Raw genomic sequence first — 119,898 nt, 5'->3', positions numbered from 1 at the left:
AGGGTGGTGCTCAAGGTATATTGGACCCGTGAAGTTCCGGGGTAGAATAGGTCTTCAGCAACCCATGCTTGCCGTAAAAGGTGACTCTGCTTGTCGTAAAAGGCGGCTAACGGGATCGGGTGGTCAGGTTCACTGACTTGGTTGATGCATGTCATCGATCCCAATTGGTAGATCGATGCTCATGATATCAATCACTGGATTATTTACAGACAACCGTCATATAGCTGGAATATTGCTGAGTGCGGGGTTAAACAACAAAGAAACCAACCAACCAAGGTACATGTATAGTGTCCGTCAACAAAGGGGCGCAACTCCACAGCGTGTTGCCGAGCCCGTGTCCTGCACTAGGCCACCGCGTCCCCGAGTTTAATGTTTAATTAATTTTAGTGTGTGCATGGCGTTGACCACCTAATTTTATTTTTATTTTATGGTTTTTTTTCGTTGACCACTGTTTCCATAGCAATACAATTTCGTGCATGTTTGATGCTGGCCACAAAGATGGGGCGCCATGAACTAAACACCCTGACAGAAACTTCTTGAAGACACATATTTCTGGGTGAATCGTGCTTGTGAAAAGCAGGTTTGGAATCAATTTGCAAACGTGTTCTTTTTTCGCATTAATTCTTATTTTCTCCAGCATGCCTAAGTGTGTACGGGAATAATAGTTTAATTGACCTGAGGCCTTATTAAAGTAGTTTTTCACTTACTGGCTGTTGGAGATGAATAACTAGGGATATCCACCTAATGCTGATTTCGTAAACACTTCTTTTCAAGACTCACCTAGAGCTGTATGTACAGGATGTATGTCTAAAACATACTCTCTGTACCCTTGTAAACAATACATTTGCCAAATTAATCACAGAACAGTCAGTGAACTAGGGGAGATAACTCTTAACTGCAAGTGTATGAATTACAACGTAGATCTAATGTCAGGTGAAATGGGGTTTAACGTCGCGTCCAAGATTATAGCACTGATACAGCGACGTGCATGCACGCGTGTGTGTGTGTGTGTGTGTGGCTGTTTGTACTAGTTCGGACTTATGCTGATTTATATTGCTAGCACACTTAGATACCATGCCGCAGTTTAACATGACACAGTATACTGACTTTGAGCCGACCAGTCCTTGTTTTTTGTCACTCATGCCCGGGCGGTGTGTATCCTTGTTCAAGCTATAAATGGTATGCCCAGACCAAGAACCCGGAATATACCTGTAATACTGCTGTCATACTCACTCGATGTGGTGAGGGATGTTTATCTAGGAGTGAGTGAGTGAGTGAGTGAGTGATGTTTTAGCCATTCTCTGTGGGATCACCTAGGCAGATGTCAAGTCACACTCCAGCTGTCATCCTCGAAATCCACTGTATGTATTCTCCATTCTATTCTATCAAGGCCCTGGTCCCATTCGCTTTTATATAGCTTCATTACAAACACAGGATCGTGGGTTCGAATCCCGACTTGCCTTGATTAGGTTTCTAGGTTTGTCAGCGCCATACCCGTACTCGTGGATTTCACTCCAAAGTGATGAACGCCTTAAACGTGCATCACACGCTGGAATATCGCTGAGTGCGGCATTAAACAACATACAATAATTCTTCGGGTTTTCTTTCCACATGAAGCTCACACGCCGTGATGTAGCCGGAACGCTGTTCTAAGCGGCGTTAAACCAAACTCACTCGCTCACTCGTACAATAGTGTAAGTCAGTATAGAAAACAGTTGGTGTAGAATAGTTTTCTTTGTTTGTTGTTAACGCCGCACTCCAAGAATATTCCAGGTATATGACGGCGACATCGATCTACGCAATGGGGATACGATGACATGTATCAAACAAGTCAGCGAGCCTGACGACCCGACCCTGTTAATTATTCGACAAGCATGTATGGGTTGCTGAAGAACAATTGAATTCTAATCCGGATCTTCTCGGGGGATTAACCCGGAGAATAGTTGGCAAGATGCGAACACGGTATAAGATTTAGCAAAGTGCAGGTGACCTGGGTAGCCTGTTGCTTGGCAACCAGGAAGCATGGAAATTGTATCCCAATTGCGTCGATCGATGCTCATGATGTCAGTCACTGGATTGTGTGGTCCTGATTCCATTACTTCCAGACCGCCGTCATATAGCTGGAATATTGCCGAGTCACTCAACCAACCTGGGACTTTTCCCGTTCCACAAAGCGATCGTAGCACTAAGGTGATCTAACTCCCATACTTTAATAGATAGAAATATATTTACAATACAATTGGCAAAATTAGCAGTAGGTTTATAACAGTGGCTTAAGATAGCCAGGCAAAGTCCCAAATACCGTGTTCTCGATGACAGCGACACCCTGTTAATCCGGACTACCCCGTTCCCCGTGAAATCGGAATTAAGTTAAAATAATATCTGATATCTGGGTATATTTGAGTATATCCGTTTAAGTTAATAAACTTCTAGATGTTCCCACCACTATCGTCCGCTAGGCGGGCTTTCCGGATAGACGGGGCCCGGTCTAACGAGGTTTACTGTATTTATCAGATGTTTGAGCAACCAGCGTTCCTGCATTGCGTCAAGACGTACACAGTACACGCACAGGGACAATGGAAGTCGTGATATCTCGCCAAGACATCACCGGATATCCGTGAAGACATGTCACAGTGACCTAAACGGGGTCATGGGCAAGCGTCACCAAGCAACAGAGGGTGTAGTCCACAGGTAAAAATCCCAAATCAATAGGTACAACAATCCTTATATACATGTCGTATTGTGTATGGTTTATTTAAATTCATCATCGCTGTTGACACATACATAGATGTGTATAAAATTATATATAGCCCGACGCGCTTCTAACCTTACATGTAGTATATATGCTCGTAGTATAAATAGTTTGATTTAACGCATAACATATATGAGATATGCTATGTAAATGACAACTTCAAAAACCGCCATATTTCATACTTGTTTAGTCTCTGAGGTATAGAATTTCAAATATATATCTGTGCTTAAATATACTAGTAACTGCATGGTCGTTTGTTTGCCTGCCGTGAATGGTGCGTAATTTCCTACGTCATCAAGGCCTGTCTCAGTCAATAAGTTGGATAATAAAACTAACATAACCAATAAAACTGCCAGTGAGACTTTAAACTGTTTAGTCACCCTGTGTATTGTTAGTCCTTTGCTGCTCACTGAAGAAATATTGTACCATACAGCTTACAAGCTGTCACGATCTTGCAGACGTGTAGAGAGTCATTCTTGAATGTCAAGTGCAATAGTTAAAAGCAAAGTTAAGCTATTTACCACCGTACCTATAGTCTGTTTACCGTGGCTTCTTGGATTTGTTTTAGTCTGGATGGTCAGAAATGATATATTTGAAAACATCAATTCGGCGACTTTCATCCATGATGATTTTTTAAATAATTCTTATTGTTTTTATCAAAGGTTGCAAATGTGATTTTGATATTATGTTTTTTGTTAAACTAAGTTTGTGAAATTACATGTTTATATGGCTACATACACCTAGCGCCTGATTTGAGAAGTTGCTTACAAAAGAAGTGTGGGAAAAAGTATCCACTCTCAACAGTTCACACTTGAGTATTGATTTTGAATAAGACGCTGTCGTTATTGTACGTATATTGAACGTTATTGTTGTGCTGATGTATATAAGTATAAAATATGTCATTTGGTGATATGCATCTGCGCGTCTATCCGGGCGTTCATTCGGAAACGTGATGAGTCAACGGTAGCTCACGCTGCTCTTGGAGTTTAAAATTATTGACTAAATCCGCTTCACGGATATATTTGATGTTCAACATCGCGACAGACAACTGTAACTGCTATCTGCAGCAATCACAAGGATCAGGGCCACCTGTACCTTGTGTCGAACTTGACAGGGATGTACATGGAATCTTGATCTTCAGCTGCATCATTGATCACGATGACCGGCTGTCTGAGGTCGTGCCTAGAGGAGCTCAAGCTGTGTCAAGATTACCACCCTTGATCACGGTGACCTGCTGTCTGTGGTCGAACCTGGAGGAGACAAACCAATAATCGACAAGGGGGCATGATTGCCATCTCAGACCGCGAGTCCTGCTGGCTATGGTCGAGTCTGAAGCAGATACACCAGTAGTCGACAGTGCGGCATGATGACCAGAGTTGCGTCCCTTTAACTATTTATGGATTCGGTGGTCGTATGTTTGAATCCCATATTCGCTTTGAATAGTTTCCTTAAAATGACCAATAGTCTGTGTTACGTTAGGCTTTCCTCTCGTATTAAGCTGACACACTCGTATTTAACTGAAATTCTGTTCCAAGCGGTGTTAAACTTTTGGGCCTCCTTCCTCCAACGACGGGCTAAGAGTCTTAAGAGTTATCAGGCTAACCTAGGACAGTGAATTCACAGGGAAGTGAGAACAACCATCAAGATTTGACATGACATTTTCATTACTTCATTACTCTGTGAGTTTCACTGTCCTACCTACCTCATGTCCGTGTAGGTAACACAGACTATGGTCATTCTTCCCACACGTCATCATATCAAGTTCTGCATTAAATACCATTCAAAGCAGCGTTCATCCCACCACAACTCACCCCATGCATGAGGTGTTGAGATCCCATCCTGAACCCCCACCCATGCAGTCTGTCTCCCAGACCCTAGAGAATAAATAATAAAAAGGAGTCCAACTCAAGTCTAGAATGATTTGACAAGTCTAGATTGCCTAAATCTAAAAATTATTAGAATTATGCATTGTTCTGGGATCCATTTTGGTTTTGGTTTCTTACTTTGTAGATATATATATATTTAAATATGACAACTTTATTTCTGAGACTAAATCTTAATCTTCTATCCACCCCAAACCCCAACCGTGTCAGTACAGGCGATACAAAGTGGGTTTTTTTTTACTTTCTAGATATATATATTTAAATATGATAACTTTATTTCTGAGACTAAATGTTAATCTTCTACCCACCCCAAAACCCACCTGTGTCAGTTCAGGCGATACAAAGTGGTACTCAAGTTATTACAATATACTTGTTACCAGCGGATTTATTTTTCGTGTGTTGCTAGGCTATCAGTCTACCCGCATTATTCAGACACTTGTTGGGGTTCAAGGAAGCGTACACACAGATGGACAGGTTTCATCACCCCCGGGCAAACTGACCATGGCAAATGCAACTGACCGTATGTAACTGACCTCTTGTGGGGCCACCTCCTTTGTTCAAGTACTTACAAACATCGTTATCATGGCACAGCGCACTTGGGACATTCTAAAGTAGCATGCTACATCCTTTCCTGATTAAACTAAAATGTCACACATGACAGGTCGTACGTTTATCTTTTTCTCGCGGACATTTATGACAAACACCAAGCGAAATGGCGAATTGAGGAAGGAACGTAGACTAAAATCTAGTCTCTGAAATGAACATATCGTACATAAAAAAACAGTTGTTCAGTTATCTTAATAAAAATATAATAAAAAGGAGCCCAGTGACTCTCTTCATTTCCTGATACTGCGGTGATCTAGACTTGCCAAACATTATAGACTTGCATGGGCTGTATTTGATATATATTTGTATCAGGGTCTGTAAGACAGACTAGAAGCAACGCTTTGTTAATCTATACCTACCTCCATTGGAACTGCTGATACTATACCTCCACAACAAATACCCAATACCAACACGACTTCTACGCTATATAGTACTACCACTACCACTACCACTACTACAACAACAACAACCACTACTACACTTCTGCTACTAACCCGTGAAGATCCGGGGTAAAATAGGTCTTCAGGAACTCATGCTTGCCATAAGAGGTGACTATGCTTGTCATAAAAAGGCGAATAACGGGATCGGGTGGTCAGGCTCGCTGACTTGGTTGATGCATGTCCCAATCCATGCTCATGGTATCAATCACTGGATTGTGTGGTCCAGACTCGATCATTTACAGACCGCCGTCATATAGCTGGAATATTGCTGAGTGCAGCTTTATGCAACAAACTAAAAACAAACTTCTGCTCCCATACTTCTATTCTATGATTGTATATTCGAATCACATATCTGCTCTGATTATGACTCTTGGTTTGTCTGCAGCGCATCCATGAGATAAATCAAAGTGGTAAACGTCTGAGACCTGCATCACGTCAGGCTTTTCTTCGCCGTGATATAAGTGAAATATTGTTCAAACAGTTGTAAGATTTACACATTTGGATAGTGTATTGGCGCCCTCGGGTATACCAATGGTATTACAAACCAGACCTATCTCATTTGGTGACATGTATTCAACATAATGAACACAACTACAAAACGTCTTTGCGGATCATTTGCATTCACATTCAGCACTTGTATGTCAACGTCTGATCACAAATTGTTCCAGTCTTATACAAGAATGCCGCATCCGCGCTTTGTTGTTGTTTACATCGCATCATCGCAGACCCATTGTACTTATTTATTGGGTCACGGTCACAGCGACAATATACAGGATCGTATTTGTTTACTACCGTACACGAATTTAGAAAGATTGACAATCAAATGTCTGTTTGTAGGAGATAGGAGAGCATTATATGTATGGATATTCGGATGTATATCATACAAAGTTGGAATATTTATCTGTCGTAAATGATATGCGAGCCACACAAGCAGAAAAATGAAACTCGTCTTCCACAATTTTACAGTATCTCTCATTACGGGGTTTTATTTCTTCTGCCAGTTTCAATTCCAAGCCAGTGTGAACTGCATCTAAATCGGGATAAGCATATGCGAAATTTACAAACATTTATACAAGTTAAATACTCTTCACAGTTTAAAGTCGTCTCATATTGGGAATAGAATGACATTTTTAACTTGGTTGTAAATCACTGATCCTTAACTGTTGGAAATTATCTTTAAAGCATTGTGTAAGCAGAAGTGTAAATAAATGGTCATTTCCTTGAGCTTGTGAAAGCCATACATCTTCAAAACCAAGTTAAAACAGTTTTTTTCTTAGGTTTATGACCCAGTTAGTTTTACCATTACTGTCATAAAGACTAACATATTGTTACATTTCTTAAGTAGGCTAGTACAGGCATATGTGATAAGCGTAACCAGTACTGAAATGCTTTCATCATTGCATTCATATGGAGGGGAAATCTACCACATTATTGATATACAGAGTTTAACATTAAAAAACGATTTACCTGCATATAACTGAATTTTCTCGACAGCTTCCTTTTTATGAAAAACCCATTTCCCGGAGCCATATTATAACATATGTAATATTTTATAATCAAACACTCTGAAGAAAACCTTTAGTTTGTTGTTTGTTTGTTGTTTGACGCCACACTAAGCAATATTCCAGCTATATATGACGGCGGTCTGTAAATAATCGAGACTTGACCAGACAATCCAGTGATTTACATCATGAGCATCAACCACATGTTTAGTCGCCTCTTACGACAAGCAGTCACCTTTTACGGCAAGCATGGGCTGCTGAAGACCTATTCTACACTGTAAAAAATGGGTGTTTAGATCGTTTAGGTAACTAAACGGATTTTGTTTAGAAACAAATCGTTTACGTTTAATATCTAAACAATTTCCATTTAGTCGCCTTACTCGGTACCGTTTAGATATTAAACATTTACTGTTTAATACACATATAAAGCAAATATTAAAAGGAAGCCTTAAAGAACTTTTTTCAAATTAACAAAGTATTAATAATAGAGGAAATACTATGGATATAGTTGTCGGAAATATAACCTCTTCACTGGAATCTTTACGATTTTACTCTTTCTTGGGTGATTTAAGTAACAGATAGATCCCAGTATAAAATAATACGCTCAGTGACCATACAAACAACCCAACACATATCTTAACATACTGTGGACTTCTACATTTTCTATTGTGTAGCTGTTATAAAATTAGTTTGATGTTTTAACGCCACTATTCTAAACGAAGTGTATTTAGTTTGATTAAACATGCATGTTTAGTTTCTAAGCGTCATAGTTTAGTTTCTATATGTATATGAACATAGTGGTTTAGTTTCTAAACACATATCGTTTATATTTACAAAATATCCCAGAAGTTATTATATTAAAGAAACAAGTGGTACTGTCTTTATTTTAACAAAAACTAATGTGAATAAATAGTTTTGGACACATTCGTCATGTATGATTTGAAGGCTCATCACCTGTTTACTTTCTAAACGACTAATGTGTAGATTAAGAGTTATCCCGCCTGTGACCTTGCCCTTTAGACGCGTCCTTTTACCCTTGACGGAGACGCCATCTTACACCACAGTGAGGATCTTCCAGGTGATTTTTTCCTATTTTCTATTTTGGCAGTTAAACATATATTTGGTCAACATCTAAGGCAATAAATTGAATCAGTACGATGTAGGGATATGTAGAGTGAAGATTTTGTAAATACAATGCATTTGACGGTGTTGCTACTTGTGGAGTTTATTCTTCTCTGGTGGGGTGCATGGTCTTCTAGGTCTATCACAGAAAAACTTGTTTTTGCCTGTCCTAATTCTTATGTTATGGAAAGAATGGATAATTTTACTTGTTCAATGTGTTTCTAGACCACAAGTAATCCTTTAAACTATGAACAACACCTTGTCCGATATCACAAACATGACCGAAACTTTGTTGTGACATGCACTGCAGCATCTTGCTCGTATTCTACATCTATCATTTCATATATTGCAGATTTTCATGGAGATCAAATTAATGAAAGGTGGGGAAATTTGGAGGTCAGTGGAAAAATCAACAAATGATTTATTCAACGCCGTGAAGGAAATCATGCCCCCCACTGACGAAGCTGATGTAACACTAAAACACATTATTTTAGATTAGCAAAATTACTAAAACTTTATATTGGAAATGATCACTATTCATTTTAAATATTGAACGTCCATTTAGAAATAATTTAATGCTTTGACTTTTGCAGGAACTAATGGAAGATATTGAGACTTTTCGCTATATGGTGAGGGAAACAGGATATGACAGGGACCGAGGAGCGAAAAGCATCTCAATATTGGAAAAAAATCAAAGGTGTCTTTTACTCCTTCACCCTCTTTTGTCTATTCTTTTTCAATTTACAAAGATTAGACATTTTCGGCATGTAAGGAGTTATTTGTAAGACTTGATTAAAGGTAATTGCTGGGGGCGGTAGTATTTTTTTTAGATCAGTGCGTGTATTGATTAAGGTTATTCTTTTCTTTATTAGATCTATACTGATTAATATATGTCATGAAAATAATAATAGAAATATTAAGTATGATATTATTAGTATTATTATTATTATTATTATTATTATTATTATCACGCATATATTTTGGTTGCAGGAGTTGTCTCCTAAACAAATTGACGAGGAAGCCGATGCTTCGGATCTTTGTAAAGGACAACCGGATAACTGAGGCAATCATACACGCCGACGGGGTAAACCTTCCTGTCATAAGGAACTTCAGGAAGGCAGTGGTCCAGCTGCTGGCCATATACTATGTAGCTTGGCTGGATTACCAGAGGCAGTATGCACAGATGTAAGGCGTTATGCAAGAACTCTTTTTCAAGGAAATCTTTGGTTCCGAAACCAAAAAATGTGTTCACTTCTTGAAGAAAGTTGAAGCATGCATGATTTACTTGACTAGATTGACATGTTTCCTTATGGCAAAATAAAATGTTTAATTCTACATTTCTTTTGTTAAAAATGTGTTTATCCCAGTTATGTACTTTTTATAGGTATGAGGACATCATATGATATTGATTCTAGCTTAATTCAGTTATACAGGCGACCGTTTAGGCACTAAACGGGACTAAACGCTAAACGCGTTTTAAAAGTGGAGACATTTCAGTGTTTAGTTTTCTAAACGCATAGCGTTTAATACAAGGTGTTTAGTAACTAAACATGCATATTTATAAACCTAAACGTTGGTGTTTAGAAACTAACAAGTAGTGTTCAGAAACAAAACGCTAAACGCGTTTTAAAAGTGGAGACATTTTACCGTTTAGTTAACGGTTTAATCGCTAAACGATCGTTTTTTCTGTGTACCCCGGATCTCCACGGGTCAAAACCTATGGTAAATAGGGTTGAAGACATGTGATATTTTTCAACAGAGTAACTAAAATCATTTTACTTCGGACTGCAATATTATTCAAAGCAGGTGTCCATGATAAGCTGTTGCTGAAATATAAACCCAAGTATTAATAACCGTGTGTAACTTTCACAAGTTGTCCATTAAGATACCATTTCTCACAGCTACTCTGTCGTCCGCCTTTTTTAAATATTACATTTTTTTTAGAAATATTGGTTTAAACATATTTTCTACTTTAGCACATTTATGTAGAATGAAATGGAGGTGGTAAACAAGCAACAATGCATATCTCAAAACCGCTCCCGATGATTACATACCGTATTGGACGTAATAAGGGCTCAGGGCGCTCTCAAAATTAGAAATAGGGGGCTCTTGTTAGAATAATTATAATATTGGTGAAAAAAAACAACAGAGTTGAAAGATCGTAAATTTCTACGTTTGAGGACCTGAAATGATACAAAGGAGTAGTCTGCGTGTATTATACACGACAGATATATTTTTCCCGAATTTAATTGCCCATAATTAAGGGTACATATAAGACACGAGTGCGTATTATACACGAATAACTAAGTCTTGTGTACATTGATCAATCGGAAGAGGTGCTAATTGGGATTGTTCACTAGCCAATATATTAGCAAATATCACCATAGGCGCTTATCAGAGCGGGCCGCTTATTACGTAGAATACGGTACATACACTGGCAGTTTTAATGCATACATCAAAAATACAAATATCATGTAACAATATAAGAGAAAGGTAGACTTAATGTACAGCTCATGTACCACCAACGTAGTTGACATTACTATAAAAGACTTAAAACATAAAAGATTACTTCCACACTTACGCAGTTAACATACACACTGTTATAGAATGCTGTATAAATGGCTGACCGAGTTCAAATCTTTTAGATTTAGTAATAAACATATCAACGGATTCAATGATGTTATTGTTAGTCAACTTTTCCAGATTTGGTTACCATTAAGAATTGTTTGTGAATTATATCCACGGTAGTAAAAATACATATCGTGCCTAATATTTGCAAAAATCTTAAACGTGAGCAGATAGTGAGAATCATCTTCTATATATATGGTGACCACATGCACAATCTGCTCTATCTGATATATATGTCTATTAACCTTGACAGCGTTTAAATCACTACACCAGTGAATAGTGAATAACTTCGAGTACCAAGATTCAGATCGAAGAGAATGTCGGAAACTACTGGGTCTGATATCAAAGTCTTAAATTCATAGAACGAGCATTTCTGTATTCCTCTGGTAGCAAATTCCCAATCTTGACCGTGTCAGGTAAAAAGGGATTTAGCATAGTTATGTTCTGCAATTAATGTTTTGCAAATTATTACAGTTTCTGAGGCTATAATTACTTATATCAGACACTGTTCCAGATATTAGCTCCGAAATATATTCTGGTACAAGGGGATACATTTTATACAAAATTACCTACACCCGTGCCCCCTTGTCCGCCTTTGAACAGTGGCAAGGGAAGACACACCAATTCGTACATTTACCCTAGTGATTGTCCTGAAGGAACTGTCCGCAAGAAAAAGATAAACTTACGACCTTTTTTAGGCATATGTCGTCACCATGTTTCAAATGCTTGAAAGTTCTGGTATTCGTTTCGTTTCTTTTCATGTTGTTTAACGCCGCACACAGCAATATTCCAGCCATATGAGGGCGGCCTGTAAATAATCGAGTCTAGACCAGACAATCCAGTGATTGACATCATGAGCATCGATCCACGCAATTGGGATACGATGACGTGCATCAAACCAAGGCAGCGAGCCTGACCACCCGATCCCTTTAGTCGCCTCTTACGACCAGCATAGTCGCCTTTTAGAAGCATGGGTTGCTGAAGACCTATTCTACCCCGGATCTTCAAGAGTAGTTCTGGTACTACCAATTGTTGTTTATATTTACTGGATTTGTGAAGTGCTCCTGCTACTTCATGATAATCACAATGGTCTGTTACCACACTTGATATGCTACCAGTACCTGTCACCCTACAAAACATAGCTTTACAAAGCGATATTCCAGCTATATTATGGCAGCCTGAAAATATCAGCCTGGGTCAGACAAACCAGTGATTGATATTATGAGTAGCATCCGTGTTGTCAGGGTGCAATGACACACAATAAAGTAGGACCACCTGATCCATAAATGTCCCTTCTGACCACCAACAATACAGCTCTGTGGATCTGGTGAGGTGAAATGGGGTTTAACGTCGCATCCAAGATTATTGCACTTATATAGCGACATGCATGTACGTGTGTGTGTTTGTGTGGCTGCTTGTACTAGTCCGGACTGATGCCGATTTATAGTGCTAGCTCACTGAGATACCATGTCGCACTCAGACACAGTATGCTGACTCCAACCGACATGTTCTTGTTTTAGACCCTTAATACCGAACACCAGGCAGGGTAACAACTGGTTCCATCTTTTAGCGTCTTTTGGTACGACACAGACGGGGATCGAACCCCGGACCTTCCGCTCTCCCACTAAACCATGGAGGCAGTCATATTGGAAGAAGAGGTGAGGTGAGGTGGGGTGGGGTGGGGTGGGGTGGGGTGAGGTGAGGTAAGCAAGGTGAGGTGAGATGAGGTGAGGTGAGGTGAGGTGTAACCAGCTCATAGCACTATTCCGGCAATATCACTATGGGGGACACTAAAGAGGGAATTCATCCTTCCCCATATGGAAATCAAACCCTGGCCTTCAGCATCACAAGTGAACTTTGAACACTTGACAATTCAAACACCCTGACTGTTGACTAAACACAACAAAGCAACAAGTAAACAGTTGGATGTAAATAGTGTTTATTTACAATTATACACAATGAGTGGTCTCTGGGTCCTAGAATTTCTTGCTCATCCTCTGCCTCTTCAGCAGCGAGTTCCTCAGTGCGATCTGAAGCAACAGGTACAAGTTGAGTGAGTGAGCTTTGTAATGCATTAAGTCATGTCACACTAGTTCAGCTCAGTGTGGGAGGAAAGCCCAAAGTGATGCAGGTCTTAGACTGTTATCACCCAGCTGAAATCCATGAACATTGATATGGTGTTGACAAATCTTGAAACCTAGAAATCTAGGATTCAAAACCATGATCATAGCTTCCTGGCATGCCTAAGGGACACAACTCTGCTCAGCTAATTATTGTGCATGAGATGACTAGGTCAGCGTGTCTTTAAGTAAATGTTGAAGACACACAAAAGTGTTACAAAGAAACAACTTGCATACTTAACAGACACAACATACCCGCTTTTATTCCGATAACTTTTCATACTATCGTATCATTTACTGTTTGGTTTATGGCAGTAAGATGGAAAAAGTTGTTTTTGCCCACAATATTCCAGCTATATCACTGTGGCCTGGAAAAAATCGAGTCTGAGTTTGACAGTGTGAGCAACGATTCACAACCTTCAAAGTGACACACTATCAGGTGATATCAGGTGACACAAGGTAACACCAGGTGACACCAGGTGATGCTACCGAGGCTACCCACTCCTCCAGTTAGTCATCCTCGTTAATCATCCTCGATTATCAAGTGTCATGGTGGCAAATGGCTCCAGCGTATAATACATCATAAAACAAAAAAATGCATGAGAATTGTTTTCCGTCAGCAATATTCAAGCCTTATCACGCTGGGGACACCAGAAATGGGCTTCACATGTTGTACCCATGCTACCGAGGCTACCCGCTCCTCCAGTTAGTCATCCTCGATTATCAAGTGTCATTGTGGCAAATCTGTATTCAGCCTTGACCTACCTGTTTGTCCTTGAATGACCTTTTGACCTTCCTCTGCATCTTGTGTTTCACCATCATAAAGGGCTTGCTCTTCTTCTTCTGTTTGTTGGTGGTGCTGGCGTCTGGGTTCATCTTCTCCCTCCCATGAGCATACTTCCCCCGATCTTCCCGGCCAGCCTAGGGGAGACAACAACAGTAGCGCTTTAGTACTAATGAACAGACTTGAATACAACAGTTAGGCTGACATGACGGCATCTCCACTTGGGCACCATCGTTTATAGGACATTTATATTACCGTGCAATACTGCTGTTCAAACGATACCGATTGTCTGCCAGTATATTGGGTACAATAATAATAGTATTTGTTTTTGTTTTTGTTTTTGTATCATTTAACTCTAAAGAAAAATCTACACAGAAATTCATTCACAAATGATGTTTCCCTGTCATATTGTTTGACAAAATGTTGGGAAATGTGGAAATGATTTTTTTCTCCCGTTATCATCTCCCATTTCCATGACTACCTAATGGTGATGACTGACCAACAGGAGTAATACTTACTTAGTATGTAGAAAATAGGATCTGCATGTACCGCAATGCAGAGAACAGTATCACAATATATTGCAATGAATTGTGCATGAAAGCCATCCAGGTACTGTGACAACTATTCATTATGTGAAAATTGAATTCAGAAAGAATTTAGAATTATCATGGTTTCATTTATTTGTAGTTGTTGAGTCTGGACCAGACAATCCAGTGATTAATATTGAGAGCGATGATCCACGTCATCAACATTGTTGGCAACGTTGATACACTAACAACTGTGACTGACCACCCGATCCATTTGGTCAACTCTCACAATCAGCATAAGTTGCTGAGGACCTATTCTAAGTGAGAATCACCACAGGGGTACACCATGACAGCTTCACCACAAACAGGGCTTCTGGACACTACAGCTTTACTACATAACAGCTAATGAAAATCAAAACCCTCACCTGTATCGCCCCCAAAATTGTAAAATAAATCCGAGGTATACATTGGTTGTTTAAGAAACCTCAGAAAATTGGTCACTGCAAGAACCCACAATGTGAGAGAACCAATCTAACATCTTTGAAAATGTAGTCACCACATGACAGCCTTACAGCTGATCACTCTTTACAGTACAGTAAGAATTTATTAGAAGTCACACTCGGATCCAGAAGATGAGGGGGTGCAGGGATGCATCCACCCACCACCACCCCACCCCAGTTGTGAAGCACACTACCAGGTAAACATTTGCATTTCCGGTAATCTTTGTTTGTTTGTTTGTTTGTTTGTTGTTTACTGCTGCACTCAGCAATATTCCAGCTATATGGCGGCAGTCTGTAAATAATCAAGTCTGGACCAGACAATCCAGTAATTGACATCATGAGCACTGATCCATGCAATTGGGATACGATGACATGCATCAACCAAGTCAGGGCGCCTCACCACCCAATCCCATTAGTCGCCTCTTACGACAGGCATGGGTTGCTGAAAACCTATTTTACCCCAGATCTAAACAGGTCTTTTCAGTAATCAAGTGTAAACGCATCACAAAACATTTACAGTGGCATGTTTCCAAACATACATGACAATCAATACGAACTGGCAAACCATTAAACGCATCCCCCCTTTTCCAAAGGTTATAAACAAGTTGTAGCCAATGGAGAGAATGGCCAATTTGCTATGACTCTCCTTACCCCTGCCTAATTTTGAATAAAATTAATGAAATAAGTTACAAACATGAGTCCAGATATACAAAGAACACTTTTTATAGCCAGACAGTGTAATTACATGATTATTTTGCGTACTTCAGTATGGATTTGTTGACATGGTATTTCCGGTGTTTCGTGCTCACGGTAATGTCTTTCCATGGGGAAAAAAACATCCAAATTCATAATTCGTGTATGATGCGCACCCCCTTCTACACAGCTGTGATTTTCATAAAAAAGTGCGCACTATACTCAAGAAAATACGGTACTAATGAGAGATGTGGAACAACACTGTTCACAGAAGCAGTTGTCTCACCAACACTGTCGCCAGTCTGGACTCTTTGTCGTGGGCTCGCCTCTTGTGCACGTTCTCAATGTCGGCCAGGTTGGGCAGCTCACCCCTGCAAGAACAAAAACATGGCTAATGTAACGAAATATTCAGTTGTGAGACAACACAGTAATTCCTTAGCATGTCTTGTTACAAGATGGGACCATTCAACATTCTGAAGGTGGAAGGGTGTTTTTAAAAAAACATCTTGTTCCATAAAATCCTTAAAAAAAAAAAATTGCCTGAGGTTTTTACAAAAAGAAGTGGACATTCTGGTAAAAAAACATGTTGGGAACATTTGTTCAGCTTCCAATTTCAGATATTATATTCTACATATTTTGAAACAGTTACAGAACAAATATTTTGTCTCAAAATTCCCAGCATCGTCACTTTTTCCCCAGTAAAATATTTTTGCAAAAGTGGTTTGTATCTCTGAATGCTACCACTGCTTCATACTCTGTCCTTCCCCTTCTGTCCACAAGCTGTCCCCCTCCCTGTAACTACTGACCACCAACTTTTCTCTGTCTCCCCCCTGTAACTACTGACCCCCACCTTTTCTGTCTCCTCTCTGTAACTACTGACCACCAACTTTTCTCTGTCTCCCCCCTGTAACTACTGACCCCCACCTTTTCTGTCTCCTCTCTGTAACTACTGACCCCCAACTTTTCTGTCTCCTCTCTGTAACTACCGACCCCCACCTTTTCTCTGTCTCCCCCTGTAACTACCGACCTCCACCTTTTCTCTGTCTCCCCCCTGTAACTACCGACCCCCACCTTTTCTGTCTCCTCCCTGTAACTACTGACCTCCACCTTTTCTCTGTCTCCCCCCTGTAACTACTGACCCCCACCTTTTCTGTCTCCTCCCTGTAACTACTGACCCCCACCTTTTCTCTCTCCTCTCTGTTACTACTGACCCCCACCTTTTCTGTCTCCCCCCCGTAACTACTGACCCCCACCTTTTCTCTGTCTCCCCCCTGTAACTACCGACCCCCACCTTTTCTGTCTCCTCCCTGTAACTACTGAACCCCCACCTTTTCTGTCTCCTCCCTGTAACTACTGACCCCCACCTTTTCTGTCTCCTCCCTGTAACTACTGACCTCCACCTTTTCTCTGTCTCCCCCCTGTAACTACTGACCCCCACCTTTTCTGTCTCCTCCCTGTAACTACTGACCCCCACCTTTTCTCTCTCCTCTCTGTTACTACTGACCCCCACCTTTTCTGTCTCCCCCCCGTAACTACTGACCCCCACCTTTTCTCTGTCTCCCCCCCGTAACTACCGACCCCCACCTTTTCTGTCTCCTCCCTGTAACTACTGAACCCCCACCTTTTCTGTCTCCTCCCTGTAACTACTGACCCCCACCTTTTCTGTCTCCTCTCTGTAACTACCGACCTCCACCTTTTCTCTGTCTCCCCCCTGTAACTACCGACCCCCACCTTTTCTGTCTCCTCCCTGTAACTACTGAACCCCCACCTTTTCTGTCTCCTCCCTGTAACTACTGACCCCCACCTTTTCTGTCTCCTCCCTGTAACTACTGAACCCCCACCTTTTCTGTCTCCTCCCTGTAACTACTGAACCCCCACCTTTTCTGTCTCCTCCCTGTAACTACTGAACCCCCACCTTTTCTGTCTCCTCCCTGTAACTACTGACCTCCACCTTTTCTCTGTCTCCCCCCTGTAACTACCGACCCCCACCTTTTCTGTCTCCCCCCTGTAACTACTGACCCCCACCTTTTCTCTGTCTCCCCCCTGTAACTACCGACCTCCACCTTTTCTCTGTCTCCCCCCCGTAACTACCGACCCCCACCTTTTCTGTCTCCCCCCTGTAACTACTGACCTCCACCTTTTCTCTGTCTCCCCCATGTAACTACCGACCCCCACCTTTTCTGTCTCCCCCCTGTAACTACTGACCTCCACCTTTTCTGTCTCCCCCCTGTAACTACCGACCCCCATCTTTTCTCTGTCTCCCCCCTGTAACTACCGACCCCCATCTTTTCTCTGTCTCCTCTCTGTAACTACCGACCCCCACCTTTTCTGTCTCCTCCCTGTAACTACTGCCCCCCACCTTTTCTCTGTGTCCCCCCTGTAACTACTGACCCCCACCTTTTCTCTGTCTCCTCCCTGTAACTACTGACCTCCACCTTTTCTCTGTCTCCTCCCTGTAACGACTGACCCCCACCTTTTCTCTGTCTCCCCCTGTAACTACTGACCCCCACCTTTTCCTTTCCCCCTGTAACTACTGACCCCACCTTTTCTCTATCTCCCCTCTGTAACTACTGACCCCACCTTATCTGTCTCCTTTCTGTAACTACTGTCCCCACCTTCTCTCTGTCTCCACCTCCAGGGACTTCCTCTTCTTCCCCTTGGTGGATGTGTGCTGCACCTGCTTGGAGGCCTGGAGCTGGTTGATCTTGGCGAAGTCTTCCTGCGACAGGATCCGGTTGGCAGAGATATCCTGAGCCTTCCGCTTCCTCTCTGCAGGATCTGCTGGCACCAACTTGGTCAGCTCCTCCTGCTGTGTGCCAGACAATTACATTTCCTCAATCATGTCATTATTTCTGTATCAAGATATACACAACCTCACATTACGACCTTCCATCCGACCAATCAGAGTGATGCTTACCAGGTTTTTCTGATGATGCAACCTCAAAGTTGAAATGGGGTATCCGAAAGACAGTTACGACTGTTTCCGTCAAAATTATCGCCTATCTCTCACATCAATAGGATAAACATTAGAAACAGAAGAGACTTTCAAAACGTATTTTGGTATGACGCGGCTGGGGATTGAACCCTGACCCTTCCGCTATCTGGGCGGATGCTCTACCACTGGATGCTCTACCACTGGATGCTCTACCACTGGATGCTCTACCACTAGATGCTCTACCACTAGATGCTCTACCACTGGATGCTCTACCACTGGATGCTCTACCACTGGATGCTCTACCACTGGATGCTCTACCACTGGATGCTCTACCACTGGCTCTACCACTGGATGCTCTACCACTAGATGCTCTACCACTGGCTCTACCACTGGATGCTCTACCACTGGCTCTACCACTGGATGCTCTACCACTGGATGCTCTACCACTGGCTCTACCACTGGATGCTCTACCACTGGCTCTACCACTGGATGCTCTACCACTGGATGCTCTACCACTGGATGCTCTACCACTGGATGCTCTACCACTGGATGCTCTACCACTGGCTCTACCACTGGATGCTCTACCACTGGATGCTCTACCACTGGATGCTCTACCACTGGATGCTCTACCACTGCATGCTCTACCACTGGCTCTACCACTGGATGCTCTACCACTAGATGCTCTACCACTGGCTCTACCACTGGATGCTCTACCACTGGCTCTACCACTGGATGCTCTACCACTGGATGCTCTACCACTGGCTCTACCACTGGATGCTCTACCACTAGATGCTCTACCACTGGCTCTACCACTGGATGCTCTACCACTGGATGCTCTACCACTGGATGCTCTACCACTGGATGCTCTACCATTGGATGCTCTACAATTGGATGCTCTACCACTGGATGCTCTACCACTGGCTGCTCTACCACTGGATGCTCTACCACTGGATGCTCTACCACTAGATGCTCTATCACTGGATGCTCTACCACTGGATGCTCTACCACTGGATGCTCTACCACTGGATGCTCTACCACTGGATGCTCTATCACTGGATGCTCTACCACTGGATGCTCTATCACTGGATGCTCTACCACTGGATGCTCTATCACTGGATGCTCTACCACTGGATGCTCTACCACTGGATGCTCTACCACTGGATGCTCTACCACTAGATGCTCTACCACTAGATGCTCTATCACTGGATGCTCTACCACTGGATGCTCGACCACTGGATGCTCTACCACTGGATGCTCTACCACTGGATGCTCTACCACTGGATGCTCTACCACTGGATGCTCTACAACTGGATGCTCTACCACTGGATGCTCTACCACTGAATGCTCTACCACTGGATGCTCTACCACTGGATGCTCTACCACTGGCTCTACCACTGGATGCTCTACCACTGGATGCTCTACCACTACACCAAGGAGGTGGTGTCACCCAACCATAAGCCAAACTCTTCACTTTACAGGCAAAGGACATTGTTCCAGTTAATCCCTGACAGTTGATGCCTCAAACTCGTTCTGGGACTGACCTGTTCCTCGTCAGATGAATGCTGCACCGTGACCCACTCTCCATCGCTGTCGCCATCCTCCTCCCCCTCACTGCACGACTGCCAATCTGACCAACAGACATGTCACAGATGCTCTCAAACATCTCGTGTATATAGCAATAGTTAACTAATGAAGGTCTATATTCCCCACATGATAATACAGGGAAACAGCACCAACAGACATGTCACAGATGCTCTCAAACATCTCGTGTATATAGCAATAGTTAACTAGTGAAGGTCTATATTCCCCACATGATAATACAGGGAAACAGCACCAACAGACATGTCACAGATGCTCTCAAACATCTTGTGTATATAGCAATAGTTAACTAGTGAAGGTCTATATTCCCCACATGATAATACAGGGAAACAGCACCAACAGATGTCATTGCCAATCAAATATTTCATATTTTGGTTGATTGAAATAGTTTAATGCAGCACTCAGCAATATTCCAGCTAAATGATGGCACAATGGACGAGACAATCCATTTAAGTGGTGACAATCATTACTTGTTCCCATCTGTTGTCATTCCAGTGAGTGAGTGAGTATGGTTTTACGCCGCTAATAGCAATATTCCAGCAATATCACAGCGGGGGTCACCAGAAATGGCTTTCACACATTGTACCCATGTCGGGAATCGAACCCGGGTCTTCGGCATGACGAGCGAACGCTTTAACCACTAGGCTGCCCGACCGCCCGTTGTCATTCCAGGTTTTATGAAAGACGTCAATCCTACCATCGCCATCTTGAGGTTTGTCTGCTGCATCGTCCTCCATCTCCTCCAACGCCTCTGCCCCGGGGATGTAGTCCTTGGTGTTCCGCTCACCGTACTTCAACGCTGTGTGCTCGTTCTTCGCATCTGTAGGTCGGCCCTGAATCACAAGACAGCGACACATAGCAATCAGGAATCTAACTGTCTGATGGAATTGCATGATGGATGCAATTGGTGATGGAACTGTGATTGGACAGTGTGATGATGTGTGTGATGGATCTAGGTGTTGGAACTGTGGGTCGATCTAGGTGCGGTAACTGTGTGATGGATCTAGGTGCCAGATATGTGTGATGGATCTAGGTGATGGAACTGTGTGGTGGATCTTGGTGATGGAACTGTGTGATGGAACTGTGTGATGGATCTAGGTGATGGAACTGTGTGGTGGATCTTGGTGATGGAACTGTGTGATGGATCTAGGTACCAGAACTGTGTGACATATCTAGGTGCAGTTACTGTGTGATGGATCTAGGTGAAGTACAACTGTGGGTGGATCTAGGAGCAGTAACTGTGTGATGGATCTAGGTGATAAAACTGCGTGACTGAACTGAGCCAATGTTGATATAGGAATACTATGCTTGATGTTTGTGAAGGTTACCCTGTCTTTCTTGTGCAGGAGGGCAGGGTTGTGCTGCCTGTACACTTGAATCAGGGCCCGTGCTGCCATCATCACAGCTGAAACATCAACAGTAGACCATTCAGCCCGATTACACTCATGTTGCTACATCTCAATACAGGCCTACTACAGGCCTGCTACAGCTTCACGACTGGTCGGGCAAAGGCCTACCACAGTTCAACTACAGCCTACTGCAGGATTGCTACATTCCTGCTACAGCTTCACTACAGGTCAGGTAAAGGCCTACTACTACAGTTCAACCACAGCCTACTGCAGGATTGCTACATTCCTGCTACATCTTCACCACAGGTCGGGTAAAGGCCTACTACAGTTCAACTACAGCCTACTGCAGGATTGCTACATTCCTGCTACAGGCCTGCTACAGCTTCACTACAGGTCGGGTAAAGGCCTACTACAGTTCAACTACAGCCTACTCCAGGATTGCTACATTCCTACTTCAGCTCTGCTTCAGACCAGGTACAGATCCACAACGAGGCTACTACAGGCCTGCTACATTCCTACTACAGCTCCACTACAGATCTATTACAGGCCTACTATAGCCCCTCGCTTAAAGTCTGGTACAGATCCACTACAGGCCTGCTACATTCCTACTACAGCTCCACTACAGGTCTATTACAGGCCTAGTGTAGCTCCGCTTCAAGTCTGGTACAGATCCACTACAGGCCTGCTACATTCCTACTACAGCTCCACTACAGGTCTATTACAGGCCTAGTGTAGCTCCGCTTCAAGTCTGGTACAGATCCACTACAGGCCTGCTACATTCCTACTACAGCTCCACTACAGGTCTATTACAGACCTAGTGTAACTCCGCTTCAAGTCTGGTACAGATCCACTACAGGCCTGCTACATTCCTACCACAGGCCTGCTACAGGTCCAGGTTTGCATGTAATACATATCTACTACATTTGTGCTACAGCTGTGCTACCTACTCTTGTCTCTGTGTGACTTGTACTGGACGAGGTCTCCCAGCAAGTCCTCCCCTATAGCCAGCGGGCACCGTGCACACACCTCTCGCACGGAATTCAGTCTGAAGAAGATGGCATTCATGTTTTCATAGTGTCATTACTTTATTATTGTGAGAATTTGACTGATATCCTAAAGAGTGAGTGAGTGAGTTCGGTTCAACACTGCTATTAACAGTATTCCAGTTACATCACATTGTGTCAGCTTAATGTCGGAGGAAAGCCCGAAGGGATGCAGGTCTCTGACGTTTACCATTTTGATGAAACCCACAAGCACGGGTATGGTGCTGACAAACTTAAAAACATAATCGTTCGAACTGGGATTCAAACCCACAATCATAGGTTTCTGGTGCGCCTAAGGGACACAACTCTGCACAGCGAATCACAGTGCCTTAGACGACTGGGCCAATATCCCAAAGAAAATCAAGAAAACTAAACCATGGCATGAAAATGAACTATAAAGTGTTTTACATACATGCTTTTACCATAACTCAAGCTGCTGGTAAAACACAAACCATCATTCACTATATGTTGTGCGTAAAGATGTTAATCTGAAACGACAAACTTTTTGTCAGAACTTAACGCCTGCAGGTTTTCTTTTTGAACATGTTCAAGTCACATGTCAAGCAAAATACCAATGTAATCCCACAAAAAAAACCTGTTGACTAGGTCTGGGACTGGTAACTCGGGTACACTTGTCGGGTGGGTCCTGTGTATGACCCAGTTACCCACAATACTACCCGGACCCTCGGTTAGTCACATGATATATTGTTTAATGATACTATATTGTTTAGTGACGAAAACTCACTTTAGCTCAGTGGTTACAAGTCACTAACTTCTTTGTGACGATGCACACATTCCTTTTGACTGGCATATGTTTGCGGAACATAAAGCTTCAGTCTACTTCAGTGTATGCATGATCAGATCGTTTGATACATCTATCTAAATAGCTTTTGTCAGGGCTGCAGTAAAACAATTCCCAATCAGATATTTTGTTCCCAACTCTTGGGACTCAACAGTGGGTTCTCGGGTAGGGGCGGGTAACAGGAGGTCGGGTACCCGGTTAGTAAATTTGGACTCGTTCCAGCCCTACTATGAACATTATTCAAAAGATCAATACTTAGATGCGAGAAAAGGTCTCTATAAAAAACTGCAGTACCCAATCTGACCCCAAGCTCCACTCATTGGCTTTATGTTAACAACAAGAATAGCTGACGACCAAGCTACCTTTGGAACACTCCTTTTACCATGACTTAAATACAATCCCAACGTAGTACATATGCCCCAAGTAATACATCTACAAAAGATGGAATATAATCTACAACTTTGATCAAACTGGTCTTGTTAGATGTGAAAAGTCTGAGCCAATGGCATCTGAGACTTGGCACATGTGGACTTTTTTCTTTATTAAATTACATAATTTTTGAAAGTTGAAAGGTGCGCAGCAAGAGGGCCAATATGTCCAGTTTCCATTTGTGTTTGTATAAATGCCATTACACCTTACAATTTAAAAATAAATTGTTTTGGCCTTAACTTTTCACAAAATTTGTCAATATTATACATATTTGACACCCTCAGACCTACCCCACAGCCATCACCTCCCTGGAGTTCCTCTCCGTGATGAAGTTGTTGGAGATTGTTAACAAAACCTCCTCTATTACCTGAGGAAGAAACCATTTATACTTCAGCTGTAAGAAATACAACAAATGTATTCTAAATCGTCAACAAATAAGGCTACTTCAAAAGTCATTAGTTTTAGAGTCTGTTCATCTTAACAGCAAGTGTAACAAGAGCACAGGATAGTACAGTGTCTACTCAGTTCATTGTTTTTTATATTGTAGGTCTTTCAACCTTGTAGCATGACTCAACTTTAAGCCTGGTGCACATCTACTTAGCCAAGTGAGCGAGTGACATGGGTTTTAATCCAATTTTAGGAATATTCCAGCAGTATCACAGTAGGAGACACCAGAAATGGGCTTCACAAATTGTACGCATGTTGGAAATTGAACCAGGTGCTTTGGCATGACGAGCGAACGCTTTAACCACTTGGCTACCCCACTGCCCTTTTAGTCAAGAGTGCAATTAGTAAATAATGCTTTTACTATGTTTAAAGACATCACACCCATATTGCTCAGAAGAGTGAGTATCTTGTTAACCTCTTGTGCTAAAAAGCACTCACACATGTCAGGGGGAATAACTCTTAAGTCTAAAGTTTACTCACATCAGGGGGAACTAACTCATGACTGGCTTGTGCAACAAACAACAGCAATTTGGTCACCTCTGAAACAAACAGAAGCCATTTTCCTGGATAACTGTTTCAACAGCAGGTAAAGGGATTAGCAATTATTCATTAATGCAAAGCAGAAAATGTGAAAGAATGAATCTTATTGCTGTATTAAAGCAATAGAAGCAGTTTATTGCCATTGACACCTACTTGAGTTAATACCTACATGATATATACTGCACTGTAAGTTGTTTAACACCACACTCAGCAATATTCCAGCTATATGATGGCGGTCTGTAAAAAATGGAGTCTGGACCGAACAATCCAGTGATTGACATCATGAGCATTGATCCACACCATTGGGATATGATGACATGCATCAACCAAGTCAGCAAGCCTGACCACCCGATCCCGTAAGTCGCCTCTTACGACAAGCATAGTTTCCTTTTACGACAAACATGGGTTGCTGAAGACCCATTCTACCCTGGATCTTCACGGGCTACAAAGCACTGACTAACAAGAGTCTGAATTGACACCAGCTCAGCTAGTCCACAGATCCATCCTAACATGCTTTGATGAAAGCTTTTGGCTGTACCTATCCCATACTTGTATTTTTTAATCATTTAAAGTATTTTTTAAAGGTAATACATGACCATTTGTGGAATCCCATAGTAGACGGAAAGGAGATTTACTAGAAATTGAAAATTATAAGAAGTCTTCAAGATGTTTAAAGCCACTGCCACTATATTGTAAAGAAATATTTTTCACAAAGAAAGCTCAAGTTAGTGCCAGAGCAATCTGAAGCAGTTACCTCTCTGATGTGGTTGAAGGAATCGTTTCAAGAACGGGTAAAAGTTGAACAGGAACAGCTGTAACAAAATAAAAACATGTTGAAACAGCAAAGAGCTGAGTAACATTGCTAATAGCAGATGTGTAAAACAAGTCCCAACTGTTCCAAAATGTCTTCCAATTGATCACTCATTCACATCAACTATCTAGATAGGTTGCAACTCTTCTTTAAATGACAGTGGTATTCATTGTCTATTATGTGTAATATACATAGATTTATTAAATTGACATTAATAATATTTACATATATTCTATCCCATCATATTTCAATCCAAAAACAATTTCTGACATCCATAATCAATGCATTGAACTGTGCATCTGATTAAAGTCAACCATCAGACCAGCACAAGTACATAAAACTTCAGAAACCTTACCTGGTGTATTCCGATAAGTCTTGAAATCAGATCCATCATTAGCAGTTTTACTTCAAATCTTTCATTGGATGACTCCAGTTTCTTAAACAGCCTCTCACTAAATTCTTTTAAAAAGTGATAAAAAAAGTAATAAAATAAATTCATAAAACATTCGTAAACTTTTTAACAAGCAGCCACAGATTGTGTTGTGTATAATACTACAAACAGTACACGGTCAATTTCACAACAGATATGTGTGATAATGATTGAAGAAGGGAGATAACTCCTAGCAAAGAAGAGTTCAGCCGCTTATGGTGGCCTTCACCATCATATTGCAAAGAGTGAGTGAGTTGGGTTTAACTCTGCTTTTAACAGTATTCCAGTTATATCACGGCATGTCAGGTTAATGTGTGTGGAAACCCCGAAGTGATGCAGGTCTTAGACATTTACCACTTCGGTGAGACCCACGAGCACGGGTATGGTTGTGACAAACCTAGAAACATAATTGGGCGAACCGGGTTTCGAACCTGCAACTGTGCACAGCGAACTGAGGCGCCTTAGACGACTGGGCCACCCGTGCCCAAGGGACGCAACTGTGCACAGCGAACTGCAGCGCCTTAGACTACTGGGCTACCCGTCCCCAAGGGACATAACTGTGCACAGAGAACTGCGGCGCCTTAGATGACTTGGCCACCTGTGCTCAAGGGACACAACTTTGCACAGAGAACTGCGGTGCCTTAGACGACTGGGCAACCCGTGCCCAAGGGACATAACTGTGCACAGAGAACTGCGGCGCCTTAGACGACTGGGCCACCCGTGCCCAAGGGACGCAACTGTGCACAGCGAACTGCAGCGCCTTAGACTACTGGGCCACCCGTCCCCAAGGGACATAACTGTGCACAGAGAACTGCGGGGCCTTGGATGACTTGGCCACCTGTGCCAAAGGGACACAACTGTGCACAGCGAACTGAGGCGCCTTAGATGCCTGGGCCACCCGTGCCCAAGGGACATAACTGTGCACAGAGAACTGCGGCGCCTTAGACGACTGGGCCACCCGTCCCCAAGGGACATAACTGTGCACAGAGAACTGCGGCGCCTTAGATGACTTGGCCACCTGTGCTTAAGGGACGCAACTGTGCACAGAGAACTGCGGTGCCTTAGACGACTGGGCCACCCGTGCCCAAGGGACGCAACTGTGCACAGCGAACTGCAGAGCCTTAGACGACTGGGCCACCAGTGCCCCCGATATTGCTAAAAGTGGCAAAAGAGTTGACAAAAATAAATCAATCTCTAAGGACAACATTTTGGAATGACCAAAACTTTAAATTTGTAAACTTAAAACAAGTTTGTTCTTGAATTACCTTGAGGATCATGTATCAAATGCATAGCAGAGAAGTTGAAAACTTCGGCCTTTTTCTTTTTGCCACCTTGTTTCTGAAATAAGTTAAATGATTAATAACAACAAAAAAGAGTTTTACAATACATTTTAAGAGTGTACCTAAAAATAGAGCCCTAATTTTATGCAACATTAGATCATAAAAGGTAATCATAGGGAATCAGAGTATTCCCTTTATTTATATACTTATCCTGACACAACAGTATCCAATGTTCCTTCTTGCTTTGTATCATTAACAGTGTAGAACAATGTAAACAATGACCAGAACACATCTTCCGACCACCTCACTCCCAGCACTACTTGTCATCTTTTCCCACAATCACCTGAGACAGGTGACGAGTTGATCTAAATCTTTGAGGGGATGGATGCGTGGGCAGTCACGACATGTCATGTCAGTAAAGGTATATAAATAAGGGGAATACTCTCATTCCCTGTATTTTTTAACTTATCCCCCCACAACAGTATATAATTATCTCACGGTAGGACGATGGGTTGGATCAACTGTAGACCCTATGTTGCGATATGGTGGCCAGGCCGGAACACGGACTAGAAAAAACTGCCACATTGTCTTCAACCCATGGGTGTGTTCAACTTCACTAGTCCCGTATTACATCACCACCATGCCTGATGACAGGTAAGGCTGGGTCTTAATTATGTTGCAACTGGAGGTCCTCGAAAGGTCAGGGAACCGTAGTTGCCCTCACGATACGTATTACCCTCAGTACTGAGTTAAGGCAATCATTCAGTAGAAAGAAAGGGAAAACATGCAGGAGTACCGGTATGGGCGTCCTTTATGATACATCAATGGTGACGTGGAGATGCAACAGGTTGCTGGGCGAAGACGAGAGGACATTGTTGGTGGACTCTGTCGATGTCCTCAACTGACAGATACCTGAGGTAGAATTTGGTGAAGGTAGTGTTGCTGTGCCCAAAACAACCTTGGACGATGTTGCTGTGGAGTGCCATTGTGTAAGCACGCTCAAATTTCCGGAGGATAGGAGGCTCTAGGAGGTTCAAGTCCAGCATGGGCGTAAGCCTGGAGTATTGAGGAGGGCACCCAGAAAGACAAAGTATTATTGGAAGACAAAGTATTCCTGCAACCATCCTTCATGGTCGGGAGGAAGAGACATTTATGTTGACGCTGACTGGTGACATCAATGCAGTGTCGTAACGCACATACTGGGCAAAGTGAGATGTCCTCTGTGGATCTGATGGACCCGATGATGTGGAGTGTGAAGATATCTGAGCAGATCATGAAACATGGTGAGTTTAAAGTCTGGCTCTCCTGCGAGTCCGAGCAGATGGGGGAACAACGTCTGGGCCAATAAGGCGCTACCAAAAGAAGCTAGAAGCAAGAATCGAATACGCATGTGGGCAATTTTACTCAATGGTGAAGGTGTCATGCTCTCAAGCCAGATCGTCCAGTATCATAGACATGAACGTCAGAAGCTGTTTTTTGTAGCTGTGGCGTGAGGTGCGCTGGCAAATCGTCCGGAAAGGGTTTGGGTGCATCTCCGTGGGAGCTGACTGACAGGGGTAAGGGAGAGCATTGGCGAGAATGTTTGAGACGCCTGTGATGTGGCGAGCTCTGGACCCCAATCCCAGTCACCAATGCCTTCATGAAGGTGGTATTGAGAGACAACGGCAGGAGGGACAGACAGATGTCAGAGTCGATGGATATGAGGCATCTGTCAATAATCCTGAGGCGTGAAGAAGTGGAGCAACCCAAGGTCTTTGCATTGTCTGCATCAAGATGAGGCCCGGTGGTGGGGAATAAAATCCCCTGCAACATTTACCAGGATGGCAGGTTAGGGTAAAGCGAACCCTTGAGTGTCACCTTATCCAGGGCCTACGGCAACAGAGCTGTGATGCTGTCAACGAAGTAACGAACAGGGATCGTGTTGGAACTCAAGTAAGTTTGGAAAACGTGCAAAGAACACACAGTGAGGAAGGTAAGTAGTTGTTAATATAATTATTGAAAAAGATCGGTCAGGAACCCTGTATAATGATACACAAGGGATAAATAAATCAGCAAACCCAAACAACAAACTAAGTTTATTCCAATTGTAAATGGGGAGCGTAGCAAAACATGACTGTCCAATAAGGGGCAACTAAGGAAAAAGTGACGAGTAGTGCAGGTAGTGCAGTGTGAGTAGTGAGCGAGGTGGACGGAGGTTGTGTTCGGGTGATTGTTTTACATTGTTCTACACTGTTATATGGTCAAAGCAAGAAGGAATATCGCACACTGTTGTGGAGGGAAAAGTCACTCAATGAAGGTTCAGATGCCAATGAACTCACACAAAGTGAAAGTCAATTCTTAAACTTACAACAGCTACGTAGCCTACATGGTCTACCCACCTTCAGCACGGCTAATGCTCTCTTCAATTTTCTTTCCCTGTTTTTAGTTTTCTTCCCAACTCGGTAGGCAAGTGATAACTCTCTTGCTGTTTTCTTAGACGTTTTCTGCAAACATCATGAACATACCACTTGTATTAGAGACTTTAGAAAAAAATCAATAAGGAACAACATAAAATTTGAAAAAGATAAAAACTGAGACTAAAATTGAAACTTTTACAAAAAATTGAAACTTTATATACTTATCCTATCTCACACTATGCAATTCTCATTCTTTTGATCCTGGTGTGGAAACACCCTAGAACAAAGTTTCCAGCTTCAAAAACATTTCGCTCAAACACATCCCAGTATCACCATATTCACCATCTAAAGAAATGGGTCACAACTGTAATCCTGTGCGTCGTGATCCTACATGACCTTATCACCTGACATAACCTGATCGAAAGAAGGAGAAATGCATAGTGAGAGATAAACATAAATATACGAAAATGAGCTATGATAGTATTCCTTCTATGGTGTGCAAGGTCTCAATAAATATTGTCTTGCCTTGAGATAAATGGCCTCATCTGATATCGAATCTATAGATCAAGAAACATAACTCTGACCAATACTCACATCATCATCATCATCATCACTATCACTCTCAGCTTTCTGATCTAGTTCATCTCTTCCCAGAAAAAACTTCACGGCTGCAACAAGTATCTGAAAGAACATTAGATTATTTTTTACAAAGAAAAAAATCTGTGTGACTAAAATCCATGGTAATTTTACTTGTATGTAATGAACAGACAGACATGCCCACGAGTCGTTTATTTCTTATATGAGATATCAACATTATGTACAACCGCTTTAAACATAGATACCCAAAGTTTAATACTGATGACTCCATGAATAGATTCCGACCTTGGAAATGTCGAACAAGTCCATTTTACGAAGTTTGGTATTTCCCGCATCTTCTCACAATCCTTATGTCGATTATCTATACCTTTTCTCCTAATACCGATAGTCATATCTCTCCCAGTTTGGGATGTGATCAACTGTGCTTATCTGCGTAGCCCAATTTAACATTTAACACCTGCATCAATTCAAGCTTTCCTCCCAAATAAGCTAACATGACGTGATACAACTGAAATACTGTTCAAAGCAACTTTAAACCAAACACACCCACCATTAAGATTTGAAGTGCCAGTACATTTGAAGACAGTCTGGCCAAGCTGGCCATGAGATTAACTTGCAAAGTCAAGCCCAGTTACCTACCTTGGCATACTTGGAGAAGCAGGCTGTTGTAATGACATTGACGGTCTTGGCATCGTTCCATACATTCTTCTTGTACAGCTCAATCATCACATCCTGGGAAACAGATGCTCACATTCACATCTCTATACACTATTGTTTGTTTGTTTCTTTGTTTGTTTCTTTGTTTGTTTAACGCCAGATTCAGCAATATTTCCTCTATATGAACGGCAGTCGGTAAATACGGACCAGACAATCAAATGACTGACATCATGAGCATCAATCCATGCAACTGACCACCCAATCCTGTTAGACGCCTATTACGACAAGCATTGTTGCCTCTTACCGCAAGCATGGGTTGCTGAAGACCTATTATTCACGGGTCCTATACACTACTATTTTACAGTGCTACACTACTGTCATGACAGTAGTCTACAAAATTGACATCTCAAATTCCTGTAATGCTTTTAAGTATATGACAATGAAACTGCTATCTGAGAAAAATTACGAGCCAAATATTGAGACTGCAAAAAGGTTATTTCTAGATATGCAAGAATATTGTAAAGAATGTACATGTGAACATAATACATATCTTGTATAACTTCATCTTCCAAAGACAAAGGAGCTAACTGAACAATAACTCCACTTTCAACCCTTGCCGAAGGAGGCTGGAATTATGGAGGTATATTTTGGCTGGACTAACAAGTCTATACATAGTCCAATAAAATTTCTGAACCAAAATTGACAATTGGTTCATAAACTGCTGTGCAGATTTTGGCGGATTGCAAGATTTGAAAAGCATGTGTACCGACTATTTAGCATCAACAGATATTTTCCAAATCTTGTCATGTTTTTAATCAAGCTGCTCACATGATTTGATGCACTTCACAACGTAAGACCAGTATTATTACATAATAGATCTTGATTATCAGGTCGTCTTGACTGGGCAAAACCATTTTATTTGAAGCAAATGCAAGTGATATGAGACAGAATCTGATTGATCAATAGGAGGGACACAGAAAGGACATAAGTCCCAATAGCCGCCGGTGGCGCAATTATCGGGCCTAGAAATTCCAGCCAAGTTCAGCAAGGGTGGAAACTGGACTTTTACAGTTCGTCAACTCCCTTGCCTCGGGAAGATGGTATCACTTTAGACATTTATTCATTCAGCCTCACTGCCAGTATAGCGGGGCAGGAAATGAAATGCCTGATTGTATAACTAATACTGTCAAAGATCTTACCAAGGACATTTTGGCTGCCACAGGACTTTTATCTGTCAACATTGTGTACATAAAACTCTGAAGAGTCTGGAATGAAAAGAAAATCAAGAGTGACTTTTATATAACTTACATTAAGTTAACCACACAAAATTATTAATAACATGTTTCACCAACTTTGATACAGAAAACCAAAATAAAACATAAACAAGGACAGTACATATACCATGTAAAACTAAAAACTGTCTAACTTGGCGCCCCAGGGACCATCATAATGTCAAAGTTTGAGATTAGCACAGATGATAAAGATACATGCAGACAAAACTGTTGTCATACTGCTTGACCAATATATGCTGAGCTAATGAAGTTGGAGTAAATAAAGCTTCACTGAACTTTAAAGGTCAACCAAATAACTTTGTTGTTTTGATGGAGTGAAATCAATTCACAGTAATTGGCTGTGTTCTTACCGAATTTAGCTGCATATTCTTGCGCTTGGAGTTGACATTCTTTATGTCGGTGACGATGTACTTGTAGAGTGTTTTTCTCAGGAGTTTGTCCTGACAACGGAACAGCTCAAAGAACAGTTCCAGGATGCTGGTGGCGGGTATCAAGCCTTTGTTTCGTAACAGGATGAGGGACTTCACCATTGACTGCAGACACAAACACCATCACAAATGATGACGCGGCAAGTATGATCAAGGCAACATGATAGTCAAAACTTTGTCAAATTACACAGTAAATAGAGATTACTACACAAGTGTCTGTGGGATACCATTTATCTTACAAGTTGTTTCAAAAAGTACCAAATGAGCATACGCGAGCTAGATATGCTTTGAAAAGACGTTTTGGCGCTCAGGTACGACAGGGTGAATAGAATATCCACAATAAAATAATGGCACAGTTTTATTTGTTTACATTGGGAACAAGCAGATTGACTTCATTTTTTAGGTACAGAAATAAAACATGCTACGGAGTGAGTGAGGTGGGTTTAACGCCGCTTTGAACAGTATTCCAGTTATATCATGGCAGCTTGATGTGGGCGGAAAGCCCAAAGTGATCCAGGTCTCAGACGTGTACCACTCAGGTGAAACACACAAGCAAGGGTATGGTGTTGACGAACTTGAATCAGAGCAAACCGGGAATCGAACCCATGAACAGAGGTTTCTGGCATGGGAAAGGGACATAACTCTGCACAGTGAATTGCGGAGTCTCAGACGACTGGGTCACCCATGGCCCCCAGACATGCTATTGAGGTGGCTTTAGATCTTCATGCAGAGAGGGATAGGATCGAAGTAAAAGCTCTGAATCTAATTAGTTTTGAACATTTTTTCAGTTGTATCTCAGTCAGTGTTTCAGCCTAATTATAGATAATGTTGTACCTTGCTTGGCTGAAACCCACAAGAACATGGAATGTTACTAACAAACCAAGGATAGAAGAATGGCCATTACCAGTCTCATTGTTGGGTCCAGTGCCGTGGCATGTCTGTGTAGGAGGTCTCGCAGCTGCTGGGGAAACTCCGACAGGTCGCCAGGGTAACAGTGGGAAACCTGGTGTGATTAGACAAACAATACACAACATTAAGTTTTGATACATCCCGATAATCCTCAGAGGCGGTTTCAGGATTTTGAAAAAAGGATGGGGGGTGGGGGTGGAAATGACACCCACATTCTTAAGTGATTTGGCCTAGGGCTTAGTTTACATGTAAGGTGTCTGCTCATCCCCCGCTAGCCCCTTCTGGATCTGCCACTGACTCTTATTCAGATCTCTCAATACACTCATTTCTTTGTTCATGGTCATCTATGTATATCACCATGATCCCAGATTTTATGTTTACTGTGTCAGATTCTTCAAAACTTAATTCCTTTGGTTGAGAGCCATGTATATCAAGGTTGGAATAGATCTTCAGCAACCCATACTTGTCGTAAGAGGTGTCTAATGGAATCAGGTGGCCATACCAGTTAGCTTGGTTGTTGCATGTTATCGTGTCCCAATTACATAGATTGATGCTCATGATGTCAATCACTGGATTTCTAGGCCAGACTCCATTATTTACAGACAGCCGTCATATAGCTGAAATATTGTTGAGTGCAGTGTCAAACAATGAACACACAAAACATTTGGTTGAGGAAATGTTCACAGTGGGCTGTTATTCAGCTGCTAGCAGGGACCGTATCACAAGGAGAAAGGCAGTAATGTTCCAGGTATTTTATGGCATTTATTTTAAAATCCTCGCCAACAACGTCCATGATTTCACTAAAAGAAAACTAACAGAAGCAGTCAACATTCGCCGCCACAAGCCATCAATCAACAGAGATCAAGGCTATTTCATCCCATCCGCCTACTATGAACTCATCAAACAATAATATCCTGTTTATTGGCTTCATGTCCCTATTGGCTTCCACCTATGTGTTCTCTGTCCATCGTGTTGTGACATTATCATCCCTTTGTTGTCAACACCTACCTATGTTATCCCACTCATGTATGCAATTGTTGTTACTGTTTATCCTCTACTGTTAATCCTCCACCTACTATATGTATTCTGTACTATGTCCCTCATTCAGTCTTGCTTGACAACGGTATAAGGATCTATACCGAAACGTCGCTTTTCACAGTATTAAAGAAGTTGTTATCCATAAAAATGTGTCTATCTTATTTTATCGCAGCCTGTACATAACTGACTCAGGGCAAGGCAACCAGTGGTTGATGAGTAACTATCTACATTTTGTGGGCACGATGACGGAACACAATCAGCCTGGTCATTAGTTATAATCATCTGATCCTCATTATAGCTGCACTCACCAATATTCCAGCTATATGACTATGATCTGTAAATAATCGAGTCTGGACCAGACAATCCAGTGATTGACATCATGAGCATTGATCTATTCAATTGGGATATGATGACATGCAAGCAGTAAAGGCATCAAGTCTGAACCTGAAGACCCTTTATGTGGTGTAGTGGTAAAAGCGTCTTCCCGGAGAGAGAGAAGTTGGCGGTTCGATCCCTTGGCGGCACCATACCAAAAGATGTCAGTTTATGCATGGGTACAGGGAACCCTCTTCATTCCCACAGTGGGAGCATCTTTCAACATGTTCATAGAACAAAGCATTTGTGATCAAAGAAATGGTCTGCATTTGGTATACCAACCTGAGCCAGAAATATCAACAATTCTTCTAAGGTTTTAGAAAACGCTGATGGTTTCAGCTGGAACAGCTGCAGATTGGACTGATAGTGTCTGTACTGCTGCAGAAACTGAAAACACAGAAGAAATGTCATTAGCAATTTAGTGCAAACAAGTTTGTGAAGTATTGATGATGCGCCTTCCTTCAGAATTCAACACCATAAAGTTTACAAACACATGCAACATGTGTACAGTACCTAAATTTGTAACATTTTGGTGAATATACATTGGTGAAATAGCCTTGCTTAGCAACCCGGCTGCTGGGGTCATCAAGTATGCCATTTCTACATGTTTTTTCGGTTTCAATGCTATTCAGTATGTTCATGGGATAAGCAATAATATATAGGAACTGATAAAGTTTTATTTTTCAATTCTGTAGTTTTCATTACTTTGCACAGGAATGCAGTAATTAGGCAGATCGCTTGCATTTATTTTTCACATAAGAACACTGAGTAGAGAAGGATATGTGGTTTGGTGTTGAATATTTTGGCTACAGGAAACTGTCATGGAACTTTCACAAAGTGGTATTCATGCACTGCATTTGCTCAGATAGGATTCAAAAGCTGACTTTACTGTGTGGCATCAGTAGCAATGTCTAAGCCTTCCTCACTCCTTACTTTGATCCATGTTATCTTTACAGTGTTCCTTCCTACACTTTTCTGCCACAAAATCACCCAATGAATGATTAAATACACACTGTCATTCATGTCTATTCATGAACTCAACATCTGAGGCCTGGAGCCGTATTCAGTTTGTGCCATATTGGCTCATTCCTTACCGCTCAGGATCTTGTAAGTTGTAGATTACGGAACCAGATGTGTGCCAAGTGGCATTATCATGATTATGACCACTTGTAAGAGTCTGTAGTTTGTTGTTTGTTTGTTTGTTGTTTATTGCCGCACTCAACAATATTCCAGCTATATGATGGCGGTCTGTAAATAATCGAGTCTGGACCAGACAATCCAGTGATTGACAACATGAGTATCGATCCTTGCAATTGCTACAGTTATCCCTCATAAGTGTCTGACACTGCTTCGTCCCTTTCAGTTAATTCCAGTAATATTTTATGGAAGGATTAAGTTGAATTTGTGTGGATGTGTGGAAGCTGACTCAGTTAGCATGGTTAGCTTGTCAGACCTACAATCCTAAGTTTGTGATTCTCACAAAAACAGGTTGCCTTTTTTAGTGACATATGGCAGAGAATGTCCTCGGGAGAACTGGTGGTGCAGAATTCTAAGTGACAATTTAGTCAAAATGTAGTTAATGACTGAACAGTTCAACCAATCTTCAAATTAATTTTTTTTCCATTGATCATGTCTACTTACTAAGGACAAATTGCATCAGTATGAATCACTTCAGTAAAATGTTTACAATTTCAAATATTAATTAAAACCTGATGCACATGATAATTATAACAAGAACAAGACAAGTTCCCAAAGGTCTCCGTACACAAACGTTGTCGAACAGCTGAGAGTGTTGGCCAGTAGCATCCGATGAAAAGAATCTGGTGCAGGCTAAAATGGCACCTCAGCAAAACGTCAACAATAGGTAAAAAAAAATAGGGTGCCGTTTTCGCCAGGCAATAGTAGCCGTTTTCGCTTGAGGCGAAGTGCCGTTTTCGCCAGGTGACGTTTTGCTGAGGTGCCGTTTTAGCTATAACCCAAAGAATCATGTCAAAACAGTCCACCTGCTCATCAATCAAACCATACATTTTTATAGAACTAGATAATCGACACTTTTGTTTATATTCTTACTTCATCCTTGTAAGATTCAGAATCCCGTTTGATAAGATTCTGAAGTTGTGGAAGGTTTGTCGGTAATTTATTCCGATTTCGATCTGTCATCTTGTCTGTTCGGGAACGAAGAAACTCAAAACATTGCACGTGTGTAACACCGGAAACGGAAGTTGATTTATATTTTATATAAAGTTGGTATTGTTACTTTGGTATAATGTGTGAATACATAAAATCTTTACGTGTTACACAATATATAACAATATGAAAGTATAACTTAATTTATACTTCAGGTTACGGCTAGTAACAATACTGACATATATCAATATGAGTATCTAAATAGTTCGAAACTTTAGGTTATAATTTGAAAAGTTTACAAAATGTCTGCGCCCTTGTTCCCATCTCTTGCTCCGAGAGAAGTTGACAAGCTTTGGTTCACTGTTGACAAGCCATGTGATGATGAAAATGAATTGTCAAAATTAGAAGAAGAATACCAGTCATGGGTGGGTTCCATGTTTTTCAAGGTTTCTTCCAATCCTCGAATGAATCCTGAGGGATAATTGTATCAAAATAGTTTCAGATGTCTTCAAGACATGTCACTTTAAAGTTTAGTGATGCAGAACAGTACTGCATTTTTTCGAATTCCAGTTAGGGTAGGACTGTTGATTAGAAAGTAATATTTCACTGTACCCAAGTCCAAGAAAATGACACCTACACATTTACATTCAGGCGACCGTCAACAAGAGCCCTTGCTATCTCCGCGTTAACTATCTATGACTCTATTATTTAACACTCCCACAATTTAATTAGGAGTTCTATATGTGGAAAAGCAGTTTACAAGAAAGGAAGCTACCATCAGCTCAATGACGTGCTATGGCGCTACCACTGTCCTATACTGCTACCATAGCTCATGCTCATATGCACTGGACTCACCCCTTCCAGACCAGGGTCTTAGGGAAACTGACACGTCAAAGTTACAATCACACCATCTTCCTGAGGCAAGGGAGTTAACTAACGGCAACAATGCAGCTTACCGGGCGCAGCCGAGCTCTAACATCCGCTCAATTACCGCGCTATAGTGCCACACGCTCTGGTGACTCTCGCTTCACAATCAAACACCCGTTTTCTTTCTTAGGGAAACTTACAGATCTTTACGATCAAACACCCGTTCTCTGTCTTAGGGAAACTTACATGTCTTTACGATCCAACACCCGATTTCAGTCTTAGGGAAATTTACACGTCTTTACGATCCAACACCCGTTTTTGGTCTTAGGTAAACTTACACATCTTTACGATCCAACACCCCTTTTCGGTCCTTAGGGTTAGCTTGCTTTGGGAAAGGGTGAGCCATAATTTCTTACCTTTTCAAGCGTTAATCCGGTTAATCCCATTGGTCGGTCATGTTGACATAAACAATGGCGGGTGTGGTTTCAAGAAAAGATGAATGGGAGAGCGGACTGTGATGTCACACGCACGCACAATTCATTGTTTACTGAATTACGCATGCATGTTTGATGGGGATTCTAATGTCCCGTTAAACGAGCACTGATAACATGTGATAGCGCCCGTGGTCCAGTGGTAAAGCATCGGCTAATTAGCACATTAACACATTAATTAGCAGAGCCGGTGAGCTGGCGAAGCGTGTTCGAGCCCCAACAGCGCTAAGTGGATCTGAAAAAGTGCGGCTGGTAAAGTGCACTACTCCCTAACTAACTGTTAAAGTCCAGTTTCCACCCTTGCCGAACTAGGCTGGAATTTCTGGGCTCAGTCGTAGTGACACCAGTGGCACATGGTGATGTGATTGATAATCAAGATCTATATTGTAATAAAACAGGTCTTGCCTCGCAAAGTCCATCAAATCCTGTGAGGACCTTGATTAAAAACTAAACGATTTTTAAAATATCTGTTGAAGCTGTGTTCGCAGCACCCATGCTTTGCAAATACTACAATTGACCCAAATCTGCCTGGCCCTTTACAAACCAGGTGTCAATTTCATTACAAGATTTTGATTGGACTATGCATAGACTCGTTAGTCCAGCCAAAATGTAACTCCCTTGCCAAAGGGGTAGGAAACTCCCATGCCTTCAGGAATCACACACCCCTTTTTTGTCTGAGTTAAACTGACTCATCTTTACATTCAAACCCCCATTTTCAATCCTTAGGGCTAGCCTGGTTAGGGCTAGGGTTAGCCATAAAGTCTTACCTTTTCACAGAGTTTTCCATATATAATCAAATCCGGGTAATCCGATTAGTAATCTGTTTCGACACGTTTCATCCCACCAGGACTCGTCAGTGCAGCTTGGCTTCCACAAGGGAAACTGCAGACGTGCTTCGGTTTTCTGTCTGTTTACCATGTTTACAAAGTGTCACTTTGGGCTGAAACACATTAAGGCGCTGCAACTGCTGTGTTGGCCGGGTTTTCCATGGTTCAAAGTGCCTGTCTTTCATTTAACTGAGCTGTCACTTTCTCAAGCATGTTTACCTAAATGTACCTGCGGAACTCGAAACTTGATAAAAATTGTACATAGTTTCCTCAAATTACATTGGATTTGTTCAAAGAGATAGATAACCCATACCCTACCTTACATCTAACCCTTAGGATTGGCAAGGTGTGCCCAACCCTAAGGATCATAACGGGTGTCAAGGGCTAACGATAGAGTTGGGGGTAACAGTAAGACAATTAAGCTACACCATAGTTCACATAGTTAATCTCATGCCTATTGAACCTGTGCTGAGAGTAAGGTAATTTAGGTTAATTAAACGAAATTGTAACATATATACTCCCTAAACTGTGAGTCCCATATCCCTACTCAGTACTTTAGTCTAACTAGGACTGATCCATTACACCTGTAGGTATATTCCCTCTTTGCCTAAATAAAAATGTCTAACAATTGGGACGTCTAACTAATGGGATATAACCAACCTACCCTAACCCTAACACAACTAACCCTAAGCATGGAAGAAGCATGCAAGATCTGGCAGCGCCAGCCAATTAGCGCTGAAGTAAGCTGTGCCTGATAAACTGCATTGTTACCATGTGTTGATTTCTTGGAACAGTACTATTGTATTGTCTATTCATTATGGTTATCATGTGATGTATACCTGCTACTATTTATCACTTCAGCATCAGAGTATAGCTGACAAAGACAACAACATTGTGCCAATCGGAAAGACTTCAGAGGTGAGTATGTTGCAGTGCGTTATGGGATATATCAAATGTGCGGTACTGTATCGTTTACTCCGATGTGATACCTCAATGCGTGATGATCTGAGGACATCCCAATAAGAGGTTGTGTCAGGGGAACTTCAGGTCAGCCAATCTGTGTCAACGCTTTCAAATTCTCAGAATGAGTTAGCGAAACATTCAGACAAGCATGTCTGATTTTGTATCTCATGAACAAATATAATCTAGGAAATCGGAACAAATAATTCAGGGCTATTATGTTCTTGTGGATATTGTATACTGGTCAATTTACAGAAGTTTTGGTGCAGCACAATACTTTGCACCATGATAGGAGTGTCACAATAGTGAAATACTCTTTTCTAATGGTATGTGCAAGAGTTCCCAAGCTATTGGTGAAATACTCTATTCTAATGGTATGTGCAAGAGTTCTCAAGCTATTGGTGAAATTTTCTACTCTAATGGTATGTGCAAGAGCTCCCAAGCTATTGGTGAAATTCTCTATTCTAATGGTATGTGCAAGAGCTCCCAAGCTATTGGTGAAATACTCTATTCTAATGGTATGTGCAAGAGTTCCCAAGCTATTGGTGAAATACTCTATTCTAATGGTATGTGCAAGAGTTCTCAAGCTATTGGTGAAATATTCTACTCTAATGGTATGTGCAAGAGCTCCCAAGCTATTGGTGAAATTCTCTATTCTAATGGTATGTGCAAGAGCTCCCAAGCTATTGGTGAAATACTCTATTCTAATGGTATGTGCAAGAGTTCTCAAGCTATTGGTGAAATATTCTACTCTAATGGTATGTGCAAGAGCTCCCAAGCTATTGGTGAAATTCTCTATTCTAATGGTATGTGCAAGAGCTCCCAAGCTATTGGTGAAATACTCTATTCTAATGGTATGTGCAAGAGTTCCCAAGCTATTGGTGAAATTCTCTATTCTAATAATATGTGCAAGGGTTTGCTCATTAACTGCCAGATTTGATTTCCCATTTATGTACAATGTTTGAAGCCCAGGGTTTAAGATGACGCACAAATGTGCGTCCAGTATGCACAAATGTAGAGAATGGATGCAGAAAAAACATATACTGCATCCCGAAGGATGCACAATAATGTTCACTGTACCAACAGCACATCAAGAGCAGTGATGGGTGCCTGTTATTTCATCCATCAATAATGACCACTGTCCACATGATCACTGATTCATTCCAGGTTCTAAAGTACCAGCTTTAGCCCATTGCTAGTTTACCGTGATATTGCAGGAATATTGCTGAAAGTGAAGTAAACCCCAAGACAAACACACTCAAGTTATTGTTTTAAAATTGACTTCACTAAATATGCATGTAGTTTGGTTAGATCTCTAGTCATTCATGATGGAATACTACTTATAAAGTGTTCAGTTTCCATGTATCATACTGTTGTGACAAAGTGTTACAGTATAAGTCGGCTGAGACATTTCTGTAAATAGTTTTAATGCAAGGAGAGATGAGATTCAATGTTCTTTAGTTGAACTTTTCAGTCACGATATCCCTTGATCAATAATTGGCTGATGTGCTTGCTGGTGTATTATCATGGTCTAACTAGATCGACAACATTATGATCAGAAATGCAGCCTATCATGGTCTAACTAGATCTTCAGAAACATCTTTTCAACATCTACTAAGATTACCATAGACCTGTTTGAGTTATGTCGCTTACTATGGAATGTTCACTTGTAGCATCTAGATGATGATGATGATGAAGAAGAGGATGATGAGGGTGATGATGATGATGACAGCGACACCAACGATGATGGCATGGACACCGACATGATGGATGACAGGGATTCAGCTGATGATGCAAGCACATGTACGTCTGACATTTGAATACTTATTCTTTCTTCGAAATTTCGATTGACAGTCAAGATTTCCCTGTGACAACCCTTATGTTAAATATCCTTATTTAGGGGGTGCCTAGAATATAATTTTGGAACAGATTACCATAAAGACCATTAACATTACATAACATTACATACTTCTGACATTATGTATCAGGGGTTGGTTATATCCAACTATCCACAGCTTATTTCGGACTAGTGGTAATCACAATGGTAATGTAAAACAACTAATTTTGGGGTGAAAACAACTTCAGTAAACTACGTTTATAACGAACACACTTATAACGAACTGACGGATATAATGAACTGACGGATATGACATTTTTTTTGTCCAAAGCATTTGCTGTGTATATCCTGTATATATGCTTATAACGAACTACGTTATAAAGAAATTATATAAGTGGCCCCTTTGAGTTCGTTATAACCATAGTTTCCTGTAGTCGATCTATATTTTCATCTGTCTCAGACTAACATACTAGTGGCCATGAATGTCCCTGCATAATAAACAATCTCATCTTGCAGTTTTGCTTTCTTAATAACAGTACCAAGTGTGAGTTTTATTTATTTTTATACCCTGTGATCATGATTTTTAAGATGAAATAGTCAATCTATTTTCAAATCTGGTTTCAGATTGATAAGTGTGGATATTAGTCCCGTGGTGTACAGTCCAGCTGGTCTGGTTGCATCTCCTATATGACGATGGAAGTTGTATAGACTGCAGGATTAGCTCTGGGATGGCAGATGAGGACTGGGATGAATCATTGAAGACATTTGTCACCACCACTGACAAGGAACTATCTGTGACATCAGTTGTCTTCACCCGTGGTTTGTCTAGAGAGCCGCATTTTATACATCTGAGGTGATTCCAGGGCTGAAGAGGTCTCAGTACCCTATGCTTGTCTTTCAGAACATCTGAAGTGGGTATTGGATGGTCATAATGCCCTTGGGGGCACATGTGGCCAAGACGTAAGGTGCCACATATTGCTCTGCAGAGTTGCCTCCCTTGAGCATGCCAAAAACCAATGTTCAGTTCAAATCCCAGTTGGCCCGATTATGTTCCTAGGTTTGTCAGCACCATACCCATGCACGTGGGTTTCATCAAAGTTATAAATGCCTGAGACATTCATCACTTCGGGCTTTCCTCATGCATAAAGCTGACACACCATATAACTGGACTACTATTCAAAGCGACATTAAACAACACTTTCTCACTCATTTTGCCCTTTTTGTGTGAATAGTCCATAGATGGATGTCAATACTGAGTCTTTGTGTGGCTTGGACGGCTGCTCACACTACACCCACGTTTACTACTCCTGGGTAGACACATGTTTAACTCAACTAGTCCACAACTTAATTCATTTTAGTGTAACAGAACTAGATTTGGTGAGGCAACCATTGATTCTTCCTACTTTTAACAAGTCTCAGATGTAACAGACTAGTGCTGATGTCCTACAGCAGCCCTGTCTGGACTTGACCTGCAGGCGGCTGTAATACAGCTGTAATATTGATGTAATACAGATGTAATATTGCTGACTATAGCAACAAGCTCATCTAGGACAGCATGAAACAGACTGAATACAGACACAGGCTCATCCTTCAGTACTGTACAAGAGGGGCCGCCTACGTGGTCTAGTGGTAGAGCGTCCGCCTGGAGAGCGGAAGGTCCGGGGTTTGATCCCCGACCGCGTCATACCAAAAGACGTGAAAAGATGGTACTTGTTGTTACCCTGTCTGGCGCTCGGCATTAAGGGGCTAAAACAAGGACTGGTCGGCTCGGGAGTCAGTATACTGTGCCTGAGTAGGGTATTCATGTTAAACTGCGGCATGGTATCTCAGTGAGCTAGCACTATAAATCGGCATCAGTCCGGACTAGTACAAGCAGCCACACAAACACCCACACGTACATGCACGTCGCTATATAGGTGCAATAATCTTGGACGCGACGTTAAACCCCATTTCACCTCACCTCACCTGTACAAGAGGGGCGGACATTCATGGACTGGTATGCTTTCCTTGTGGAATGGGAGAATGAGAGTTTTCTACAACTTGATCCTGAATGCACAATATGCACAGGATCGCTTGTATTGATAAGTGAGACTGACAACTAGATGCAAAGGATGCTAATATGCTCACTGTGAAGTTCCTGATATTTGTGTTGATGAAGCTCCATAAATCTGACATTGTACTGCTGTTTGATATCTTTACAAGAATAAAAGCCTTGCTTCCTCTGCCACCATGTTTTGTCTTTTGCAGCTATGCAGAGCTTGGAGTATCTGGGGTGTCAGATCAAGTGTATTTCCTTTATTGCCCAAGGAGATGGGGCACACGGATTGCCCAGTGCTCTATGTTGGTGCAATTTGTTTTGCAGAGTTGTGTTCCTTAGGTGTGCCAGGATCCAGTGTTGTGAGATTGTGTGTTTCAATCCCATAGGCCATCACTTCACTTTGGTCTTTCCTCACACATTGAGCTGACACTACCCACGGACTGGTCATTTATTTAAGGGGTGGTGGGCCTGTGGGAGTAGTCTTTATACTGTATCATAGTTGCTGCCCCCTCTAATGTTATGTGACATATTTTCATGGCAAGGCCCCCCCTCTATAGTCGTCATACATTTTGGTGAACCCCTTTTTTTGCTGTCAATTTAATCTCATCTGCCCAACCACACCTAATATAAATGACCCGTCCCTCACTCATTCTTTTAAATTTATCAGTAAAGTCGCGTTATCTAAAGTCATAGCCTGAAAACCAAATACCTGAAAACTCCATGCATTTACTGTATATTAAAGAAACTTGGTACATAGTATAAGACTCTCATAACAAAGAAATGCAAAGGTTGTACAATATTTTCAAAAGTAAATTTTGTGTGTGGGGAATATCCCATGTTGCACTGCTACATGATAATAAAGTCAACATGTTATATATTTTTTACCATCACAAAACATTTTTATTGTCTTAAGAGTTAATATATATGACTTTTGACATTTGCACAATTCATTTTCTTGGGAAACTGAAAAGCAATTTTCACATGCAAGTCCTGGCATTTAACAGGTTTCTTCGGCAAGTTGATAAAGTTTGGAACTGAAGAACTGGGGTAGAATAGGTCTTCAGCAACCCATGCTTGCCGTAACAGGTGACTATGCTTGTCGCAAGAGGCGACTAACAGGTTGGGTGGTCGGGCTCGCTGACTTGGTTGATGCATGTCATCGTATCCCAAATGCGTGGATTGATGCTCATGATGTTAACCACTGGATTGTCTGGTCCAGACTCGATTATTTACAGACTGCCGTCATTTAGCTGGAATATTGTTGAGTGCAGCATTAAACAACAAATAAACAAATAATTGAAGTTTGTCATATTCACAAATCATTCAGTTAACAGAGTGTAATTTGAAAATTGTCATGCCAAAGCTCTATAAAAATGCGAGAGAGCACTATTGTAGATTTGAAGCTTCAGTGGCAAGGCATTTCAAAGTTGCACAGAGCACGTTTCAGAGACTGGCCATAACCATTTACAAACTGCAGGAAACCGAGCAAGAAGGACCTCCATATCATCAATGGCTTCCCCATGGTTGGAGGGGCAGTCGGGTAGCCTAGAGGTTAAAGCATTCACTTGTCACGCCGAAGACCTGGGTTCGATTCCCGAAATGGGTACAATGTGTGAAGCCCATTTCTTGTGTCCCCCGCCGTTATATTGATGGAATATTGCTAAAAGCGGCGTAAAACCATATTCACTCACTCACTCCCATGGTTGGCCTAGTGTTTAGTTTAGTGAGGAATTCCATTCTTTCTTCAAATGATGTCCCTCACGATGCACCATTTTTCATCATGACAAAACTTGTCCCCACACAGCATTGAGAGCTTAGTACATAATCATATTCCATTTCTAGAGTCCCCCGCTGTGATATTGCTGGAATATTGCTATAAACGTAGTAAAACCTTACTAACTCACTCATAATCATATTGCCGTGGCTGTCAAGGTGACCAGAACGCAATTGGGCAGACAGATGTACACAAACAGTACTACGCCTTACTTGCCATAGTGACATAACCAACACATGAAGACCATTCACGTTTAAGAACTTTGTTTTCACTTTATAATCTTCCAAATGCTCATGTATCGCTTCACAGCCATGTCACAGAAGGAATCTGCTGAAAATCACATACATGTATATTTTTTATGGGGGGTGTACAAGCTACAAGACTTGAAATGTTTCCTGTAGTCACACATAACTTGATACACATCCTGTTTGAAGTAGTTAGCTTCAGTATTCATTGCAAGTCAAGGTACAATGATTCTTTTGGTTTTGCAAACTCATTAAAATCATACCTTAGTTCTCACTCCTGCTTTAACAAATATTTGAGGACATCCCATTATGGGTCACATCTGAACGACCCTTCAGACAACCACTCAGAGCATTGCTTACCGGAGCTGGAAAGTGAGTCATAATGTTTTCTAATCATGCAACCTCGAAAAGCCAAAGATGGACTATTTCGAAAGACAGTTATGGGTTGTATGAGTGATTCTGTAAAATTAATCATCTCTCACTTCAATGAGATAAACATTTGAATGGAAGCAACATTGATAGCCAGGAGGAAGTACCGCTGTACAATTTCGGCCATCAATAAGACATTCCAGAATGTCCTTTTGTTAATTTTTCAAATATTTAATCGAGAACGAATTGTCAAAATATTTTTCAAATGGAAGTCACCAGTTTTAAACTAGTGCCATATAGCTTGTGAAAACTACTTTGTGATTGGCAGATGTCGACTTCTTATTGGTCATTTCATTGGTTGGTCAAAGTTTGCAAAAGGTCTTTCCGACATAACCTGTAATGGGATGGGATCTTTGTTTAGCAGAATCGAGAACTAAGATCTAATTTTAATGAGACTGTTTGCATAGTGCCACCTGTGTTCACACATTCTACCCATTTTTTTTAAAGTAAAGTAGTTAAGCTGGAAGTGTATAGAACATTCTTGTGCCGCAAGAAGCAGGATTACTGATTATAAGCTGCCCTACATTCAGACATTGTTTTCCCAAACCCGAAATGATGTCGGACTGGAAGTACATCACAAACTCAAGCCAAGTAGACTTTGGTACATTGTCTTAAAAGCGGACTGCTTTGAGCGTGTTCTCTCCAATAGGAAGTGCATAACCCGTGTTATCAAGGCTTCCTTGAGGCATGAGACATTCTGTACTGTATTAGACCAAAATTTATATAAGCATAGCACGAGGAAAACTTTCAGGGTTTATGTCATGCATCTTCTTTGGTCACACGTAATGGATTTAGGTTCCCTGTGATGCTATACAACATGAAAAAGTACTTCAATATGGTTTGATATTGTAGTGAACATGCGCTTCCTCAAATAGATTGTAACGGCATCAGACTAGAAATACATCATACATTTCTGGAAATAGCTGTGAAGGGTCGTGTCATGTTTTTTCAAGTACTTGCAAATACTTTTGGATGTGGCAGCAAATGTTTGTGATTTGACTGCTTGGTTCAGGATCATTTATTCTTTTTGAGGAATGTTTGAATACATATTGGCATCCTTTGGTTCTAGTCTGTGTAATGCAATCTTGTATTCAGTGGAAGCTCCAATATATCCTTGATCAATTTCTAATGACAAACAACAACGAAAACATAGACTGGAGACAGTTTTATGACTTCTGTTAATACGACACACGCAGGTACAGATTCAAAGAAAGCAGGAAAAGTTGAGCTGGTCGACTCACTCACTACAAACAAGTCTCTCATTTCTTCATCCAAACTCTCTGTCAGGCTTAACTTTTCCTGGGTACAAGGACCACAGTGGATCAGGGACAGAAGGTCCTGTATTGTAATCGGTACACAAAGGAAATAGAAGGTACAAGGATTTGTATAAATATAATACATGTATCACATCACAGCTGATTGTTCCAGTTACATAATCATCTCTAGAAATGAGAATGGTTCAAGACCGAACAGCTTACATTAATAATCCCCAAGCAATTAATCTCTTTTGAACGTTTCTCCCCAATGGTGTAACCACATACAAGACAATGGAATTCTTAATAAAGAAATTTACATTTTGGAATGTGTCTTTTTTTTCACTGTCATGATTTATCACAACGTCAGGTTTTGTTTGTTTTGATGTATGCAACATTTCTTGGAACACTTGGTCTCAACAAAACATTTCACCAGTTTTTTAGCTAGTCTGAAATGTATCTAGTTAATTAAACATGTACTTGTACATTTTGTCCTAAACTGCAGTAACAATTATTACCAACTGACAATTTTAAAAAATGATAATTCAAACTAAAACAATGGAATATGGTAATAAATAAATACATAAAACATTTCAACTCACAAATCTGTTCATTATACTGACATTTTAAAACTTCAGATAAAAAACAATATTTTTTACATCACCCTGCTAATGCACAAGAGGCATGTCTTTAATCATGGACATTATTGCTTATTTTCATTCGCATTCAACAAATACATTCATATTGACAGCTTAGCACATGTGATGTCCAACAACGACCTTCACCCAGTGGACGGTTGCTGAATGCTCGTGGTAGAAAACTTCAGTCCTCACAGTCATGGTGGTCTGTGATCCTGACATGCAGCATAGACGATAGTGATGAACCTGTCACCCGTTGTTTACAGGTAACCATAGGAACAGACAAACTGGAGTAGTGGGGCCTGATGGGACTGAGAGGATTAATCTTCACTGTTTGTCTTCTTTTTCGGCTTGTTCTTGTTGCTCATTTTGTTCCAGGTTTCTGCAGTTTTCAAGTCGGCTTTGGTGATGCGGAAGAAGTCCAGTCCCAGCAGCCAGGGCATGAGAGACAGGATGTATTGCTTGTAGCCCTGAAGTGGAAGGGGGGCAAGTAATATCAGTATACACAACATGACACTGTATCGGTTAAACTTATATCAAACATAGAGGAAGTCCGGTCAGGACAATTGACAGTTCCTAAAAGTTTGAATCAGGTCCTTCAAACAGTAACATACCAGGGCCCACTTGCACAAAGCGATCTTAGTGCTAGGATGATCTTAACTCCCATACTTTAACATAGGCTTACAATAGTCTTAGCGATCTTAGCGTTAAGGTGATCGTAACTCCTTCACTTTATCATAGACTTACGACAGTCGTAGCACTACGATCCCTTTGAGGAACAGGGCCCAGTACTGTATTCTGACTCGAGTTTTATGATCTGCATCTTAAAAAGAATTCTGTGGACTTTGAAAGCCACCATAAACTGATTCATTGTTTTGATCAAACTTCAAATCCCATCATTTAGTGCTAGAGGCATTATTACTCCTGTATATTGATGGTACAAACATGATGACATGTATCACAATGAGGATAGCAAAGTATTTGTAATGACAGCATGACACCATAGTGAGGATGTAGATGGGTGTGGAAATATAAAACTTGTGAATTAGTCCCTGGACAAGTAAACAATAACAGCTCACTACTTCAGAGACAAAATCTACTTGAAATCTACAAAATCTAATGAGTTGGCAATCTTATTGTCTTCTCTTAGCCACTGGAAATTTTAAAAGCAGTGTTTCTGAAAATCCTGTTTACGTTTGTTATGAAAACAAATATTTTTGTACTTGCACACTTTTACTGCCTGCATTTTCATTCTGATGGTGCTGAATAAATATTCCTCTCTCTGTGTTTCAACCCCACCACACGAAATTAATGTGTCCACTGCTCAGCTAAGATCAAACTTATACATGTTATGAGGCGCTAATGCGACCTGCCCCATTACTTTTTTTACACTGATCAACCAATCCAAGAGCTTGTCCTCTTCACAGCATGAAGGAAATCAAAAGCAAGGGATTTACGATACACTAAAGTCAGTCTGATTTGTCATACTCATGATGTTTACACTTACACAAAGCTACATTTATTACTTATTAGAATATTTTATCAAAAGTTACTTAAGGCCAACCCAATTTTAGAGTTGTCCACAGACAACTGAAGCTGATATTTTCAGACTAGTTGGGCCTAGATTGTCCACACCCCTGCTGTGTAGATCAGCCTGGGACGTGGTGTTGCTGAGCCGTCACTCACCTTGAACTCCTCGACAGGGTTGCCATGCAATGTCAGTTTACGTAAGTTCCTTAAATTCTGCAGTTTGTCCACTTCCTGGATCTTAGGTATATTGTTGCCATGGAGATACAGAATTTCTAAGTTCTCAAACTCTGTCAGCACCTAGAAGGAAATGAAAATCAGTTGCGTTTTTGCCCCAATTAACCAAATGTAATCATCTAATGCATAACTTAAAATCTTGTTACAAATCCTAACGATTCCTATATTGTTGTCATCAGAAAAAGCTTCATTTTAGATTTGATGTCACCGTCTCCATCTCTCCTATCACTAACATAGCACAGAATTTATGTGCTTGAAATCAACACCCAATCCAAATGCCTCTTCTGAATGCGAGTTCTACTTCCAAAACTTGGCCTCATCAGAGAGAGCACTCGATATAATTAATTAAATCCGGAAATAATTGTTTACTGAAAAAAGTGTTTTCATGAGTATTAAGTTGTAATGTTATCAGGCTTTACCAGTTGTATTTGAGGCAGCTTGCCACAAGGTGGGTCAACGACTGAAGATATTGCTTCTTGTTTCAATCATAAAAGAACATTGTAATTTCACAGGACCACTATTTAAGCATTGTCATTCGAACCGGACTCAAAATGAAGCTATGTGGTGAATGGATCTAGGGTATTGATCACAACAGAATTCAGATATAATACACTGACTGGGGAAATTGAGGATGCCTATCTGTATTCTATTTTTATAAATAACCTGGACCAATTTTGTTACCATAACCTTATTTTTGCTCAGCAACCGACTTAAATACAGCTGGGAAAGCACAAGAGCCTCACTCCCCCTATACTCAAATTCCTTAAAACATTTTTTACAGATAAAGGAAAATTTATTACAGTCTTCTGATTACATCAAATGTATAAAAGTCTCGCTTATACAGGGTCGGGCTGCAATTTTTAAATTAGATCCGTGCCAAACTTTTATTAAGAAAGTCATTTTGACTGGCTGTTTATTTCAAGATCATGAACAAAGAAATTATGTGCCAAGTTGGTGACGAAGAGAGATGGAGATTGTGACATCACTTCTGAAAAAAATGGTCCAGGTTATTTATCATAACAGATTAAATATATATACTGTAAATCATGAAATTGATGAGACTGCTGACCCCAAGCCAAACATGCGACTCAATGTTAATGCGAAGTCACACACACCAAACCCTAGCGGAATTGTAGGGAGAGAAAATGACTTACATGAGGTTTACCAGGACATATTTAATTGACCCTTAATCCAATCAAACAAACGAAGATAATAATACAAAGTAAATACTACCAGGGCTGGGACGAGTCCGAATTTACTACCCGGGTACCCCACCCCCCCCCCCCCCCCCACCCATTACCCGACCCTACCCAGGTACCCACTGTAGGTCTCAAGAGATAGGTACAAAATACCCGATTGGGCATTTTTTTACCATAGCCCTGGCCAAATGTCTTTAGATACGTGTATTAAACAATCGGGTCATGGATACACTGAAGTTGACTTAAGTTATATCTATTCAACCATATGAAAAATCAGAAGGAATGCGTGCATAGTCAGAGAGAAATGCAAACATTAGTGATTTGTAGTGTAACCATAGAGTTCTAGATACTTTTTGCTATTAAACAATATATCACATCATGACTAACCACGGTTCTGGTTAGTACCCTCAGTACCCACCTGACCGGAGTACCAAAGTTACCCGTCCCAGCCCTAAATACTAGTCTGAAAGAGGAAGGGTGTATGCACCCAGTATAACACTCAACACTTACAGGATCTATAACCGTCAGGTCATTGAAGGACAGGTCAATCCAGCCGAGAGACCCGGGGTTGCTGAAGAAGTTTCCTGCCACCTCGGACAGAAGCTTGATATCTGACAGCTGGTTGTTGTTGAGGCGGAGACACTGGCCCTTGGATTTGTTGTCTTTACTCACACGAGGACTTGACTCGCCCTTCTTGACTGTGACAGCGCGGGGCTGCTCGTCATAAACATCTGGAGTGATCAGAAGTCAGTTACAAGATTGAAAGGGAAACATGTTTTTCAGAATGAGTAAATAATTACAAAAAAACTGTTAGTCTGTGCCAAAATGTTTCGAGTCTTCTAGCCCAAAAGTCGTACGTATCATCATTTTTAGTAGAATTTAGAGTTATTATGTGTACTATTATTAGCTGTGCTTACTAGACCAGACATTTTACTCGACTCAGACCTCGGGCTAGGAGTGGCAGCTAATTGAGGTGCTAGTAAAATTGAATTGTACAGAATAGCAACATCGACTTATTGCATGCTTCCAACACTGTTTTCTGGATTCAAGAATGGAGCATGCATCTCATTCAAGACATTCAACTGGACATTCATGACTGCACTAGCTTATGTTTTGTTTGTTGTTTTAACGCTGCACTCAGCGATATTCCAGCTATATGACGGCAGTCTGTAAATAATGGAGTCTGGACCAGACAATCAGGTGATTGACACCATGAGCATCGATCCACGCATTTGGGATACGATGACATGCATCAACCAAGTCAGCCTGACCAACTGATCACATTATTGGTCACCTCTTATATCAGGCATAGACGACTATTACAGCAAACATGGGTTGCTGAAGACCTATTCTAACCCGGATCTCCATGGGTTGCACTGGCTCAAGTCTATTGTGTGCTGCTACATATTTGACCCACTGTGTTGCCTTTCATGATTGTAAACCTAATCCTGTGTGTTTCAATATAATTTGTTAATTATTCATTGATCTTGTGTGGTTATTAACTTACTTCACAATTAAGTTCTGTAAGTACTAATTTCTTGGTTAACCTCCACGGTTCAACTTAAGAATCAACATGTAACAATAGAGTAAAAACATCTCATCTTCTCAGATTGTCAAGGCTTATTTGTCTGGTTCGTAAGATTTCTATGGAGGTTTTTAGAGAGCTTTGATCTCATCATATCCTGATACAGAGCTCCAAATAATTTTTTGAGCCGTTTAGCATTAATCACATCATTCGCATTGAGTATTAATAGTTTTGGGGGGGTATTCAATATCTTTTACTCTCGTGGGTCTAGTCTTTTGTGTTTTGTAAACCATTGAGTAGACTTTTTAAATGGTTCTATGTGAATGGTGTTTGAGGTAACTTCTACTTAGCATGTGTTCACGTGCTGCCTCAAGAGAGTGACATCTCGCATAACCTCATAGCAGTGATTCATGTGTATGATACAATAAGCATCATTATTTCACTGCTGAAGAGTTCAAAGACATTTGGTACACATTATGTTTGTTTGTTTGTTGTTTAAAACCGCACGCGGCAATATTCCAGCTATATAACAGCGGTCTGTCAATAATCAAGTCTGAATCAAACAATCCAGTGATTGACATCATGAGCAAACGCTTTAAGCACTAGGCTACCCCACTGCTCAATTGATCTAGAACTCTGCTGATACGATTATGAAGTCATAAAAATGTCTTGATTGTATATATATATATATATGTCCCCTTAAAAACAAGTCATTTCAAAATCTACCTATGGTCTTGTACAGTATCTGTGTCAACTATTGAGATTTATATGTAGTAATGAAATACTGCCATGGACAATTTCAAAGCATTGATAGTTTCATGTTACACCTTTATTGAAAGCTCGGAGCACCTTCAGAATACAGTACTACAATGTCTCGTGAGGACGATCTCTGCCATAGGTTACCTGTCTCAAAGACAAGCAACCAGTTTTTGTGTGAATCTGTCGGAGGCGAACTTGTGACCTTCGGATTGTTAGCCCGACAGTTTACCGACTGAGCTACGTCCACACTGTGAAACTAGGCGCAAATTTACCTAGTTATGCCTATGGCTTTACGGAACTGAACGAAAAGGTTCGAATAGATGACGGACACTTACAAAGGTTACGGGTAGGCATGGTGTCTCAGGACTATAGTTTACTGACACTTACGAGTGATCCCAATGCCATTTGACACAGTGGTCCCATTCCGTAATCTACAAGTTACCAAGTGGTGAGGAATAAGCTGATATGGCACGAACTGAAAACAGCTCCAGGCGTCCGACAACAAACTTGCGAGTACGCATGAATGACAGGGTATTTAAAAGGTGAGTTTTGTGATAGAAAAGTGTGGTAGGAAACACTGTAAGGATAATGTGGGTAATAGTAAGGAACGAGGGAGGCATCAGCATGGCTAGTGAAGACACAATGGTGAGTTCGCTTTTGAATCAGTACTGAAAAAATGTAGCGAGTGAAAGTGGCTTGTGTGAATGTTCAAGGACAGTTTCCAGTAGCCAAAATATTTGTCACAAAATCATTTCATCCTTTTTACTCGACGTTTTTGTGTGAAGAATATTAGGAGTCGCTATAGAATTTATAATAGCCACTAAACGCCAGTAAATGGGTACCTAACCCTAATGATCATAAAGGCGTGATTGATTGTAAAAGGGATCCAAGGGCTAAGGATAGAGTTCAGGTAATCTAATAGCCACTAAACGGGTACCTAACCCTAATGATCGTAAAGGGGCGATTGATCGTTAAGGGGATCCAAGGGCTAAGGATAGAGTTCAGGTAATCTAATAGCCACTAAACGGGTACCTAACCCTAATGATCGTAAAGGGGTGATTGATCGTAAAGGGGATCCAAGGGCTAAGGATAGAGTTCAGGTAATCTAATAGCCACTAAACGGGTACCTAACCCTAATGATCGTAAAGGGGCGATTGATCGTCAAGGGGATCCAAGGGCTAAGGATAGACTTCGGTGTAACCTACCCTAACTGGTGACATTTGGATGTGTTCAGCGCAAGAAAAATATACCTAATAAACAGCATTCTTGTACATAATAATGAAAATTAATGAACCAAAAAAATAATATATGTATACATGTATTAGTTCCCATTTATAATGATTAAAGCCACTTGAATTACAAAATAAATAAATAAATATATTGAAAATAAAAGTGCTTTCATAAACTAGCGCTTGCTATAAAATGCGCCGTCGCAAGCTATATTTAGTAATCAAATATTCAAAACTCTCAACATCGCTGGGCATATTCATTGACATTGCGTATAGAGGTAATAGATCACTGGGAGGAGCTTATGCACACTTGATGACCCCTGATGTCACATGGCATTGTTTCGCCGGTGTGACTAGCAACAAAATACTACAAACTACATCATAGGGTATTGACACGTGTTTGAAAAGTTTGTGGCACAGTATTCTTAAGGCAGGCCAAAAGCTAAAATAAAATGTCAACTGTAAGTCAATAAGACACTTACCTTGTACAGATGACAGTTTGTAGAATGAGAAATCTAATGGAGGTACACTGTCGTTACATGAGTCAATGGCCGCTTGGGTGGTGGCTTTCTTCTGTCGAGGAGAGTATGGCACAACACTGCAACATAACAAAGGACATACAGAACTGGACAGTCTGCAGCATGCTGGATTCACAAAAAAGTATTACTGCAATAAGTTTCTTTATTTGTTACCCGCATTCATACTTCCCATGGCTCCAAAGATAACAGTTTCAAAGGGGGGTAAATACCTTATATAACACAAATAATTGCAAAAGAATATTTCCTGCAATAGGTCAAGTACTGGTACATTCCACATGCCAAAAAGGTTGAAAGGTTTATATTAAATTAATGATATGGCTTGCTAAAATAAGTTTCATGTTATTCAACCTGTTCGTTGCTCAACCTGCCTTCAGCAACCCATACTTGCCATAAAACTTAAAGTGACTAACGGGATCTGGTGGTCAGGCTCGCTGACTTGGTTGATGCATGTCATCGATCCCAATTGCGTGGATCGATGCTCATGATATCAATCACTGGATTGTCTGGTCCAGACTCGATTATTTACAGACCGCCGTCATATAGCTGGAATATTGCTGAGTGCGTCGTAAAACAACAAACAACAAACAATCTGCCCCTGCCCCTCGACATTATTCTTTTCATTTTTAAGAACTGCTAGACTAATGTTCTCAAATTTCATTTTTGCACCAAGTGTCGACATTAATTTTGTATCAGATAGGAACTGAAAATCTTTGAGTTTTTCGCGGAGTGTGGGCAAAAGAGGTCATAGGGTACAGTGGAATCATGTTTATTTTCATGGTAAAGAATATGTACAAAATCATTAATCCCATGCCTTTCAGTTTTGTAAAAAAAAAAACGAGACACATGAATGTTTTTAAATTAAAATTTAATCTAGCCTAAAATGAAATACCTTGCATCATCAAGAGGAATGGATGTACTCAGGTATTACTTTTCAATTGGGCCACAGATAATTGGTGGTATCACGGTCAAATAAGAAATGTCTGTACCTCCTGTCTAGATTGGATTTGAACAATGAGACCATGAACTCGGAACTTGAAAATTTGAAAATAGTTTCAACACACGTAAGTCATCACGATGATTAGGAGCTTATAACAACAACAGTGACCAAAATGGATCATAAGTACCTTGTCCCCGACATCTTCAATACAGAGGTGTTATTACAAGAGATGGAGCAGGATATGTTGGGCTAAAATCTCTTTCAACCGTACTCACAACCACCAGCCATGTTGGTTACTGGGGACAACGGCTGAAAGAGTTGAAGCTGAGGTTATTTTTGGAAACACTGTCAGCGCTCTATCACAGCGCTATTCAATCATACAGAAATATGTAGGGCGCGCATATCCGCTGTTTAGAGCTTCACTAAAAAAATATTATATACTATTTCCTTACACCTTATTACAGATGTTATGCGCTTGATGGCCTTCCGTCGTCCAGAATTGATAAGCTGATAACAAAACGTGTATACTATGGAGAATGCATAGTAAAGATTAAAGTACTGTTTAGTATCTGCTGATAAGAATGACCATAAAGAATTCATATCATCAGGGATTGTGTATAAGACGTTGACACCCTGATGTCAAGAATGATGACACGAAATACATGTAACAACAGATCATTTAACTCATGCAGAAATCTGATATAGCTAAATTGGCATTACATATAGAAAAAGCAAAACTGATATAACTGTAATCGACAGCAATGGTATATTTGTAATATTTCCGAATCACTACAGTCATGCGGTTGGCAACAGTGAGTGACTCAGTCCGTCGAAATATCCTTGCGACATTGCCGAACACATCTGTGATACAACTTATAATCTCTGACTACGACATAAATATCTCATTTACTCCCTCCCCCCCTATTACGGAGCAGATCATTTGAAGCATGCCTTATAGAAATTTCACACAGAGTATCTGAACTTTCAACTTCCATTGCTGACATGGAAAATCTCGTTCAAAACAAAAACAGAATAGGCCTATCAAACTTTGTATGTGTTAATATTCAAATAACACAAGCAGTATAACTTTATCTTATCATGGCAGCCATATACCGTGGAGCACGTTGTGTTAAAATAACGAAAAATACTTAACGACAATGCCATGTCTCATATCCTGTATTTAAACTTTGTTTTCATTGACGCAAACTGCATGTGCAGAAAAACAAATGGGGGCAAGTCAAAACGACCAAAGACACCCTAGTCAAAATGACCACGGATTGTGAATTCCATTTATAGGTGTATCTTAATATCTCCTATGATACAAAGAACTTTGCACATAAAACTTTACAACTTAAGCAATTATTGTGAATTTAAAGATGAACATATTTTTGCTGCAGCCAATGTAGAAATAGGATTACCTATATATTCTTGCAAGTACAAATATCGTTCTACTGTATAACATGGGCAATTCAATGATATATGGCTTTCATCTTCTATTACAAAACAGGCGCTCTAGTCAAAATAGCCACAGGTGCCCTAGTCAAAATAGCCACAGACGCTCTAGTCAAAATAGCCACAGGCGCTCTAGTCAAAATGGCCACAGGCGCTCTAGTCAAAATATTCACAGACGCTATAGTCAAAATGGCCACAGGTGCTCTTGTCAAAATGGCCTCAGGCCCTCTTGTTAAAATGGCCACAGGCGCTCTAGTCAAAATATCCACAGACACTATAGTCAAAACGGCCGCAGGTGCTCTAGCCAAAATGTCCACAGGCCCTCTTGTCAAAATGGCCACAGGCGCTCTTATAGTCAAAATGGCTTTAGTAAAACTATCACCCAAAACAAACAAGTTCCGCCAGTCCTTTATACCCGTTAGTGTCAATCTTCTTTGGCCATATTGCTTCTTGAAAAACAAACACAAACTCAGCCCCTACTGCGCTATTTATTTAATGTCACGTATCTCGTAGTTATGTTTCCTGGCCAAGTCTGTAATGGTGCACAACAAACTTCACTCGAGATAATAAAGATTTATCTTATCGCTTACTTATCCCACCATGGACAACATATGCATATGGTGGGCCTTTTTGGTCGACAAGATCGGCCCATAGAAATGTTTATTGTCCTGAAAGTTTTGTCCATATCAGATGTGTTCAGATATGAATAGGATTTAGACTTTGCTCGGTTCAACAACTGTATGTATGGGCGTTATAACAACACTAACTGGATAATCGCTAAAATGTGTCAAAACTTCTTATGTCTTTTTGAGGTTCCCGGGAAATGTTTCATAATAGTCCAGCTCAGTTTCTGATGGGAGATGCAGAAACCGTACAAAGACGACTCCCGTAGGGCTGGGACAGGTAACTCGGGTACTTGGGTCGGTGGGTACTGAGAAGGACCCGGGTACCCACAGGACTGACTACCCGGACCCGTGGTTAGTCACGTGATATATTGTTTAACGAGACACATTCCCAACTACAACTCCATGGTTACCTACAAGTCGCTAATGTTCACATATCTGTCTGATCATACGCGCATTCCTTCGATCCGACATTTATATGTGTTGACTACTGAACTTCAGTAAAGATACAGCTTCAGTCAACTTCAGTGTATGCATGACCAGATTGTTTTATAGATGTACCTAAATACTTTTTGCCAGGAGTCCGGTAAAACAACTCCTCATCGCACATTTTGTACCCAACTCTTGAACGCTACAGCGGGTATCCGGTTTGGGGCGAGTACCCTGGTAGCAACTTTGGACTCGTCCCACCCTCCCTCGCGCATAATTTAATTGTCTCTTGAAGTTCGAAACATGAGCCATATTCACCCAGTTATCCGTATGTACTGGATGATGTACGGAAATTGAAAACTTGCAATAGAAAGAAGAAATAAGCTTGGTGTCAGTCACTTGAAGAAGCTTGTGAGGTATACGAGCACCAGCAAAGAAATGTCCAAGTGAAAGAGCGCAAAAATCATTCTTATTCATCTATAGTTCTATTGCCCACAGTAAAGACAATCATTATTGTCATTAATTATATTACCGGAAATCAAAGACGCAGATGTAACTGACCATATCTTACGTCGCTACATTAAACCGAATTAATTATATTATATTACCGGAAATCAATGACGCAGATTTAACTGACCATATCTTACGTCACTACATTAAACCGAATTAATTGTATTATATTACCGGAAATCAATGACGCAGATGTAACTGACCATATCTTACGTCGCTACATTAAACCGAATTAATTCTACGTGTAAGAAATAAGTTGTTCAGTATATTACCAATATATCACCACACGCTAATTAATATGTAACCCGAGGTTAAATTGTGGGATATCTGTTCTTCAAATACAGAGTAAGCTTATATATATATTCTCTTCTAAAACTCTTCTCCCGTTAAATTGCCTACGATGTACGTTCTAAGTCGGGGAACTCATTATCTTTTATAAATTCGGCTTCTATAAATTTTCATCGACAAACGACAATTTTTGTTGTACATATATTAAATGTGACATTAAAATTTGACAGTCAAAATATGTTTTCTCCTGAATAATTTCCAAGGCCATTCAAAATCCTGTAGATTCTTATGATTGAACAATGAATATATTTTGTTCGCGTTCATAAATCAACTGATGTTCATAAACACTCATGTTAACGGAAACAAGTCGTAAGGAAAATAGTACTTTTGATCAAAACAATTCGAAATTGGCGACTTTTGCCACCGGGAATAGCCGAACAATCTTCGTATTCAGTCGTGAGATCCGAAGCCATCCCGGGAGCAGGCTTCGGTGATATCCGGTCCTATCACGGGATTCGCCGAAACTGAAGCCGCTGAATTTGAAGTTACAAAGGAAAGAAGTCAGTCGCTGTGTCCTCATAAGAAGACGTGATAATTTCCATAAACAATCAACGATGATGAAACTATGAGGCTAGTTTAAGGTAAGAACTAACCACATGAATTAACTTCTACATGTTTTGAATGCATGGTTGTCTAAATTGTGTTTGTTGAGAAATATGTTTGAACAGCCGTTTGAATACGTGTGTGATTTCCCGATTTCATTGCTGGACAAGTGATGTCCATTTCATAGTGTCTGTTCTGTATTCTGGGTCACTTGGATTTCTGAGTGCATATTATGAAGCCAAACTTCCTGTAAGGGCTGCTAGATCTATTGATCGAGTATTAATGTAGAAGATGAAACGATAATTTTTCATTATCTATTTCATTTCCGACGATTTCATTGAGATTCAAAAGAACCTGTTCAACCATGACAGACTCGATGCAATTTTATTTTAACGTATCTGTCGAAACATTGAAGTGTGTCGTGATATATGGTACTAGGTGCACCTTGTACCGTAGTTAATTCATCTATATGTTATTGTCGAAGACTTGAAGGTATAATCAGGGGTAGAAACGAACAGTTTTAAGTCCATTAGTCCTTATAATGATAACATATAGCAAAACCCCTAAAAAAGGCAAATTTCTACTAGTCCTTATGGTGCCTTTACTATTGGGCAGTTTGGCAAGGACTACAGGACTAGTGCCAATTTCTAATGCTGTATAATACAGTTGTAGATTTATCAAGTAACTACTTTCCATCAGTGGCAGATTGTCTTATTTATGTCAGTGTTGTTAATGTTTTTAGGTGTGCAAGTTTTACCTTCCACTTTGCTATTTGTTCAGTCAAAATTACCAACACATTAGATCATCCTAGGATGTAGTGAGTTTTGTCCCGAAACCAAAGTGATTTTGTGCCAAAACTTTTCCATTTGTTTTTAAAATATACAGTAACAGTACACCCTTGTCCCCTTGCTATAAACTCTGGGAATTATCACTTCTAATATCTCTGATCATTATATTATGTTGCATGGGGGTCTGAAAAGTGATGAAACATTGATTATTGTTACTAACGTAGAGGCATGGAGTACGTACACTATTCTCTCACGCTTTACCTTAAGTTAAACACATTCAACTAACTATTGATGCATTTTTCAGTTAAGACCCTAAGAGCAGCTATGGATCCAGCTAAGAGGACAACACTCATTGAGTGGGTAAGTATTGTCAGTCTGTATTGTGTTGAACAACAACATCACCTAGTTGTAAGCGCACCTGTTGGTCTTGCACAAGGTGCGAAAGAGTCATACCAATCTCAGGGATATATCAAGGAAGCCAAAATTGGTAGACAAACTAGGGGAAAACTTTAGTTTCATTTGTTCCAAATTAAGGTTTTTCTTTTTTCTGAAACTCAGATGTATTTTACATTGCATTCAGTAAAATAACGTAAAAGTGAACATAAGAGCTTTTTCCTCTTTATTGGTCCTGCTATCATAGAAACCCTTTATTCATCTACAAAGCCTTTAGATTAATAAACAAATATTAAAACAAATTAAAAATTGATTTAGAAAACAAGTGTTCAATTGAGCTGGGGTTAACTCGTGCTATGTCATGTGACTTTCATTGACTAGGGGGAAAAACGACAGCCTTTTGCTTCAAAGCGGGGTATAAGGGATTTATTCTCCTGCACAGAAACCCACTTGCAGTCTGTCTTCTTTGTGGCGGGGTATAAGGGATTTATTCTCCCATTCAGAAATTTATTTCCCTCCCAGGCAGCATACATAGTATTTATCAAGATCACGTGAACCAAACAGATCTCATCAATCTGACATGGAGGTATGATAATAGTTTTTATAACCCTCCCCTAGAGATTTTTTATTACTTTTGGTGACCCTCCCCAATTCCCTATCTACCCACCCTTATAATCAATGACCAGTCCCTAACATGAAGTGGGAACGTTTTGATTATGAATTGGGAATGTTTACTCACATTTGCTGCAGACATTGGGGTCAATTATTGGCTTCTGGCAGAATCTCTGTTGCACATCACTTCATTGTGAACTGTCTTCTTAATTTCATCACTTGAATGTTTTTGTTAATGCTATGAATTTTTTTTTAATGTTTCAGGTTAATTCTGTGGATGAAGAAAAGCAGATCCAATCTTTGTTTGACCTGCGAGATGGAAAGCGACTCATTGATTTACTCAAACTATTGTAAGTGCTGTCATAAGGTTTCTGTCACAACCTCACCTAGTAGCATTTTGTTCAGTATTAATGCATTATAATTTTTGATAATTAATATCTTTTAAGGAATTTTTTCTAACCCATGCTAACATGAATTTGTATAAATATATGTATCTGTTTGCACAGGGAACAGTTTGAGTGTAAGGAAGAAATAACTGAAGTAAAACAGCGACTAGACTTCATTCGAAAGGTTTTGGAAGGTATGTAGTGTGTGTGTGTGTGCGTGTGCGTGCATGTTTGAAAAGTGGTGCCAGTATGTGGAAATATATTGTGATTCAAGTGTCGGTGGTATTGTTGACATGTTTGCTTGGTCAAAGAAACATTAAGTGCTAATATCGTAAGTTACCACCAGTTATATTTACCAACTTCCTCAGGGCTCATTAGAGCTGTAACAACTCACCAATACCTACAATATCATTGATACTTGGTACACACATTACTTGAATAGTCAGTCTGTGAGATCGCAATACGCTATAAATAGAACAGAAACTAATGGAGTTACCTCTGATAATGGCAGAAGTAGCTTAGCACCACATGTATGGCAGAACCCAAGGACGTGTTAGCTGAGGACGTGCTGACTGTTTCATTTAATAACTATCCCTTCATTTAAACCTTTTTCGTTCTTAATCAATACATAAGTGTATGAGGAAAGAAATTTTAGGACTGTATTTCAGCGATTTCATCGTTTCTTACTATTTGATGTGTATCATGGTACCAGTAGTATCATCAGTCCGTATCGGGATACGAATTTGCATCACTCTAGTGCTCATAAGTGCTGCAATGGCAAAACAAGGTTTATGGACATACACGTTGAAATGGGCATGAAAAGAATGTCTCCATGTAACTTGTACTCAACTTAAACCCTGTTGGTCAAGCAATAGTGTTTTTCCTTGTGTTAATATCAGACTAGGGGGCATGGGTGGCCCAGTCGTCTAAGGCGCCGCGATTCGCTGTGCAGAGTTGCGTCCCTAAGGCCTTGGGCACGCCAGAAACCTATGATTGTGGGTTTGAATCCCGGTTCGCCCTGATTATGTTTCTAGGTTTGTCAACTCCATACCCGTGCTCATGGGTTTCACCGAAGTGGTAAACGTCTGAGACCTGCATGACTTCGGGCTTTCCTCCCACATTAAGCTGGCACGCCGTGATATAACTGGAATACTGTTAAAAGCGGCGTTAAACCCAACTCACTCACTCACTGCTATCAGACTATCATTGGCCATGTTGAACATATTTACGCGAAATTCGTGTCATTAAAACAGACGACATACAAATGCTGTATGCAGTATTCTTACATTGTCATTGTATTTTTTCACATTTTGTGCTGTGTTCATGTATAAAGTTGAGCAGTTATATATTGACATAACATTTTTTACAGGTGTTTTCAAAGTAAACTTTGTGGAGTCGAAACTGATAGATTTTGATCTGATTTTGTCATCTGGTGACAAGGAAGATGAAGACATTGAATTTGAACTGGCAAAGGTATGTAGCTTGTTGTATTTTGAAAGCAAATAAATCAATCTTCAGTCTGCATCTTTGAGATGATTTCACACGAGAATATTATTGCCCAACATTTTGGACAGCTGTATACATTTTGAAATGTCAGTCAGTTGAAGTGTTGGCGATCAGGGTTAGAACAGATCTTTAGCAATCCATACATGCCATAAAAGGCGTCTATGCTTGTCGTAAAAGGCGACTAACGGGATCAGGTGGCCAGGCTCGCTGACTTTGTTGGTGTATGTCGTCGTATCCCAATTTTGTGGATCGTTACTCGTGATGTCAATAACTGGATTGTCTGGTCTAGACTCAATTATTTACAGACTGCCGTCATATAGCTGGAATGTTGTTGAGTGCGGCATTAAACAACAAACAAATAAAGTTTAGGGTTGTCACACCTGGATTTGATTCCGATTTGGGTACAAAGTATAAACCCACTTCTGGCACTGCCATGTTGTAAATTGCTGGAATGTTGCTTAAAGCAGTGTTGAATCCAACTGATTGCTTGTTTTCATTCATCGCCTGGTTCTAGGTTCTGCTGGGCGTGTTTGGGATGGCTGTCCAGGATGCGAACTGTCAGCTGTTTGTGGTGCCTGCCATGAATCTCAGTGAGTTTATTCAGCTGAACATCAAGGAGGTCCTAGAATCCATGTTGTCATCAGCCAGCTCGGAGAGTGCCCTGCCCCCGGACTTCGTGGACATCCTCACTCGGACAACAGGTAACAGCATCCTCATCCCTGCCCTCCTTATACCTGTAGAGGGTCCCTAGTGGTCCATGTATCCTGTGTTTACCATCCGCAACACAAGCTTCATCTGTCAATGCTTATCACAGTGTTAAGTAAACTGTCCCATGATGACAGGACTGACTTCAGGATTTCTACTTTCTTATTTATTCCTTGCACTGCATTGATACAGTTAGCAATGTGGTAAGACTTTTTATTATTTGGTTATTGAAGCTGACCGACACAGAAAAATGTTATTGGAACACAAATTAAATGACTTTTGATGATTCACATTTTGCTGTTGTTCCAGGAATGTGTAAGAGATACATTATATGTCAGTGTTGAGGATGCGGCCATTAACTGTTGGCTTGTGAAACTATTTTAGGGTCAGTATTTGAAATCCCAATTGACGCTGACTGGTTGCTGTACTTGTCGACACCGACCGCCTCCCCGGTCTAGTGGTAGAGCGTCCGCCCGGAGAGCGGAAGGTCCAGGGTTTGATCCCCAGCCGCGTCATACCAAAAGACGTTTAAAGATGGTACTTGTTGTTACCCTGTCTGTCGCTCAGCATTGAGGGGCTAAAACAAGGACTGGTCGGATCGGAGTCAGTATACTGTGTCTGAGTGGGATATTCATGTTAAACTGCGGCATGGTATCTCAGTTAGCTAGCACTATAAATCAGCATCAGTCTGGACTAGTACAAGCAGCCACACAACACGTACATGCACGTCGCTATATAAGTGCAATAATCTTGGACCTGACGTTAAACCCCATTTCACCTCACCTCACCTCTTGTCTACTCCTCCAATGCTTTTGAATGTATTCAAAGATGATAGAATCTGCTGCCACCAGTGTCAATGCACCAGCTGCAAACACTAAGCTCAGTACCCTCCCTAGTTAAACCATGTTTGTTGTTCATTCATTGATAGGTTAAATTTTAAAGTTGGTGGAAATGTAAACATGGAAATGTGGCCTAACAATTTTGCAAACAAACTTTAAAAATAAAGGTCTAACTAGTGTGACCTTTATCAAGCAAATAATATTTGAATAATCACATTAAAAAAATAACAACAAAAATTCTACCATGACACGTTTGTTATGGAATGACGTTTTGCTGTGTTTGTCCAACAATGAACAGCCTCAAAGTTTAAAACAAAACAGGTTTAACTCCTACCTGAACATGTTGAAGTCAGTCCTGTTTTCATTGATACCACAGATTATCAATGCAGCTATAAGAAACTGTCCTATAAGTAAATCTACATCTCCACTGGAGGTGCTCTCTTTGAAGTAGTAGAGTCAGCATGATTAGTTCTCAAGTTATAACTGTTTCTTTCTGATTAGCTTTGTTAATGTAGCCAATTATTCCTTGGTTTCAGTGCATGTCATTTTTTCTGTGTTTGTGCATGATCTGAGTTAGTGTTATATCTCAATCTCATTCAAATCAGATCTAAGTTCTCGCTGCCGCTAAACAAGGTCTGAGGACATCCCTTTACGGGTCACATCTGAACGAAGTTTTGCGAACTTTACCACTGAAATGAATAACAAGAAGTCGACATCGGTCCAATTAGAAAGTAGCTTTCTTGAGCTCTACTGCACTCATTTCAACCTGGCAAGTTCCATTTCAGACTACACTTGAAAAATATGTTGACACAGTTCTCGATTAACATGATTAAAATTTTGAAAACTGAACAAATGAACATTCCGGAATGTCTAATATGTGGTTGAGATTGTATGGCAGTGCTTCCCACATACTGCAACGCCTCCTCCGTTCAAATGTTTATCCCACAGAAGCGAGAGATAGACGATAATTTTGACGGAATCAGTCGTACAGGCCTTAACTGTCATTCGGAATACCCCGTGTTAACGTTTCGAGGTTGCATGATTAGAAAACACATTCCAACTGTCTCTTTCATGATCTGGTAAGCGACACTTTGATTGGTTTGATGAAAGGTCGTTCTGACGTGACCTGTAATGGGATGTCCTCAGATCTTTGTTTAGCAATAGCGAGATCTGATTTTAGTGAGATTGTGTTATATCTAGGAGGGTAGCTTGTATTGTGTGGATCATCTAGGGAAGATCATATATAAGTGTTGTAAAGTGACAAGCAGATTTTGGTGGTTGGATTGTCGGTATCCATCAGTATACTGCTAAGAAAGAAATTTATCAGGTGAAGAAATGTAATTATTTATGAAGGATGTTTTTAAAGGGACAAAGGGGTTGTCATTTCTCAGTAAATTTCTTGGCTTTTCTGTTAAAGCAATTTCTTTGTCAGTCACACAAATAAGTAACATTGACATATTTCAGTGATGGATCATTTGTCCATGTCTTATTTTATATAAAACCTTGACTGGATTCCTCATACTCACTATTCTGTTTTGGACTCTGTTGAACATGTTGAGTGACTACTCTTTCAAAAAATGTATATCAAGGACATTAGACAGCATGCATGTGTGCAAACTGACAGCAGAGTAGAAGTATTCATTAGTCCTTGCATTTAGCATGTTTAAGGTGACAGATAGATGCATTCTTAGGTAGTGCAAAGGTGACTCAATGTTAATTCACAAGTGAATAACATGCATCTAATGGAATGCATTTCCTTCACCAAATCTGCTTGTGGCTTGCCTTGTCTCGCTGTGTGTACAGTGCGAGAGGTTGTGACACTTGTTTCTTTATTTTCGCTTCGTAGAAAACAGTCACGCTCATCGCGATGCTACTCTTTTCTTTCGACTAGTGGCTCAGGGCTTCCCGACTACGCCCGTGGTTGACCAGTCTTTCAACTACAGTGGTAGCTTTAGTGCAAGTAGGTTACCATGGTTACCAGTTGCAATTGTGTGTTCCACCCATCACGTTTGTGTCCTTGGCACTTGCCTTGTGCTATGCTTTGTTTGCACTTGCGGTGCACACAGCAAGTCTGACTTACACTCTTTGTGTGTTTTCTAAAATTATTTTGCTTTGCAATTCTTCAGAAATCGACTTAAAGTGCTTTATATGATTCTGAATCACAAATATATATTTTGACAACTATCTCTTTCTCCAATAAACGCCCTGCCCTGCTTGTTTAACAGTTCTTGTGTTTCTTTCTTGTTGAAAGTTTTAAATATTTACTGATAAACATATTGAACCTGTTCACATGGTTCATGCATCTGGTTCGGGGCTTTTCAAAATATCTGCATGCTGCTTTTGAGTCTTCTATAACAACTTGTACAACTGTTCATGTAATAAGGTAGATTAAATGTTTGTTCTTAAAAAATGCTAAATGGTTAATTTAATCAATACAATGCCGACATGTTTTTGACAAAAAAATATTCATAATGACAACCACATGAAAAGTAGTAGAGTGATAATGATTTACTTAATTGGAAATAGGTTTATTTATGTCAAATAGTTTTTTTGCATTTACAAGTCTTTGTTGGAAATGTTTGGGTGGAAATTACAGATCAGGGCACTTTGGAAGAATTTTCTCCAGTGTCATTGTGAGTCTGTGACTGTCTCTTTTATGAGAATGAAAGCGCTTGCAGCAGACCAATATTCCCATTGATTACAATTTCCACATGTAAGACATTTCTTTAATGTGAACATATGTTTCAGTGGGAGACTTGAAACAAAGTCCGCAGTTGTCCCGTGTTGCTAACACCAGCGTGTGTTCAGTGCGTGACATATCGTCCCCGCTGCGCATGCTGACACTGGCTAGCTCTCCGATCGGGGAGTTCATGCAGTCCCCCCACCTCACACACAAGGTAGGTCTCTATAACCAAGGTCTCAATATTTGTACTGGTTCAGAATCAGTACTTTTGCTGAGACGCTTGTTCATTTTTTCTTTAATTTTGAAAATATTTATATATTGAGAAATATTTGGAATATCCGCACTGTTTTAAGTTCCATTTTCATTTTTTTTGTAGATGTCATTCAAGGTAAATTAAGTGAATTTATGAGGCAACAATGGCATGCTCAAAACCAAGTGAACATTTTGAAAGGTCAACATTGTACCTGTAAAAAAAATGTAATGTCACAATTTGAAAAATATCTTTTATTAGAGTGAATAATTATAGGCATCCCTTTTCATACTCAATGCGATTTAGCATGAATTAAAGGAAAAAAATCTTTTGGCAACACATTGCAAGATTTTTTTGACTAGTCGTAATGCCATTGTTTTGTGCAAGCCATTGTATAGCTCTTGATGTAGTTAGAATTATGTCTTCTTTAGTAGCTGTGATAGACTCACTGCTTTCGTGTTGTGTGGTGTATATTTTACAGTAGTGGACATTAAATGGACTCACAGCTGAGTTAATGTACCTGGTGTTGTGTTGTGTCGTCGTACAAAGCGATCTTAGGGCTAAGGTGATCGTAATTCCCATACCTTAGCATAGACTTACGACAGTCGTAGTGCTAAGGTTGTTTGTACAATGGCACCCTGCGGACTAGTGAGATATGACCAATGGTGTCTACCCCTGATGTTACTATCAAGATGCACATCACCATGATCACAACAAAGTGTATAGTCACAGCCCCAGTAATTCATATTGCACAAACAGAATGAAAGAGACATATTCATATTCTTTCAACAAACTCATCATTGGCCCTGTTCCTCAAAGCGGTTGTAGCGCTACAGCGGTCGTAGGTCTATGTTAAAGTATGGGAGTTACGATCACCTTAGCGCTACGACGGTCGTAGGTCTATGTTTAAGTATGGGAGTTACGATCACCTTAGCGGTATTATCGCTTTGTGGAACGGGTCCTTGATGTCTGAATATACTTCAAAACATCCTTGGCCACTGATAGTGATACACATGTTTTCCTGCACACTTCTTTCCTGGAGCCTATACTATAGTAAAGTGGTAAGGGGCTATAATCCTGACCTGTATATCTGCTTGACCTGTACCACAGTAGGTGCCCACCACTTACACTTGTTTCTAGATTCTGCAGAGGGAGAAGGATCAGAGAAGTAAGCTCGAGGTAACTTGGTGACCCGTCTGAATCCCCATATAGCTCCCTTACAACCCGCCCTCCCTGTCCATCACTCTGCTCATCCATCCATCCATCCACTTCTGCATCATCTCATCCATTGATTTTTCCATCAACTCATCCATCCTACTGCTCTGCCTGTTTGATGTTCACATGTCCCTGTTGTCTGTATAATCTGATATAACCACATTCATCTAACATTGTTCAACATGTTTATCATCACATTGCACATGTTCGTTGTTCACAGAAAACTAACCACTAAAGACATAACTAAGGCATTTCTTGTAATTACTTGGTTTACAGATTGCTGATGCCAGTTTGAACAATTGTGGCATAAAAGTTTAAAGATTGAAATATTTTTCTTACTATTGGGTATGTCAACTAACTTCAGTAGTTAAAAACTACAAAGTGGGTAAATTGAGGACATATAGCATGTTTAGGAAGGGGAGGAACAGTTTCATTCCATTTTATGTTTTCAATTTTTTTTCTAACAGTAATTGGAAGGAATCACTTCCACATTCTTAATAGAATTGTCTTTTTATTTCTATCACCCTTTCTATCCTTTCATGGTGTTGAAAGAAATCTGAAAACTAAGCAATTGTACAAATGCCACAGGATTTTGCTGAGTATTTGAGCATGTTGAGCATACACATCAACCAGTGTTATTGCTGGTGCAGTACATGTGGTCTGAAATATTCATGTTACTATTAGCTAATTATGGTTATCTCATTAAGTCACTGAACATCTCTTGTCTTTGCTTCATGACCCTGCTGTCATTATTCCGTGTAGATGTGCTCTGAACATTGATGTATGCTGTTGCTCCAGACTCCTGCTTGTTTGCTGAATGCTGTTTGCTGTATGTTTGTGTGAAGTTAGTCAGCCCAATAAACATTCTAACACTTCTGAAGAAGAGGCTTGTGGACAGAATATTGACAGCTTAATTCTAGATTAGCTGATTTTCACAGGAAAAGTTTTTAACTATGATGAACCTGTCACAATATTCTCTGCGAGCGTATTTATTGAAAACCAACCCAAACAATCACTGCCTCTTGTAATATGTTCAAACGAGTTGTTGGTTGTGTTTGCATAAGAATGTGTCCAGGTAGGTAGTGTGTTGACAGTGATGCTGTCTGTGTCTGATGTTGGGGATGTGGTTGTTGTAGGTGATGTTGCGGCAGAAGGAACAGGAGATGAAGAGGCTGGAAGTGGCGCTGAAGAATGAAGCTCATCTTCGCCAGGAGCTTGAGTTGGATCTCAAGGAGAAGGCAATGGACATTGACAACCGAGGTGAGTGTGATAATGTACAGTGTTGTGTACTGCCAAGACAAGCCAATATTTCTATTGGTATACAGGATTTGAAGATCAGCATGAAAGTTAATGTGTCCTTGTCATAACCCTAAATGTTGAAGGTTTAGGGGTCCCTTGATTCTAATACTATAGGAGCAAACTTCAAGGACCCCAGAACCCACCTTTACTTTTGAAGAATATCAATTAACTAAAAAATCTTCTGTGATATGTTATTTACATTTGTGGAATGATGATGTCTTCAGAGAGCAAGATCCGTGATCTACAGAAACAGCTGCAGGAGATGAGGAAGCTGCGTGACCACCTGGACGAGTTGGACACGCTGAGAGCGGAAAATGACCAGATGCAGAAGGAGATGGACAGGTGGGTTTCAGTTTTAGTGTCTGGGGTAGGGGTTGTCACAGTGTCCAAGACAGTGATGGGAAGGGGATCTCCAGATGCAGGAGATGGACAGGTGGGTGGGTGGTGGTCTTAGTTTTAGTGTCTGGGGTAGGGGTTGTCACAATGTCCAAAATCGGGATGGGAAGGTGATCTCCAGATGCAGGAGATGGACAGGTGGGTGGGTGGTGGTGGTGGTCTCAGTTTTACTGTCTGGGGTAGGGATCACAGTGTCCAAAATCAGGATAGGAAGGGGATCTCCAGATGCAGGAGACGGACAGGTGGGTGGGTGGTGGTGGTGGTCTCAGTTTTACTGTCTGGGGTAGTCATCACCGTGTCCAAAATCGGGATGGGAAGGGGATCTCCAGATGCAGGAGATGGACAGCAGGGTGGATGGTGGGGTCGTTCTAAGTTCTAGTGTCTGGGGTAGGGGTTGTCACAGTGTCCAAGATAGGGATGGGAAGGGGATCTCCAGATACAGGAGATGGACACATTGTTTCACATCACATGTATTTGTAGGGAGTTAGGGAAAAGTTTCCATGTGTCAGAAGCAGGGGTCCAATTGGGAATCTCAAATATCCGGTTTAAAATATTGCTTACCGGACTTTTAAATTTTTCTGTCCGGACATTTTAAAAAGTATTGTCCGGACATTCTTAAATTTTGACTGGACATGATCAACAGTTAGGACTGAGCAGTTTCTGTCTGCAGTTGTAACACAATGAAGATTATCTACACTGACAAGCTTTGTTTGTTTTGATTGCTGTAAATACATCATACATCACTGTAATAGGCAATAAACTGAGTTGACACTCATTAATCGAGGATTAATTACTGAGAACATCTTGTTAATTTGAGTGAAAGGTGTTTACAACTGTACATAAATACCTTGCATCATCGATGAACCTCATTATCCTCAAAATGCTACGATACGTAACTTCAGACAAGAAGCGAAAGCGTGACGACAGCCAGTCGACCGATGCAGATTAGTCGAGCGGATCTGCCAAACCCTCAAAGTCTGGACGATCATTTCGTAAGTCGTGGCTAACGACTTTCACTTGGTTGACATACAATGAGGATTTGCAGATTTTATTGTTTTCAGTAGCTAGTCGTATATTGAATCTTGATTGACCGCCATTTTGCTTTTTGTGACGATTGATATCAATTTTTTTTATGGTCAATAATTAAGTACAGATGAAAAAAGTATTCAAATAACTATTGCTATCAACCATATTTTAGTATTTGTGATTATATTATCTGTCTTGTTTTTAAATAATCTTTAGTTTAAAAAAACCCTTTTCCCCGTGAGGTCACGTGATAACCAAATATGGGATTATAGTCTCGATCCAAATGTTACAACGCATACACTTGAGCAGATATAACTCATGAATATTAATTAGACCGTTCACTACGTTAACAGATCGTTATTATAACAGAAACAAACGTATGTTTTCCCTGTATATCTAAAATGATATTATTTGTTTTTAATTGTCCGGTTAATTAAACAATTTAGATTGAAATAATTCATCATATTATGAATATGTAACAACTTGTAATGTGTGTGAAAAGTCGTACTAAAATACGCTGTTTGAAGGGGGCGTGGTCTGAATGCAAATGTCCGATTGGGATTTAAAATTTTCCGGACCCCTGGTCGGAAGGTATACTTTGTGGTTACAACTGGACAATGTGTCACTGTAGTATTCAACAATTGCTCTAAAACCCTGAACTGTTTACGCCAGGTACAAGTCCAAGCTGGAGCAGATGTCTGACCTCAGATCTCAGTGTGCCTACCAGGAAAAGGAAATCAAGTCGCTTCTTGAAGAAAACAGAAAGAACAAGAATGATGTAAGGAACGCTCGACTGATGTCTGAGTTTGTTCTCTTCTCTTAATTAACAAGTTGTTAACATGCACCAAACCTTATTATTCATACGGCTGACTCTGTCCATAGCATTATGATGGCAGTGAAGAAGCTACTTGAAGTAATTGGCACTTTTTGTGTATGACATTTGCAGCTGCGCACGATGGAGTCTATCCAAGCTGGGAACGAGGACTATCGGATCCGGAACCACCGCCTGACGCTGCATGTGGACGAGCTCGAGAAACAGCTGCTTCAGAGAGAAGAAGAGAGGAAGAAGGTGGCATCAGAGCAGGAGTCCCTGCAGCACCAGCTCGACCAGGCTCGTGAGATCATCTCCCGTCAGAAGGAAGACCTCGAGGACGTTCTCACAGGTGAGAGGGAGATAGATCTTGAGGTCAGGGTTTTATGCTGTGCATAAATTTAGGTCCAATACGTGTGTATGTGAACATCATTGGGTGAACTTGACACAAGGTTGCTAAGGGCTTATGGCTATCCTCTGGACAAGTAGAAGTTCTTTAGGGTTGTTCATATCATTACCAGGTTATTATCATGTGGTTATTGTGTATGCTTTTCAAACAGGTGCTTGTCTAATCACACATTGTCAACCTTACCCCTTATTTGGAACATGACTTGTTTTTACATGAGATAGTCTATCTCCTCAGTCAATGCCAGTAGCTGTAACCCATGTTTATTGACTCTCAAATTACCAGATAATTGGAAATAGGACACCAGACATCTTGATTTTGACACACAGTTTCTATGTAAATGTGTCATGCAGTGTAATGTTGGTGTGTTCCAGCCCCTGCTGTCGGGGAGTCGATGTCCGTGGTGTCTGACAAACGCATCACAGAGTTGGAGGCTGATCTAGCCCGCCTACAGGAAACAACAGTTGCCTTGGACACCCACAAGTCAACCGTGTCTCACTTGGAGGAGATGACTCGCACCAGAGATGCATTTGAGGTACAGCAGATATTATCCTACTCATAGAAGCTAACAGAGCTGTTAAACAATGTCATCAAAATTTGATTTATTACTGAGATAGGACATTCTCTGCTTCAAGATTTGAGATCCATAGGAGGTCCCTTCAAGTGAACCCTGATCCAACTTTGACTGAACGTCGTATATAAATAAAGGCTGCAGTTACTTAAGCCAGTCAGATGTTTGCTTTCCAGAATGATTCGTCTCTATTTGTTTACCAGGGGCACGGGTGGCCCAGTCATCTAAGGTGCCACAATTTGATGTGTACAGTTGTGCCCCGTGGGCACATCAGAATTGAGGGTTCGATTTCTGGTTCAATCCATTTGTTACTAGGTATGTCTGCACCATACCAATGCTCGTAGATTTCACCAAAGTGGTAAACATGTGAGACCTGCATCTCTTGTGTTTGTTACAGCAAAACTACCTGGCTGCAAGGAAAAGCCTTATGGCAACAGAGGCCCAGATAGCAGAGCTCAAGTGTCAGCTGGAGAAGTACGAGAGTGAGGTGACGCAGCTGACGGACTCGCGGCGTGAGCTGCAGGCTGAGTTCCGCGGCCAGGCTCAGCAGCTGTCCCAGTCCCAGCTGGAGGTGCAGAAACTCACCACGCTCAGAGACGCCAACCTGGAGAACATTGCCACTCTTGAAACAGACCTCAACAAGTCCAGGACAGACCTTAATCTGGCTAATGCAGTAAGTCATTTCACTGTCACTTTTTGTAAAATAAGCAAAAAAATGAAATAATAATAATACAGACTGATACAGCATGTACAGTCATTTGTTTTTCGTGTCATGCTTTTTTTTTTACAGGTGTCATTATTCTACCTTGGTAAATGTTGACTTGATTTATGTAATCACTTGGTGATGGTTAAATTATTTTGTTGCACACATGGCATGCTTGTGATATCTTTGCCGTATCTTCCAGGAAATATGTGCCCAAAAGGAAGAGTGTTCCGGTCTGCAAGAGAATCTCAGTAAGCAGAGAAATGGAGAAGTCAAACTTAATGAGCGTATCCGAAACCTGGAGACTGAAGCTGAGGACTCCGCCCACAAGTATGAGATGACCCTAGCAGCTCGGGATCAAAAGGTGGAGGACCTCACCACTCAGCTGGGGGACATGGTGTCTGAGGTGAAGCAGACAGCCCTCCAACACGAGCAGATGGTCACTGAGAAACAGGATGAAGTCTCTGTCTGGAGACAGAATCTTGTTGAGCTACAGGCAGAAAAGGTCAAAGTCACACAGGAACTTGAAAGTAAAATTGCTGAGAAGTCAACAGAGGTGGATAGTTTGATGCAGGAATTGACTGAGGTCAGGGCTTCAGGTGAAGAGAATCAAGAAATCCTAAAAACAGAGTTGCAGAGTAAGACTTGCAGTCTGATGCAGGTCACAAAGGAGAAGGAAGAATTGCAACAGTCAAAGGCTCAGCTCCTCGAGGAACACCAACAACTGATCACAGATAAGGCAGAACTGCAACAGGCAAAGGCTCAACTTCTCCATGAGCACCAACAGGAGATCAAATTGAAGGAAGAACTTCAGCAAGCACAGGCTGAGCTCCTTGAGAAACACCAACAGGAGATCAGAGAAAAGGAAACGCTTCAGCAAGCACAGGCTGAGCTCCTTGAGAAACATCAAGAAGAGATCAAAGCGAAGGAAGAACTTCAGCAAGCACAGGCTGAGCTCCTTGAGAAACACCAAGAAGAGATCAAAGCGAAGGAAGAACTTCAGCAAGCACAGGCTGAGCTCCTTGAGAAACACCAAGAAGAGATCAGAGAGAAGGAAACGCTTCAGCAAGCACAGGCTGAGCTTCTTGCGAAACACCAAGAGGAGATCAGAGAAAAGGAAACGCTTCAGCAAGCACAGGCTGAGCTCCTAGAGAAACACCAACAGCAGATCAAGGAAACCGAAGCGCTTCAGCAAGCACAGGCTGAGCTCCTAGAGAAACACCAACAGCAGATCAAGGAAACAGAAGCGCTTCAGCTAGCACAGGCTGAGCTCCTTGAGAAACACCAAGAGGAGATCAGAGAGAAGGAAACGCTTCAGCAAGCACAGGCTGAGCTCCTAGAGAAACACCAACAGCAGATCAAGGAAACAGAAACACTTCAGCTAGCACAGGCTGAGCTCCTTGAGAAACACCAAGAGGAGATCAGAGAGAAGGAAACGCTTCAGCAAGCACAGGCTGAGCTCCTAGAGAAACACCAACAGCAGATCAAGGAAACAGAAACACTTCAGCTAGCACAGGCTGAGCTCCTTGAGAAACACCAAGAGGAGATCAGAGAGAAGGAAACACTTCACCAAGCACAGGCTGAGCTCCTTGAGAAACACCAACAGCAGATCAGAGAGAAGGATGCAGCTTTGTCAGACATGACTGTTCGTCTTGAACAGCATCAAGTGGGTCTCAGTGAGCGTGACAGTGATGTGATCAGTTTGAAAACTAATGTAGCTCTATTGTCACAGCAGGTGCAAGAACAGCAAGTGACACTGACAGATAGGGAGACCCATGTTCGTGAGTTGACTGAGAAACTCCAACATCAACAGATTACCTTGGCAGAGAAGGATGCCTCTGTGAGTGAGTTGATGGAGAAGGTTGAGTGTCTGACTCATGATGCTGCCCAACAACAAGGCGTAGTTGCTGAGAAACAGTCTGAACTGGAGGAGCTCCACAGTCTGGTTGAAACCCTGTCTTCTAATGTTGACACACAGCAGAGTGTTATTGCAGAAACTGAGACAGTCCTGGCTGAAGCCAAGTCTCAGATACAGATGTTAGGGGTTGAGATGGAGCAGTGCAAACTGACAATTGCTGAGAAAGAATCCCTGGTTGTTGATCTTTCAGAAAAAATAAATGACATGACAAGTGACAATAAGACATTGTTTGACACCATTACTGAGAAAGATTCAACATTAGCAGAGCATGCAGCAAACATTAAACAGTTAACTGTTACCATTGAGCAACACCAACAGATGCTGTTAGAGAAAGAACAGTTGCTATGTTCAGCACAAGAAGAACAGCAGCAATATGAGTGTCGACTTGAGGAGCGAGATGAGGAGCTGAGGAGGATGAGGCAAGACGTGGATGTCATCACAACGAAAGCTCAGCAGGCTGAGGAGGAACTAAGGCAACAAGTGGTCTGTGTGAGGGAGGAGAAGGAGGACATTGCTCTACAGCTGAAGGCAAGTGAGGCATCTTTGGAAGAAACAGTTGGTGATCTGAAGAAGCAGCTGGAGGTAAAGCAGCAGGAGCAGGACTCGCTGCGGCAGAAGATGGATGTGAGAGTCTCTGAGATGCAGGCGCAGCTGGAGGAGGTGGCTTCTCTGAAGGACGGGGAGACTCAGGACTTTGTACAGAAGGAACAGAGGCTTTATTCCGACCTGGCTGAATTCAAGGACAAGATAGAGGAGCTGAAACATGAGCTGAAGACTGAGGTGGAGGGATACGTGCAGCGGGAGAAGGAGCTGCAGGTGACGATCAGTCAGCTGGAACACACAGTTGAGGAGGCCACCACAAACCTGGACTCACAAAAAGATCAGTTTACATCCAGGGAGCAGTATCTGGAGTCCGAAATAAACTTGCTGGAAAGCAAAGTGGGAGGTCTGGAGACCCATCTTGAGGAGGTGAGGAGTGAGCAGGTCAGTCAACAGCAGGAGATGATGGAACAGCTTCATTCTCTCCGGACTGAGGTGGAGACTGAAAGTGACACCATCCAGTCCCTCTCGGACACCATCTCTGAGAAGGACAAGCTGGTAGAGGAGCTTCAGCAGAAGGTTGTGGAGATGGAGAGACAGGCACAGAGCAGTGAGGAGGAACGGAAAGTGTGGGTAGAGAAGCGTGAGTCTGATGTCAATGACAGAGAGGCTCTAACTGCTGAACTCAAACAGAAGCTGTGTCAGTATGAGGAAATGGTAAAAACATTGAAGGAAGAACATGAAACAGTAATTGAAAGTATTGAAGCTGATAAAGAGGAAAGTCTGGCACTTCTTCAGAATAATTTTGAGGGGAAGACTGCAGTTCTCGAGTCAAGTCACAGTGAGGACATGAAGAAACTTCGGAAGGGTTTCGAGGAGGAGAAGGCCTCGTTAATCAGAAGCCATGAATCTCAGATTGCTACAGCCACTAGTGCTGTGATGGCCACTAAGGAAAGCATCACCACATTCCGGGGGAGACAGACAGACTACGAGGACACCATCAAGGAACTCAAGGAGACTCAGAAGACTCTGGAAGAGGACTACGACAGGAGGGTTCATGAGTGTGAAAACTACTGGACCATGCAACTGTCAACCCTACAGGAGGAGTTTGATGATGCTATGGCAGAGCGAAAGACCAACTTTGAGAACCAGTATAAAGAAGAGGTAACTCGTCAGGAGGATCAGATTTCCTCTCTGATGGAAGAGCATGAAGGATCTCTTCTCAGTCAGAAGGCTGTGCTTGAGGAGACCATCTCAGACTTGAAGTGCATGATGGAGAGACAGAAGGCTGATTATGAGGAGAAGCTGTTGAGGATGAAGGAAGAGGGCGAGAAAGCTGTGTCCAGTATGGAGGAAGATCACAAGAGCAAGTTGGCACATCTACATACCTGCTTGAAGGAGATGGCTCAGAGTCAGCGAGAGATGAAAAGCAACCTGGAAGAAAACCGCGAAAAGACGAAACATCTAGAGACATGTTTAACTGAGAGGAACAGAGAGTTGGAAGAAAAGATGGTTGAGGAGCAGATTGCCAAGGAGGATGCTATCCTTGCTGTGCAGAAAGAGTACAAGATGAAGATGGCACAGATGGTTGAGGAGAAGGAGGGAAAGATATCAGAGTTAGAGGGTATGCAGGTAACCAGGCAGCAGGAGTACGAGGCTAGTCTTCAGCAGCTGGAGGACAAGCTGACACAGCAGCAGCAACAGCTGGAGCAGGCACAACACGGAGAACAGACTGAGAAGTCCAGCCTGGAGAGTGAGGTGACGGAGCTGAAGACCCAGGTGACGGAAATGTGTGTGCAGCTGCAACAGTCTCAGGAGGAGCGTGCATCAGCAGTGCAGAAGGTGATGCAGCTCAGACAGGAACTGGAATCAGCCGAGTCCGAATTTGCCTGTCAGTTAGAGTCAGAGAGGGGAGTGTATGAGGAACAAATGAACTGTCTCAAGTCCGAGATCCAGAGTCTGAAGACAGACTATTCCACGACAAGGGTAAGGATTGGATTTGTGTTTAAAAAAGTTGCAAAAAGTTGTGTTCTTAAATCTATTTATTTATTTCCTTGCATATAAATTACTGATTGCTATGAGTTTGATATTTCTGTGAACATAAGCGGTTTATTCATTACAATAAGACTGACTGACTCTCTAAAATCACCTCTCCAAGGTAAACAAGCATTGGTTTACTTAATGTTGTAGGATTCTCTCAAGCAGAGCACATCAGAAACTGTTTCCCGCTATGAAGCAGAGATGATGAGCCTCAAGCAGCAGGTATGTGGAACTTAATTCAAAACCAAATAAACAGAATATGAACTAAGAGTTATAAATCTTTCAGAACATTTCCCAGGGACGAGTGGTATGTTGTCTTTGACTGATGCCCCGGTGGTTGTTGCAGCTGGCAGCTGTGGAGGAGGAGAAGGAGATGGCGGACAAGGAGAAGGAGGAACTGATGGCGCAGCATGAGCGGGAGCTGTCCACGGCCCGGCGCCACACCGACACTGATGTCCGCGCACTCAGGATGGAGAAGGAGAGCCTGCAGACCCAGGTGGAGATACTCCAGCAGAAGAAGGTGAACACGCTGTTGTTGTTTGGGAGCATTTGAGATGACGGGTATTCCAAGTTTAAAATTGATGTGATTAAACATTTGTTTGCTAATCTACCTGGCATGCCTAATCTCCAAACTACAAATTTGTCCACTGCTAATCACCCATCAGAGCCAATTAACTGTTGGCTTCCCTTGTTAAGTTTCCATCTTTGTTATCTGATAATTTTGTTGCTCTTAGAAGTACATATATACGTTCTCTGCTTCATAGCATTGATTCACCTGATGAAGGAGTAAGTATATACTCCGAAACGTTGTGTTCCTCATTATAAAGAAGTTGACATCCATAAATTCTCTTCCTTATGTGTATCACTTCTAAATTCCTTTCAAAGACTTGTTACCAATTTCAGGTAATGCTCACATATTGAGATCTGACTGTTATAAAATATTGGATGTATGATGATGAGTATTCCAGCTGAACAGGGTCTCGATCGTCCCATGCTTGTTGTAAAAGGTGGGACCCATGAAAATCCGGGGTAGAATAAGTCTTCAACAACCCATGCATGCTGTAACAGGCAACTATGCTTGTCGTAAGAGGTGACTAACAGGATCGGGTGGTCAGACTCACTGACTTCCAATTGCGTGGATCGATGCTCATGATGTCAATCACTGGATTGTCTGGTCCAGTCTCGATGATTTACAGACTGCTGTCATATAGCTGGAATAAGTGTAAATGGTGGTTTGTAGGAAAGTGAGGAAGTAGCAGTGTTTGACCTTGTTCCATGAGCATTGCTTCTGAGGATGTAGATTCTGCTCATGGTTTGTTTAGCTTTCGATTACTATTTCGTGACTAAGAACTAAAATAGTTCTTGTACTACTCGACGTACAACAATCACATGCACTCAAACATGTAGCTGTGGAACTTATGCTTGTCCATGTATATCATATCAGGTATTTGTTTGACCTTCTAGGAACTAACGACGAGTAAGATGTCTGACCTGGCCCAGGAAATAAACAAATATGTCACTAGATGTCAGCACTTTGAGAGTCAGTGTCATGAGATGGACCATCGTTTGACAGAGCTGACAGAGCGAGAGCGCAACCTGAAGAATGACAACGAGAAGTACCGCAGCCAGAAGGGGAAGATGGAAGAGAAGTGCAAGGAGCTGGTTCAGAGGCTGCAGAGTCACGTGGAACGCGAGCAGAAGATGGCACGGGACCACCACCATGAGATCACAGTGGCATCCGAGCTGAACGCGAAGCTGCAGAAACACGCTGAGAAGCATAAGACTCAGATCATGGAGCTACAAAAGTCTTCTCATAGTGTGAGTTGCCTATGAATTTAAAGAGTTAAATACTGGTGTAGGATTGCTCCCCAACTACCTTTGGTGGTTGTAAGAGATGGGACTCAGTAAGGACTCAGTGACTTGGTTGATAGTGTGTCCTGTCACACTAACAGCATGGATCAATATTTCCACTGTGGCGGATCAGATCTTCTTATTGTGGCATTGAAGAATGAAGGGAGATTTCAATGTTCTTTTCCTGGTGATATTAGGAACTGATGTCTGAGCCACTACTGTATAGACTTGTAAAAGGCGACTATGCTTGTCGTAAGAGGCGACTTACGGGATCGGGTGGTCAGGGTTGCTGACTTGGTTGATGCATGTCATCATATCCCAATTGCATGGATCGATGCTCATAATGGCAATCACTGGATTATCTGGTCCATACTCGATTATTAACAGACCACTGTCATATAGCTGGAATATTGCTGAGTGCGGCATTAAACAACAAACAAATAAACAAACTGTTTTGACTCTTTGACTAAGAAGGTATCCTAGCAAGTTCTATCAATTCCTGTAGTCTGTTTCCTCTCTTAGCTTTCCTCTCTCATGAACCAGCTATATAGTGTTGTTGTAACATGTTGTTCTGTGTTTGTGGTAGTCCAATGGCGAGCATCAGAAGCTGGTGGACCAGGTGCGCCACTACCGAGAGCAATACAGCAAGTACAAGGAGAGCATGGAGACCATGACCAAAGCGCTGGAGACACAGCGACACACAGCCGACAAACACAGACAGCGGGCAGAGAAACTTGACACAGACATGTGTAAGATGAGGGAGGAGAATGTCCAGGCCAAGTCACTGGGTGAGTCCTACACTGACTGGAGGGCTGCTCGTAGCATGGTAGTGTCTGACCTGGTGGAGTAACTGGTGGGCCTGGCCCAGACTACATTTTGTTGGCTTCTGTGATATGCCTTGAATTTATTACCCATAGGGTTAGAAATAACCGAGTTCATAAATATTGTATGCGCACTTGTGCAAATATCACTTTTTGCACACCAGTGGATTGTTTAAGTCATCTGAACGGCATTGTTGACGTTATTCAAATCGTATTGTGACGTAAAGAGGAGCTCAAAAGGATTAAGAAATAATGGGTAATTAAGAAATTATTACACTTACATGTATTTCATACTAATTTTACGAAACTCATTTAAGAATTCTTGTATACCTGATCTAGCTTGGGAAATACAAGAATTCTGATGCTTGTTTCGTAAAATCAGTATGACACACATGCTCATATAATAATCTCTATGTTGCTGGCTGGCATTCACTGACTGAATTGATGGTTGATCTTAGACTTTGTTGATATATTCCATGGCTGTACAGTGCACAGTGAACAAACTAATAGGAACTACTTGGTGAAGTGATTTAGTTTGAAGAAACAGAAACACCACCTGAATAATGGGTTCCCACTGTGACAATTAGTTGTAATCAAGATGCAGGTAGTTTAGTCAATGTTTTGTGTGTGTTCTAATCAAGAGATGCTTTCAGCTTCCAAGGTCCGTACCCTGGAGACCCAGCTGGAGTTTGCCGACCGTCAGGTACGGGAGTACCGGCATCAGCTGGATCAAGCAGGAACGGCTCTCCTCGGGGACACAAATGCCTTCCAGAGACACATGGAGCTCAGCGGCAACGACAGCTTCTCCATCAACATCGGGGGCCACAGCAGTGGTGATACAGGTACGAGCACAGCAGTAATTGATCTGCTTAATTGGCATCGTCTTTTCAATATGGGAATCACATAAACTCCAGTAAAAGTTTGTTTCAACCTCAGGAATGTGTAAATGGTGTATAGCTTGGATGTTTACTGAGGATTGTTCTAAACTTGTCATAGCATTGTTATTTATATGGATAGGTAGAAGAAACACAGTTGTTATGGTTATTAATCAGATGTATTTCTTGTGGGAGTGGAGATGGGTGTGTTGACTCCTCCCTGATGAAGTAGTGTTGAATGTTGCTGATGGAGTAGTGTTGAGTGATGCCGATGGAGTAGTGTTGAATGTTTCTTATGGAGTTGTGTTGAATGTTGCCCATGAAGAAGTGTTGAATGTTGCTGATAGAGTAGTGTTGAGTGATGCCGATGGAGTAGTGTTGAATGCTGCTGATGGAGGAGTGTTGAATGTTGCCAATGATGTCATGTGAATGTTGCCGATGTAGAAGTGTTGATGTTGCTGATGAAGAAGTGTTGAATGTTGCTAATGGAGTAGTTTTGAATGTTCTAGAGGGGAGCCTGGACGACTCGCTGGAGTCTGAGAAAGACAGCACGGTCAAGTACAACCTGCGCTCCAGCTCCCAGAGTTCCGAGGACAGGAAGCCCCTTATCTCCATCTCCCGGTCCAGGTAACATCACCACTCAGCTGCATTAATCCATGCTGTAATATCATGTGCATGTTACGACCATCATAACTGCTGAAAGAAAGGTTGAGGGTTGATGGAAAAGATATCAAAGATATAAGATCTAGGAAATATTCACCACAGGAAAAAGACCACCGACATCCTTAATGTATCAGTTATTTCAAGTTATTTCAGGTAATACTGCCTATCATGGTTCATGGTTTCCTATTAGTGAATGCTGCCCATGATAGTTTGCCCCATATTGACCCATCGTGTCCCTCTCACCCAGCATCAGCAGCTCCTCAACCACCTCCTCTGGCCTCACCCCGAGCTGCTCCTCCCTGTCCCTCCGCTCCACCAACAGCCGTGCATCCCTCCGCAGCATCTCCAGCGACAGACTCAACTCCACCGGCACAGCATTCGGACTGCCACGTAAGTACATAATGGATCTTCACAGAAGCACTGAGACTATCAAAGAATACCTATCAGCAGATTAATGTTAAGAACATTCAAAATCTCTGCTCACCTGTTTTTCCTTGTTTGTTGATGAAAGAATTCTTATGGGTCTACTTAACAATCTTCATCTCAAAAAGTACTGTTTGTTTGGCTTTGCAAAGATCTATCTATTCCAGGAATAATACAATAGATATTCTAGAGGTATTCTATAAACTTTCAGTTGGAACCGGTAAACTGTTCTCGTGTGAGGACGAGCCTCCGCTAGACTTTGAGTGGAACCGGCTGAGTGAGCTGAAGAGAAGGAATACTCTGTGTCTACCTCACATGAAGTCCTCCTACCCAGTCGAGACTCAGTCGTGTGAAAACAAGAAGTTTGATGATGATGGCTTCAAGCGTGTGTCCGATGCTTCCTTTCTCTCGAAGAAGAGGAAGCCCAACTCAATGGAGATAGATGAGGGTCCATCAAAAACCTTGCCCGAAGACCACAGAAAACATGTGAGTGCACCTGCATCTTCTTGATTAAGCTGTCAGAAATGGCTTCCTTTGCAGGTGCTTTAAGCTGCTGCTGTATTAAATAGTTCTTGGAACTGGAGATCCAATAGATACCTATTGGCATGAAATTGTAAGACAATTATACATGTTAGAACATAAGCTGTGATATAGCTGCAGTTAAGTTTGAAATGCTACCATGGCTTGAAACAGTATTCCTTCTCACTTACTCCTATTAATGGGGATTGGGTTGCCTTGTTGGTGAACCATTGTCTCATCTTGTCAAATGCCCAGGTTTGAGTCCCCACATGGGTACAATGTATGAAGCCCATTTCTGGTGTCTCCCTGCTTTGATGTGGCTGGAGTATAGCTAAAGGCGCTTTAGACCCCATCTTACTCATTCACTCCTAGTTAGCTAAATAGGAATCATTATCATAAGCAGGACGTAGAAAGGAAAGGTGAAGGTAATTGTAGGTAATTGCAGTGCCGTTGTAGGCAGGTGATTGTGTGAGTGGCTAAATGTGTTGGTGTGGTTCCAGGCTCGGTATGGCACTGTGTATCAGCGTCCTGGGCCACCAACACCGGCCAATGGTCACTCCATGACACGACGGAGCTCCGGACGTCTCAACCAGAGTCCAAAGACACCGGTCAGCACCCGGAGGAAGTCGAGGTCAAACTCTCGTACACCACGAGGCACTCTCAGACGCACTCCCAAGGGAGTGTCTCCACGAACAGCACACTCACCTCGCTGGGACAGTGAAAATAAAGCCCCAGCTAAACTGGTAGGCAGACAAAGCATATTGCAGGGTTGAAAAGAAAAGATGTTCATAATCATACTGTCAAAACATTGCCTTTATTTTCAACAGAAAATAAGTTTTTTTTAGTATAAATCCTGGAAAGGTTGAAATTAATTTGGATCATTTCATGTAAATTCTGCAAGCAGTTTTAACAATGATCATATTGTTTGTAATTGTGTCACGCTAGAAACATTTATGACATTACTTAATGATATTTCTTTGTGGGTCCATGTGATCTCTGAAGGATATACATGTATTCATTTTGTTTGTCAAACAAGCGATGTTGTGATATATACAACTCAACATTTGCTGAAGACCAAAACATTTGTTGGCCAAGATACAGTTGCAAGTTGTAGTGGTATCATAGTGAGTTGTCACTGATGTTATCAACTGTTAACCATGAAATTATACCATTAAATGATTGATGTCATTGACAGACTGCTGTCTATTAGTTGTCTTTAGGTGTGGTCCTTATCGAATGAGTAGTATTATGTAATATACATTTTGAGTGAGCCCGTCAATGATGATGTGTTTTGTTTGCTAAAGGGGTCGTCCTTGTGTTTGCAGTCTGACCGGCGAGAGAGTATCGCCTTCAGCATCGGCTTCTCCCCTGTACACAACCAGGGGATGCGGCGCGGCATGAAGCGCCAGACTGGCTTCATCCAGAAACAGCCGGAGGAGAAGAAGACCCAGGTGAGTAAGCTGATCCAGATGTTCGAGGGTCACCGCAACACCCTCATTAAAACACCCATCAAGAAGGTCTCCATGTTCATGATCAAACTGAAGACGCCAAGGAAACTCTTCTCTAACAACAAAGTTAGAAATGATAATGCTTTCTGAATACCTTGTTGGCTGCTTGTTTCCATGGAGATTTACTCCTTATGACCGAAGACATTTATAGACTTGGTTTCACCAATCTTGTGAAAAGTTGTCGCCATCTTATGACAAGATAAATAAAAAAAGTTTTTTTAAAGAAAATTGTGGAAAAAAAAGAAAAAGGTTTTGTTTTATAGTGCATTGGTATACAGGTATGTTAATTAAGACAGAGTGCTATATTTGCTGTTTGTTTGAAGACATTCCTGTTAGGATCATTAATGTGACCAACTTACACAATTATGATATATGGAATAAGAAGTCATTATTTTCTCAGATTAAGATTAGATATTTACTTTTCTATAGATGTGGATATAACATTGGATTTAAAATAGGGCGTATGGGACAGGTGTTAAGCTCACCACATGATCTCCATGCTGTCTGCTGATTGGATGTGTGTAATGTCTCGATTGTGAACCGACTTGGGGGTTCTCATTTCTTGTCTCAATTCTGTGCTTGTAGCCTAGGCGACAGAAAAACCACCGGTAGTATTTCTTGTATTATTATCATTGTTCGTGGTTGTCTGGCATGTGCACAGTGTTTGAACTTGTGGGTATTGTTTTGTGGGGTATGGCAGTGGGTGGGGTGAGGTTTTGTTGGGCAGGGCAGTGTTGCAGGGTGTGGGCGTCAGTATGGGTATAACAGTTTTGGGGGTATGGCAGGGATCTATGTGGGTGGGGTGATGGAGTTTGGTTGGTTGGGCAGGGCAGTGTTGGAGGGTGTTTGTATACCTTTGGGGGGGGAGATGGCATTGGTCTCGGGGGTGGGTTTGGCTTTTGTTGGATGGGGCAGGACAGTGTGGGTGGGCATTGTGTAGCTCAAAACCTAGTTCGTCTGTTGTAACCTGTCTGGCACAGTGTTTAGACAATCCAGCATGTGTTCAAGAGAAGTATGCACTCCTAACTCATCACAGTTGGTGAAAGACTGCACTGTTCTCATGTTTCACTTAATCCAGCACTTGTCCAACTTTGTCCATTCACTGTCACTTGTTAAATACCCAATAGGAGCTAGATCCCCAGTACCCCATGATTCTCAAAAGAGCTGTGACAAAGTGTGTGTCGTCCTACCCTAACAGTGGGACAATGATCTTGCCATCAACCACTCATCAGCCTAGCCCAGGCTCAAATGTTAAATAGTCCGCCAGGACATAGCTGGAATATTGCGGACTGAAGTAAACCAAACAAAAGGAACTAGGTCCTTGTATCCAAACATCGTGTAACAATGCAACCAGTTTCCTAGTGTGCTATTTTTTGGCAGTGCTGAATATACTGAAAATTGGTGTTCTATTATAACGAGTACTCCATGTCCAGTTTGCCAGTTGTAAAGACATTTAATACCCACCAAATATTAAAAAGAATTTCTTATGTCTAAAATAATCCTTTGTGTCAATATATTTGTGTGATATTTTTCATGACAGTTTAACAAGTCTTGCCTTTGTTGTTTCAGGTGACAAGAAAACCTCTGGGCACGAGAAACTTCCTTCAGACTGGCTTGTAATTGTAAAGATATTTGATTTAACTGTTGAAATGTCTCTGAAAGTATAGTGCTTTATTTTATTACTGTATTTTACAATAAACCTTTTTAAATGTTTTACGCTGTATAAATTATGACATTTTGTTATGTTTCTGCTACATGATATTAGGGCATTTATATAACTGGGAATATTTAATGTTGTACAGGTATGTTTTAGTGTGTAATTACAGTTTGTATATACCGATGTACATTCCGCATATATACCACGCACCCAACCTACGGTACTCCCACTTCAACAAATCAGTTTTCAATCATGAACCTAATTCCGTGACTGAACATTGTGATGATGGAAGCTTTCCATCACTGTGCAATACTAACGTGTTTGTAAATGTCGTTCATTTTCATTTTCATGTCCCATAGGAATATTATAAGACCATTATCAGATAATCATTATTCTTATCAACTCTTTTCTGATGTATTAAGTATGTATAGTTTTAGTTTTCAAGATCTGATTCATGTTAGGAATGTCAACATACTTATTTTGATAAGAAAATGTTATGAAATAGTTATAATTATGGAACATAAATGAAGTCAAAGGATTGTCCAGTAAAAGCAAGACAGGACGTTGTATGAATAGATATATGTAATTATCAAATTTGGTTGTGAAGTCTAGTCAATGTCCTGCCTTCTTTCCCCGTAGCTAGTTTAGGTGAATCTATTCTCTCGCCTCTGTCTATCACCTCGTGTTCATTTCAGACAACATGGAGATTCATATAGTGTAGCTTGACCATCTGTAAAAACTTGTACAAAATGTATAAAATGTCATATAACTATAGCCTGGTGTATTGTTGTCTTTGATCTGATGATTGTATTGGACTGCAACTTGCGTCTTTGACTTGAAACAAGGGAATGTTTGGATGATGCAACTGGTACCAGAACTCCAGGATCCCATGTCTTGGAACAGGTCCTCGGCATGTTCAGACTCATTGACTTGGTGATACAGATCCTTGCTGATGATAATGATTTTTCCTTGAGAAAGTGACCGCCTCCGTGGTCTAGTGGTAGAGCATCCGCCCTGAGAGCAGAAGGTCTGGGGTTCGATCCCCGACCGCGTCATACAAAAAGACGTTAAAAGATGGTACTTGTTGTTACCCTGTCTGGCGCGCGAAACAAACACACACACACACGCATGCACGTCTCTATATAAGTGCAATAATCTTGGACGCGACGTTAAAACCCCATTTCACATCGAGAAAGTGTTATTAGCTCAAGATTGCAGACAGATTCATTTGTCTTTATTGTCATCGTATACAATGTTTAGGTAACTGAAATATCAGTACAGATTTAAGGGAGTAATGAAAGGTTGAAAAGAGTAAAATAAATGCAGATAACCTTGCCAGTGCCTTATTTGATTAAATAAGCAAAACCCTGAGACTTGCTGCGGATGTCTTCTTCCTTATCAAGAGGCGGGGTTGACATGATGTGTTGGAATTCACAAGTTGCGTTCCGATATTCTGTGATCATGGGTTCGAATGTGAGATTCATAGGATTCTTGGTCTGTCAGCACATCCATGCTTGTTGGTTCAGCTACTGGGTTTCCTCATCAAGCTGACACACAACTGATATACTGTTCAAAGCAGCATCTCACTGGATTCCCCCATATGGGTGCACGTGTGAAGCAAATACATGGTGTCCCCCCCCCCACACCTTGAAATGATTTAGGCAGATCGCAGTGCAAAAAAATATGATAATCTTAATCTCTTCATATAAAACAAAGCCTATCAGAACAGGAAATACAATTTAATCAGTAAATCATCATGTCTATTGATGTTTTATCGCAAATTTCAAATTTGCATTGACCAAGGTGACCATATTGAAATAATTTGGATCAGAATAATTTGATCCTTTAGAATATATACTACTTCCTGTTCACTGATTTAAATGTTAACTGGTTCCACTGTTGGGTTGTGCAGCAAGCTCGGTGCCTTTACCAGGCAGTGACCGACAAAAGATGGTGAGTGAGCAAGTTGGGCTTAAGGCTGCTATTAACAGTATTCCAGCTATATCACCACGTGTCAGCTCTTATGGGAGGAAAGCCTGAAGTGATACAGGTCTCAGACGTGCATGGGAAGGTGCTGACAAACCTGGAAACATAATCAGGGTGAACCAGGATTCTGACCAACAATCACAGGTTTCTGGTGTGCCAAAGGGGACTTTACTCGGCACAGCACATTACGATGCCTTAGATGACTGGGCCGTACCTGCCCCCTATAAAGTAGGTACAAATACATATACCATTATCTATCGTACAGGCGCAGCCATACTACTATTGCAGAATTCAAAGATTACACTTTGAAAGTTCCCAGACAATTTCTGTGTTGTAAGTGAAGTTAAGAAATAAGTTGGGCTCATTAATTGTTGCGAGAGCAATCTTAGTTTCACAGACAAACTGGATAGCGGCTGCCATTTTCTTTCTACAATGAGGTCGCCAGTGAGAAAGCACCTGTCGTTCAATCGTGGCTAATGAGAAATTGTCCACGCCCTATCTTCTGGTAAGCTTAGACAGGAGCCCAGTGTATTGATGGTGATACCTTGCATGTTAAGAAGTACCTGACATAGGTCTGTAACTAGTCTTTAACCATCTCCTGACCAAAAAACAAATAGTCCCAATCACCTGCCTTAGGCCACACCTTCTAGGAATGACCAAAAGAAATATACTTTTCAAGAAAAGTATTCATATGCAGTGAAAAATCCAAAAGTCTAATGTTTTTCAACCAATCAAATTGCAGCACACACTCCTATTCATTTTACAACTTCCAGGAAAACACAAGAAAAGAATTGATTTTCAAAGATGTGTTTATTTACAGATGACAGCCCATACAGGACTCGTTCGATTCATAATTTATAAAAACATATCACAAGCAAATAAATGATGACATAAGACAGATGTAGACAGACACACTTCATCACGGTCTCTCATACTGGCGTTGATCAGCTCGGCTACAGGTGCTTGCTCATTCCAGGCCCAGGGCCCAGTTTATTCCCTGCACGAGGAGGATGATGACTGGTTGCCAGGCAACCAGGTACCGAATCCAGTCCAACAGGTTACCATACATAACATTGGTACGTTCCCATCTGGGGAAGTGTTAAGGTAATTGGATTCAGTGGCAATCAAATGTCTTCTGGAACACGTATATATTATAACAAATGTTCTATGAGGGATAACACTTTCCCATGGCGGATAGCTATGAAAACGCAATGCCACTATAGCTTTAGGCCATGGGAGCCATGCAAACTTACACTTGTCAGAGGGGTACACAAGATATGTGATCTAGACTACCAGTTGTCGGACTTCCATTTTTGTGAAAGCCTCGGGGAAGTGGTTAGATTGCTGACTTTGTGTATAGGCGATAGGTACCTCACTTTGAGAGTGTGAGTTCGAGTCCCAAATGGGATTCATTCCATAAAGGTATTAGAAACTGTTATCCCAAATATAACATTTGATACATTTGACCACTTTATATTCATTGCGTATATATGAGTAAATGAAAGTGTTAGTTGTTATTTAGCAAGTATTATCATAATTATAGTTTCCAATTTACCTGTGCATATCCTAAATCCATCAGTTGAGAAGATTGAGTTCTGATGATATGTGTCTTTATGATTAGAACTGTTATAAAAATAGGTGTAATAATTGTAGCACTAGAAAAATAGGTACATTTAGGTAAATTGTTGTAGCTGGATGAAAAAAAATCTACATCCACATACCACAAACTAGTAGAATATGACATTTCATGGTGATATATGCAGAAATGACATTTCCAATATGGCTGCTGGGATCATTCTTGAAAAGATTCAGCTTCATAGGCTTAGTGAGTGAGTTTAATGGTGCTTTGAACAACATTTAACTTATATAGCAGTGTGCCATCTTAATGTGATAGGTAAGCCCTATGTGATGCAGGTCTCAGACGTTTACTACATTAGTGAGCATGGATATGGTGACGAACCTAGAAACATAATCAGGGCGAACTGGGATTCGAACCCATCATAGGCTAGTAGTATCCAAGGACAGACGGATACTGTGCTACATAAGGTTGAACTCAGTCAGGTGATCAAGAAGTACATACAATTTCATTATTTAAATCAAATTTCAGATTCAAGTGCCCATATTGACTTTTCTCATCTTCTTCAAAAGACATCTTACATCTGGCTGTTATAAATTCACTATCATACCAGATAAAAAGACTAACTGCTTCTGTCTGAAACAGATTTTAGACCTAAAGTAAAAATATTCATTCTGGCTGCCTCCCTGAAGTGAAATAAACCTGTGCTGTACTTAGTAAAACAACCCTTGCTTAACAGACTCACCTGTGATAGCTGACACTGCAGATACATGTAACACATGTTATGGTATGAGAGTAAAGGATACGGACTTGGGAACATCCTCTTCAGGTCTACTTTTTCCTTGCAGTATGGACACGTCTGTTTCTTTCCCACGATGCACCATCCTCGTATACAGAACTCATGGAATCTGGTTCAAGTCAAGGTCAAATGAAAACATCACAACAATCATCCAATATGTGCACACACAGAAAAGTCAACAAAGACCGCCACTTGACAAAAGTTGCTGTCAGCGGCCACACTAAAAAGAGGATTTGAACCTCTAGGACAAATTGGGGTGTCATCATTGGTGGGAACAAGCCACTCTCCTACCCAGAGTTCCTCGTACGTCTGCCTTAGGCCAGAAAGATGTGTTGATTCGTCACACCTGACACAGTCCGTTCAACAAATAACATTTGTCATTTTTCAAGAGTCTACACATTTAGACAAACATATTAATATATAATGGTTAACTTTCATTGAGAAAATATCCTAAAAAGTGAGAAACCATTTCTAATTGGCATTTACCCTTTGTTGTAGTCGTGCCCTATGGAGAAGTAGCGATACGGTCACTTTGATGTATACAGCCCATACACTGTTGCCGGGGTAGTAGTATATAATAACAGCCAAAATAAAGATGTATTCCACAAATTCAATGATACCAGGGTTATTGACTTGTACACTAGGGCTGGGACTATACACGAACTGTGCGATAAGATACATATCACGATACCTTGTCCACAATCCGATACAAATCACAATACTCGTATGTGCTCTTATCTGTGGTGCGTAAGCCATCTTTTTCACATAGAGGATGGCCACTACTAATTAGTGTTTGGTGTAACAGCAAACATTTAAGGTATGAATCGATATTTTTTTCATAGTGTGCAACTGTGATCGATACTTGTAATGGGAAGAAAAATATTGCGATCCACCGATGCATCGGCCCACCACTAGTAGTATATCTATATAATTATGCAAAACAATATGTAAAACGCTATGAAAGGCTTCCCTTAGGTCTATAAACCTGTCACATGATACCTATCTTGTGGCAGTGGCAGAGTGCTCATCCCTGCGGTGGAGTGTGGGAACAAGCATGTTAAGCTTTAGCTTCAGTGGTCCAGTGGTTTCTGAGATTTTTGCAGTGAGGAAGCATGTTCAAGCTACAAAAGTGAAATAAAGGTAAAAATTCAAAATATTGCCAACAGAATCAGGAACATTGCACCATTGGCCTGTACTGTCCACAAAGGGATCTTATCCCCAAGGTTATTGTAACACCCATACTTTAGTATAGGCTCAAGATCATCGTAGCACTAAAATGACTTTGTGCAAGTGGGCCCTGGAATCTTCATAGGAAGACAACATGAGGAACTAAGTACTATTTCTTGACAGCTAGTCAAAGACATACCCACGCTTCCGACAGAGCAACACAACGCTAAGTTCACAAAGGATACATATGATTACATGACAATTTGCATGTTTTTTCTATGATGGCATCTTCATTACTGAAGAGTAGAATCTGGTTGCCACACACAGCACAGATGTTAGGATCCAGACGCTTGGACGGGAGGCCTGTACTAGAATAATACTGCAAAAACAACAGTACTATAGGAACAGCATCAAAGTAAAACAAAGTGAATCTTGGCACTACTTTTAGTGGAACTACGTCTGTATAAACCATAAACCATTATTATTATGAATGGAATCATCTTATTCCAGGGTTATACATGTATATACAATGATCCCCAAGTCTTACATATTTTAATAATATAAGCTGCTTCAATATCCCCAACACTCATGAAATAGTGATTGAAATATAATGGTACAAGCAGTGTAGAAAAGTGGCAGAAAATTGAAAACCCTAATTCTATAATTCATGAAAGTAAGGGGTCGCTAGATTCAATGACTTCAGTTTTGTTTGTTTATTTGTTGTTTAACGCTGCACTCAGCAATATGCTATATGGCAGTGGCCTGCAAACAATCAAGTCTGCATCAGACAATCAAGCGATCGATATTGTGAGCAATACGATGAGAAGCCATCAAAGTCGGTGAGTTTGACAACCCATTACAGATTGAAGGGGACCACATCTAACCCGGAATCCCCACAGGGTCAATATGGGACCCCATAGTTTTGAAACACTAAGTAGACAGAGACACAAGGAATTAAATTCTGTATTCTTTCTACACGTTTGGAGGTACTTCCCCCTTCATCAGGTTAATGATGTAACCGGTATATATTGGTTCTCTAAGAGCCAACAACTTCAAAATGCCTGTCAAAGACCTTCAAGCAGACAATAGCACATTCAAGTAGAAAGTTGTTGCTCAAGTGAATGAGGATTTTCTTTTTTGCAAGTATTATTGTTTTAAAAGGGAAGTGGTATACGGCCTATAACAACCTACCCCTATGTGTGCTGCCATGAACTCAGAACAGACTTCTGCAAAATCTCGGGATATCACCCCAAAATACAATCCGTAAAATAGAGTGAGAAGCCCAAAGTCCATGCCAGTCTGTGGTTTGACGAGGAACAACATGCTGATGCCAAATATGGTCAACATGACAACAAGGTAGCCAAGAACTCCTGCGGCATAACTCAGCTTGAAGATGAGGAGGAACCATTTGTACACCAGTCTGAAACAGAGGGATTCCATGAGCCCAGTACCTCAACAAATAATGCCCATATTCTCAGTGTTGTTAAAGTTAATTGCCTTCATCCATCTTGATTGAAAAATTCATGAAATCTATGATGAGTTTGTGGAGAATTAATAAATTGAGTTAAACACCAAAACATGTAAATAAACATTACAGTCTGAAAACAAGGTCTCAAGGTCTGTTGCTCCTGTTGTTGCGAGTGAGTGAGTGAGTGAGTGGATTTGGCTTAATGCTGTATGAATAGTATTTCAGTGTATAACATGGAGGGTCAAACAACGAAGTGATGCAGGTCTCAGATGTTCACCACTTTGGTGAAACCCAATAGCATGAGTAAGGTGCTATTGTAATGTTTCCTAGAGATATGTTTGTGTTTCAGTTTTGTTTGTTTGTTGTTTAACGCCACGCTCAGCAATATTCCAGCTACATGACGGTTTTGTTTCAGTGTATACATGGTATAGTACAAGAATCATTTACAATTTCTTTTGTTATTCAAAAGATTAATTGGTTTCTTTGTTTGTTGCTTAACGACACACTCAGTAATATTCCAGCTGTATGGCAGACGCCTGTAAATAATCAAGTGGACCAGACAAAGAAGTGACTACCGGGTAATGTTACTAGCATCAGCCATGCAATCAATCAGTAGGCTCTAGGGGTCATTTCTAACCTGGAATCCGAACAAGGGTAATTTACACGAAGGATACGGAGAGATAATGAGATCAGTTGTAGAAACTGACATTTTTAGTCCACTAGTCCTTAAAATAATAACACATAGCAAAACCCTTAAAAAGGCCAATTTCTACTAGTCCTTATGATACCTTAACTATTGGGCAGTTTGGCAAGGACTACTGGACTATAGCACTATTGTCAATTTCTAACGCTAGACTTATGGATTTAACTTCTATTATTCTGCTGACATAACATTTCAGTACAAATGCTAGTATCTTTACCACTTGCTTGATAAAAGTACTAGCATCTTGCTTGGAAAGAAGTTGAAATCCATAACTCAACTCTAATGTGTCCTCTTTGTAACTACTGCATATAAAATCCCACTTAATGACTAAATGACGTAATTTTCAAAGCAATGATCAACCCTGACATTTTAAGCAATCCCCATTGCTACATAAGGGGTCAGCTGTAAACATCCACTGACCTTGGTGTGTCCCCTGAGAGTGGTTTTCTGGAAGCCCGGAAGACAATGTAGCCGGTGATACAGGAGAAGATGGCCCACACAAACACAAACCTCATCCACCAGAACTTGAGACAGAAGACGATGGGGATCAGCCACATTCCCAACAGCGTGGCCCTCTGGATAGAAAAACATCACCATTAGACATACCGATAACACACTGAAGCGTGGCCCTCTGGGTAGAAAAACATCACCATTAGACATACCGATAACACACTGAAGCGTGGCCCTCTGGGTAGAAAAACATCACCATTAGACATACCGATAAGACACTGAAGTGTGGCCCTCTGGGTAGAAAAACATCACCATTAGACATACCGATAAGACACTGAAGCCAGGGAGGGAGTTGGGTTGAATATATATTAATTAGTATAAATAGAATTAAACATTCTGCATGTGTATTGATAGACTAACATTTAGTCTCTGAAATCTTATAATACACAATATCCTTCTTGACTGAAAAAAATTCACTATGCTGATTTCAGAGAGCTAGCTAGACTTGCTTTTGTATGCATTTCTAGATTTATTTATTTTTCATAAAATAAATATATTCCACAGTCATGGTGCAGGACTAGTATATTGATAAAAACTACCTATGCAATTTATCCATTTAATGCTATATATGAACTAGACTGATCAATTAATGTCTATAATTTTGAATTTTTGGAATTCTCACTGTCCATCTTAACAATGGTAATTTCAATAAATGTAAATATTTCAATGGCAGTCAATTATTTATCTAGTATCAATATTCATATATTTGTCTGAGACTAGTAGTACTACTGGTATGACCTGAAGTGGCTAGTAGTTCTACCTGGTATGACCTGAAGTGTCTTGTGGTTCTACCTGGTATGACCTGAAGTGTCTTGTGGTACTACCTGATATGACCTGAAGTGTCTTGTGGTACTACCTGATATGACCTGAAGTGTCTAATGGTACCACCTGATATGATTGGTTGGTTGGTTGGTTCGTTGTTTAACGCCGCACTCAGCAATATTCCAGCTATATGACGGCGGTCTGTAAATAATCGAGTCTGGACCAGACAATCCAGTGATTAATATCATGAGCATCAACCCACGCAATTAGGATTGATGATCGTGCATCAACCAAGTCAGCGAGCCTGACCAACCGATCCTGTTAGTCGCCTTTTACGACAAGCATAGTCCCCTTTTACGGCAAGCAAGGGTTGCTGAAGACCTATTCTACCCTTGAATCTTCACGGGTCTGATATGACCTGAAGTATCTAGTGGTACTACCTGGTATGACCTGAAGTATCTAGTGGTATTACCTGGTATGACCTGAAGTATCTAGTGGTACTACCTGGTATGACCTGAAGTGTCTAGTGGTATTACCTGGTATGACCTGAAGTGTCTAGTGGTATTACCTGGTATGACCTGAAGTATCTAGTTGTATTACCTGGTATGACCTGAAGCGTCTTGTGGTTCTACCTGGTATTACCTGATGTGTTTAGTAGTTCTACCTGGTATGACCTGAAGTATCTAGTGATATTACCTGGTATGACCTGAAGTGTCTAGTGGTACTACCTGGTGTGACCTGAAGTGTCTAGTGGTACTGCCTGGTATGATCTGAAGTGTCTAGTGGTTCTACCTGGTGTAATCTGAAGTGTCTAGTGGTACTGCCTGATATGACCTGAAGTGTCTAGTGGTACTACCTGGTATGACCTGAAGTGTCTAGTGGTACTACCTGGTATGACCTGAAGTGTCTAGTGGTACTACCTGGTATGATCTGAAGTGTCTAGTGGTACTACCTGATATGACCTGAAGTGTCTAGTGGTACTACCTGGTATGACCTGAAGTGTCTAGTGGTACTACCTGGTATGATCTGAAGTGTCTAGTGGTACTACCTGGTATGATCTGAAGTGTCTAGTGGTACTACCTGGTATGATCTGAAGTGTCTAGTGGTACTACCTGATATGACCTGAAGTGTCTAGTGGTACTACCTGGTGTGACCTGAAGTGTCTAATGGTACTACCTGGTGTGACCTGAAGTGTCTAGTGGTACTACCTGGTGTGACCTGAAGTGTCTAGTGGTACTACCTGGTATGACCTGAGGTATCTAGTAGCACTACCTGGTGTGACCTGAAGTGTCTAGTGGTACTACCTGGTATGACCTGAAGTGTCTAGTAGTACTACTTGGTATGACCTGAAGTGTCTAGTGGTACTACCTGGTATGACCTGAAGTGTCTAGTAGTACTACCTGGTGTGACCTGAAGTGTCTAGTGGTACTACCTGGTATGACCTGAAGTGTCTAGTAGTACTACCTGGTATGACCTGAAGTGTCTAGTGGTACTACCTGGTATGACCTGAAGTGTCTAGTAGTACTACCTGGTATGACCTGAAGTGTCTAGTGGTACTGCCTGGTATGACCTGAAGTGTCTAGTGGTACTGCCTGGTATGACCTGAACTGTCTAGTGGTACTACCTGGTATGACCTGAAGTATCTAGTGGTATTACCTGGTATGACCTGAAGTGTCTAGTGGTACTACCTGGTATGACCTGAGGTATCTAGTAGTACTACCTGGTGTGACCTGAAGTGTCTAGTGGTACTGCCTGGTGTGATCTGAAGTGTCTAGTGGTACTGCCTGGTGTGATCTGAAGTGTCTTGTGGTTCAACCTGGTATTTCCTGATGTTTTAGTAGTTCTACCTGGTATGACCTGAAGCGTCTAGTGGTACTACCTGGTATTACCTGATGTTTTTAGTAGTTCTACCTGGTATGACCTGAAGTGTCTTGTGGTTCAACCTGGTATTACCTGATGTTTTTAGTAGTTCTACCTGGTATGACCTGAAGTTTTTAGTAGTTCTACCTGGTATGACCTGAAGTGTCTAGTGGTACTACCTGGTATTACCTCATGTTTTTAGTAGGTCTACCTGGTATGACCTGAAGTGTCTTGTGGTTCAACCTGGTATTACCTGATGTTTTTAGTAGTTCTACCTGGTATGACCTGAAGTTTTTAGTAGTTCTACCTGGTATGACCTGAAGTGTCTAGTGGTACTACCTGGTATTAACTGATGTTTTTAGTAGTTCTACCTGGTATGACCTGAAGTGTCTTGTGGTTCAACCTGGTATTACCTGATGTTTTCAGTAGTTCTACCTGGTATGACCTGAAGTTTTTAGTAGTTCTACCTGGTATGACCTGAAGTGTCTAGTGGTACTACCTGGTATGACCTAAAGTGTCTAGCTTTCCACTGCACCAGCAGTATCTGGGCAACCACCAGTGTCGCCAGAAGGATGAGTGCCATCTCCGCATGCATCGTCTCATGGCCGCGGTGCTTCTCATGGAGCTTCTGGTGCTCGATCCTGTAACAGCAACATCATATAAACATGTCACACATCTCCCCGCATCCGTCGCTTATGTCAACTTATCAAATCTCATCGCAAAAACATTGAATATTGAATAGTATGTCTAAGGAAAGGATTGTGAGTGAGTGAGTGAGTGTTTTTTGTTTGTTTTTGTTTAACGCCGCACTCGGCAATATTCCAGCTATATCGATTCACGCAATTGGGATATGATGACATGCATCAACTCAGTCAATGAGCCTGACCACCCGATCCCGAGTGAGTGAGTGAGTGAGTGAGTGAGTGAGTGAGTGAGTGAGTGAGTGAGTAAGTAGTATTCCAGTTTTATCATGGCATGTTTACAATGCATAGGCATCATATATATATACTGGCAACAGACTGGAACAATATTCAGTAGCAGATTTCTACTGGTTACTTGCTGTAGACAGGCAAGACGGGTGTCACATCACTTTCAAAGAATCTTGGTTTGAGGCATTGGCTGATCTATCTCTTGGAGTTGGGTACACAGTGGTAGAAACTAACATTTTTGGTCCACTTGTCCTTATAAAGATAATATATAGAAAAACCCTTAAAAATGGCAAATATCTACTAGTCCTTATTATACCTTAACTATTTGGCAGTTTGGCAAGGACTACAGGACTAGTGCCAATTTCTAGCCCTGGTACATGTATAATAAACTTGGCCTATACTGTATTATAAACAGTATTCACTTCTTGTTCTCATCCTACGTCCTTTAGAGTTAATCCCATAAAGAGTGTTGCATGAATATTCTCTACCCAATAATCCCTACTTGATACATGACGTGTAATAACAGGACATGATTGATTGGCTAATCTGGGCATATCACCTGGAATTATTATGTCTAGAAGATCAAGGGTGTGACAGAATTGTTAATGCTCCGAATACAGTGACCAGTGTGCCTTGTGGAAAATATCACACTTGCCATGTTAGCATAATGAAATTTTGCCAGTAGTCTTAACTGAATCAGCTACGTGCTGGTGCAGAAAAAATTCTTATACATGATTTTATCTCTTCAAATTTTGATTAACAAATTATTGAAAGCAAATTGAATATATATTTTCAATCAGAAAATGACTTTAAAAGCTACCTACATCTCATTATTCTTGCAAGCACAAAGAATGTTATAGAATACTATCAAAAAGATTGTGTACTTTCAAAAGGTTATTATTTGGGAGGCTGATGATTTTATGATGTATAATATTAGCTCTGAAATGTGTATGAAACATGCAGGTTACATTATTAAACAATGTTTAACCACAGGAGACTGCTATTTGATTGCTATGTCTATAAACCAGACAATGACAGGCTGCAATGTGGTCAGATACCTGTGTTAATCAGTCCTTCCTAAGGCTGTGGTCAGATACCAGTGTTAATCAGTCCTTTCTAAGGCTGTGGTCAGATACCTGTGTTAATCAGTCCTTCCTAAGGCTGTGCTCAGATACCAGTGTTAATCAGTCCTTCCTAAGGCTGTGGTCAGATACCTGTGTTAATCAGTCCTTCCTAAGGCTGTGGTCAGATACCAGTGTTAATCAGTCCTTTCTAAGGCTGTGGTCAGATACCTGTGTTAATCAGTCCTTCCTAAGGCTGTGCTCAGATACCAGTGTTAATCAGTCCTTCCTAAGGCTGTGGTCAGATACCTGTGTTAATCAGTCCTTCCTAAGGCTGTGGTCAGATACCTGTGTTAATCAGTCCTTCCTAAGGCTGTGGTCAGATACCAGTGTTAATCAGTCCTTCCTAAGGCTGTGGTCAGATACCGGTGTTAATCAGTCCTTCCTAAGGCTGTGGTCAGATACCAGTGTTAATCAGTCCTACCTAAGGCTGTGGTCAGATACCGGTGTTAATCAGTCCTACCTAAGGCTGTGGTCAGATACCGGTGTTAATCAGTCCTACCTAAGGCTGTGGTCAGTTACCGGTGTTAATCAGTCCTTCCTAAGGCTGTGGTCAGATACCAGTGTTAATCAGTCCTTCCTAAGGCTGTGGTCAGTTACCCGTGTTAATCAGTCCTTCCTATGGCTGTGGTCAGATACCAGTGTTAATCAGTCCTTCCTAAGGCTGTGGTCAGATACCTGTGTTAATCAGTCCTTTCCCAAGGCTGTGCTCAGTTACCGGTGTTAATCAGTCCTTCCTATGGCTGTGGTCAGATACCTGTGTTAATCAGTCCTTCCTAAGGCTGTGGTCAGTTACCGGTGTTAATCAGGTCTTCCTATGGCTGTGGTCAGATACCAGTGTTAATCAGTCCTCCCTAAGGCTGTGCTCAGATACTGGTGTTAATCAGGTCTTCCTATGGCTGTGGTTTCTCCTGGGTTGGGTGGCTGCACCAATGGGAGTGGTCGTTAATAGGTTCATACAATACTCCACAATCACCTGATGCTACTACTGTGGTGGGAATATTGACAGAATATATTGGTTACCATGGTAACACAGTCAGAAAAGGACTAGACAGAACGAAGGGCCCTTTGTAATTCTGCTTTCCATTGATGAATACATACTTTTTACAGACTGATAAAGCGTATCGATTTGCCATGTAAAGTTCTATGTCCTGTGTCAAATGCCAAATCTATATAATTATGCAAAACAATATGTAAAATGCACTGAAGGGCTTCTTTCACAAAACTGCTCTGGAAAAGTGTGTGTTTTCACAAACAAGAGGAAAGTCTGGTCACCATGGTCACATGATATGCAAATGAGCTTGTGGCATTGGTGTAATGCTAAGTGCCGGAGTGTGAGTACTGCTAGTATTCATACAGGATCAGTAAGTAGACGCCTTCCCTTGGGCTCTTGGCCATGGTTACAATGTACTGTCATACAGTTTTATCAACTCACCGCCATCGTTCTTTCTCCGACAATTTCGACATGTCGATTGTCTGAAACACATGAGGAAAATAAACGCTATGCATTTGGATTTAGTCATATTCATAAAAAATGCTGGTCCAAACGTAAGGAATAGTATCAACATATATATACAAAGATATACAAATGGGACGAATTACATGAATTTGGTGATCATGGTTATACTAGAACAATACACCAGAGTTTTACATGATTAACTATCATCTCCTTAATACTGTATATTTATGTGGATTAAGTAGGCAGTGTATCAGTTGAATATATATAGCCTTGTATTAACATCATTAGCATCTGTGTCAGTATGGACAACATTAAGCATAGAACATTCATCATTTTGTCAATTCTGCAAACGCAGTTTCTTGGCATGTGAAACAATACCCAATCTCATTACATTATAAAATCAGATCTTAGTTCTCGCTACAGTTAAACAAAGATCTGAGGACAGCCCATTATGGGTCACGTCAGAACTACCTTTCATCTGACCAATCAGAGTGTTGCTTACCAGACCAGTAAATTGACAGTCAGAATGTGTTTTCTTATCATGCAACCTCGAAAAGGTTAACACAGGGTATTCTGAATGACAGATACAGGCTGAACATGACCTGTAATGGGATGTCTTCAGGTTTTTGTTTCACGGTAGCAAGCACTAAAATCTTATTTTAAAGATTGAATATTGCCTACTACATCAAACATACAACACCAACCTTTAGGTAAGCCGTGACCGATAACTGTAGCCCACAAAGTTAGAAATACTACAGTCTATGCTAATAGCAAATAAAATAATAACCATGCGAGACATTATTAAGCATGTTCCATGACAGTCGAAATCTTGTGGAAGATGCTCTTGATGCACATGTTGCACACCTGCCCATTTGTGAGATGTAAACTGAATGCATATTGGTCTGTACCAGGACGTTGCTTGAAACTCTTGGTGACTACAATGCTGCACACATTCCCTACCTAGCTCCATAATGAATGGATTGTGAGGTCTAGAATTGACTACTCTAACTGATCACCAAACCTGGAATATAACTGAGTAAGGCATGAAACAGAATGAAACGAAACAGAAATCTACCATGAAGTCTAAGTGATCCCAACTTCTCCCCATGTACCTATCTTAGCGACTCCCACAATGCCCCGACTATCTCTGCCATGAATACCCTCTCATCAACACCCATGATGCATGTACGCCCAACGCATCTCTACCATGATGCCCATCTTAGCAACTTCCATGACACACCAACACCCAACTCACTTCCATCTTAACATTCTTCATGATGCCTAACCTACCTCTACCACATCGCCAACCTTAGCGACTTCCATGACACACCAACAACCAACTCACTTCCATCTTAACATTCTTCATGATGCCAACCTACCTCTACCACATCGCCAACCTTAGCGACTTCCATGACACACCAACAACCAACTCACTTCCATCTTAACATTCTTCATGATGCCAACCTACCTCTACCACATCGCCAACCTTAGCGACTTCTATGACACACCAACAACCAACTCACTTCCATCTTAACATTCTTCATGATACCCAACCTACCTCTACCACATCGCCCATCTTAGCAACTTCCATGACACACCAACTCCCAACTCACTTCCATCTTAACATTCTTCATGATGCTGACCTACCTCAACCACATCGCCCATCTTAGCAACTTCCATGACACACCAACTACCAACTCACTTCCATCTTAACATTCTTCATGATGCTGACCTACCTCTACCACATCGCCAATCTTAGCGACTTCCATGATGCCAGCACCGCTCCTCTCCCCTGTCTAGCAACAAGAAGCTCCCTATACACAGTGTCACAGCTTGCCATGTCCTATGGAGCCGTTCTTCCCATATCGCATGTTTTCCCAATCTGATTACAATAATGCTAATTCTTCTGATGTGTTGACTCAGTTTATCAGCACTAATCAATACCTGATGGCAAGGACGTAACAAGCGTTAACTGATGTGGGAAGTCTATTATCATTGATTATGTCGGCTATTTCACTTAACATCTGCCCTTGATAGGTTTGTCATACAGTTTTAGTCAAGTTACAGTGACCAGCATTGTGAAGGGACACTGAGTGAATGATTTGGATTTTACACCGTTTTTAGCAATATTCCAGCAACATCATGTCAGGGGACACCAGAATTGGGCTTCACAAATTGTACCCATGTTTCAGCAGGATGCAGGTGGAAAAAGGGTCCACAAGGTGATACTTGTGAGTGAGTGAGTTAAAATTTAAAGTCGCATCAGCATTATGTCAGCCATAGAGTGACGATCCTTGTGAGGTGAAATGAGGTTTAATGTTTAGCGCTCAAGATTATTGCACATATATAGCGATGAGCATGTAGTTGTGTGTGTGTCTGTGTGTCTGCTGGTTTCATAGTGCTATCCCACTGAGACATCATGTTGCAGTCTAACACTGATACCCCACTCTGACACAGTAACAGTACTAACACTGACACTGTGCAGATCAGTCCTTGTTTTAGCCCCTTAATGTTGAGCTCGGGCAGGGTAACAACAAGTACCATCTCATTTGTAATGATGTGGCCGGGGATCGTACCACTTCGACCTTCTGCTCCAAGGACAGACATTGCACCCCTTGGACACGCCAGAAACCTATGGTCGTGGGTTTGTATTGTGGTTCGCCCTGATTATGTTTCTTGCTTTCTCAGCACCATGCTCGTGGGTTTCACCAAAGTGGTCAATATCTGAGACCTGCATAACTGTTCAAAGCGGTGTCAAACCCAACTCACTCACTCACTCACTAAACATTCCTCCTATCTCAACCTGACACAATGGCGTATAATACTGTTCCAAGTGTCACAAATCTGAATCATCTGAATGGCAAAAAACTACGTTAAACATGAATAAAGACAAATTTGCATCTAAAATAATAATTTGAACTCCATAAATTTAATTTGATCCTTCAAACATTTCAAATGAAAAACAATACCAACAACAATGTCAAAGAAAAACATTTTGAAAAAAAGGTTGTGGTTTTGGATTGTAGACATAAACATACAAGATGCTATCCCTTCAACACTGGCCATGTGACCATGTCCTGGTATAAGTGTTCTTAGTCCAACTGACCAGCTGATCCAGTCTACAGAACCTGGAATCTATGCATGTGTAAGATCCCATGTTGTTGCCATGGCAACCTTGTACATATGGATCTGACAAGTCGTCAATGCCTTCTGATTTCCCAGCTGTCCAGGACAATGTTAATATTTCCTCCCATGTTCAAGTTTCATAAACTATTGTTACAAATATGTTGCTTAAAAGCAGCAAAATACAATAAAAAGCCTTCTCCTTTGAAATGAATTGTTGATTTTTAACATGTTAAATGATTATACATACACACACACACAGATATGTATATATGTATATTGATTTTCTTGTTCATATTCAGAATGTGCAAGATGGGCACTTTCTCTATCCATCTGTATCAGTTTACAGGGCCTGCATTTTCAACAAGTTCAACGTCCTCTGAAATCAATAGATAATTTCCCCAGACAGGATCATTCATACTTTGAGTTTGATGTAATAATGATAAATGTAGTCCCTATTTATTTTTGCCTCTTAAAGTGGTAGCTAGAAGGCTGACTATATATTACAGTGCAACCCGCACATGATGGCAACTGAAGCGAGGAATTTGATATGTGCTTCAGTAATGGGATATCCTCGTATCATGAACAAAACCATGCATAAATTTGCATATTTATACCATACAACAATCACATATGTTAACTAGCAATCGGTATTGGCAGAAATATATAGTAATACAAAGTGCTGTAATGGGATACGTATTGCAATATATACAAGTTATACTTCTTCATGATTTTACCAAGATAAAGATGAACTTTATAATGCCAAAATGTTTCCAAACAAATGATGCCTTACCTTCCTTGTTCAGCATTGACTATAACATATCCCTAACCATTCTGAATGTGATATTCAACCTTTAACAGAAAATCCTGAAGTGATACTACTGTATTGTGAAAACTGGTTCAGGGCGATTCTACCCAGATAGATATTTACAGGAATTTTGTACTGCAATTTACTGTTAAACTGGTAATATCATGCACTCACTAATGTTAACAACAGAATCCTCTAAAAGGTGAATATGCAAATCAGTCTTACATAGCAATTGCTGTATGTGTGTGGACAAACAGAGACAAGTTTTAGTTCATTTGTTAGTTAATAGGAAATTTGAAATTACAGCAGTTGAGCAATTCCCCCAAAATTGGTCCTTACGTATACAATTTCATGAAATAGCTAAAATGCATGAAGCCCTGAAACCAGACAACAAAGGAAAGTACACTTGTGACCAACATGAACTGAAAAGTGACCATGTATTGACAAGCAGCATGAGCATGTTCTCCACAACACAAGCATCATCCTCTCCACACAGGGGCAGTACGTCACACGAGACACCTTCCTGTCGTGAAGGTCGTATCTTTGGACATGGACAAAACATACACCTTTTCTCCTCATCAGGTCTTTATCCAATATATGAAAAACTATTATTTTGCTCAAATAAGTTACATAAATTTTCAAGTAACCTCCAAAAGCCAAAACAGTAGTTATAACTACAGAACATGGATTGGGAAACTTGCAATTACAATTTGGGCAATTTTACTGACATTTGCTGCAGACTTGGAATCGGCTTCTGAGCAGGCAATGCCAGGTATTGTACATAATATGATAAATACCTGAATCCTTCTTCAAAATGTTTGGCCAAATAAATATAAGTTGTGTCATATCTGTTATCGCATGTTCATAAACATGAGCCATGCACTAATGCCCTAATCATCTAATTATCAAAGTAGCATCAGGCATAATCCACTAGCCCAAGTCATAGACAAGCACATCATCAGATTAACTGTTGTAATATGAAAACATTGGCTGGTCTATAATTTCTTTGGAATGGTATATAAATATATCGTGTCAACCACTTGACATGGTAACATCTTAGTTTACAGATATACATTTCCAAATGGTGGAAATCAACATTTTTCTTTTTTCATAAAAATTGAGTAGAATTGAACAATAATTAAAAGCGTTTTAATCTTTAACTATAAGCTACTTTGTAGTTTCTTTCTTGAACATGTTGAATTAGCATAATTATTTAAGACTCAATAGAGAGAAAATTAATTAATTCCATATTTGAATAAAATTTCACTTTACAGGCCCACAAACCAAAGTACGGTAATTAAAACAAAATACCAATAAAACTATTTTCCTCTAAATCTGTAACAATAGTCAGGGATGCAACTTCACCCGTATCATTTTCTCACTAAACAGTGATAACATATGCTCACCGCCAAAAGCAACGCGAACCATAGAAACATATGGAGAAGTGTATACGTTAAGAAGAGATGTTTCCAATGTGTACCGTTTGTTTGTTTGTTTGTTGTGTAATGCCGCACTCAGCAATATTCCATCTATATGACAGCGGTCTCTAAGTAATCTAGTGATTAACATCATGAGCATCAATCCACGCAATTGGGATCGATGACATGCATCAACCAAGTCAGCAAGCCTGACCACCCGATCCCGTTAGTCACCTCTTACGACAAGCATAGTCACCTTTTACGGCAAGCATGGGTTGCTGAAGACCTATTCTACCCCGGATCCTCGCGAGCCTATGAATGACAAAACTAACAATCAGTCAAGTGTTACCACAGAGTGTCTTAATTCTTATCACGATATGCTGCATCTGATTTCCAAACTTTAAACGCTAATCCTGGATGAGACAAATGGTGCATTTTGAGTCATGGATCTATGACGTCACATGTGATGTGTTCATGAGCATCAGTTCATGCAACAGAACAGTATGCTTGTTTGTGCATCAAACCAATCTAATGTCTTTTGAATATGAGTAATTCTTCATATATTAACCAATATGTATGGTATTCGCATTTCTTTTGTTGGCGAGTATATCATGACACCCCATATCAAGCCTGACATTCTACTTGCCTGAAGGAAACCTTTTACAATAGGAAAACTGATGTGTGCTAGCAGACGAGTGCCAAGTTGCATCCCTGAGGCTGAATGGAAACAAGTGGGCCACAACCAAATGGTAAACATGACACCCCTGACAAAGTGAGGATTTTGTGTTGCAGGAAACAGCCGACCCATGGTGAGAGGACAGAACCACAGAACCAGGAAGCTTAAGCCACAGACAGATGTCTAACTACTGCTAGGACACGCTACCCCGACATACTCTACCTCTAGAGAGAAGTGGTCTCTAGGGTACCGCGGGAACCTAATTCTGAGAGGCATGATTCTACAAGATGGTAGGCAGTTAGCACTGCAGTTAGTACAAGCTCACCTGTAATTGGTTAGAATCACATGTTACTTGGGTACAGTCACATATATCAACATCAGTGTTATTGTTAGAAATGAAGCACGAAAGGCAAGGGCCCTTATCATAACCATAATGTTGAATGATTGATTGAGTATGGTTTTAAGCCGCTTTTAGCAATATTCCAGCAATATCATGGCGGGGGACACCAGAAATGGGCTTCACACATTGTACCCATGTCGGGAATCGAACCCGGGTCTTCGGCGTGACGACTGCGAACGCTTCAACCACTAGGCTACCCGACCGCCCCTACCATAATGTTGAATGTCAGATATTGAGTGACATAGGGTTTCAAATCGCATTCAAGATTATTTCACTTATTTAGCGATTTGGATGAAGTGTGTGTGGCTGCTAGTACTTTTTAGTACTTTTATACTTTTTAGTACTAGCCCACTAGCCAACCAGTCCTTTTTTTCATCCCTGTAATGCAGAGTGCCAGGCAGGGTAACATAATACCATCTTTTAACATCTTTTGGTATCACATGGCCAGGGGATTGAACCACCAGTGTTCCGCTCTCCAGGCAGACGTTCTATTCACTACACCACAGAGGCGTTCCTTAGATGAATATTTTAAACTGTTGCGGCTAGAGGCACTGATAGGAGCAAATCTCACTGACCCCTGAACCCTCTTTAACATGGTTTCGAGCAGTGGACAGGCTTGAAAATGACACTTTATCAACATTATCAAAGGCAATGAAAAATCAGGTCAGTGTAAAATGCTAAGGATCCTTGTTGAAACCGACATTCAGTAAACAACATTTATCAACTTTAATCTTAGGCTCCGAGTCTAACTCTGAAGTTACACAGTTTAACAATACAGGGCATAGCTAGCTTGATTGCCTAAGAGGCGAACAGACGCAGTTAAGGGCATGTATAAGATTTAGGGCTGTCACGATATGCTTACCTTATGTATCAATACATATTGCTAAACTTAAGTCATAGGATACACACGGCTCTATCAATGGAACTTAATCATGTTAATTTAATTTGCACCTGGTGCATGTTGACATGAAAAGACAGTTGCACCAGACAAAACCAGGTCACACCCTGGTCATATAAATTTATTAAAGTTGAAACATACAGTAATCTATGTATATAACGAACACGCTTATAATGAACTGACATATATAACAAACTATTTCTTTGTCCCGTCCATTTGCTGTACATATGTTGTACATATGCTTATAACGAACAATGTACATGTATATAACAAATTAAAATTAGTGGTCCCTCTGAGTTTGTTATAACCATAGTTTACTGTAGATGCATAAACGAATCTAAATAAGTAAAATCTCAGATCTCTTATAATTATGTCCTGAATTACATATAACACAGATTAGTTATGTAGCAAGGTACATAAAACATAGTGGTACATGTATTGAGTGTGTTCAAAGATTGATGTTGCATGATCAATATTGAAGTGTGATCAGCCAAGTCACACAGTCTGCCCACATGACTCCATGTTGCTCTAAGGACAATCATGACTTGTTTTGTTGGTTTTCATATTCATGCTTCTCGGGCAATGTCGGAGGGTTCTCTGATGAAAGGACATATTGCCAAATAGAAAGGTCAAAGCTGGGACGTTGTTTTTTTGTTTTGTTTGTTTGTTGTTTAACCCCGCACTCAGCAATATTCCAGCTATATGACGGCAGTCTGTAAAATAATCGAGTATGGACCCCACAATCCAGTGATTGACATCATGAGCATCGATCCACACAATTGGGATTTATGACATGTATCAACTAAGTCAGCAAGCCTGACCACCCGATCCTGTTAGTCGCCTTTTACGACAAGCATAGTCACCTTTTACAGCAAGTATGGGTTGCTGAAGACCTATTCTACCCCGGAATCTTCACAGGTCAGGAGGTTCTTGATTAAGATAAAAAAGACTAGAAACTAATGTGATATGATGTTTGTTGTTTAACGCTGCACTCAGCAATATTCCAGCTGTATGACGGCGGTCTGTACATAATCAAGTCTGGACCAAACAATCCAGTGATTGACATCATGAGCATCGATCCACCCAATTGGGATCATTGATATGCATCATCCAAGTCAGCGAGCCTGTTAGTCGCCTCTTACGACAAGCATACCCTGCTTTTACGGCATGCATGGGTTGCTGAAGACCTATTCTACCCCGGATCTTTAGGGGTCACTTTAAACTAATAACACGACATGCACTTAGTATATTGTCGTAGTGTACAGTTCAGTTTCATATCAACATGATCAATAAAAAAAACATGTTCTCCTCATACCAGTATACCACATAGATTCACACAAATCACTGAGTATAAATATCCCAATTTCTGTACAATGACATACGGTTTGGTAGACCATCTACAACCCAAACTGGAGAGTCTTGATTTTCAAGAGTCGAGTTCAGAGTGAATCAATAGACATAAACAGAGGAATGTGACTGCGATTCATTATTATCATAACACACCCATCAGGTGACAGCTGGTGTTATGTTATCAACAGATGTTAGATAATCATCATAACATCCTTTGCATTTGGCATGTTATAATCTAATATACTTATCATGCATTTTTCACCTGAATATTCATTTTAGTCATAAAAAGAATTAAATTTATGATAATTACAACAACGGTTAGCTTAAAACTAAAGTTTGAAAGTAAAGTCTGCTAGCCTGAGATTATTAACACTAGGAAGGACTAGTGACAATTCCTTGTAGGACCTGTTAAGATCTGGGGCAGAATAGGTCTTCAGAAACCGATGCTTGTCGTAAGAGGGGACTAGTGGGATCGGGTAGTCAGATGCCGACTTGATGGATGCATGTCATTGTATCTCAATTGCATGGATCTATGCCCATGATATCAATCACTGGACTGTCTAGTCCAGACTCCATTATTTACAGACCACCGCCATATAGCATGATATAGCAGGAATATCGCTGAGTGCGGCATTATAAAACAAACATTTAACCTTGTAGACTTCCACATTTACCATTGGGTATTGGTAGACATGGTACTGGTTGAAAAAAACTCCATGCAGTCGAAACAAAGATCTGCTACAAACTTGCCATCACCTAATGGTAAACGTGGTAATCCTGCATGGCAATGTCACAAGTCCTTTAGGAGATAAACTTTAATATTCTCTTTTTTAAATCTTGAGATGGTTCATCGTTGATTAAACACTGCTAAATGTTAAACCCTAAGCCTCCAAAATGACTAAAATGTGTTTCTTAAAACAGACTCTGTTTCTTGCAAAAGTATTCAGTTCAGTGATTTAGTAAAATCAAAAGTAAAATTATCCCATCAGATTAGATCATCTTTTAACATGTTTAATGTCACAGAAACAAATACATATAAAAATATGTTGCATAAGTGGTAAAAATCAAAGGAAGCCAAAACTCACACCACAGATAGAATCTAAAGTCTCACAGAATTAACGCATAAAAGGGCAGGTCAAAAAGTTCAAAGCCTAACAAACAAAAACAAAAATTGTGAAAGTGTTTTATTTTTCAACATAATCTCCCTGTTTTACAATACACTTCTCATATAGATAGTGATACTTTTCAATTCCAGTCAGGAAGAAGTTTTCTGAAGCTACCCTGAAAAAACCCCATCCATGGCAGCCTTGAGGTCATCGTTGTCGTTATAGCACTTTACACGAAGGTGTTCTTTCCGTTTAGGAAGCAGGTGAAATCACTTGGTGCCAGGTCTGGTCAAGTATGGGGGGTGAGGAAGCTCTTCAAACCCACACTGTTGCACAGCAACCTTTGCAAGTCGAGAGGTGCGATAAGAGGCATTGTCATGTAGTAGTAGAACTCCAGCAGTCAGTATTCCTCGCTGCTTTTCTTTGATAGAATCTCTCAGGCAATGAAGCAAATCAGCACAGTGGGCACCGGTAATCGTCTTTTGACTTTCCAAGTAGTCAACAAGGATCACACCCTTTGCATCCCAGAATACAGTGGCCATAACTTTCTTCACTGATCTTGAAGTCTGGAATTTCTTTTGTGCCGGATAAGTGGAATGGTGCCATTCCATAGATTGACGTTTTGATGGGATTATAGTGGTAGACCCATGTTTCATCAACCATCACTAATCTCTTTTTGAATTTGACAAAATTTCATCAATCCAGTCAGCTACTTTCAAGGCCCCTATTCCATAATAACCCCATTATTATTGAGTAATCGCTTATATCCCTTTCTAAACTTTCACCCCTGACAAGGGAATTATTTTGGGCATATTTTAAATTTGCAAATTAACATTTGTTTTAATCATTCCTTTATATGTTTCTAGGTATGCCCCGAGTGCGAAATCGGCAACACCTGGAAGCACTCATTAAATCTACAACATCATCGTTATCCAAATTTTCTATGGCAATGTCAGTTCTTTCTTTTTGCTTAAGATCAGAATTTAGAAACTTTGGCACCCAACAAGCAGATAACTTGTTCATCTGTAAATTTTCATGAATAATAGTTTCAGTGGATCCATGGCTTAGACCTGTGTCTTCCTCAAGTTCAGCAATGGTGATATGTCTATCTGACAGTATAAGTTTTTTTTTATCTCATTGACTGAATCTTCATTGATGGAAGTTGAGGGATGTCGAATCTAGGGTCATCATCAAGGCTTGTTCTCCCAGCCTTAAACATAGCTGCCCAATGTCTAACAGTGGAATAGCTAGGGCACTTATCCCCATACATTTGTGACATGCGATCGTGAATTTCTTGGGGTGTACTTTCTCTAAAGTTAAAAACTTGATGATGCTCGAACTCATTCTTTTCCATTTATGTGTCCATTTGGACCCATATCACGTTCAACTGGCTGTCACTAATATACAAACGGCCTCAAGAGACCAAATACACTCGCAATTAACTACTCAAACAATGTACTACATTGACTAATTCACGTTGTCATAGTTGAAAGTTAGTAAGGGAAAGAAATTTTTGACCAGTCCTAGAATATATCTAAAATATATATTTCATTTATTCTAAAATTCTGATAACATATATTATGCATGGACACACTGGAGGATTAGGGAGTTTTCTCTGCATTTCAGATCGGAGTGGGCTCAGTGAAGTGAGATAATGTTGTTTGATGTAGCTATCAACAGAACCAAGTCGGTAAATAATTGCACCTGGGACAGACAAACTAGTGCATGAAATATTGTGTACTTAATGTGTTTTAGGCAGGAGTTATATTAAAATAAAGCATCTGTCTGATATTATTGACCCGCAATAAAGCAGGTCACAGAGTCCACCCAATCCAATTAACTTGCCTCTTATTATAATTGTGCTGGGAACCTATTCTAACATGTGTCATATGCTGATAATTACAGTTGTTTTCTCCTATAGTTCTTGGTTTCCACCCTGTGATAACATGTGCAGCAGAGACACAAACTGTTAGAGGTTGTCATCGAGTGCTACCAAAAGACTTCCAGACCTAGATTATCATATGACATGATGGTGAATCCAGTATGCTGATACCAAATTCAGCATTGTACTTTATACTGTTTCCAATAGACATGCCACTAAACATATTCTGTTTGTTGCTTATCATTAAGGCTGCACTCAGCAATATTCCAGCCTGATGATGGTGGGTCTGTAAATAATCGAGTCTGGACCTGACAGACACCATCAGGCATGTCATTGTCAACCCGATCCATTTGGACCCTCTTACAACCAGCACAGGTTGCTGGGAACCAATTCTAACCTGGAATCCCAACAGTGGAACATATTCTGTTAACAGAATATGACATCTGCATGATCAGTGCAAATAGCATTTATTTATGCAAGGTTATAAGTATATGGTAATTAGACATATGTTAATCACCTGAACTATATGTTCACAATTAACTGCTGCAAGGAATTATGGGAAAAATCACCTGCCACAAAAAAAATAGCATAGATCACAGGACCATGTTACTAATAATAATAACAAACAAACTCAACGCTGAAGCCGAAGGCTGAGTTTGTTTGTTATTATTGCCTGGTCCTGTGCATAGATCCTGCTTACTAGGTTAGAGCCTCACTTGTAACAACCTTCATGTTACTCTGAACAAGGCTAAATAATCATGATTATGCATCCTCTGTTCATAAACATGTCGACAGCTGCTAGTGGTGGTGAGTTTGAGGACAGTAGGTCTGGTGTTGAATTCAGGACCTTTGGCAGCGCCATTTTGCATGTATGAATATCGTCTCAACTAGGCATAGGTTTATCATCGGACATGATCCTGATAATCGGCCTATGGTTTGGAAACACTATCCCCGAAACAATCTATTAATAATACCTCATTCAGATATTTGGTTACAAATGGATACATAACGGTCCATGTAAAATATAAAACAACGGGTAGAAAAATGCATTAACACAGAGAGAATGACAAGTGAAATTGACAGCATTGGTATTCCAATCACGAAATTAGGAGCATATTGCCTGATATATGACCCCCAAACCACGTTACACAAACCACCTTCCTAGCATTATAAATCTTTAAAATGTCACTATCTCGGATACGCCCCATCATCAAGTGTATAAGCGCTCTGAAACCTACCGTGTTACTGTGCAATACAGGTCCGTGACCATGCCCATGTATCGTGTCTACGTGGGCAACCATTTTGAATCAATCACCCATGGACAAACGGAGTTACGTCCCCTGACATTTTCCGGGGAAAACGACGGAGGCCCTATTGAGGATATATGAGGTGGTACACAAAGTACGTGATCTTGACTTCCAGTTGTCGGAGTACCATTTTCAGGGAGGCCTTGGTGGTTGTTTGATTAAGATCGCTGACTTTGTGTGCTGGCGATTAGGTACCTCACTCTGAGAGTATGCTTTCGAATCCAGGATGGGACTCAGCCCCAAAACTTACAAGAATTCTTACTTTACTAAGTATAACATTTGTTACATTTGACCACTTTCAAAACGACATTGTGAATTTACATACATGCTTATTTGGATTATAGTTTGTTTGCTTTTTCTTTTTTAACGTCACACTCAGCAATATTCCAGCTATATATAACGAATAATCAAGTCTGGACCAGACAATTCAGTGATGGCATCATGAACATAGATCAACGCAATTGGAATACGATGACATGAATCAACGTTAACGAGCCTGACCACCTGATCCCATTGGTCGGTTATATATCATGTGGTCGTGCCTGTACACGTTCCTATTTCACATTAAAAAACCCATCATATTTTACAATGTTGCTGAAGAATCGACTTCACCACTGTTCATTAACAACTATCCGAGTGATTATCATCTTAAGGGCTAATAAGCAATCACGCCGCAATTCGACTATTAGCAGAGACAATATATAAACGAAATTATACACCCAGTTTGATGGTGGCTAAAATGAAAGAAGAAAAAAATGGTTATTCAATGGTGATATATTTGATACAGGCACAATAAACCGGGGAGAACAAGGAACTATACCTCTCAGTTGATTTTATCATAGGTTTGATTTTCTTAAACCAAGCGATAATATATCTAAAAATGAACTGGCCTCGCATTTATTCAGCGCACAAAGAATGCTTCTACATGGTTATATCTAAAAATAATAATAATTAGATTTAACAAAATTTAAAATAATAAAACATTTCGCACAATACACAACTGCTGATGGGTAACTTAGACATCTTATCTTTGAAAATCAATACATTTGCTATTTCGGCCAAAATTGACAGCATTTCAAACATGGTTAGGGTCATGTGGTTGCAGATTCATTTTTTACCCCTCTCTTCATTTAACCAATTTATTTTTACACAAAGTTACCCAGCCACATATTACTTTTTATAAACTGTTCCAGGAACGAGTGATGGTGTAATAAATATAATCAAATTTAACAACTGTTCTTTTTCACATTTCAAGTACATTAAAAATCAAATACTATATTTTACCCGGCCGTTAATGGTGATATGTAGACTATGTCAGTTGACGGTTTTACATACAACAGAAAAATTGTAACTCATTCTTAACCCCGAAATAATACAATGTTTCGATATATTATATAACAGCACACATTAAGTGTTAATTAGGGACTTTGACTCACAATAGATACAATCAACTCTTGTTTATTTAATGAACGTGTGCGTGTGTATAAAGTCGCTCTCCAATGATTGATATTTTGATCAATATCCCACGCTGTTGGGGCGCGTATGATGCAATCGACCAAGTCACCGCGTCTTACCACCCACTTCATTGCTGAAAGTCGCCTCTCGTGACAAACAATGGTTACTGGGGACCTGTTCTAACCCGGAATCCCTTCGGGGAGATCTGGAAGTAATGTTACTGCAAGAATTATCTTTCGCAGTTAAATGTCAGGACATAGATGTACATTGTATTTAAAGACTCTGTGATCTGAAATATCCAATTAGGATACATGTATACGGGATAGAAGCTTTACACGTGTGTGTGTACAGGTATCCTCCCAATCAGTCTCTCATACAGAAAAAATGCATCCGAAGTCTCCAAGCAAGTCTACAATACTTTGGCAAGTCTAGATTTTGTAAGTATCAGGATAATGAATAGATTCTATGGGCTCCTTTCTATTATATATTAATATATTAAAAGACAATTTAACAGTACAAAATCTTAAAATATTTTCATTGCAGAGACTAAGCGCAATTCTACCTCCCAATAATCAGGAGAAGGCCTCCGGTTTGTCCGGCTGCGCTCCTCATGGTTTATTCTCTCTCCCTGCAGTGTTTTATTGTACGATGAACAACCCCCACTCGTCGTTTATTTCTTAAATATGATAAGCATATACATGGAAAATTCGAATTTAAATAGTGGATTTTCTGAAGATATTAGTCTTACAGGGCAATTCCTATCGTAAGCGTGCAAGTAATTAACAGTCGTTATTAATGCTCGAATCATTATAGGGTTCACACACAAGTAGAATCTGAAAATAATCTCCCAACAGTCACTCGTCTTACGCCCGTGGGGATTACGCGTTAAAATAGGCCCCCAGCAATCTAAGCTGGTCGTAAGAGGCGACCAAATGGACTTGATTGTTTGTCATTGTACCCTGACAGCGTGGGTCGTTGCTCGTAAGATCGATCACTGGCTTGTCTGGTCCAGACTCGATTATATTTACAGGCCGCCGTCACATATACCCCGAAAATTGTCAAATGTGGCGTTTAACAACAAGCAAACAAACAAACACTCGTCTTATCAACACATAAGCCATGGTGCGCTATTGTACATTATCACATTATCACATACGGGTCAATACAATAATAGGTTTCTTCACGGCGATTGCCTCGAAAAACAAACATGATATTGACATGAATGTGATACAGTTTGTATTCATTGAACCATATTGTACCCAAATAGAAAAATAGAGTTCGATACAAACGCAGGTGCGGTAACAGCTGTTTGGAAAATCAGGGGCGCATTCAACACACAACAGGCTAGATGAATGTAAAGAAATCGAGAAACAATCCTGTTGAAAACATATCACCAATTAAAACCTTTAGATATACTTTTTATAATACGTTAAGTATTAATAATGGTAAATAATATGCGGTAATGTATGCTTGCAAAAGTGGATGGGGATGAGAGCGGAATGTGTATATAACCATGGTAACATGGATGTAGAAAAGAAAGTCGGGATGAAGTGGTACCATGTGACTTCGCCAGCACGTCACATTGAATGAGTCCTTCGTCTGATTGGCTCTTGTTTGTAGTCAAGACTTCTTTGGTCCACAGCCAGTTGAACAACATTTCAATCTTTGAATCTAACGTAGCCTAGTGGTTAAAGGCCCGGGTTCGATTCCCCACATGGCTTAAATATGTGAAGCCCATTTCTGGTGTCCCCCGCTGTGATATTGCTTAAAGCGGCGTGAAACAATACCCACTCACTGATTCTAACCAGAAATAGTTATGGCTCGAACTATTCCAGTTACGTTCTAACACTGCGCTGCTCACACTGCAGTGACCTAGCTTTCGTGGACCTAACTTGAAAACCTGTGCCTATTTGTTGGATAATCCTGTTATCAATGAGCTTAAATCTTAGTGTTGGCCAAACTATTAACTTGGTTTTGATATATGATGTATGTTATATGGGACAAAGGCCTTGTTTGTTTTGATATTCGACACGAAAACAAGCGCAGCATGTAATCAGAAAAACAGCCAGCCTACTAACGTATAGAAATGATTTACGAGAGCCGGCGACAAGGACGTATTAAGCACTTGATACACGAGCCACTGTGTGTCAGTGCTTGCTGCAATGCGTCGGTATGTTCAAAGGGTGTGTGCATGCTCGGATATCAGCTGATCAAGTATGTGCATGATCGCTCTGGTGTTTCGCTATACCTCGCTGGCTAACATATATTTATCGATAACAAATATAGCGGTTCCGCTTTTTGTTGAGCTCATTCGCCATCAATATGAAGCATCTATCAAACAGTACATATCAGAGGTCATTCATATAGTCCCGACATAATACGTACTAAGCCGCCCGTGAACACGTTGAAGTAAACTGCCGGGTAAACGAAATACATCCATGTTTGACGGTGGCTAAAAATGAAGCAAACAATGAATGTTTTTTCGATGGTGACGTATTTGATACGGGTATCATAGTTGTGGTTTTGGACCTTAAGTTTGCAGTGTTTTCAACCAAGTGACGTTTTGATAACGTTTTGAATTATTTTGTCGGACACAATTTTCAAGTGTATACTTAATTTTTATAGGACTCAACTTGCCTCTAAGTTATGTATTTTACAAGCAAATGATAGGGTGGGGTGAGGTTAAATGTTTTGGTAAGATTGTCACCTCTTCCGCGACAACTTGAGAGTCAAACGCCGTAGATTTTGAATGTATGACAAAGGCGATTCAAAGTCGATTTGTATTCCGAGTCGAATGTGACAAGAACATGTGTTTATATCTTATATAAAGGGGGTCTCATGAATTGGATTAGCCGTGTATAGCAACTAGTTGTTGATAGTGTAAGTTCAATTTGGACAGGACAAAGCTGTACCGTAGATTTGTCATCAGCTGATCTTTCACTATTACAAATAATATGACAGCGTCGCCCCCAAAATACCTAACTTATTGCAGAGGATACGGGGTATGTATATATATATATATATATATATATATATATATATATATATATATATATATATATATATATATATATATTACGTGCGCTTCAACGACTTTATCAACTTGATTATATCATATGAGCTGGGTAAAAAGCGGTCCGTAACGGCGTGTCAGTTATACCACGGAGTGTTAATGGAAGGAAAGCCTAAAATGACGCAGATCGTAGACATATAACACTTTAATGAAACGCACGAAGACACAAAGTTCTTACAAACATTCAATCATTACAATTTGAAAAAATCTATAGTGAAATTTTAGTTTATGTATAAACGTAAAGTAAGAGATAATCTACATTTCGACGAATTAAGTTTAGTATAAATCGGCAACCTGGTACTAACCTCGACATCTTATTTACGGTATCGACCAATACTTTGTAGGCACTGGAAGCCAGTGGAATTGCCTGAATCCCTCTCCCCTCTACCCTTTACACCAAC

At 40.8% G+C, this 119,898-nt stretch overlaps 6 protein-coding genes and 1 long non-coding RNA gene across 18 annotated transcripts; 3 read left to right on the top strand and 4 right to left on the bottom strand.

Annotated features, from left to right (window-relative positions):
• The first annotated feature begins 2,549 nt into the window (after window positions 1-2,549).
• Window positions 2,550-9,640, top strand: LOC124144160. Its single transcript, XM_046513418.2, has 5 exons — window positions 2,550-2,691; window positions 8,168-8,261; window positions 8,658-8,774; window positions 8,899-9,002; window positions 9,296-9,640. Exons 1-5 carry the CDS (start codon window positions 2,651-2,653, stop codon window positions 9,492-9,494), a joined length of 555 nt encoding a protein of 184 aa, XP_046369374.1. The 5' UTR covers window positions 2,550-2,650; the 3' UTR covers window positions 9,495-9,640.
• A 3,215-nt stretch (window positions 9,641-12,855) lies between these two features.
• Window positions 12,856-37,130, bottom strand: LOC124144159 (protein SDA1 homolog). Its single transcript, XM_046513417.2, has 21 exons — window positions 36,985-37,130; window positions 35,197-35,301; window positions 33,497-33,595; window positions 32,515-32,697; window positions 32,072-32,137; window positions 30,855-30,947; window positions 30,213-30,299; window positions 29,601-29,705; window positions 27,208-27,280; window positions 25,868-25,971; window positions 25,456-25,513; window positions 24,642-24,700; window positions 24,005-24,081; window positions 22,388-22,485; window positions 21,420-21,496; window positions 20,789-20,924; window positions 20,034-20,119; window positions 18,173-18,366; window positions 15,844-15,928; window positions 13,819-13,974; window positions 12,856-12,963 (listed from the first exon to the last, which is right to left on the bottom strand). Exons 1-21 carry the CDS (start codon window positions 37,072-37,074, stop codon window positions 12,910-12,912), a joined length of 2,085 nt encoding a protein of 694 aa, XP_046369373.2. The 5' UTR covers window positions 37,075-37,130; the 3' UTR covers window positions 12,856-12,909.
• A 198-nt stretch (window positions 37,131-37,328) lies between these two features.
• LOC124144158 (anaphase-promoting complex subunit 15-like) lies at window positions 37,329-43,760 on the top strand. The gene is made up of 4 exons (XM_046513416.2): window positions 37,329-37,466; window positions 40,088-40,144; window positions 41,860-41,989; window positions 42,648-43,760. Exons 1-4 carry the CDS (start codon window positions 37,344-37,346, stop codon window positions 42,650-42,652), a joined length of 315 nt encoding a protein of 104 aa, XP_046369372.1. The 5' UTR covers window positions 37,329-37,343; the 3' UTR covers window positions 42,653-43,760.
• Window positions 43,761-47,659: 3,899 nt separating this feature from the next.
• LOC124144157 (leucine-rich repeat-containing protein 51-like) lies at window positions 47,660-56,692 on the bottom strand. Its single transcript, XM_046513415.2, has 5 exons — window positions 56,540-56,692; window positions 55,359-55,474; window positions 51,874-52,094; window positions 50,087-50,227; window positions 47,660-48,870 (listed from the first exon to the last, which is right to left on the bottom strand). The coding sequence occupies exons 1-5, from the start codon at window positions 56,551-56,553 to the stop codon at window positions 48,721-48,723; spliced, it is 642 nt and encodes a 213-aa protein (XP_046369371.1). The 5' UTR covers window positions 56,554-56,692; the 3' UTR covers window positions 47,660-48,720.
• A 3,490-nt stretch (window positions 56,693-60,182) lies between these two features.
• Window positions 60,183-88,435, top strand: LOC124144156 (GRIP and coiled-coil domain-containing protein 2-like). Of its 9 annotated transcripts, none has more exons than XM_048387404.1 (28): window positions 60,189-60,295; window positions 61,350-61,405; window positions 62,315-62,400; window positions 62,557-62,630; window positions 63,806-63,909; window positions 64,457-64,643; window positions 67,333-67,446; window positions 68,235-68,383; window positions 69,560-69,598; window positions 70,771-70,894; window positions 71,158-71,275; window positions 73,028-73,133; window positions 73,302-73,518; window positions 73,947-74,107; window positions 74,541-74,816; window positions 75,049-79,290; window positions 79,495-79,566; window positions 79,691-79,864; window positions 80,809-81,162; window positions 81,782-81,983; window positions 82,670-82,858; window positions 83,401-83,518; window positions 83,802-83,944; window positions 84,189-84,463; window positions 84,997-85,239; window positions 85,822-85,947; window positions 86,590-86,612; window positions 87,574-88,435. In XM_048387404.1, the coding sequence occupies exons 2-28, from the start codon at window positions 61,370-61,372 to the stop codon at window positions 87,575-87,577; spliced, it is 7,956 nt and encodes a 2,651-aa protein (XP_048243361.1). In that variant the 5' UTR covers window positions 60,189-60,295; window positions 61,350-61,369; the 3' UTR covers window positions 87,578-88,435. The 9 variants fall into 9 exon arrangements, with proteins under 9 accessions (XP_046369370.2, XP_048243361.1, XP_048243358.1 ...); XM_048387401.1 differs by having other exon boundaries at window positions 85,801-85,947; XM_046513414.2 differs by lacking the exon at window positions 86,590-86,612 and having other exon boundaries at window positions 60,183-60,295; window positions 85,801-85,947.
• A 2,003-nt stretch (window positions 88,436-90,438) lies between these two features.
• Window positions 90,439-114,998, bottom strand: LOC124144154 (RING finger protein 121-like). Of its 3 annotated transcripts, none has more exons than XM_046513408.2 (8): window positions 114,901-114,998; window positions 101,978-102,018; window positions 98,992-99,133; window positions 95,781-95,935; window positions 94,381-94,609; window positions 93,435-93,568; window positions 92,030-92,131; window positions 90,439-90,735 (listed from the first exon to the last, which is right to left on the bottom strand). In XM_046513408.2, exons 1-8 carry the CDS (start codon window positions 114,961-114,963, stop codon window positions 90,615-90,617), a joined length of 987 nt encoding a protein of 328 aa, XP_046369364.1. In that variant the 5' UTR covers window positions 114,964-114,998; the 3' UTR covers window positions 90,439-90,614. The 3 variants fall into 3 exon arrangements, with proteins under 3 accessions (XP_046369364.1, XP_048243578.1, XP_046369366.2); XM_048387621.1 differs by lacking the exon at window positions 114,901-114,998 and adding an exon at window positions 108,249-108,336; XM_046513410.2 differs by lacking the exon at window positions 114,901-114,998 and adding an exon at window positions 103,738-103,857.
• On the bottom strand, window positions 95,942-98,982 carry LOC125376076. 2 transcript variants are annotated; one of them, XR_007218982.1, is made up of 3 exons: window positions 98,960-98,982; window positions 98,544-98,671; window positions 95,942-96,662 (listed from the first exon to the last, which is right to left on the bottom strand). It is a non-coding gene; the product is annotated as an uncharacterized LOC125376076 (long non-coding RNA). The 2 variants fall into 2 exon arrangements; XR_007218983.1 differs by lacking the exons at window positions 98,544-98,671; window positions 98,960-98,982 and adding exons at window positions 98,704-98,777; window positions 98,874-98,891.
• Window positions 114,999-119,898: the final 4,900 nt, after the last annotated feature.

This window comes from Haliotis rufescens, unplaced genomic scaffold, assembly GCF_023055435.1.
Source record: "Haliotis rufescens isolate VD_foot unplaced genomic scaffold, xgHalRufe1.0.p SCAF_7, whole genome shotgun sequence".
Classification (NCBI taxonomy): Eukaryota; Metazoa; Mollusca; class Gastropoda; order Lepetellida; family Haliotidae; genus Haliotis; species Haliotis rufescens.
Note: the sequence above shows the minus strand (reverse complement) of the source record. Positions and strands in the feature narration are given on the sequence as shown.

Coding starts and splice junctions, on each gene's coding strand:
- LOC124144160 (XM_046513418.2), top strand. CDS start 2,651: ATGGGCAAGCGTCACCAAGCAACAGAGGGTGTAGTCCACAG. Junction 8,262..8,657: donor CCACAGTGAGGATCTTCCAG/GTGATTTTTTCC, acceptor CATATATTGCAG/ATTTTCATGGAGATCAAATT. Junction 8,775..8,898: donor CCCCCACTGACGAAGCTGAT/GTAACACTAAAA, acceptor TGACTTTTGCAG/GAACTAATGGAAGATATTGA.
- LOC124144159 (XM_046513417.2), bottom strand. CDS start 37,074: ATGACAGATCGAAATCGGAATAAATTACCGACAAACCTTCCACAACTT. Junction 24,082..24,641: donor ATGAGTTAGTTCCCCCTGAT/GTGAGTAAACTT, acceptor TTTCTTCCTCAG/GTAATAGAGGAGGTTTTGTT. Junction 13,975..15,843: donor CCAGACTGGCGACAGTGTTG/GTGAGACAACTG, acceptor TGTCTCCCCTAG/GCTGGCCGGGAAGATCGGGG.
- LOC124144158 (XM_046513416.2), top strand. CDS start 37,344: ATGTCTGCGCCCTTGTTCCCATCTCTTGCTCCGAGAGAAGTTGACAAG. Junction 37,467..40,087: donor AAGAAGAATACCAGTCATGG/GTGGGTTCCATG, acceptor TTATCACTTCAG/CATCAGAGTATAGCTGACAA. Junction 40,145..41,859: donor CAATCGGAAAGACTTCAGAG/GTGAGTATGTTG, acceptor GTTCACTTGTAG/CATCTAGATGATGATGATGA.
- LOC124144157 (XM_046513415.2), bottom strand. Junction 50,228..51,873: donor ACCTGACGGTTATAGATCCT/GTAAGTGTTGAG, acceptor ATTTCCTTCTAG/GTGCTGACAGAGTTTGAGAA. Junction 48,871..50,086: donor ACCCTGTCGAGGAGTTCAAG/GTGAGTGACGGC, acceptor CTTCCACTTCAG/GGCTACAAGCAATACATCCT.
- LOC124144156 (XM_046513414.2), top strand. CDS start 61,370: ATGGATCCAGCTAAGAGGACAACACTCATTGAGTGG. Junction 74,817..75,048: donor ACCTTAATCTGGCTAATGCA/GTAAGTCATTTC, acceptor CGTATCTTCCAG/GAAATATGTGCCCAAAAGGA. Junction 85,948..87,573: donor CGGAGGAGAAGAAGACCCAG/GTGAGTAAGCTG, acceptor TTGTTGTTTCAG/GTGACAAGAAAACCTCTGGG.
- LOC124144154 (XM_046513408.2), bottom strand. CDS start 114,963: ATGGTTGCCCACGTAGACACGATACATGGGCATGGTCACGGACCTGTA. Junction 93,569..94,380: donor TCATGGCAGCACACATAGGG/GTAGGTTGTTAT, acceptor TTGTTTTTGCAG/TATTATTCTAGTACAGGCCT. Junction 92,132..93,434: donor AAATTGTCATGTAATCATAT/GTATCCTTTGTG, acceptor GACTTGAACCAG/ATTCCATGAGTTCTGTATAC.